The following is a 144,179-nucleotide window of genomic DNA, read 5'->3' as shown; positions in this document are numbered from 1 at the left end:
ACCTTCAGTAATCAAGAAGGAAAAAATATCTCTAGCATGACAACCATTCTGAAAAACAAAGAAAAAAATTAAAAAAGGTAATAATTTGCTGAAGGCTGTATTCTGCATATTGTTCAAATTCTCCCTGGAGTTCCATCTGAACTTTTTTGGGGTGAAATACTGCCCCATGGTAATACATCCTATGAATAGAATGCCATGGTTACAAGTATTGGAAGAGGTCTCTAGATCATTCAATTTAATCTATCATTTTTGCAATACCGAATTGTTTTATTTTTCTACTTTCAGCCCCTGTGAATAATCTTTGTAATCCAGCGCATTTTTGAGCAGGATAATGATAGTTCTAAAATAATTTACTATATGATGAACTAGTTTATTCCCTGTTGTTTGTTTATGAAGAATAAAGCATCTAAGGAAGTAATTAAACAGATGTTTATTGACATGAGTTTTACCACTTTGGAGGAATGTGAATAATGAGGTTTAACTCAGAAGGGTATTCACTAATAGCAGTAGAAAGTTCCAAATCTAGATCAATAGGGACCTAGGAGCAAGTGTTTCATTGTGCTTACATCATCTTCATTTATTTAGTGAAAACACTTTTGTGCTAAAGGGACAGTATCACCTTACTGCCTTGAAAGAATGATGGAAAACAACCATAACTAACATCAAGAAGTCATTTCTTCCCAGGCAGCACGGGGAGAATTACCTGTCACCTATGACTCATCATCTGCTGTATCTTTTCCAACAGATCCGCTTTGTTTCTGACTAATTGGAAGAACAATAGTGGGCATGCAAAATATTCTGAGCAAGATAATGAAAACCCTGGATTCCTATTGTTCTATTAAAGATGTAGCAATTCATCACTTAGCATCATTAGTGGCTGATAACTGGAACTGTGTCTATAATATCCATTCAACGTTTTATTGTGCTTCAGTCAACATAAAGCATAGGTTAACTGTAATAGCTGTCTGTATTAAAATTTAGACACTGCCTGTTGAAACCGGATAGTAATTTGGTGATTATTCATATTTTTAAACATTCTGCATTGCACTAATTTATTATGCAAAATTAAATTAGAGTGCATGGAGCATATGGATTTTTTCCATTTTTTATACTTATTTGTGGCAGTGATGAATGGCAGATAATTTATAACACTGAAGTTTAATAATTAAAATTACTTTTATTATTCTGTTTACTAGTTTCTTCTTTCTGCAATCTCTTGTAATTTTGCCACATGATTAGCAACAAATTTTGCACAGCAGCACCTTCTAATAGAACACAGCATGGACAATTTTCCATGCAGATTCAATCTCCGTCTATATTCCACTAATCCCTTGATTGTTCCTGGGGAAAATAATCAGATCCCTGTTGTGTTCCTGATGCAATGAGCATTTGTAAAGATAATAACAAGATTCAGTGCATCAAAGAACTCAGAAAATGCATCTGTTCTTTGGCCTAACTGAAAAGGGCCACACAAGGAGTCTGGTCAATTATTCTCTGAAGATTAATTAATACAGCTTCATTTGTGGACTGTTTTTACTTGTAGTGGAAATATGGTGGTGTGGTGGTTAATCTTGCCTGGCTCACAGGTGCCCAGCAAGCTGCTCTCTCACACTCCATCCGCAGCATTAGATGGGGATAAAATAAGATGAAAAATCTTGTGGGTTGAGATAAGGATGGAGAGATCACTCAGCAATTGCCATCATAAGCAAAACATCTTGACTCGGGGAAGATCGGTTTAATTCAGTGTCTATTACTAACAATTTAAGATAGTGAGAAAAGAAAACAAAACTAAATATACAACTCCTTTTTCCTGGCTCATCTTCAATCTTGACTCTTCTACCTCCTTCACTGCAAGTGGTGCAGGGGGAGAGGGAAAGAAGGTTTTGCTCAGTTCATGTTAATCTCTGTTGCTCCTTTCTCCCTGCTCCAGCGTGGTTCTTTCCCACAGGCTGCAGTTCCTTGAACTGCTCCAGCATGGGTAGGGTACAGTCCTTCAGGAATGGATTGCTCCAGCAGGGGTTCTCCATGGGCTGCAGTTCCTGCCAGAAACTCTGCTCCACCATGGATTCTCCAAGGATTGCAGCTTTCTTCAGGTTACAATTATGTGCTCCAGCATGGAGCCCTCAATGGGGTGAGGTGTGGGTATCCCTTCTACTGTGGTCCTCTGTGGACTGTACAGGGGATAACCTGCTTTGCCATGGTCTGCTGCATGGGCTGCAGGAGAATCTCTGCTCCCACTCCTTCCTGCATGACCTTGGTATCCCCAATTGTTCCTTAGAGTTGTTATGCAGCATTTTTTACCCTTTCTTAAATAAGAAAGTGTGAAAAATAATAATGACACCTCTGGTGTCACTGACCAGCTCAGCCTTGAGTAGTGGAGCATCTCTTGGAGCCATCTGTAACTGGATCTGTTCAGTTTGGGGGCAGCTCCTGCCCTCTTCTCTGAGAATCCATCCCTGCAGCCCTCTGCTGCCAAAATCTTGCCATGTAAACCCAGTTGTCAAACTAGCCAGCTAGCCAGAGACACCTCAGTTGAAAAGAAACAATATCTTTTCACAGAATGCTTACTTGACCTTCACTGGGACCCAGCTGACCTTTCAGCAGATACAGCTGATGTAAGTGCCAATTAAAGACTTGGAGCAATGAGTTCTAATGAAGTCTAGATGATCAGTTCATGTTTGTTGTTATCTATAGCTGTCATCATAGAAAAGAAGCACTTGACTAGGGATCTCCCACTTGGTTTTACTGCTGAATCAAACTCAATTATTGGAATTTTTCTGTTCATCTGGGTACATTTACCAGAATTCCCTGCTTCCCATGGGCAGGTGGGTGTTCAGCCACCCCCAGGAGAGCAGGGCCCCATCACACCTAGCAGTGACTTGGGAACACAAATGCCTTCACTGCAAACGTCCTCCCCTTCCTCCTTCTTCCCCTGCCTTATATACCGAGCATGATGTCCCATGGTCGGGAATGTCCCTTTGGTCAGTTTGGGTCACCTGTCCAGGCTGTGCCTCCTCCCAGCCTCCCAAGCTCCCCCAGCCTCCCCATCAGCATGGCAGTACAAAATTCAGAAAAAGCCTTGGCTCTGTGCAAGTCCTGATCTGCAAAAACAAAAACATCTCCACATCATCATCACTTTATTTAGCACAGATCCAAAACACAGCCCCACGCAAGTCACTGTGAAGAAAATTAAGTGGACCTCAGCTGAAAGCAGCACAATGTGGCAACACCACAAACCAGAAAGAGCCCCTGACACCTTATCTTATTTCATTTTGTTCACCAAAAAGAAAGCATTCTGACATTAGCTCTCTTTATTATCTGCGCAAAGAATAAAAAGAGAAACATCCCTAAGGAAATACTCTGTCTGCCATGAATGACTTCAGTCTGAATGTTTCACTTTGGCCATCTAAAAAGTTTATTAATTAGAAACAAAAAATATGTTTTATTTTTTTCTCTTAAAAATTAACAGCTTCCTTTTTCTCTTTTAAGTGATGAAAATGGTACAAATGTACAAAAGATTGATGTAATACAGACTTACATGATTCTGCTAAAGATATTTTACATGTATGTGCTTGTTAAATTAAAAGTAAATTGCACAATGTTGAAATATAGGATTTTCTTTTACAGTATAATTAAACTCAGATATCAAATATTTGTAAGAAGTATATTAGAAATACAAGTAGAAATTGAAATGTGTAGCATTCCCTATAAAGTATCTTACCAAAATGTGCTTTGCAAACTATGAGTATTTTAAGTAACTGCAAATAAAATTGTCATTTTTTCATCTGGAAAATTAGGTATTGTCCTGAAAATGGTAAAATAATTTGAAATTCCAAGTGAACATACCGTAAAGGCAAATTACAAATAACTATATTTTCTAAAGAAAGGTGAAATGATAATATATTTCTGTGCTCTGTTAAGGGGATTTTGTGTGTCAAGATGCTAAATCACAATGACTAAAAAAACTGAAAGGAAATTTAAAAAAATGTTTTAGTGCTTCTTTAAGTACACAAGTAATGCATGACATTAATTTAAAATATAAATTTAGATTTTTTTTTTCAGTACGTGTGGTGGTTTGACCAGAAAGAAGTGGGAATTCTGGGATGTTGTGGTCAAACCAATGGGTGCTTGGATTTTGATATTGGCACCTGGTGTAGCCAGTGGGTTTTAGGACACACCTCCGAGAACACCCAGGGGTTAAAAGCAGAGCTTCGGCGCAGGGGGGCTCTCTTGGGACCTCGAGGGACCGAAGGAGGTCGGAGCTCTCCCCCGTTCAGCCGCTGCCGCTGGGCGGGGGAGGGGCAGCCATGCGGTAGGCCTGGGCCTGGACAGAGATGGGAGTGAGGAGGCCCTGGAGGATGGAAGGGTGGAGGAAGAGTCCCAAGAGACATCGGACAGCCTTTTCCCCCCCACCCCCCCCCCCCGGAGACAGATAGAGAGAGAGAGAGTGCAGTCTGTGTCGTTACCTTGAAATTCAGTAAATATGTGCTGGCAGCAGGCAGCCCAGCTGAGGAGATGGGGGGGGGGGTGCAGCCAGGAGTCCACAGGAGTCCAGCCGCCTGGAGGAGTTTTTAACCCCTTTTGGACAATGAAAACCCTACAGAACATTAACCCTTCCTAGACGTGTGATAAGAGTGGAGGAGGACGAAGGAAATGAACCAGTGATGGGGGTCTGGACCGGAGAGAGAGTGAGAGATGTTGAAAGAATGGAGAAGATGGAGTGGCATTTTATGCTGGACTCTTTTGTGTAGCCATGGACAGAGCCGTGTTTCCGTGAGATACAGAGACTGAGTCCAGGGGGAGAAATGTCCCAGTGCCAGAGAAGATTCAATGTGGGTACCCCTCGGCCCCAGGGGGTATATAAAATATGGGGGGGATGAATGTTCCAAAGGTGAGAAGGTGAGATACTGTGTTTTTCTGGAACTGGACAAAGCATCCTTAAAAAAAGACAACCCTGGAAGCAGCCCTGATCCCTGTTCGGTGGTGAGAGCACCAGAACAAGGACAGAAGAGGCCACCACAACACATGGAAGGACTCCCTCTCCTCTTGAGGAGCTGAAAGTCTGAGCAATCTGAAGGGTGGTGTTGGACCTAGAATTGGTGATTTTGGAGGATGTATTGTATTGGGAATTTAGGGGGGAGGAGGGGGGAGAGTGTTTTTTGTGAGGTTTTCATTTTCCTCGTGTTTTTTTTTTTCCTCTTTCTTTCCTCTTTTGTGTGTAGTTTAGTAATTGTTTGTGTGTAGCTTAATTAATAAAATTTTCTTTATTTTTAAGTTTGGAGCCTGCTTTGCTTATTCCTGGTCACATCTCACAGCAGACACCGGGGAGAAGGTGTACACATGGGGGCTCTGGCTTTGCCAGGCCCAAACCATGACAGTACGTTTGCATCTCACATGGAGAAAGGTGCTTAAAAACTGAAATTTAAAATGTCTTTTTACATATCCTCAGGAACACCTTCCTTGATTTGAAATGATCTATGATGGTATGTCAGCTTCATTTCAATACTGTGAGAAAAAGCAGCATGTGAAATGTACACTTGGAGAAACATTGTTAAGTCAGCATTATGGTTTTCTTACAAATTGCTGCTCAGTAATAGCAGTAGTGCCCCTTAGAAGGCTCTTTGTGAACAACTTTTTGTAATATTGAATTTTCATGAAAACTCTGACATTAGCAAGTGAAAGAAAGGTGACACTGCATGCTATCTCTTGCATAAACTACAATATCAATTATCTCTACTTTGCTTAGTTGTGGATTCTCTGAGAGCGTACATCACATTGTTTTGTTCACAAAATTTATTTCCTAATTCTCCTTGCCTCAACATTCATGCTTTTTGTATATTAGAATAACACCAGTAAAAAGAAGGACGTCATGGTGCTCTTCAAAAGCAATGTACTGAATTTAAAATCTTTGTGATAATTATAATAAAACACATATATGGTATTGCTTTAAGACTTTCAAATACACATTAAAATGGAAAAATATCACACAGTTTAAGGAGCTACTTCTGTTTCAATTTGGTATGGTGAACTCAACTAATGCTGTTATAATGAATCGGTAGCAAGGTGGGCTGAAACATAAATTGCACACAGAAAATATTAAAGATAATGAAACAGAAATTCTGTTTCCAAAAATTATGAGTGTGCATAGTACTGGAGAAAATGGAAGCCCTGAGTAAAAATCTTAGATTAAAATATAGCCATACATCTTCCAGAGACATGGCTCAATAGCATACTGAGAGTTTTACACACTATATGTCACAGCAGTCTCTCATTCTACATTTTCCTCAATAAAGTTCACCACGGAAAATAAACTGCTTATCACCTCTTCAACAATTGTTTCGCTTGTTCAAAGAAGCAGAGATTAAAACTGGCACAGTTTTAATCACAGTTCTCTCATAGGTGTGTGTCTAGTTGTCTGCTCTTGAAAATAAAAAACACAAGAATATATTGTGGATTTAACCCACATACACAGATAAGTATTTTATATCTTTTGACTGTCATTCAGGAAACAGCATCCTGTGGTTATATACCACGTGTTAACGCTGATGTTTTACTCTTAAAACATTTATATGGATTAAGAATATAAATCCATTAGGAAGTGGCAAACGGGGTGTACAACTATTTTATACTATTTTGACAAGATTAAAAAAAAAAAGTATTTTATTATACAACTATATGAATTAGGTTACAAAATAAACCAGTATTCATAAATAATACAGATCTGGATGATATATGGTAGTGATAACACAGAGAGCTCTGAGATGGCTTAAAATACCTTTATACCTTTCTCATATTAGTTACCATAAGGCCACATGCAGAAAATATTTCCTTGTGTGAGAGATAAGCAATTTTCTGTTGAAATATACTATTTTGACATCAGATAGTCCCAGAACACCCATAAGGAAAAGTAATGTTGTTTCGTCCTTCTAAAAAAAAAAAAAAAGCCATAGGGAGAGAAAAAAGAGGGAACACAAATGTAAATTATGGTATCTTAGCAGAGGAAAATGGAAATGATATAACAGCAGTTTTCCATCAGTGCAAAACCAGAATTATATTTCTGTTCATGCTATTCCTTTGGGTTTAATTTTTAAAATCTTTGTTGAAATTTTAAACATTACATTGAGATAGGTTTGTTTTTTTTTTTTCAGATATGCAGCACTGAAGAATTCCTAAAATGTACAGTACAATATTGGGAAGTAAAAGTGGAGGAAGGTAAGTACAAGAATTGCTTAAGGAAATAATGACCCACAATATGAACATTTTAGCTCTGCAGTAGCCTGAAGATCAGCTATAGAGTACAGGAGGCACTGCTGTACATGTGGCAATGAGGCAGGCACCCATTCATTAGATGTGGGACTTATTCAATCTTCACTCCAAAGAGGCTTCTTCTTGAGACCCTACATGTGGCTGGTTTTTAGGTAAAGTTGTTGAACTTGCATGTGATATGGCATTTGAGCTTTTAACTCATAAACCTCTCATTTGGTAGCGTGAGGAAAATATGTCTAGCTGAGAAAGCAGACATTGTTCAGAAGCAACAGTCACTATCGAAGAGGAAACAAATGTAGGGAGGTTGTTGTTTCCTGATGGCTGGTGTGTGTCCAGTGTATTTGTAAAATGCCATTTTTGCTATTGCCTAACTTGTCCATGAGGTTCTGTGATAATTTATAATGTCATATATTTAAGGAAAGAATGTTAACAAATACCAATAAATTGTCTTTGCTCATTGACCTCCCAAATTAAGTAAAGGGTTTAAGTGCCACATTGTTTAAGTGCCACAGTACCTCCAGAGCAAGAATCCAGCCCCAACTGGACCACTCAGTCTGAGTGTATTAGGTGCCTAGGTGCCTAGGATCCTTGTACAATGAACAGTTATAAAATCAACAATGTGTATATGACAAATATGAAGAACTAAAAGGACACAGTACAAGAATAAATATTATTTTAATTTCTATCAGGAGCTTTGCTGTATGATTGTAGGCTGTATATTAAGGTATCACTGCTCATTTAATTTTCAGAATCTGAGGGGTTTGTTGCTGTAGTTGTGGTTTCTTTCCTGAACATAGATTTAATTGTGCAGTGATTATTCTTGAAAGACTGAGAGAGACAGGCAGCCCACAAAGTGAGAAATTTAAATTCTTAAACATTTTTTGCCTGAGTTTACAGTTTTTATACTCTCCTAAAAGGTGGTAAACATTTTAGCCAAGGCAGGTTTGCCTTTGTTGTGCAAATAAGTTAGCTAAAATAAGATCACACACTTTTCTAATACTTTAAAAAAAAATCAGAGAAGACAGATAGTGGCTGTGTTTACACTGAAAATATTATTACCTTCTTTTCTACTGAAAATAAGCCATTGTGAACTCAAGAATAAAAGAGGCGTGAGGCCAGTCAGAGAACAAATATCTAGGCAGGCATTCGGGGAGTTGACTAGGGAAGTCTTTTACTTTATTTTTTATCCAAGGACAGTCTAATAAACAGGTATTGTATTGCACAAGTCATGTTTCCAAATCCTGTGATTTGCTTGTACCAAGTATCTGCTGATTTAGAAACATAAGAAAAGCTGAAGACAACGATCACATAACTGAATAGGTCATCAGTTTCTTAGGTACATAAGTCTTTAGGCAGTCACATAGTGATTTAGAGACAATTTAGAAGGCTGTGCTGTATATATTAAGCAAATAATTTGCCAGACAGGAGTAGATATTTTCTATTGCCTACTTCAGCTATAAAACTGAGCAGCTATATTCATATCACCACCTCTGTCCCTCTCCACCACAAATAAAAATTCAATGATGCCAGATGATGCCATCTACTTCTGAAAACTTCAGAGGAGACTCATAATATTTTGCACATACTCAGATACCTAGCTGAAATCAGGGGAAAAGTGCAGCCACTGTATAACATCAGAACAGTGCTAATTCCCTCCCCTCCTGCCTTCCCAAGGAAAGCAGTTTTGTGTAATCATGTTCAGTGTAAGCCTGCCTATTAGTTCTCCCCTAGGGACATTTTAGACTGCTAGTTTAAGAGAAAGGGGAGATGCAGAGATAGAACATCCTACAGGAAAACAACAAAGCATGTTCCCTGGGAATTAAATCCTTTGTTTGGTCTTCCAGGCACTAGGACATGTTCTGCTTGCCTCACACAGTGGCAAGAAGATGCAGCCAGGCACTAAGAAGATTATGCATGTTTTCCAACCACTCAAAGTCTGTATCTCCAAACCAACCAACCCATGACTGGCTAAACATCCAGCAGAATTTCAAAATTGTTAAAGGAAAAAACAAAAGAGTTGAAAGTATCACAGTGAGTGTTCTTGTGGTAGATACATAATGTTAAAGTCGTGTCAGTTTTATGATGATAGGGAAGAACAAATGCATTGCTCTTTAACTGCAGGCAAAAAATCAAAAGAAGTGTATCTACCAGCTGTTTACAGAAGTATTTAACAATTTAATGGTAGTGACAAATATTAGATTTGCACATCTCCGTCCATAGCCCAATCACAAAATATTCATAAGATGCAGCTTTGCGCAATGACTCACTTGCAGATCTCAGTCTCGAGTCTGCAAGAGGATATTTTACTCATAACTCCCCCCAGGGAATTTCCCAAAAGCCTGACTCAGATACAGTGCTAAAGGAAGGACATGCCAGAGTAATGTCACATCACACTTCTGAGAGTGTATGTTGTACTGTGCTTCATAGGCCATTCTTGTGGAGGTTCAAAATTTATCTCTATGCCTCTTCAAATTTTGGGCGACAATGAACCAAAAGAGTTTACTGTTACCTCTTCTTGATATCTTCTGACTTCTGTAAATTTCTGTGCTGTGCCTACCACAAAAACTTGACCCCTCTACTAAGAGTCATCAAAACTGTTTATTTGCAAATTGGAGGTAGGACCCTGGTCTAAATAATTCAAATACAATGATGATACTCAAGGTTATTTAAAATGTTGGATGCTGACTTGTTTCTTTTAGGATTAGCACAAAACCATCCTAAAACAACATGCAAATGGAGTTTGAGAACCTTGCAGGAAGATATTCAGAGGATCTCACCTTTGAACAAAATGAAGGGAAATTTTGCTGTTCAGAGCCCCTCCTCTCCCATTCCCCCACAACAGAGGAAGTGTTACCAGAAAGGACAGAAGAGACAGAGCCTAGGAAATAGACAGATGGGTATCAGCCTGACATAAGGCCTGGAATATGCAAGTATTGTTCAGGCAGTCTCAGGGGATTTGCAATGGCACATTTTTTGACATTGAGGAAGTCACAGTGAGCTCAGTGACTTATTTAAAATCTTCATTGCGTACATCCCTCTGCTATGCTGTATTCATATTGTAATTTGATCCAGATCACACCCTTTGGTAAGACAAAAGAAAACACAAAACCAAAAAACATGGAACAGGGATGAGAGGATTTTGCTCACACTGAATATGTACCCTTGCTATGTGGTACAAGTTTATGAGCAGATGTTTGTATGAGGAGAAGCAAATCAGGAAGATCAAAATAATTACAACATGGCTGAGAGGCTGAATTTAAGTCTGTTTCATATAATAAAAGATCATTGGCTGTCAGAGAAAAATGAAAGCTTATACAAAACAGATGAATATATGAACAAGACAAATAACATATGGGAATTTTGAATCAGGATAGATAAAGCTTTCAGAATTTATTCCCTGGTCAAACCATAAACAAATGCTTTACAGTTTGTTGTAAGTTTTAAGAATAATAGAAAAGGGTTTTTTGAGGTTCAGATTGGAAAAATGCAGCAAACTTGCAGCTCAAGGGATATGCAATATCCATTGGTTTCAAACCTTGGAGAATAGTTGGAAATATTAATGTACCTTTCCAAGTTCTGATTCCAAATCCAATAATTCTTTTCAATGAAAAAACATTTAGAGATGCTTCAATTTTTTTCATGAAAATATTTCTGTATTTAACTCCAGGTGTAGTTAGATTCTGATTGCATTAACAAAGACAAAAATCCAAAGCCCCGTTGAAGTCAGTGGAAATAAGGTATTATTGGTTATGAGGCTCATGCTATAAAATACTGCTAAAAAATTTGTGCTGTCTGCATACGTCAAGATAGCATGAGGTCTGTTGTGTTTCCTCCTTCTTTTTCTTACTGTGCATAGTGCAGCAAAACCTGTATGTTCCTATCAGGTGACATTCCATATTAAAGACCAGGTCATGCCATCAGTTTTTAAACACAACTACCCACTGAGATCAATGCAGAGTGCTACTTAAAGCTTGACAGTAAGGTGTGACCCTATAATACCAAGAAATGCCTCTTTATTTGTCTAAAAGCCTGGTTGAGTCACAACAGCAGTCTATCAGCATTAAATACTGCATTTGTAGCATTCCAGTGCTATATTTTACTGTGTTTTCAAATGTGATCCCTGCTTATGCTTTTCAGCTATCTAAACTTCATTCTAGTTCATACTATTAATAACAATGGTAAAAAATACAAGTACAGCAGCACCACAATTTGAGAATTGGGTAAAGAACTACTGAGGGTGCACATCCAGACCAAAAATTTCGTAATGCACATAGAGATCCTTGTGCTCTACAAGGTCTTACTGGTCTCTCCAGCACCTCCAAAGTGGAGGGTAGGAGAGTCCGAATGGTTTGAGTTGGAAGGGACCTTAAAGATCAATATTTTCCAAAACCTCTGCCATGAGCAGGGATGCCATTCATCAGATCAGGGTTGTCAGGGCTCCATCCAGCCTGGCCTTGAGCGCTTCCAGGAATGGGGCATCCACAACTTCCTGGGCAATTTGTTCCAGTGGCTCACCACTCAGAATTTTTTCCTGTTATCTAATCTCAACCTGCCCAGGGTGTCGTTGGCCTTGTGGGCTGCAAGAACACAGACTTGTGTCCTGTCCTTTAATCAGAGGTACAGACCCTTATCCTGAAAGATTTGTGTACATCTTTAGCCACACAGCAAATAGAGTAGCAAGGGCAAAGAAGGGTGTTCAGAATTCAGAGCATGATGCAAATTGATAAGGTCTTTGAAGGGCTGAAGTCTTCCATTTATTTCCAAATTTTTACTCTCCCCTTTGCAGCTGTCATGCACCCTGCAAAAACACTGATAGTTTATTAATGGGAATAGTCTCCCTCATATTCCAGCATAAGTGATTTCAGGTGAGGAAAAAACAGGTAAAATGTTATAGCTGCAACTGTAGCTAGATCATTACAGATAAGCTAGGCAAATTTATCATGCCAGTAATTCTATTCATCCTCTGCATTTTACAAACTCATTTTGCTTTCAGCAAGCCAGTCAAAAGCACCAACCATCTAAAATTCATTTCACCCCTCTGCTTTGTCCTTATGTATTTATTTCCACACATACACCTTACTGTATACAGGTAAAAAGGATTTTGATTAATTTTCCTGGCACAGGCATGTCATTGCCTTTCCACGAAAGAACAGAAGAAAAACATTTGCTAGGTATATTGCTTTAACATGGAGGGAAAGAGCAAGGGAATATACTCCAGGCAGACATTGAAAGCTAAAACCTCCCATAGTTTAGAAGTCCCTTACAACTGTGACATTTTCAAAAAGGATTTTAAACCAGCTTTTCCAAGGGGCTTAAAGATTGCATTAAGTACAAGATGTGATTTTCAAAACGGCAAAAACAGATGACATATAACTTCCAAGTTTCTTTCAAAGTAAGGCTGAATTATTAAATGCTAAAGTCACCTCTAAAATGTGATTTAAGCTGTTAAATCAGGTAATGACTTTTGAAAAATTTAACTGCCATTAGTAGAAGGATAGGGCTCCACATAAAAGAGGTGACTTTGTGGACACCATTTCATGAATTTCAGTGCTTTTTGACATAGGAAGTCTTGGTCAGGCAACAATATTTTTCAGGGAATTAATAATAGTTTTAGAATATTCTTCTAGCAAAATTCAGCCTTGTGATCTTCTCCTACCAAAGAGTAAGTGAAATTTCACAGAGTTTAAGAACTCCCTTACTTTCACTGAGTGTAAAATCTTATGCTGTGAAACACAGGATTAGGAATTTGGGGTCTGCATTATTATTTTAACTAAGCAGGATGTAAATGTGTTAGTTTTGATCAGAGAGAAGTTTGACAGTCAGAATAAAAGCTAAATTCCTCTTGTAGCTAACCTTCAAACTTGTTTTACTGTTGCTTTTTAAAGCCTGAAGTACAGTTTTTGGTAGAAAATAATGACTTCTCTATCAGATCTAAAATATTTTTGTTCCAAGAAGCACAAAATCAATGCCAAATCCCCTTCCTCCTGTGTTACACTGCAGCAAAGAACCTCTTTCCCATTGTAAAAAGCATTATAGGCAGTCACATGAAAATATGATATCTGTTCCAAGTACCTTAAGCAACTTTCATTAAGCCAAGTTCAAACCGCTTCTTTTGCCTATTGCCTTTGACCTCTGGTGATAATGATCCATCATAGTAAAAATATTTACAATACAGAAATGGCCAGAGGTTTTTTGTGTATAAAAGACTGTAAAATTTATGCCTTGCATGATGGTATTTCTGAAGCAAGCTAGTTCACAGTAAAACAAAAATAATTATTGTCACAGCCAGTGCTCAGATCTGGCCTGATTTCCCTGGATATAAAAATACATGTTCTTACAAAGTATCCCAAATGTTTCTATCTTTAATGTGACATAAATTGAGCCATAGACACAGGAGTAGTTGTAGAATTCATTCAGCTTCTGCTGCATGTTTTTGATGTTCCATTTATAAGCCTGAAAATGACAAACATACCAACAGAAGGATATAAATAATGCCGTGGTACAAGTTTGTGGAAGACATTAGGCCTGCCAGCTTTCCACAAAACACTTTCCATTTTAGTCGGTAGCAGAACTCCAGTTTGTAAAACATAAAAGAGATTGTATCGCCTCTGTTGCCTGTGACACTACTAAATACTTCCATCAGCTACTGTTAATGCATTGAAAGTTACTTAAATTACATATCAAGGTCGGCGCTCCCCAGTAGCACCTAGCACAAAACGACTTCACATAGTTTGGCTTTTAAAGCTGCACGTGTTGCAGGACCCAGACACCCATAATTTACTGTGACATGGAATTACATGAGGTGCAATCTGACACCATGCAATTACCAACTTGTGATACAGCACTCTGGATTCAGAGGCCACACAATATGCAGCAAGGGAACTATCTGCAGATTTAAGCCTAAAGCTGATCATTTGCATACTAAAGGCACTTCAAAGGAAGACCAAAACATTCTTTTGTTGTATTGTTATTTGAGATATTGGACATCATTCATCTATTTGTAAATGTATTTATCTGTGGTGTTGTCACTGAAAGTGTCAAAATTCTCAGCTGAATTCTGTTTTGACAATAATTCCATATTGAATGGAATTTCCTTTTCCTTTATTCCCCTGGCAGAAGAAATGATTTGCAATGGCAGCTACAGTTAAAAGTTTGTAAGTGTAAACATACGAATGTTTAGAGGAAAGGAAGCTCTGGGGACTTTCCTTTCCACTTTTAAAGACAGTTACTGTGGAAAAGACAGACATCTGAAACATCTGAAGTGATAAACAGTCCAAAAGTGGTTGAACCGGTGTAGGACAACAGAGGCACCAAGCGTATGCATTAGTAGAAAAGGTTAACCTCTTAGCAGGCTGTCCACAGTCAGGGTTATGCTGAATAAACACTGACAGCTAAATTTTGTGTAAAATAATAATTTCTTTTAATTAATACACCAGGGTAGGTATTTGGATCAGTGTCTGCTGTGTCTGCTTGGCTTAGCTAAGATCTTTAATGCCATTATTCCAGTTAGAGGGAATTTTTTTAAAAATTATGGTGATGGTAATAGATGGCTCAGAAAAAATGAAAAACATTTAATGATTAACAGAATTCCAGTTTTCAGCACAATCAGGTAACTTTGATTACCCTCTCTTGTCTTGCTTACAACAGGGATATTATAGCAAAGAAAAAAACAGACCTTCACTTGCTGAGGACAGCAGGTATTTTGGAGGCTGAAATTTCTTTCTTTTATAAAATCACAGCCTTGAATTCCTGCCTTGTTAAAGTGCTAAGGAAAGACTCCACTTTTCTGGAAATGAAAAGTAGGACACTGATGTTCTTGGTTCTCTCTGAATTTTGTGAAGGAGAATCTTACAAAGATGATAGCAGGCCTCTTTTTCCTTCATTGCTTTTTATTACAATATGAATTAAATAATTATCCCAGCTTCTGGCCCATATAATAATGTCACCTGCTACGTTTAATCTCTGTGGCTGCAATGTTCTTGGAAAACATCTGAAATCTGCACAGCAGTTGGAGAATTTGAGTACACTAAAGAAATTATAACTGTACATTTAAACTTGTTGCCGCTGTACAAAAAGTATTTCAAGTGCTATCACAGACAAAAGAAAAGTGTATTCAGAATAATTCACTTAGTGTGAATCAGATTTGATGGGAGCAAGTCTTCCCCAAATGCCTTTAGCTATCAACTCTATCACATAATCCATCTTTAGAACTAATGAGAAACTGAAGTTAGCAGGATAGACAACATTTTTCATCTGACAACATCATAGTCTGCAGCTAAAAGATTGTACAATGTTGGCTATTATGAACACCACAACCAGCAATGGGTGAAAGAATCTCAAGTCAGTAGAAATACTTATAATGTGCAAAATTCTAGCATTAACATGTTCTTTTGAGGAGTCAGATATTTCACAGGGTTCAGAAGAGCATTTGCACATACACACACAAACCCCTTTTAAACTACTGTCTGCTCATTTGAGTAATTGCTCAAAGGTGAGTAAAGGATCTTATCATTGCTCTTTGGGACCAGCTTTCATGCAAAACCTACTGAGTATTTCAATAAAATTAACATGTACAGTGTATTAAAAGCCTTGAATATGAGCTTACTTCAATTGCCCAGAGGTTTTTAGTCTTACACATGCTGCATAGCTAGACATTCCCCTCTCCTTCTTGCTTCTTCTTATCTTTACTCCCTTTTCCTGCCATATGCCACTAATGTAACCAGAGGCCATTAGGGCAACTCACTCCCAGGCTCAGATATTGGAAAGTATAGTAAATGATCAAAGCTCAGGTCAGTGGGAGCACCTGGTTGGCTTTGATCACCCTCATTAGTTATGACAAGCAGGAATCCCTCTTGTCCTCTCAGAAAAGTGTTCACACTGGTGGTGCATTTATTTTGATCTCATACTGAGAATAAAAGTAGACTTGTGATTAAAACCTGGAGCATTCTAGTGGAAAGCAAAGTTACCTCAAAGTGATGGGGATGGATTGCATGTACCTCAAAAATGAAAAATATAGTATGATGTTTTTAGTCCACAATGTCCTTCTCAAAAACGCCTGCCCAGAACAAATATGTCTAGCTGCCTGCAAGAAGGATAAAATGCAAGAGCTTTAAACAGAAAGAAAATAGATAGAAAGAAAATAGATAGCTTACACTCTGTTTTTCAATCCTGTTGTCCTGTAAGCTCATAGTTCTTTTTGTGGCTAAAAACATCTTCTACCATCCCTTTAAATTTCCCTTTAAGAAGTGTAAAATAAAATTATGCCCCATTAAAGAAGGGTTTTCCAAAAGGTAAATTTCTCCTGAGCTTTCATTTGTGATATGATGGCTCATTCCCTGCAGAGTGAGTATTTAGTTTTCTTCCAAACACATTTTGGAATTCTGATTATTCTGTGTATTTTCCATGTGAGTGTCTACATTAGTTAAGATCCCAAACTATTTTGCATTAATACAGTTTTGTATCAATTATTTTCACTAGTTAATTGTTACCACATGAGGAAAGTGGAATTATTGAGCACCTTTACTTCTGTCTTTTAATTTTAACTTACACTTTCTTGTTCTGTCTAAAAAAATGTGGAAGAAGTTTCATAGTTTTTGATGTTTCACATGCTCATTTATCTTTTCTTTCTCTGATTGTAATTTATTTTCCTCTCTTTAACGCTTTACGTTCTAAATTCAATTGTACGCAATCACATGAAAATAACAAACAGCGTGGAAATCGGGAATAGTAGATAATAAAAGGAAAAACCACAACAAGCCTAGGTGGTAAATTACCCATGAACAATAAAAAAAATGGACTGTTCTGGTCCAGTGATTTTCTATCAGGTGGCTGAAATTCTGTGGAATACTTGCATGATTTAGGGAACCCTCTAAATAGATGTTCTGAATTAGCTTTTACAAGAATCTTCCTCTCCATTACTCTCTTCCTCCTCCCTTCTCTCTCTGCATTTACCCACAGACATGTACACACACAAATGAAAACGCACACACATACATGTGTGTCTCTATATATATATATGTAATTTCAGAAAAAAGTTTATCTCCTGACTTTGACATTTCCAAAGGAGCTACTCTTGGCAGCATATTGTCTTTGTATTCCAATATAGAGTGTTTCACATTTCAGATGGGGGCTGCTCACCAATGTGTTAGTTTCATGAAGAGCTCATCACACCCATGAACAATGATTCACTGCATTTCCTGTCGACAACAGTCTTAAATGCCCACACAACCCTTGGCCAGCTCTGCAAGTCAGTTTGAGGTTTACACTCCTAAGTATTCTCTGGTTACCTCCACATTATATTACACAAAATCATCTTTGTGTGAATTAGTAGCAGCAGGTCTGTCAAAAATTCTGCCCAACCTCCTTTTACAAAGACCATTTTATCTTTGGAGTTCAGTTCTTATAATCTTGTGTTGAAAAATGTGGTGTGTCCTCTTCACACTCTATTTCCATACAGTACTTGAAAAGGAATTTTTGGGTTTCTTTCAGTGATAATCAGTTATCCTTCTCTCGTTGTCCTTCTCATGGTATATCTACTCCCTTCTTACTTATTCATTTCCCCCAATTCCTTCAAGAAATATGTTGTCCTCTTTGGAAACTCAGCAGTTCTGAGTTGAAAGTTACTTAGTACTATCTCTTGGCTTCTGAAAAAAACAAAGGTGGAGAGGCATCTGTGCTAGGTAGAAAACGATCAGAAAACCCTTTCCTTTCTACTCAGAAGCTACTTATGAGAAGTATATGAAATTCTTTACTTATAAATTCATGAGATAACACATATTGTCTCAAAGTGAAAAGTTTTATAATAAATACGCCAAATTTTTATATCTTTCAGATGAGTAAGAGATAATTTGAACCATGCTATCTGTTTCTGATTTAGCTGTTTCTGTATTGAATCATAGCAAAAATTACCAGGCACTAAATACATTAGGAATGTTTATAGCAATTTAGAGGGATTAGTGACCTTTATAGATTATCTTAAGCAGTAAGAGGGCTAAACATACTTACTTCTGAATAAATTTCAGCTTTCTCTTACATATTTAATATCTCTTCAATCTAGAATATGCCATCTGTTTTACTTCCTCTGAAATTGCTTTCCTGTCATACTTCCTGCAAGTGCTTTGATAGTTCTTATTTGTGTTGTGGCGTCACTGAATGAAACGTAGATACTGTACAAACACCCTCTGTTCACCCTGTGTGAACAGAGACTAAATGGAAAAGACACATGAAGTATCAGTGGGGAAATAAATGGGGCTTGCTCACAGCTGCCCCACAATGTGGAGGTAGAGCTGAAACCACAATCTCTAATTGCGTTGAGTGCTGAATCCCAGCACTCGCATGAGTGAGCTGCATTGCAGGCATTGCTAAAGTTTGTCCTGCATTTGGGAGCATTGTAGGGGGTCTGAATTTGTTAAAAGAATTTTCCCAATGCCTGTCTAGATTTTTAATAAGCATATTCTGGTGCTCCTTGTTCTTATAATTGACTGTGCATTTCCCAAACTGCTATTTAAAAGAACTGGAGATAGAATGTCTGTTTTTCACAAAATGATCTACTACCACTTTAAGCTACGCTGCTTTTTTTTTCCATTCTGTGTTGTTTGAGATCTCATTTAGCTGCAACAACATGAGCCTAATGCAGCAGGCATATGGATGTTTAGGGCAGCATGTTATTGAGAAATTCTTTACACTGATGATTTATTATGTACATCAATGGACAACGCTTGTTCTGTCTATGAAGGCTGTGTTCTCACCTCTGCTCAGCTGGGAGAGACATGCTGTGCACAAGTGGATACATGGCTTGTTTTATCCAATTGAGCCTTCTATGGAGCCACGTATTTCATTCTGATTTATGTTTGATTTAGCTCCTTCAGTCTGTTCTGTGACCTGCAGGTTCACCATTCCAAACTGAATCACACTTAAATACTTAAGTGGTGCTCAAGGTGCAGGGGAATGCTAGGGAGAGCTATTCTTTAAACAATGTGCTCCCTGAGAGATTGAAAACATCACTTGAAAACCATGCATTGAGTCCTGTCAACAGCATTTTTAAAGCTGATGAATATTTTTGATTCAAAAAGGCCCAGTATGAAAATGTACATCAAGTGGCTCTCCTGAATTTGTCCTGCTAATGCTACTAGTGTTAATTCTACTGAACTCAGTAGGATCAGGTCCCATATTCTTAGAAAATAAAGATTTAATATGTTTGCAAAAGCTGTATATTTTTGCCTGAAAAGTGTTTTCCAAAAAGACAAGTATTTATAACCACACCCCACATTTCATGTTCATCAGAGGGTGTGTACCTTCAATATCAAGAAAACAAAATGCACTGTCATTTTCTGGAAGGAATCGGTGAATACCATGACAGCAGCTGAAGTAGATGTACTATAGAACTGCTTTAGCTAAGTTAAACACTTTACTCACTTTTAAGATCAACTTTATTTTTGGAACTAGCAAAATTTTCTTTTCTTTCTTCCATAGCTATTGGAAGCAGTGAAAAAGAGTAAGGTCCTTGAGTGACATGAGATCAAATGTGGCAAGTCCTCAGGGACTTTCTTGTGTGAAGTCTTCCGAATCATATGCTGGCATGTACAAGAGGTATCTCACTGCATAAGATGAAGATACCCTTACTGAAAGCATAATTTAACATATTGAATGTACAATCCTGACAGCTGCCATTATGAATAATTAAATAAGATAATTACAGATTTCTCAGGTTGCATTACACAACACTCCTCACTATACAACCTTCTAGGTAAGCTCATAAACTAGATTTGGCTGGATTTCTTATAAAAGGTCCTGCACAATCTGATCTCCACATGGGTCTTCATGTATACACCGAGTTGGGTTTTTTTTCTTTTCTGTTTTTTTTTTTTGCCATCTTTCACATTTGCAGATCTGAAGATAAAAACTTTGGTTTCAACTAGAACCTACTTACTTTGAAACTGGGACATGAGACAAATTTACTAATGCATCACAAGCTTCCAGCCTTCCTCAGGATTCCTCCTGGGATACATCCTGGGATGACTCCTGCAACTAACACAGTGAAAATAGAAGATGTTGATGCATCTTACTATGGAGAGTAAAGGAAAGTCATTCCAGAAATATTTGTGTAAGTACTTACACAAATTGAGCCTTCTATGGAGCCATGTATTCACCATATACTTTGAATATGTAAATCAGAAGCATGATTAAAATCTAAAAGTTCAGGATTTCTTTATTCTGATTACAATCCTGGTAACTCCAATAATTTTTTTTTAAATTTTACAAGCATCCTTAATAGCAAAGGTATTATTTTCAGATTTTTGTGGATTTTTAAACTTTATTAATGTGTTTTCTGCTCTATGACTATTATTTATGAAATTAAAACAAGTGGCTAATCAAAATACAAAATATTCAGTTCAAAATGTTTTAGCTCCAAAAATTTCTGTATTTTAAAAACTTTCAGCTGGCTAATCAAAATACAAAATATTCAGTTAAATGTTTTAGCTCCAAAAATTTCTGTATTTTAAAAACTTTCAGCTATTTCCTTTCTTGTTCCTGCAATAGCAGAATTTGAGAAAAAGATGCTTTTTACTGCTGATTCAAAGTTCTCACCTTGCACCTGAAATAGTAGTCTGGTCAGATGAACAAAGGAAAATTGAATTTAGTCACAAATTTGATCATCAATGTTCAATCTGTCATATACCTTGGGCACCTTTTTACGGTCGGATTTATGCTACTTTGGAAAGTGGAATATTCACAACTAACATCAGTTAGTCATATCTAAACTAGTCTTTACGATGGAATTCACTATTTAATTCACCATGAATTAAATTTTAGTGGATTCTTTTCCCCCTACACTGGCAATATGCAGAACCCATAACTTGGTCTAGTTGACTGACTTTTAGATTGCTCAAAATAAAAGTTCTCAGCCCTAAAAAGCCATCTCTGGGACTTTGCAAGGAAATAAATCTGATTACAGGACCAAGACCTAGAGATTATAATGACAATGTCTTTCTGCTATTTTTGCCACAACAATTCTATGAAAGTTATGAAGTGACAGCAATAGAGGTCATGCTGTCAGAATCTTAAAATGTGCAAGCTGAAGGCCCTATTTGTCGTTCCTTTTAGCTGTCATTTTAGGACCAGCTCACTTTACAGTGCATTTCTCTTTTATGAGAAGGTGTCAGCTGCAAAAGGTGGTTTTAGATAGATAGCAGTGCTTGTACTTCAGAGAACATTGGGTACATGCATACATATGAACATATCTATATACTTACATATGTATGTTTAAATACAAAATGAATATACAGGTGGAAAAATTAGGTACAAAATAGTATAAAGACTTATGTTTTAACCTATATTTCAATTTATAATTTTCCACAAGAAGCTTAGGAAATTATGATTCAGACAATTGTTTGAACTAAACCCTTGATTTCCTCAAGGCAGAGGACAAGAAACACATCATGACCAAATACTGAATGAGTCATTGATGTCCCCTGATATTAAATTGATGGTGAATAGCTTGCTCAAATCTATTATGACTTCCTCATGTTAAAATAATGAAATATTTTACAAAATCATTTTTCCATTTTTAAATTTATTATATACGCACAACTTGTAGATAAAAAAGGTTTCATCATATATTAGAAGCCTGAATTCAAACTGAAGTACATTCTTAAAAACACACCAATAAAAGCTATCTTGATTGGCTTCTTCTGGGATGGGGTGGGGGGGGGATAAACATTGTTTTTTCACTAATGCCCACACAATTTTGCAGTAAAATAATTTTTGGCTAAGTTAAAAAAACTTTAGAACTGTTTCATAAAAAACAATGTCAAGGGTTTGGGTTTTTAAACATTCTTATTATTTTTGATATTTCATTCTTCTAGATTTCACCTGAATATTGGGATGACTAAAAAACTGACCCTGTGAAAGCTGATCAGTGCATTCTGGTTGGTTCTGTAGTCATAGGATGTTCTGCTTCCTAAGAAAATATTTATAAAGACACAGTGATTTGCATGCATTGATGTATCATATTTTTTTAAGAGGCATGGCTAATGTGTATAATTTTTGTATTTAATGGCATTAAATTTTGAAAAGGGGCTAATTATATCCTGCATTATCTCTTGATGACAGAGTATCAACAGTCTATTTTAAGTGACAAGCAATTTGTAGAAGAAGCTTTGCCACTTTTAAATGTCAGTTACAAATAAAATCAATCTTTTTTAGATTACAGATTTCAGGAAGGCATGAAGGATTGTTCCTAAAAAACACGAAAGACTAACTATTCATTTGAAGCTATGCAAAAAGTGAATTTGAAAATTTTCAGGTACAGTGAGTTCTATTAAAACCACAGTAAATGTTGCTTTAAAATGTCACTGCAACACATCCCTTTTGAGGCACTGGACAATAGCAGACCCTGCTGATCCATGGGGTATTCAATATTGAATTTTTAATGATGCTTACTCTTGTACTCTGTTCTGATTATCCACTCAGCATCTGTAATATTGGTAGAGACCTTGATATATGAGCACATTCTTGTTTTTCTACTCAACACTTCTTACATTAGAAATTTTATGGCACAGAATAATTCATCTTACATTAGATCAACTATTTTCAGTTATCAACCAGATCAATAGACAAACCTGCTCAACAGTAAATGCATCTTTTGTAAATCTTAATATTGGTCTAATTCTCTCAGATTGAATATTACTTTGGAAATAGCGTTTGGAAATAGTGAGTTTACTCACAATAAAAATACAAGCGCTCTATGCTTGGGACTTAGGTATCTTTCAGAGTTTAAGATGGCTGCAGATGCTTGCATTTAGGCAGCTGAATCACTCCCTTGATTTTCTCAGAAAAACTTAACATCCAGCAGTAAACTACAGTGAACAAACATTAAAAGAGATTAGTACTGAATCTTTCTAAAGCTTGGTAGAGTATCTTTATTTATTTACCTATGTATATAATGAATGTAAGTAGATATGTGATCCATACCATTTCTAAAACAGCATCAAACTGAGAGAGAAACATCCATTTTTGTAATAGAGGCATGTGTGCAATTGAGGGGTTAATAATGAGTTAGAATACAAATTTTAATCACATTCTTCACAGTTATGCTGGTTTCATTTGCCTTTGTGGTATGTACAAGTGTCTTGTTGGCATGCAGAAAGTACACATCAGGACACACAAAATTCAAAGATCATTTCAACCAAACATCCCTCTCCCCACTGCTTTGAATATGTCTTTAAAAGAAAAAATGTTTGATGAATTAAGAGGCAATTTAGGCAAACAAAGCCTAAAGAATATTTTTTAAAAATCTCCAGACAGCCAGAAGGCATGGTCCCAACCCTAAATGATCAAACCTAATAACAATGTGAATCTGAGGACCTGAAACACTGTACTTTCTTCATCCTGTGTTGTTACAGCTCCAGAGCTTTGTTGTATTTCATTGTGACAAAGAACTCCTTTAGAAACCATAAAAACACTAATTTGAGTGATTGGCCTGTTTTGAATATCATTCCCTCCATTTTGCAGACCTTGCTCATGAGTAACATCATTCAATAAACCTGCATCAGAGCTATCTCTGTTCCAGTCACAGACCTTTGCTGTAAAGGATCTAATTCAGGCCCTTGCCATTTCTTATCATCGCTGTTATCTTGATTGGGTTTCCCTAGAAGATACATATTCTCCCATTCCAAATCAAAGTCTGGACATTTTGGCATCTTTTGTAAAACATTATCCATTCCCAAGATTCCATCAATAACTCACACATTCATCATTCATCACGCAAACTGGAAGTTTCTAAAATTTCAGTTTTGCCTCTTCTTCCCTCCTTCTGACTCCTATCATAGCACTGATAATCTCTCAGTGATTCGAGTCCCTATCCCATAATCATTGCACTTTCTTCTGAGAAGTTCTTAAGGAGTTCTGGCCACATATTATTGTTTCAGACCAGGATATTTCAGATTTGCTTTCTGAGCTGTGAGTGCACATTGCTGTCTCATGTCCCGCCTCACAAGAGGAAAATCTGAGGAAATAAGCACCCTTACAGCAAAGAAGGACAGCAACATTCTAGATTGCATTAGGGAAAGCATTGCCAGGAGTTCAACAGGGTGATCTTTGCCCTCCACTCATCCTTTGTGAGACACACTAGAAGAGCAGGGTCCTGTTCTTAACCTCTGGGTGCAGGAGAGACAGGAATGCAGTGGAAACAAACCAGCAAAGGGCCACAAAAGGGATCAAGGGGTTATAGCACCTTTTGTGGAGGAAAGGGAATGAAAGTAGGAATGATTCAGCATGGAAAACATCTCATGAGGAACTGTTCAATACCTACAAAATTCTGATTAAAGCAGATGATTGTGCCCATTGACAGTACAAGTGGTGATGTATACAAATTAAAGCCTGGGAAACTCCATCTGTACATAACAAAAAACTTTTCTGCTGTGAGTGCAATCAAACATGGAAAAAAGGTTTTCCAAACAGAATATGGAGGTAGCCAAGGTAGGTGACCCAGATTAGTGTAGAGGACCTCAAGAAGTCTCTTCCCCTCTTAATCATTCTGAGAAGCAGGGCTTTATAACTTTGTGAAAAAAAAATCTGCTATAGTTTAAACATGCCATTATCCAGGACTGTTCTGTAATCTGAAAGTCATGGATTTCCATGTTTGGATCTTTATTTTGGCCATTCTGCCATCCCCTTTAAAGTAATGTCAAATATTATAGGATTTCTAAAAGTTATTTCCTAACTCAAATTTTAAAAGAGGTCCATAACAAATGATAAAATTATAAACAACTTCAGATGTTATTTAAAAGACCAAATATAAAGATAATTCTTGATATTGAAACAAAACCAAGTTGGATATAGCAAAGCCCTGCTATATATGTTTAATTTTTAACTCTTTCTGTGTCAAAATTCAATATTGTTTTCAGCAGCTAGACTCCTAAAAAGGGCTTTCCTGAGTTGTCTTTCTGTCTTTATTGATAGAAAATATAGAATTATTTTCTGGAGTGAATGGAAAAAAAAATGAGTATAATAAAAGTTTATTTCATTGTACATTAATTTTCTAGAACTGCAAAATTTGAAAGGTATGTAGTACTCCTAAGCTGTATAGTTATGGAATTTGACTTTTTAATAAGATTTGTAGCATTCAGCCTATTTCTGTACTGCTATAAGTATTTTCCTCATTTTTCTATCCTAGAAAAAAAGCCTAACTAGAAATAGAAAACAAAATCCTTGTTCTTCTGAGATGAGAAACAAAGCAGCCTAAGGGAGTAGGATTTCACCTAGAAAGTTGTTGCTTTTAGTCTGATTAGCTCTTCAGAAAGTACCTGAATTGTACTTTGAAGTGGGAAGAATTTAGGTCACTTTGGGCATATATTCACTGAAATTCAGGAAGTTATGAGGAATATGCTTAGTATATTCTCTGAGAAAGGAGTAAGATTATTAATATGGAGATTTTAGCAGGCCTACATATTTATTCAATTTCTCTAACATGTTAAAATAAAGAAAAGTTTCTTTCTAAGGTCAGTAAGAGGTTAGGTCCATAAGCTGGCAGTGTACTGCTGTGAAGTAATGCAATTGGGAGTGGTGATGGTGGTGTGTTAGCTGATTTTATTTTCCTTATGGATGAAGATTTTTGCCTTTTAAAAAAACCTCACAAATTTACATAAAACTGTTCCTGTCATAACATGTTAGGTTTGAAATGTGACGTGCTTGTATGTGTATGCACATATATATGCACACACCTGGTTATTTGGCTCTCATTTAGCATATGGAGAATTCAAATTGAAATTCAGTTTACACTCTTTATGTCATGGTGCTGTTTGCTTGCTCAAAAAACTCACTGAAAAAGGCTTTATTTCCTAATTTTCACACTTAATGTAAAAATGCCCTCTTCAAGATCTCAAATAAATTGTGTAGTAAGGATAGGCAGAGAAAGCTTATTACAGCTTTTGGGAATTTTCATTAATAACATTTTTTATGAGTATTTTTATATATTTTATTACTAAAAAGACTAAGTATTAGTTTTCACAGTTCTCCGAAGACAATAAATTATAGTAACTTTTTAAGTTATGCATTCTGAAATGAATATATTTATTTTGCCTTCAAAATAATGATAAGATGAAAATTTTCTTTCATTATCCAAGAATACAACTTACATTAGCCATTTTCAAAGGCAATGTAGAGATATCTTTTCCCAATTTCTGATTTTTTTTTTTAAGCTCATAAATCTTAGCAACTGGGAAATTTAATATGTGATTGAAAAATAAAATATATACTTTGTCATTTTGGACAGCTTTAAAGACAACAGCAAAAGAGTTTCTATCCAAACACACTAAAAAGACAAAGGGTCTTGTCTTATGTTCTAAGGCATATAAAGAGTAGAAATTATAGGCATAGCATGATGTATAAAAATGCTTGATTGTTTTTCTCTTTCTATTGTTGTTTCTCTGTCTTATTACATTTGTGTATGTGGTGGGTTCACAGCAAGGATAGGGATTTTAAATAGAGAAAATGTTTAAGGGCATGAAATTTATTTCTATTACTGATTGCCAAGTCAGCACAGCTCTATTACAGTTTGTTTCAACTGTAAACTAAAGACAATTAGAAGGACCCTGAGAAGCAATATAGAAACTTGAGAGGATGAACACTCTACCATGATTTCAAGAAAACTTCTCTGAAGATTTATTACACTTATAACCTTTATTGTGAGCAGTTGCCACTTTTTTTGCAGTTTAAATCTGTTTGTTTTCTCTTCCAGGATTAGGATTTCTCTCTGCCTCCTAGACATCTACTTTTATGAAATGTCTTGTCAGTATTTCCCTGCTGATCACAAAGTTACTTTAAAACATCATCTTTTATAAAAGCACTATAAATTAAAGTGAAAATGAAACAAAAAAAAAAAAACAAAAAAAAATATTTTCAGTAAGTTTCCCAAACTTACATCATGACAAAATGTAATAACATATTTAAATTAATAAAGCACTTTAAAAAACCTTAACAGTGATTCAATGAGTATCCATTATGCACAGTACACATTGATTTTGCGCTGTCACATTTATTTAAAGAAAACGTCCATACAATTTTGGCGTGTAATGCTTATATCTTCTGCACATCACCTCCCCCTCAAACTATTAAAAAATGTAATATGAAGTGCTTTACATCTCCTTTCCCAAGAAATCATAAAGTCACGCAATTAGAATGTAATTGGCCTAAGGTGAGGATCTTGAAAGCAGATCTGAATTATGTCATCAAGGCTCCAGAGGCAGAGAACACTTAGCAAAACAATGGCTGGAAGATATTCTGGGCTTTAGTAAGAGGGATGAGATGTACAGGAGCTATAGCAAATTGTATCCCAAAGCAGGAGGTGCTATTGTGCATGTCAAATATGAAAATTACTATCTCAGAAGAGGCAGAAAGATGTTTACATAGAACAAGAGATAGGTAGATCTGAAAATATCAGATACATTTCATGTGTTGCCACAGCTGTTTTTCAAAGTATACATGAAGCATGGATATACCATTACACAAAAGGGGCAGATCAGAATATTTTGTAAAGGAACATAAATCTTTAACTTTAAAATTTTGGAATTTTGTTTGCAAGTAACGTGAACCTCAAAGTTAGCAGGTCACAGCTAATACTGTTGAACCATTTTTTTTACCACATTTGAAGTGAATAGGGTAAAGGTTTTAGAGGCATTTGCAAGAGTTCAAAAAGTTTTAAACGCTTTTTTGGCACTTTGTAAAGAAAAAGATCAAGAAGCCATATTTAATTTACTCTGTGCCTTTAGCTGAGAACTAGGGTAAAGGGGAAAAGTGTAAGTGGTTTTTCTCTATTTTTAAGGCATAAAAAGATTTAAAGTGGAATGTCTCTTTGGCTTTAAAATACATTATGTAGGGCATTCAACAATCACATTTAGAGGCTAAACTTTTGATAGCATTATGTAACCATTCTATCATCAAACAATTGCTCCTGTTTACAGGTAACTTGTTTTAAAAACTAGGATATGTAAACAGAGATGTGAAAACATCACCATAAAGAAGGGCTTCTGTGGTTGGTGTATATAAAAGAGCATCCTGTTAACTGGGGGGGAAAAATAAGCAAGTGTGAGAAAGCTAGTCTTAGTTTTTCTAGGATTATGCTCTAATTGGGATAGAAATTAAAAATATTTTTAATTTTGCACTGTGAATCTCAAAACAAAATACACTCACTTGCTCAAAGTTAACCCTTCTGTATCCACTCTCATTTATTTATCTATATGGTAGATCTTTTGGAAAGGTTTGCCAAGGAAAAGGAGACTTTAAAAGCTAAGCAGATGAGGCATTTTGACATTTAAGCTATTAAAATGATAAAGGATATTTATATGCAGTATCAAAATCTGTTGACTCTGTAAATAGCTGAAAACTTGGAGAAAATGTGTTTTCTACTGTGATTTCTGGCATATTGGATTGCACTTATTTTGAAAAATCACAGGACACAAGAGTTGAAACTTCCTATTTTAAAACTCGAGGGATTGGAAATGAGGCAGATTTAAAGGTTTCTCCCCTCCAATTCTTTATTAACTTCTCAGGGGTAATTGTATAGAACAGCTGTTTTTTCCCCAATAATACTGCAAGCACTACAACTTTCTGACAGGAAGCCCAGACTTAAGAGCAGACTATACTTTCCTTGTCATTTCTACTGCTTCTTTTATACTTTTTCCTTTCATAGATAAGAAAATACACACCTCTTCTTTCAGTGTTGCTTAGCATTTAATTTCTTTCTGTTTCCCATTTTAAATCCCTTTTCTCCTATTTTCTTAGTTATATGAACAGTGGAGAGTGAATTTATTAATATTAAAGTTCCTCTTTTACCTTAGGTTGTTCCCTTCTCTCCCATTTTCTCTATTGATTGCTAAGGAAACAGAACTTTGAAAAACTCTGTTTCAGTTAATTTTTATCAGGTTAAAGAGATAAACAATAAAGTGATACAGAAAAAAGATTCCAGTTGAAGAAGTATGCTGTTTGAACTGCAGAAACGTCTGGAGTTAATGAACATGCCTCACAATTTGTCAGAAATTTGTAAGTAGCAGCAACATCCATTTCCAGTGTAACATAACTAGAATGCACTCACTTTGTTTAACTAAAAATCTTGATAAATGCTTATTATGTAATAAACACTGAATTCCAGAAGAAGAGGAACAATACTGATTTATTTTGTTATCATCTAGTTCACTAAATTCTCTCATTTTTTGGTAGTGTGTTTCTGTAATGTTTCACTATCAACCTCATTCCATGAACTTTTCTTCAGCCAGTCTCTGTTTTTTAGCCATGAACCTGCACATTACAGAAAGAGACAGAAAATTAAAGTCAGAATTTGAAATTTGAAAAAAATTTAAAAAAGGTGTGAAGATTAATATCGCATGACAGATGAAGTAGTAACTCTAAAAATTATGCCATTGTCAAAAGACAATGCTGCTTTGGAATTTAGAAGCTTTAGTTGAAATAAAGGGAAAAAGTGTGACAAGAAAAAGGTGTGATTTTATTACTGCACCAACAGTGTTTTGTCCTTATAATCAGGAATGCCTATTTAAAAAAACTCCAAAAGTTCAACTAAAGACAACAAATACTATACGAGATCAATGTAGGAGTGCGCAGCATTTGGACAAAAAGCAGGAGTGACTGCATTGTTCTGTCTTCTCACTCTTAAACCATCTGTGATGTTAGGAGAAAAGTCACAGATTCACTTTGTGCAAAAATATCTTCATTAAGATCTGTGAAGCCCTGGAAGGAAATGTAATCTATATCAATGGATGGAATAAATTGGTTACCATCCTTGGGCCCTAAGGGCGAGGGTCAGAACCCGGCATGTGTCCTTGCAGGTCCTTGCAGGTTTGCAGTCCACTCTCAAACAACTCAGAGATCTCTTCCAGGTTTCTCATCTGAATATCCTACACACTGTTATAAGTGGAGGCATGGGTCAACATAAGGTTTCAAAAGTGTTTTAATTACATAAGCTCACTAAGTGATTAATATTTGTGATCCCTAAATAAGTTATTTAGAGGTGTATTTGCTGGGTGGTTATTAATCTTCATATTTTGGCCCAAATAAATGAGTTCACAGACAGGATATTTTGATTAGAGTTAGCAGCAATTCCTCCAAAAATTACAGGTGTTTATTAAAGTACATGATTAGCCCCTTCTGTTGTAGCGAGCATGTGCATATTTACACAGACTCTATACTATTTGTGTAGTAACATATAAAATCATTATTTAAACAACAGTTTTGAAGTATGTGGTAAATTTGTACCACAGAAAATGAGACTCCTTTTTCTTTCACAAATTCATCCTTGCAAAATGGTTGTTTGTTTTGTTAGGGTACAGCTCCATGGGAAGAAAGCTGAAAAAAGAATACTACAAATGCTTTTTGTAATTTAATCTGTCAGGATTAGGTGTTCATAGAGCAGGATTTGAAGATTTGCTCTTGGCTAAGCTCAATACATTCTCATCTAAATCAATTCTGTTGCCATCATTAATTTCAAGGGAAACCAAGAGAGACTAATCTCAAGGAACTGCAAAACTCCAAATCCTGAAGTTGATATTTGATTTTTATTTAAGTTCCTACTCACCTGACTTTTGCTACTTTGATAAATATCCTGGCAAACTCCAACTTTTGGAGGCAGGAAAACTTCTTCATTTGGCTTTTACCATAGACCTTAAATTTAACACCGATTGCATGTTGAAGGCAGTTTAATCACCATGTGGACTATCTCAGGGTATAAAAGAATTAGTTTCATTTGAAACCTTTATTTTTTTTTAACTCTTTGCAGAGTATGACTATAGAAACAATGGATAATGAAAGAGAAGTATCTTAACCAAATCAAATTTTATTTGCAAAAGTTCAGCATACAGTAAAATACATCCTCCTATACCCCTTACAAAAATCTGCTTTGATGCTTAGGTGCAAACCTCAAACCGCTTGCTACAAGAAGCTCTATCCTACAACCACACAAAATAAAGGAATCGTCTTTTGGCTCTCAGCTCCTGTGGGAGCTTTCCTGGGTTTGAATGCTCATGTTGTGAGCCTCCCCCACACGCCAAAGCGCAGTGTGATCTCTGGCTGCAGCCTGCTGCCCCAGTCGCTCCGGCTGCAGCCTCCTGACATTTTCAGGGCAGGCATCTTCTCTATCACTGGCTGCATACGACAGCCAGAGCAAGCCTTCCACGAGGGAAAAAACCTTTCTTCTAAACTCATGTAGTAATTTCCTCTAACATTTCAAGAACTCCTTTGATCCTGTGACATACAATTATTTGCCTTTCCCACACAGTTGTTTCTTACCTGCTGGAGCTCATCCAATGTGCCTTGACTTTCCCAGATGGAAGTGTAAATCTTTCACACTGTTAACATTCACTCCTGCAGCAACACTTTTCTACCTCAGTATTTCCTTGAATGCCAATTAGGATGTCACCATCCTGATTTCAGCTGTTAAACTACAAAATATTTATGAGACTATCTCTTTTCTATCAGATAAATGTAAATCTATTTTATTTAATATAACATGATTTTTATCAGAAATTCAAATCAATATCAACTATGATTTCTTGACAGATCTTGTCCAGTCTTACAAACAATACCATTCAGTGATGCTAATTTTGAAAATTCTGAGCATTTTAATGCTAAAGGAATCACAAATTACTTTAAATGCTAATAGTTAATAAATACATTTTTAAAAAGTAGAATATTTAAAATATGACAAAGCTTCTGCTTTGTACTGGCATTTTAGCAAAGAATTGTAAGTCCACCATGCTAACATTATATTATCACATATTTTTCTGTGAATTCTGTGAACATGATAATATGGGGGGAGACTTGAGAGAATGAGTGTATCTAAGCTCCCAGTAAACCTATGGGGAAATTTCTCTTACTCAACTAAAAAAGCTCTGCAGAGGAAGTCTAGGGCAACTGAAATGTGAAGTGTGCATGTTCCACTGTCGTATCTCATAGCATACTTTGTAAAATACAAATAATGCAATTTTTATATCCTTGGAACAAGAAGATCCATTACTGGGCACAAATTACCAGCATTTGAAAGTCTTATAAAGGACTTGATTTTCAACCATATCTCTGAATTTATTTTTCAAGATAAATGAGGAGGAGGAAAAAATGCCTGAAAGGTAATTCAGAGGAGTGAAGAGAAAACAAATATCATGTATCTTTTCACCACAGATAACAGATCTGGAGGAAAGAAAAAGCAGTTTCTTAAGAAAATATTCTTTACTTCATTAGTCAGCAAGATTTATTCCACATTTAGCAGACTTTTCAGATATTTCATCTCTAGGGAGAATAACTTTCAAATCAATTGAATATCCAGGTATAATCTCTGAGGCCTTAAATTCAGCTGAACAGCTTGAACTGAAGCAGTGTCTGCAGTTTAGTATGTGTTTTAAAAATCTCAGGAATTCTGAAATTCTTTTTTCTGTTTCACAATATGCTGTGTGAATATTGATGCTTTGCTTTAATTATTTGTATTTCAATTCCCCACAACCCTATACACACTCCATGATAAATGTAGGAATCTCTAGATGGAAGTATTCTATATCATTATAATGACCCTTTATTTGAGTTTAACTGGCTTTTAATAAGCAGCACTGTGAATACTGAACACCTAGTTGGATCCAGGTGGAGATGAAGTGAACAGGGAGAATTAAAAAGGTTTTTTTCCAATTTTATTTCATTTTAAATTTTATCCTTAATTTAACACTGAAAAAAAATGCAACCTATGTAACAACAAAGAAAATTAGGATTTTTCCTTCCAGAAACTGAAATATGAGTACTTCAGGTAAAAAGAATTAGAAAAAATTTGTTAACTCTTCTGAATCCATTTTCCCTTGAAGTGCTACTTCAGTACTTCTTTCTGAAGGACAGATGTTGAGCAAATTTTGTGTCATACATTTGGTCAAATAACATATTTACGATATTCTTGATTTTTAATCATATCTGAGCCTGTGTGTCCTAGCATTTTTGGATAAAATACAATATGAAGTTGAGGGGAGGGTGGCAGTGTGACAGGGAGACAGAGACAGAGTGCAATGGGATGGACACGAGGGATAACTGCTGTTGTGTAAACTTACACCCATGCAAAGAGTTGCCAGGCCTCACAAATTTCTTTTCTGCTATAAACAGTGGGTCTATGGAAGGATAATGAAAGTCATGTTAGTGCTCACTACTACAAGAGATCCTAAATAAAACTACCCTGAACCTGTGAACATCTAAATCACCTAAACATATGTGGAGTTTTCTTCATGTTGACATTATTATTCCTCTGCTGAACTTAAGCACATGCTTAAAGGATTTGCTTGGCTGGGGCCTGTGAGCTTAAGCTGACCTTGTTGTTTTTTTTTCTTTCAAGTTAAGTGTGCATGAATATATGCAAGAAGTGTGTAATATAAACCAGTGCACCTAGTACAGATTTGCAATGGTATAAAGAAATACATTTGCATCAGCTTTTTCTCAGTCTTTTGGATTATCTTTCAATTGTCTCCTCCGATGTATTGAAAATCTCAACATTTTAAAGGAAATAACTTCTCACTTGATTGTAATTTCCATAGTCAGAAGTTTAATGTATCAATCTTTTGCAAAAACTCATCAAGCCTGGGAGATTTAACTTACACACTTTAATGCATCCTTTTAATTGCTAGTGTTTCTGAAAGATGCAATCAGGTTTCTTTGGTACCATTTAATAAAATTAAACATATCAATCAGTAGCTTTTTCTTCAATTTTATAACAGCTTTTGGAAACAAAGGCTGCTTGTGTCTGCTCTGTTTTGTCTAGGGGAAATGGTGAGAGTGTATATTTCTTTCAAAATATATAACCTATCACAAACCATCTATCTACAAAGTGTAGAAATATTTTATTAGCAACCTTTCGGGGCATAGTCTAGAAATTAAATGTTCCCCACATGAATGGAGTATAGCTGTTCTGAAGCACTAAAGCATAAACATACTGATGATATTTTGGTTCATAGGCATGTATTATTTGGCTCCTTGCTACAGACTTACTAAGCCTGAGCTTTGTGGCTGCCAAGCAAGAAACAGTGGCAAAGGGAGTTGAAAAAGGTAACTGCATATTAAGGTGGGAGGAAAGAAGTAAACATATTCCACATCTCCTTTAACAGAACAATCACCAGGCTACTTTTTTTTTTTGATTAGCAAGTTCCTCTTTTCACTACAGGTCTTTTCAGTGTTCTGCTTTACAGCTAAAGTCCCCGAGACCTGACGTGGGATTTAGTAAGCTTTAGATAACATAATCTCCATCTAATGGGAATTTCTGAAGCCAGTCACTAAGTGTATGAATTATTATAAGAGAAGAAATCAAATTTAATATCAAAGAACTAACTTCAGAAGTTCAAGCAGCGGACAATATTCATTTTCCATCGACAGAATTGTTTAATAAGAATCTATCAGCAGTACAGGAAACACTAGGTACTCTGGCAAAAAGTGAATCATGATGGCTTATTTCCTTTTAATTCTATGATCCCAGCTGGAACAAGGTGTGATTGGAGAATAGTTTAATTGTTCATAGACATCTGTCTTTGGATTCAATTGAAAAATAATATCCTGGGCATAAAATGGCCTACAGAATTTTTGACATTTTTATATCTTTCACAATCAAGGCATTGTCAGAAAGTCAGGTAGTGGAGCTCTGAAAAACTTATGGTTATATTTAAAGTAGAAGAGGATAAAACCCTGGTAATATATCAATATACACAGCTGGAAAGCAGATGTTCAATTGAGTGCACTCAGTTCTTAAAGAAAGCTATTAAAGCTGTTACTCAAATGAGAAATTTCTGTAATTTATTGTTCTCACATTTTTGATTTCCCTCTTTACCTTCATTTTAAGCAGACTATAGGACGTTTTTTTCGTATTTTTGAGGTCAATTACCCTGGAAGTCTGACTCATTGCAATATACTAAATGATTTCTAAAGAATGCCCAAGGCTACTGTCAATCAAATTAGCCAGTGACTTATGAGTTGTTTACTGTACTGTGAAATGAAGTGATAATGTTTGTCAACCAGTAAAATGTGACATTTAGTATTGGATATACCCACTTGAAATAGGTTTTGCATCAGCTTTATTCACTTCTTACCAGACTGGCACATATATTTGACTAAGTCCTGATTATGAAAAGAGACATTATATTAAACTTTATAGAGCACTGGTAAGCAGACAGCTCAAGCCTTGAAAAGCCTTGTGTGGTCCAGTAACTGAAGTGGCATGCCACTAAGGAGTCACATTTATTTTCTTCTTGACAGTTTATTTGATTCAAAGGAAAAAAAATTGGCAGAGAACTTCTGGTTCAATTAATTCAAAAAATGGTGACCCAGAATGAAGAAAGGATTGAGTGTTTTTTACCCCTTTTAAGTTTGAAATCAAAATCAGAGTGAGAAATGATCGCTTGGTGTAACATATTAGGAAGAAGCTTACATTGCATAATTTCTTAGACAGTGACTTACTAAAGTACACTACTGAGGTCACACTGCAGGGAAACTCTATCCTTCTCAAGCTCTGAAAGTTTAATTAGAAGTTTGTGAAAGAAAACCAGAGCACTGGAAGCTCAAACAAAAAAACAAAAAAAACAGGAAAAAGCTCTTATTTTTCCTCCAAAAGGAGATGGTTTGCCACTCCTACCAAATGTTTTCCTAAATATTAGATTTAAAAGCCTCAAAATTCCTCTTCACACAATACAGAAGTGAACTCACATCTTGGCATAGTCCAAATAGACAAGCACTTCTGTAAAAATTGTTAGAAATACAAAGAAGGAAAAGCTACAGACAGCTTCATTTTTTTCTCAATATTTAAATTCTTGCTATAGTTCTGTAGAACACTTTTCCCAAAGACAATGACAATTTGAAAATGAGTTTCATTGTCCATGATAGATGAACATGTTTTATTTTTGCCATATTATTGTCGTTTTAGAATAGTCTTTAAAATAGACAGTCTTTTTCACATGAATTAAACATGAAAAGTAAATATAAACTCAACAATTCTTAAACATTTTAAGCATTAAGGCAGCGTTAAATAAGGTGTCCTGACTTATAGACACAACACTAAGGAAATAATCTAACAATTTTTCAAAATGCTTCAACTGAAGATTGGAAATCAACCATATTCTTGGGTCCAAATCAGATCTCGCATCGTGACTGCTTATTGGATATTTGAATTCAAGTGGAGTATTAAGCTATGCCCTATTCTGTTGAAGGTATTGTGATTTTAGGGTTTTATCCATGAAGAGGCTGTGCTGTATATTCTTTCAAGAAAAGTATGCTTGTTCAACTTCCTGAAGACTGGTTGTTAGGTTGTTAGGACATAACAAATACACTCAAATGAATATCTTCTTTAAAAGGATTAATTCCATTATTAAAGGATGTGATAAGAATCTTTTTGTCTTACCTAAAGGAAAACAGATGTGCTAGTAAGTAGATGAGATATCTGGGGAGTGGTTTCAGGTTTCATTTTTTTGTCATTCATCCATATTTAATGCCATTTCTTTCTATAGTTTGATATCATTGTTTTAAAATCTGCAAAGATGTTTTTGAAAGAACATTTATATTGTTTGCCCTAAATGTGGCACAGATCCATTTCAATTTCTATTTTGTTTCTTTCTTAGTTATTGTTTGGTGCAGATGAACTTGATATGCCTCCTCATTCTAAATGCACGTGCACTATTCAAGTTCACAAATATCTTTATGAAAGTTAAATGAAGTAAGCTTAGAGGTGGTTTGTCACGGACATTTTTTCACAGAAATCTTTTCTTTCAGATTTCTGTGTCTTCTGGAGGGCAGAGGCCTCAGAAGATAATGTAAACAATTATTATCAGCTGCTGTGGAATGCAACAGGAGCACCTATTTTGATTAGTGATTAGTTCATGCTCCCATGCTTATAATTAAGGGCCAATCACAAAGAACAAGCTAGGGACAGAGTCCTTAGACACAACTTTGTTATAGATTCTTTTTTTTTCTATTCTTAGCCTAGCTTGAGCAGCTCTGCAAACTTCTCTCTCTTTATTCTTTTTAGTATAGTAATAATGTATTATATATCATAGATCAATAAATCCAGCCTTCTAATCAAGAAACAAAATTCACCGTCTCTCTCTCACCAGCAGCGACCCACTCAAGACGCTGTAATAGTGGTTAGGGCTGAAATTAAAATATAATTTACCTTATTGCTTTGTACATGTCTTACCCTAAATTTTCAGTTCTTGGCTTTTGCATGTAACATGCCATCTGGTCCCCATGGGATAGTACCTGAGTGAGGAAATCCATTGGACTCAGCAAACTCCTTAAGGGGATCTCTTCATATGTGGGGATTCTCATTGTGGGGAAGAGGGGACAAGCAAGAGCAGACAAGCCTTTTTCTACTCCTAAAATAATCACTAAACTGACACGCATGGAAATGCTAGAGCAACTATTTTGTCTTTTCCAAGATTTTCCTTTCTTTGCATCCCAGGGGAAATCTTGAATGGGCAAACACATCCTGCTTCCAGTTTCTTTTCAGACCTGCCCAACAATTCAAAGAAGCCAAGCACAGTATGAGGAGTCTGTTCCAATATATTTAGCTTTTCTGAGGGAAACAATATAAATAAATAATGACCATCATGGAATACAATGTACCAAAATGATTAATTCACACTAAGAAGAAAATTTTAGAATCTTTTACAAGTCTTGTTTGAAGAAAATATTGCTTACCTATCTTTGCTTTTTTCTTTAAATACACTGAGTGCATAACTCTGTATTTTAGGGACAGTATTTTTAATATTTTGCGGGTGAATCTAGGCATGCATGCTTTCTCAGTTCTCTAATAATCTGTGGTCTTTCCTTTTCCTGATGAAAAATCTCAGTTTTTCTAGGCCACTTAAACTGGAAAATTAAAATCCTATACTGGACTGCCTCTGCTGGGCCAAAGCATTAAAGCTAAAATATAGTTTTGTATTTTTTCAGTCCTGCACCTTGTAAAAGATGTGAAAAACATGTTTACATCACTGTCTTTACATCATTTCACAATTGCTGTTTTGAATTTTCTCATTTCCCCTTCAGTCTTGTAAGTCTGGAAATCCCTCCAACTTATCCATCACTCTTTTTATTCTGGTCTACTCTCGCTTTTAGGTACAGCATGAATTTCTGCCAAAGGAGTATGCAGTGCATTTTCAGGTGTCTGGCCAAAGAAGGTGCTCATTGACCCGGTTTTAAAATAAGTGGTGGCAATACTACTGCACTCAGAGGTGTGGTTGTAATGCCAATAAATGGAAGAATTCCTAAAGCATTTGGTTTCAGTTTTTCACATCCTTTTCCTCAGGGTAAGGTTTTAGGGCTTTCTTCTTATAGCAGGCTCTGATATTTTCTCTGTTTGAAATAAAAGGGATGAGAAAAAAATGCTTAAGAAATAATCACAGAATCAGACAACGCAAGCATGTCTGTGCATTGCAAGTGTCTGCAGGTTGCACTCAGAGGATTTAATCCCATGGCAAAGGTTTAACCTCATCAATCACATCTTGACCAAGCAGAAAATCAGAGAACTGGAAAGGGATTGCAATGGCTCCGTATGTAAAATTTAATTCAAATAAAACATAAGGCTGATAAAAGAGGGGCTGGCAGTATTCCTGGATTTTCCTCCCTGGGAAAAAAGGTCAGTGAGCAGTCAGCACATAGAGCTCCACCCAGCACACAGAAGTCCTTGGACAACCAATTTAGAGAAAGTCATGGAAATCAATATCTAAACTCCTGTTGTGTTCAGCAGGGCAGGATTTTACCACCAGGTCTGAAACTAGAGAGCACAAGCAACTCACTGCAGCAAGGGTATGTGAGTAGGGCTGGCAATAAAAGCAGCAGAGTAACATTCCCATTGCAAAGGACACAACAGATCATGCATCTTTCCAGTTTCCTGACCATTCACATGGCTGAACTGTACTGCTGTTCTCCATATTCTGATGTGTGTTGACACACTAAAAATTATGCATAGCTTAAAGATGCATGCAAAAGACAGCTTTAGTAACTCAGTTCATTGCTTGCTTTTCAGCATGTTCCTCACACCAACTGCAGGCAGCAAAACAGAGATTCAGCACTCTGGCAGATCCTTCTTGTGACATTGCCCTACTGCTGTAGGCTGTACTCTCAACAAACATCACAGCAAACAGTTCTCAAATGTAATCAGATATTATCCTTCCTTTGGGTTTTCAGCATGATTTTTGTTACCTCTTAAAAAAGAATCTGCTTTCAATATGGTGTCCATGTAAACTTCAGGCAGTGTCTTTTTCTTCTTTGGCCACAACTCCTGCATTGGTAATTCATACCTTCTGTGAGACAAAACTGTAAAAGATATTGTATTTCTCCCCCCACCTGGGCTCAGGAGCAGGTAGCATTTTAAATCACTTCTGGTGCTCATGGTTTGTGGGCAAGATTTGCCAACTTACTTAATACTTTATACTAAAGTCCTGATGTCATGGCACACTTCACCCTGCTAAAATGCAATTTACACCTACAGCTCAGGGTAAGCTTAGCAGTGTTCTAATCTCACAATACTTCTGAATTCCTCTAGGTTACTGTGCCAGAACTCGTATTCTTTGACAGGCATGTTCCGCTGATTGTTCTTTCCCACTCTTTACATATTTTGCCAGTGTTATATCCATGATGTCCCTTTCTAACACACAGTTATACATATGCTCATCCTTTCTCTGCGTGCCATATGACATGAAGGCATCAGTATCATCAAGAGAATATCATGAGTCTACTTAGTTTTTTTTTACAATAAATATCACCATAATTGTAAACCTGATCTCTTCATGGCAAGTCTTCTAATATGGAACCTAGCTAAGGTGAACAAGAACCTGTTTAAGTGTTTTCAAATTAAGGAGAGTAGTGGAAAGATGCTTGAGATGCGTAGCTCTCATGTAGCCTGTGCACAGCATGGTTTGTGTAGGTGGCTGGCCATATGGCTGGGAGAAAACAGGTTATTGTTCCTCCTTTTTGGAAGGTTACAGGGACGTGAAGAGCAGGAGAAAAAGAGGCAGCAAAAGTGTACAAAGAAATTTCCTGGTAAGCTGCAATAAATTTAACAGGAGATAGCAAATATCATTGTTGAAATATTTAATCTGCAGTTTGTAATCATAGTTGCCATGTTTGCAGATGCAGTTATAAAGATTACATGGCAGTGGGAAGAAAAGCCACATAAATATGCCTCCTTTCCTAAGGACTGTGTTGAGGATTCACTCTAAATATTTTCAAATAGCAAGCTAACAAGGTGAAACAAATCTGAATAAAGGAACATATAGGTGAGTGTTACTTTAATATCTTCTCTGAAACTGTTGTAATAGTGATGATGTGGTAATATGTTTTTCCTTTAAGAAAAATTTTTGTATACTACTGGAACTGTTCGTCAAGTACATGCCAAACTGTGTGTTAATTAGTATATTCTCTTCTCTAATTTGTTTTTTTTTTCCTTTATTAGCACTTACAAAGAGCTGGTGAAATGATTCTGTCTCTGAGAGAGACTCCCCCGGCGGTGGTTAATAGTTTGTGTTAAAATTCATCTTCATCCAGAACTCAGGTTTCAGGTTTAAGGCAGTTTTGAGGCTTTCACTTATACACATTGCAGAGAAATCTCTACCTGCTAATAGTTTAGTACACAAGTTTTTAATCAAATGTACTTTTTTTAAAGGTGTGATGAATTACATTTTAAAGCAAGAGTGTTGGTTAGGTTTCTATTGACTATATAGAAAAAGCCAAGCCCTGATTAAAATTTCTATATTGTATATAGCTAACATGAAATAAGAAGCAATAACTGATTTCTAGATTGATAAAGTTACATATAATTAATTACAGCCAACACTATGAGTCTTGTATTCCTTCCAGAAACATTTCTGCAGAGCAAGTGTTAATGCAATCTCCAGCTGCATGAGTCCATCCACACCATTATTATTATTAATATTTTTAGTGTCTCATTTAACGAAACAAGGCTCCTGAAAAGACCTGTACATATTTCTTTTTCTTGCTAGAAACAAAATCAGCAGTGCAAAGTTTCTTACCGTGAAGTCTGCACAACAATGTTTTCTGCAGCTTAATTTGTGGATGAAGAAGATATGCAATAAGCAATATACCCGCAAAATGCTTAAGGTAAAATAAAACATAAATTGTTAAATAATGTGATAGAGAATTTTTCTATTGACCCATATTACTTGCCCTTCAAAGAACATTACCCAATACAGCAGTCTTTTTATCTAAAGCATTAGCAGTCTTTTGTTTGTTAAATGAGTTTAGACATCTACTCAGACATAATTTAAATACCTTTAAAACTCCATTAGATATGTTCATTGCCAAAAATTTAAATAACGTTCTCCTAGTTCTTCTCCACTGCTTTAAAAAATGGCAAATGTACAAATGTCTGGCAATGCTAATTACCCCTCTGGTTTGTCAGTCTGCTGAGGCAAAAGTTTGACATCAATGTGGTCTTTTGACTACTAATGTTATACACTAGTAAGTCTCCACTGAAATGGCAACCAAAAAAACAAAAAAATTAAGAGAGGTAAGTAGAAAGAACTATTTTGTGTTGTGCTGGAATCTGTAGACACAAAAAATACCAAGAAATCTCAGGAATTTTTAAGACTTCTGTCATATTTACATAAAAGATGAAATTTCTCAGGCAAAATACCATACTATATGTTCATGTATTAGGAAAGATGCAAATAAAAGGAGTTCCTAAAATACAGGAACATATGCCATGTAAAATGTAAAATAATTGGCAGTGCACAATCATACCAACAAAATATTATTGGAAAATGTCCATCCAAACTGAATTTTGCAGGAAAAAGCATTTAGTTTTGTCCTTTTTTTCAAGCACTTCCTTATTAGTAAAATTTACTGCATTTCTATATACTAAAAAAATTAATGTTTTTTTAACCTAAGCACTGAGAAGCATTACTTTATGCCTTATATTTTCAGTCAAGACAAGCTGATTTACTGAACACACAAGAAGGGAATAGCTAGTCCTTTTGTATACCATTAAATATTCCTTTTCTACGAGGAAAAATTTTATACATGATTTACATAAATACCTATTTTCCAGAATAAAGCATTTATTTTAAGGGATTTTTTCTTTGATGACTTCAATAACCTTCAATATCTTTTGTTTTACAAATTACTGTTTCTCTGTCTAGAATAAAGGTAAAAGCATATTTCTATTGGTTAATATTTTATTTCTGGAATGTACTAAAAATTGTTTGCATCTATATTATATTTGTTATGAGCATAAATTCTGCATACTTGATGAAATCAATGATAATAGAAGAATGAGTTGAGAATCTCCTAACTAAATCCAGTAAAGTCAGATCTTCTGTGCAATAGCTCCTGCTAGTGAGTAATAAAAAATACAAAATTCCCCTCTATTCTACCCTATTTGTGTAGCTTGTCATTAACCACACTTTCAACAGGCTTGACCTTCCCCTTGCTTTTATAAGGAATTCCACAGGTAAATGTCACCAGAGAAAAATACACATTTATTCAAAATGTAGCAGATAGCACGCACCTCTATAAATGTCTAGCACATATGACTGCCTGAAGAATTTTTAAAATAAATGTCTTCCCATGAAGGGAATAGTGTTGGCTGAATAAATCACTGGAAATGCTCCTGCTCCACGTACTCTCTCTCACCTGGACAGTTACAATTGCAGCACGTAGTTCACCCTCTGTCTGTGTCAGTTCCAAAATCTCCTCACCACGGCACGAAACATAAATCAGATATTGAATTGAGCAGACCTTTCGGACTCTATTCTGGTCATTTATAGTTACACTAGGCTGAATTATACCATGTGCCCTTTATGTGGCCCATGGGATGATTTCTCTGCCAAGAATTCTACCTCTCAGACCAATAAAATGTATGGCAATACAGCAGCCTGGACTGAAAAGAAGGGTTTCATTATTTTTTTATTTTATTAAACAGTTTATCACAGCATACTGAGGCATTTGTTCTTCCACCTACGGATACACAGTCTACTTGAGTTAAAGTGTTTGTCTAGAGATGCTATATATGCTAATATATACCAGTGTGATTTCATATATTTTCCTGGAAATCAGAAGCTCGATGTCAGCAGTCACAATATGAAGGAGAACATACACATATACTTCAAGGAAAATAGTCAAGATGTATATGCATTCTGAAAAATGACTGAAAGCATTACAGAAAATGACTCAAACATAAATGTGAAAAACACATTTCTCAGATATAGACATTTGCAAATCCCTGTAAAACAGGATGAAAAATGCCTGACCTAGGAGGAAAGAGTAGAAGCAGGATATCATTCTTAACTGACATTTCGCCACAAAATTTTAAAGTTAATATTCATAAAATATTCTGATGTGTTGAGATTTTATGTTACGATAAGACCGATGGATTGAATTAATTGATAGATAAATAGACAGGATGTGTTTGACCTGTCCTGAAGTAATATTAATTCACTGTGAACTTAAAATGAGAAATAAAAGTGAGATTAAAAACAGATCCAAGGGAAGCTGATGAGAAGATTCCTATTAACTTTAAGGAGATTAACCTTACCAAACACCTATTTAACTGCATTATGTTAAATATGAAACACTGTATCTGCTATGTCAAAAGATACAACAATGACTTGGCATTTGTGACAGTAGAAACAACAATAATACAACCTTAAATTATAACATAATAGGTCATGGTACTGCTGCAATGCCCAAAAGTCAGTGACTACCTTCAACAATAGCTAAATGAGTTCATAATAGATATTTGTCACCTGGCAAAAGCTCTGAAGAAAGCAATGAAGCAGAAAGAAAATAGATCACCAAACTATGAGAATTGTCCTTTATTTATCTGGATCTGCTACCCTTATAAAAATAAAGCAATCCCCTCACACAATGAGTTATCAGTAGGGTTTTATTCTGTTTCTTGCAGTTTGGGAGGGTTGTTTTTTATTTCCTAGGAGGACTAAAGTTATATAATTTCAAACAAGTAGTGTTTCACTAATTAATGTTCTTGACAGTCTCTTCGTCACCCTCCTTTTCTGTTTTCCGTCCTGCCTCTGTCTTCTTATAAACTTTGCTACTGCAATTTAAGATTTCTGTACCTAAATAGTAACTTTGTATTGAGTTTCCTTTCAGCATTTTACTGTGTCTGGCTGAAATTAAGTTATCTTTTTTAATAGCAGACCACTGTATGTTCTCTGGGATGGCACAGCGTTTTAAATCTGTGACTAAAAAGGAGTTGATAACACAGCAATATTTGGCTATTACAAAATCACAGACTGGGTGAGGTTGGCAGGGATCTCTGAAGGGCATCTGGTCAAATCCCTTGCTCAAGTAGGACAATCTACAGCCAGCTGCCCATGGCCATGTGTGAGAGTCTGTCTGAATTTTCCCTCATCTGCCTCACGATTGTGATTGGGGGACCACTGAAGAGAAGATCCCCCTGTCTAGAATCTCTGGCTCTGAAGGAGAAAGTCACACTCCATGGGCCCTGAGATCTGAAAGCTCAGTGTTATTTGCTTTCACAGGTGTGTTTGCAATATGCTAAGAAGGGGGCATGGTGCCCTTTTTGCAACAATAGCTTTGGAAGCCGTCCCACCTCTCAGCCTGGCTGGACTTCTCCTGAGTTTCAGGTGGTCTCCCACGGAAAATCCTCATCTATTTTACAACCACCGTGACAGACAGACTGAGATGTAAGGAGCCCCTCCATCAAGGACTGAGACATGAAACTCCTATGTGAAAAGGCTCCTCTGCTCCTTCCAAGGACAGGGACTGAAAACCCTAACCTGAGGGAGGTGTGTGGGGGAGGCAAGCTGACCAAGCCGAGATGTTTGCCTGCAGGTTGTGACCACTGGAGCAAGAAAACAATGTCTCTTGCTTACTGCTGAGAACATAGACTACCTGTTACATCTGTTCCCTATTGTATCTGTTTCCTCCCTCCTCACAATTTTCAATAATAAAAACCTCTGAGTTAGCTGGAGATTTTGAGATCTCCCCAGCGTAACAGGTGGATCCTCGACTGGACTGGACCAAAGGACTTAGTCTCTACATTGGTAGCTATATCCCCCTCTCTCTCTTCTCTCTCTTTCTCTTTTTCTCTCCCTTAATCCCTCTATCACATTTTGCTGTGGTCATTCAATAAAGGTGCATTTGTTTTGATTATTACAACACACCCCCTTGTACTGTGTTGGTTTTCGCACCCTGAGATCACTCCTACAAACCGTCATGTCATCTGTTCACTAGGGCGGATCGTGACACCATGTCCAGAGAGCTTCTGAATATCTCCATGCCTGAAGACTCCATAATGTCCTTGGCCAACCTGTGTACTCCATCACCCTCAAGTAACAGGGTTTGCTTGTTCAGAGGAATTCTCCTGTTTTCCACTTTGTGGTTACTGCCTCCTGCCTTTTCACAGAGCACCACTGGAAAGAGCCTGGCCCTGTCTTCTTTGCATCCTTCCTTCAGGAGTTTCTGTACATTAGTAAGATCCCCCTGAGACTTTTCTGCTCCAGACTGACCACTCTCAGTCTTTCCTCAAAGCAGAGATGCTCCAGTCCCTCAGTCATCATAGTGATTTCTTGTGGTTTGTAACCAGCTGGAAATTAAGCTCCAAGCAGCTGCTTCCTTTCCCCCCATCTTCTCCAGTAAGAAAGGAACAAAAGGCAGAGATTATTAATTGGGATAACAATTTCCTAGAAAAAAACATTGAGATAAGGAACAATAACAGTACCGGCAACAATACTAATAACATCGCATAAAAGAGGGTGATTTCTGGTGGAAGTTCTACTGACCAGATATTACTGGGGCCAGAGACACTCAAGGCACTTCCCAAGACAAAGGGGGAAATGCCATGCCAGCATTTTTTCCTTTGAGCACAATTTCCCCTGAGCCCAAGGTAACAAAGCACAATGACAGAGAAACACTTCAAGCTGGACCACACCACTCTGTTTGCTACTTTGCTACCCCAGAAAAAGGAAAATGGTCACTTAAATTCCTAAGGAAGTATCCCTTGAGTGGTGTATTATTTCAGTGAGTTCATCAGCCTGTATTGGCCAGAGCTTTTGGTGCTAGCGTCATATCTAGAATGGCAATGAATATTAATTTTTATTACTGTAATTAGTACTTTCTTTGGAGGAAACAACTTCAAAATGAATGTTTTGCCACGCAAAGAGTTAAATTAATCATGCTTCCTGTCTTTCCCCTTTGAATTAGAGCAAAATTATTCAAGTGGGACCCTTCAGAAAGGGACACTAAAGGGCCTCTAATGTTTATTGCTCCCATTGAAATGAGCTGAATTAAAGCATCCTAATGTTTATTGCTCCCTTTGAAATGAATAAAATTAACAGAGACAGCACACCTGATGGCATTATCATGCCTGGTTCATCTATCCCAGACAACACATTACCTAATGCTAAACCGACGCACTTTAAAGAGAGGCACACATTTCTTACTGAAATTATTCCAAAATTTCTTTTCCTTGCCTTTCATATACCCAGACAAATAATTTAACTATATTCCAGACATATGCATGCGCTTCAGCTTCAAAATTTAACACTGTTTGTTGTATTATTGTTCCTAATGAGAATGAAATAAAACCCAGCAGAGACCTGACCCAGAACCTTTCACTTCCCCTTAACTGTCAGTTTGACTTTCTGTAACACTGTGATCAACTGAATCCTAAGTGGGAGTTGACACTGTCTCAACTTTCTGCAAATGCAGGTAAAATGGAATGTGAACTGCCTGAAATTCAAAGCTGATGTAACCTGGTTCTGCACCATTACACATAATTGGTATCTTCAGCTTTGTACAGCTGCAATTGCATTTCTTTAATAGCATGGACTTTGATAAGAATCGTGTTGTGGACCTTATTTTTTTGTCGTTTTGGGTGAGGATTTTTTCTCCTCTCTCTTTCTGGTATCACACCTAACTTCTTGCACAATGCAAAGTTCATTTCTGAAAGAAATCCTGTCATTGGTCTTTAATAGCGGGTTAATGGGCTGTGAAATCTCAAATTTTCAAGACTGATTTTGTTACAAGAAGTGTTCCTTATATCTTTTCTCTCGACAGAAAAGAGTACTTCCTTTAAAATACCTTAATACTCAGCACACAAGAGGAATTGTATCACAAATCATATCTAACAATGAGATTTTCTTTATTTTCTTCTGATATCAACAGCATTTTGGAAGAACTGCTGCCTCAGGTAGCATTTGCTATTCCTCTGTAAATCAATAAAACTTTCTGCCATAGACTACAGGATGTGCCTGCTGTGAACTTACAAATATTAGATGAAAGGGTTCACACACAGCACATCATCTGTAAGGCAGTATTTTAAACCACTGTCATCTCCTGCATGATTTCTTTCATTATTTAACATATTTTTCTCCATATTTTCCATTCTGGTCTGGACTTTTCGTGATGCACACTCCTTATGTATGATACATGTGTGTGTGAGCAATGTATATACCCATACCCATACATACATACATACACACATGTATAAATATATATATATATATATACACATATGCATGCACAGATGTGCATGTAATGCCTATATAAACATATTTATAAAATGAAACTATAAGTGAGAAAATAAAACAGACCATGAATGAGGAAAACATTTCTCCTAATTTTTACAGACTGTGGCCATTAATAACAAGTGTGATACTGCATGCAGAGAACTTCAGAAGCATTTTAATGAATCATAAAGTGATTTCCAAAGTAAATGATGTACAAACTTTGAAGAACTTCAGCATGATTCCTCTAGAAAATGTTAAAGCGGCAGTTTAGGAAAAGCACAGAAGTATTTGCACAGCTAATTAATATCTGCATATTTAATTGTTAGTCTTAGGAAACAGACTGCTTACATTTTTTTCTTAAACTTGGCAAGGTAACATCATTCTGTCTCTTCCGTGTTACTTTTTACTGATGTAATATCAAGGCCGTCTATTCTAATTAATTTCTAAATATAAATATATAGTTGTCAGCACACCTTTCCAAAACAAATTTCACTGACTGAACTTCTATTATTTTCTTTTATACAATATCTCTGTACAAAATATGCCTGAAAGACATCAAACAAAGTGTGACAATATTTGAAAAAAAAACAGCAACTGTAGAAATTTTAACAAATCAACATAATACTTAACAATATCTGCCCACCCGCTATATCTGTTTGCACCAAAACCAGAAGGTCACTATTTCAGGGATGTAATAAAAATTCCCTTTGAAGACAGAAATCTCTTTTAAAGGTTATATGACTATTAAATATCACCAATGAATCCCCTGAACTGACTCCACAAAATCCATGATGCCGGGCAAATCCAAAAGACAAGGTTCTTGCCTACCCCTACCCACCTCACTCTTCTGTTCATACAGAGGAGCACAGCCCTACCTACTTTGCTGTCCCCATACTGTAAATGGCCAGCAGTGCTTAGCTGGGAATGCAGTTTTTCTCAAGCTCTTGATGCTGAATTTTGCCCCAAAAGGCGAAAATAACTGCTTAAGAGACTCAGCCTAAGTCAGATAAGCAGGAGGTATTTTATTGCGACGCGTCGGAGAAATCACAAAATGGATTTCTGAGTTTCCCGTAACAAAAGCAAGCTTTTATACAGTTTTGGATATAAGATTGCATCAGATCATATACATAATCATATCTTTGCATGAATATTCATATGGGGCGTGGCATAGGCGGAGCGTGGGCGGGGACACTTCTTTTGAGGATCTTCTTGGTGGTCATTCCGGTTGCCTTCATCATGGGCTGGGGTCTCCTGATGAGTCTTCCTCTTTAAACTTTTGAACTTCTTTCCTTATTTGGTCAATTCCCGGTGTACTTGGCTTGGTCTCTATGGCTTGGCAAAGTTCTTAGGGTCAGTTTGACATTGTTGGCTCTGATCACGCTTAGCCCATCACTTCTCCTACCCCTATCTCTTTCCTGTCATTGTGTTCCATGTTTTAGCTGATTAATTGCTCTATGTGTTTCCTAATACTATGCCTTTTTCAAATGCCTCACATTCTATGTTTTAACTCATTATTTCTTGAGGGCTATCTGTTTTGGGGCTTCACTCTCAAGCCGGTATTTAGTCCTCCCCAAAGCCTGGCTGTGTGTGTCCAGGCTCCAGAGTGAAGCCGTGCAGTCAGCTGCAGTGGCACTGTCCGTGGTTATGCTGCAGGGGACATAGAAGCGCAATGTCAACAACAGTCTGAGAGCGTAAGCTCAGAATGATAAAATAAATTCAGGATTTTTTGACACAGCTTTTTAATTTTGGACCTTTAAGGCACAACACAGGCCTTCTGCTCTTCAGGCTCTGCTCTGCAGCCTCAAGGTCAGAAAGATATTTTATGGAGTTCTGACCTAAAAAGTCATCTGCAGAGAAAATTTTTACATCAAACAATAAAATAATGCAAAGCAGTGAGAAATGCCAACTTATCTTTGAATGATAAGTAATATTTGTTCTCACACTATTTGTAAGTAAATTTCAAGCAACTTTCCATAGTTTTTCTCATCAGAAACTTTCTTTAAAGGTTGGATACATGAAGAGAAACTGTTTAGAAAAATAATTAAAGGAGAAGTATTCATCATTATTTAGAGAAAAATAACCTGAGTTCTATTTCATCTTCAGATATATCCATTTGAAGTGCTAATTGACATATCTATAATATTATATTTTGCATAAATGTTTACTAAAAATAGCACTGGGTATGTATTTATTAGTGGCAATTAAGATCTAATATTAAAAATATCATTAGAGTACCACAAAATTTTGAAGACTTGAGATTCTTTAATATACTTGCTTTCATGAGAGAAGATTATTCACCTGACACATTTTAGAAATGTTAGAACTTCAGCAAGGTACACACCAGAGATGAGAAAGCCCCTCTATGTCTGTTTAGGGCTCATGAATTTACTGTCATTCATTTCATTAGGTGTAGGATGAAAAACTTTGAAAATTGCCAATATTTATACATTTATATTTAGATATTCTGGCATTTCTTGTATGACAGTGAGATCAATTCAGGAGAGAAAAGGGAAAGAATTGACATTTTTTTGTTGAAAATTTTTCTACTGACATTAATTAAGATTTCTTAAACTCACAAACTTTGATAACATTAAATACTGAATTCAATATTTTCACTCAAGAAGTTGTAGAGCAAGCAAATATAAAGATAATTTTACTTCAGTTATTTGACATCTATCACTAGGAGTAAGATGTTCCTAAGAAAGGACATCTTAAAGTGCCTTCTTTACGAGCATCTTTTTTTTCAGCAAATATTCTTATCGTTCTTCAGATGTAGTAAGTTTCTAATTATGATTCTCCCTGCAGGCTTTAAAATATTCTTCCCTAAATATTCATAAGTGCAATTGTCTTCTGGAAACCCTGTTCATAATGCTTACCCAAACTAATTTTAGGAGTCTAATTTAACAGATGATCCAGAGTCAAGATTAACTCAAGTGTTCTGAGTCCTCTTTAGACTCAGCTCTTTCTTGTCAATGATTATAGGTTTAGAAGCCTATTTAGAATAAGCACATGGAGTGAACAGAGAGCCAGCTGTGCAGAACAGATACGTACTCCCCAATATGATGAATGTATTACTGTTACAGGTACCATAGAGATGTCAACTCAAATATTGGTCAATGTTATTCCAGTGTTACAGCCCAAGCGACGTGGCTATAGCAAGGACAAGGAATAGTTATGTGCCTCTGGACAGTCATTTGGGGTCAATGACCTTTTTTATCAACAATGGTCACTGCTATTTTGCATAAATCATTCTTTAAAATGTTATGTGAATGTATCAGAGAGCACCAGAAATCTGAAGTTTTCTGAGGGCCAAAAATCTATTGAGGAAACCTAATGGGAGTGTTTCCCATTTGACAGCATTTTGGAATCTTAAACCGATGCCAAAATCTTCTAATTAGCAGGTTATAAATTGGTTAAATAGATAAAAAATAATTAAATGCAGTGAGGAAAGTAGTTAGAGTTTAACACACAAAAATAAATATTTAGTTTCAGTTAACTAAAGTGGGGAGTTTAAGAAAAGCAAAGAAGGTACAAAGAAGAGCACATAGGAGAGGATGACAGGAGAATTTAAAATTGGTTTATAAAGCTGACAGAGGAAGATGAGATGTATCAAGACAACAGAGGCCTTCTGGGAGCAATGAGATGGGAAGAGGGCTAAAAGACAAATAAACAGAGATGTGGAAAGCTGAGGGGCTAACTACCTTGCAAACCAAGACACAAGCAAACACAGAGATAACAGAAATAAACTAAAACATCTAGACCCCTTGGATATCCACTTCTGAAGATAAAAACAGCTGGCAAACACCTGAGGTGTCTGATAGCATTAAGTCTTTGACATCAAGGAAACAATATTTTGGGCAGAAAACAAGTTTGGTGGCACAGAACTGAAGGAGGCATATGGAAAGATTTTTGCAACTGGAACAGGAGAAAAGTGTAGGGGAACAAAGGACAGTACAGAGAATAATGCATAAAGAAGGGAAGAACTACCCACACAAAAAATGTTTGCAGTATACTTGTCTAAAACGTGTGTATATTCCTACTTTCTTAAATTCACTAACAAGGCATGTTAGTGAATTTAGAGAGTCAGAAAAAACTTGAGATCCTAGTCACTAAAGACTGTGCTGTTATAATTAATAAAGGGTTCCAGAGAGTGGCTAAGAAACATGAGTATGAATGGAACAGTGGAGCAAAAGGTGGAAGAGTGGGAGGTGAAGAAATAGGATAATTAACAGGGAAGGATGCAGGTAGTAGGGTGAAGATGTCGAAAACATTAGTTCTATGGGAATTATTACAGGAGTAGAAAGATGCAACGGCATACATATTTTTCAAATTAATTTTAAATTCAATAAAATTTAAATTTGAAAAATTATAAAAAATAAATTAAAGGTTACATTCAGATATAAATGTACAGCACTGGGAAAGACAGACAAAGAGAAATAAGAAGGGTAATCTGTGTGATAAGCAGAGCAGAAGGGGAGTTGGAAAGAAATTAAAAGTGTAAAAGTATATGTGGGGGTCTTGAATGCATGAAGGAAAGGGAGGGAGATAGAAACCAATCACTTTAATAAGGATGAAGTTATATGTCTAATCCAAATGAGCCATGAATCCATTTGCTTAATGGAAAAATGTGTCCACAAAGTCTTCATTGAAGCAGGTCATGAATAATCAATGTATTATGTGCATATTTCCATTAGTAAAGACTGATGATCTGCAATGCACTGGTCGTGTGGATCACAGATGTGTTGACCAAGTAATTACTGCCAGAAAAGTCACATGTGAGTGATAGAAATATATGTATAAATTAAATACCTTTGTAAAACAGGAATCACAGTGCTTTTCTCCCTCCCTGGTTTGGTGCTAATTTTAAAAATCACCAAGAAACAGACAGCAAAGGACTTTCAGAGAAATATTCAGTTGTGTTTATTTGAAACCCTTTGCTTCCTCTTCTTTGATCCCTAGAATCAGATGGATTGCAAGAATAACAGAGAAACACTGGAGAAGTGATTTTATTAATCTAGTCCTCTCCTCAGAGGATCAGAACAACCATTGGATTAGGAGGATTAATTTAGTCTGTGCAGAGAAAGTCACAATCTCTGTTTTGGAAAAAACATCTACAGAGCATAGTGTCAGATAGCTTATGCAGTAAAAAGCAGTACTGCTGATTTCACCATATATTCTACTGTGCTACAAAATTCCATATTTTTCACACCTATTATGATTTACTGTACTGAATTCAGAGCACTTGACATCCTAGGACAATTACATTTGTTGTCTATCCCTTAGGAATTTTTTAATTGCATTAAAATTAGGGGGTCATATAAATAACTCTAATAAATGGTAAGGTTTTTTTACACAAATTGTGTACTTATAACCATGGTTTTCCAGCAACGAAATTCATGGGAGTGGTTATTTTTAATCTTTTTGGGGAAACAAATTTATGCTGGGCTAGTCCTACAGAACTCACAACTGCTCCTAAGACCCAGATCAGAAATGAGGGTGTAATCTCACTCTAAGGGAATACATGGGTGCAGGGAATCAGTTTCATCCTGAGAATAACTGCTCAGCCACATTCTCTTCCTACAGCTGGAGCATCATCAGAGGAAATCATCTATAGCACAGGACTTGCAACCAGATTGTGGTAACAGATGATCTACTGCTCCTGCCTCCAGCCTGGTACAGAATTCCAGCTGATCCAAAATATTTAGGAAATCTCCAGTACAGATGGTCTCCAGTAGCAACTGGATGTCTTCATAAATGCTCCACATTTGTTTAATCCTTCATGGATGGCAAAGTCCATTGCTCAGTTCAACTCAAGCAGTAGCATTTTACTGGCATGACAAGATCTGCCAAAGTATAAATGAAGGAGACAAAATCCTCAGGGGATTTTGCACAAGATAAAAAGGACCTATACTCTGTGTTTATACTCTTTTTTGTAGGTCCAAGAGGAGCAGTAGTTATTTAGCCCAGTTTAGTGATAATACTTTGAAAATTATTTCTTTAGGAAGGTGTAGTATCACATTCCTCTAAGTTACCAGATGCCAAATATAGTTCAGTGATTCTTTCTGTGTGTTTACCTTAATTTTATTTTTCTCTTTGAAAGCAAATATATACAAGTATCTTAATTATAGATTAAGATTATAGAAATTATAATCTAATTATAGAAATTATTATAATTTAATATAATTCTAATTATATAAATATTTTTATTTCTATAATTTATGCATGCAAGGACCATTAAGGAATGAATACATGTTATTTATATTGTTTTTTTCCTAGTAGGTTAGGGCAGTGGAAATAAAAGAATTTGTGCTAACCAAGGGATTTAGGCCATGTATTCCAAAAAGTGAAGTAGAGTCTTTTCCTAGCTCTGTGAATCTCAGACTATTAAAAAAAGTCACACTTGACAATTATGAGATGTGAAAATATACCTTAGTCTTTTTTATGCCATTTTTGTTTTAATTTTTTGTGACACAACTAAAAAAAGTAAACTAAATAGAGAAGTAGAAAAGGTTAGTCATAATAAAACAATCGTAGTAGTTTTTACTATTATAAATGTCGTCCCCATGGCTGATAAAATTATTCAGCTAAAAGAACAAATGCATATATGAACGTTAGAAATTTTCTCTAGAATCAAAAAATTGAATCATCTTAGATCTCTCCATCTTTCTCTTAGATCTTTTGAGACTGCTGTTCATTCTTACTCTCTGGATCTTTTTTATAATGAGTCAAGTCTTGTGGGAACTAGTGAGGTTCAATAACTCCAGCAGATTTGGAACAAGCTATTCCACCTGTCTCGTGGATTATAATTTTGTTAAAGTCAGAGTATGTGTTTGTGTTTTTCACCTCTTGTTCATGTCTGGCAATCTGCCCTCTCTTCCACCTCTTCCCCACTCAGGTTCATTTAGTTCATTACTCTTGCCTAAGGTGGGAGAACTTGCACCTGCCTTCAGTGGAGTGGAACCTGTCTGAAACCATCACCTCGAGTTTGAAATCTGTTCCCCAATCTGCTTACGGCCAGACGGAGCCTGGTGCTCTGCATAGATGCCATTAGCAAGCTCTTCATTCCATTTCCCAGGCTCCTAGTGGAAATACTGTGTTGTTCAGGACCTACTGGACCTAAACAGATATATTTGCTGCATCCTTTTGGTTTAAGAGTCAGTCCTTAATAATCATGCTCTTAATTCAGGTTTCTGCTCAGTTTTCTGTTTCTGTTATCTAATTCGTGTTTCCACAGTCAGATTGTAAATTGTGTTGTACAGCAGTGCCAAAGTCTTACCAAACTCTCTTTATATATTCACTGTTTTTCCCCTATCTTCATGGCCTGTTACCTTCTTCTGCAAGGAAAGTACAGAGGCTTAACATGTTTTAGTCTTGAAATCGTGATTTGGAACATTGCTTGCTGTGTTTTCATCTAGGCACTTTCCCTCCTCCCTGATTTCTGAAGAATTAAAATTAAGCTGCCTGGGTCTTCAATATCCTGGCCTTTCCTTGTCTCCATCTTACCATTTAAGCTAACACTGTATCTTGCCTTCATTTTCTTTTATTCCAGCATCTCATTCTTTGTCCAAGCACTCTTCATTGATATTAAAATTTTTAAAAATTTGTTTCTTTTTCAGTTGCACCCAACATCATCATATTTTTTCAGAGATATTTATAAGTGTGTGAAATTCCATGCTTGCCTTTCCCCCCCACCCTCTCTTTGAAGTTCACAGTATATTTATTCCCTGCAGATCAAATTCGCTCTATAGACAGTAAACAAAAATTAGGGACATTCCCCACTACATCAGGGTTGATCTCAATTCTACAGGACAGAAAAAGAGGCAAAGCTTGAATGCATACTCTAAAAATTAGTCATGTACAGTCTCAAGAAATACTTTAATGCTCTAGAATTTTTTTTAATCATAATTGCTATAACATGTAAATTTTTGCTTTATTAATGGCACTGGCAAAACTTCTGTCAAGACTATAAAAACTTGCTCATTCTTATATGCTCTTACTTTATTGGGTTGCTAAAAGTCAGATGTTCAAGATTAAATTTGAACGGACCCTCAAGCCTTAAAATTTGGTGTTTTTCTTTCATCTTTCCCAAACCAATCACTGTAGTCCTAATTCCAACATAGGGGAGTATAATTCATTTAGCCATGTAAAAACATTCTAGAAATTTTTCTGCCAATGACACAATCAACCTCGAAATTTGGACAGCTGTGTTTTTGTGATATGAAAATAATTTCTGCCATTAATCTGAAAATATCTCCTATTTACATATAAATATCTCAGCATTCTCATATGCTGAGTAGATATTAATTTGGGGTTTTTTTAATTTTCCATTGGTTTTTTTTCAAATATTTTCTCTTCATTGGAACATGCACAGAACTCTGAATCCTTGTAGGTGACTGGTCATATTCTGTTGCACATCCTACAAGTGCTCATCTGACTTGATAATTCTTTATAGGTGTGTGCCTATGCAGTGGTTCCTCACCCTCTTTTCTGTTTAATCATACCTAGAGAATTTTGCACATATTCCTTTTGGACAACATTGCATTTTTAATTCACCTTCATCTTCACCATTGTCTTCTTTAGAACAAGAACTACAACTAATAGAACTGCTATTTTTTCATTGTATCTCTTCAAAGACCATGAAAGAGGTCAAGGAGTTTTAGTTTAGATGCAAAAAGTCATAGCCCATGTTAGACCATAACTAGGTGTCTTGCTGTCTGAGGGGCTAGTTAGAAAACAAAATTAAGGTAATATTTTAATTTGATAGAGACAGGCATATAGAAATGAGATAGCAAAAGTATTTATTTGTTCTATTTAACATAAATAAAAATTTCACTTACCAGTGGTAAACCTGTCCCATGGAAAAAAGCTTTACTTTTGGAGAGGTTATAGGAGGAACCAGTATCAAACAGCTTCAATGGTGAGACACTTATTTTTCTGAATGTGCCACAGATTTGAGGTATTTTTTAATATTTATAATAATGCCATCATTTGTATTAAATTTTTGAAGGCACGGTAAGATTATGCAAAGCTTTGAAGGGCCATTAATAGTTGGGAATTCTTTCCCATACTTTAGAATGCTTTAGACCTAACTATCAAATTTCATGCAGCCAAATGTGTTAGTGATAAAATATAGTCAGGACCCAAATGAATAAATGAATAATTGCTTTTGCAGAATAAAATAGTTTCTGACTCTGCAGACATTGGCTTTGATAAATACAGCTGCCACCTAGGATAAAGCTGATATTGCCTTTCAATGTGTGGCCTTATTAAATAGAAATCTTGCTACAGGTCTTACTGTAGCATGTGGGACACATTTGATTAGTTACCAGAATCACTCAGGGTGCATTGGTTTTCTTTTCTTTAGAGGTGTGGGCTTGGAGCTATTTTTTTTTTTTTTTTTTGCAATAACCTGATTTAAAATTGCTATTTGACATACATTGTTCATTAACATTTCATATCTTCATTGATAAGGGAGATAAATACCTCCCTGGGCTAGTAATTGCCTATAGAGTTTAATGCCTTCAGATGAAAGAATCCAATACACTGAGCAGATTAGAAGCTCTTTTAAAGATTTGGGATTACTAGAGCTCCATAAATGATCTGAACCTAAGGTTAGTTCTACACAGGGGCTTCGTGCTAGTCTTTGCAATGTAAGCCTCTGGGTTTCTGGCACTGAAGGTGGCATCAGGTGGCATCCAGACTCTGCATTAGATGCTTTTATTACTTTACCAATGCTTGGAGAAAGTGCTTTACAATAGAAATTGTAAGAACCAGAACAATGAGGACCACACTAAAAGCTCCTGAAAGCTGGCAAGTGCAAAAGGCTGTAAATGAGTGCCTGGCTGCACTACCCAAGGAAAAGGAGAACTTCCTTGATGGCTTTGTTGGCCCTAGCCCAAAACCTTCCCCAGCAGACTTCCTACCTCACTTATTTTGCAGCTGGGGAGGTAGGTTGTGACTGCTCCTTTTGTACAATTGACAACTGCATGCACCAACAAATACCCTGAACACAGCAGGCCTGAGTTTGATGTCTCCCTCTGCCTATGAATTTTCAGACATGCTTTCCCCATCTTCCTGAAAATTGTTCCAGTTGCCAGTTCATTAGACTCAAACGGCTTATGAAGGCAATACATTCTGTGTACTGCCTGACCTAGCTGAGAACACATAGCACTGCAGGAAAAAAAGTCACTGGAGTGGTCAGTGCACATCTCACAGGACTGGGACAGTTGGATAATAGCTGACATTGAATGTCTATTACACAAGTTACTCAGTTCTTTCTCCTCTCATTTTGGCAAACATTAGTCCCTGAAAATAGATAATTTATCTGAAATTTGCTGATGGGGAATGCTAGGGAAGGGGGTACATGGGTCATTTTTGGAATTACAGTGATTTTTCACAATAAAATAAATAGTGGTTTAAACAACTTTGGAGGAGAAGTTATACCAGGTGCTGTCCTTTTCATGAGGAGTTATGAGGTATTAAGGATTATACAATTCAGTTTTTCCACACTCAGCGCAGCCAGAGATGGGTGGGAGGTAATGGCCCACATAAAGGGAGCAAAGCAGGGAAGGAAAGATTTAAAGTGTCACTATTTGGTTTAGGAGTTTTTGAGGAATACAATGGACTTGTCTTCCCTGATACTTCCAATAGGATCTTTTACAGTCATTCAATGTTCAACTACAATGTCAACTACCTACAAGAACAGGTGATACTACCAGCAAATTTGGCAAACACTGTAAATATTCTGTTTTTGTGGAGGAAGTTAGCAAGGACATCAGCTTCCACAGTAGTTCTCCTATCAACAAGAGGGAATGCCATCTCTTGTTTAGCAGAGATGGCCAACTAGTCTGCTGGACTATTTATATACCTGTTTTCCTCTTTTATCTCTCTATTCAACACCTTATTGTTTCATTAAGCCAGTTGATTCATCATTTGAGAGTAGAGAAGTACAGCTCAGTGAGCACCCAGACAGTTTAATTTAATTTTCTCAGGTTTTTAGATGGGGGCTCAATTTGATGTGACCCCTAGAAATTGAACCCAGCTCTTGCTGTAGCTAATCAAATCCTGGCAGTCTGTTACATCAGCTAGAAGAATTTCAAATTGTAGTAGCATTAGTTTGTTAGAAAAGTTTATTTTGTTAGAGCTGACATGATAATGAACCTTCCCTTTATCCATTTCAGCAGACAGAAAATTTGATCTTGAATATAAACAACATTGTAGTGAGGAACAAAAAAAATTACTTCTTTATTAATTTTTAACAAAATAGTTTCAGTTCAGTGAGGAGAAAAGTTGGAACACCTGACTTTCAGAGTTTTGGGGTTTTTCTGTACTTTCTAGTTTGGAGGTGGTTTTCATTGCTTTATTTTGTTTGTTTAGTGAGATTTTGCGCTAGAAAAATTAGATATACATTTTCCCTCTTATCTAGAGGTATGATATGGTTTGGTATGGTATGGTATGGTATGGTTATCAATTTCTGTGTGGAAGAGCTTTCATCTTCATTCAATCATTTGGATAAAATGTTGATGAATTATCCCTTATGACTTTGTCTCGGTATTCTGCTGCATTCATTAGGGTATGCATAATTTTAAATCCAAAGCTTGCAAAGTACAGATTTCATAGGAAAGTCAGGTTCAGGTCTCTAACAGGGCAGAACTTGTGATGAAAATTAAGACAAGTTGATACCAAATTAAAGAGCTGTTTGCCTTAAACAGAGATAAGTTTACTCTTGAATGCATATATTTAACCCATGGAATTGATATTTTACAAAATTACAGATATTATTTATGCTATAGATGAGAGTTTATCATATAATGTTTCTTGAAATATTTGTTATTGATTTTAATGATGTTTAATGATGTTTAATGATGTTTAGCTTTGTGGACAGAGTTAATATAACATCAATTAATCTTCAAGTAGAAGTCTGGGAAAGTAAAAATTTTGCCCTGCCTTTCCAAACAGTTTTCTCTTCTTTCACATTTTCTCAACTGGCAAAATGTACTTTAAGGATTTCTATTTTCTCTGAACTGTGAATCTGCTGCCCAAGGCAAGAACGAACAACTGTGTGGTAAAATCCAGTCTAGCAAGTCTTATTTTCTTTGATACTGGCAACTTTGATCTGCCCATGAAACCTATTTGGGGAAATGTTCCATGTAATTCTCACTGGTGCTTAAATTGATTAAGCCAAAAAAAGAAACAGAAAAATTATTTTCAATGTCAAGATACTCAAGGTGAGACAGAAATATACACTTGCAGCCCAGGAGGCCAAACATATCCTGGGCTGCATCAAAAGAAGTGTGGCCAGCATGTCAAAGGGAGATGATTTCCCCCCTCCATTCTGTTCTCAAGAGACCCCAGCTGGAATGTTGCATCTAGATCTGGGGTCCCCAGCAAGAAGGACACAGATCTGTTGGAATGAGTCCAGAGAGGGCCACAAAGGTGATCAGAGGGCTGGAGAACCTCTCTTATGAACACAGGTTCAAAGTTGGAGTTGTTCAATCTGAAGAAAAGGAAAGAGGCACCTCATAGCAGCCTTCCAGTACCTAAAGGGGCCTACAAGGAAGCTGGAGAGGGATTTTTAATGAGGAACTTCTGATAAAGGTCTGTAGTGATAGGACAGAGGGGATTCAGCATTAAACTGAAAAAGAGTAGATTCAGATTACATTTTAGAAGAAATTCTTCTGGGAGGTGGGCTGCATTGGAACTTGTCACAAACACACACACATGCACACATGACTGTGACTGCCATTTCCCAGCCAAAACTGGTAGCTTTTGATGTGCTTCTCTCCCACACTGCTCTCCTCCTGGTGTCTGTGTTTGATTTACTGCCAGCAAGGCAGAAGGTGAGAGACATTCACATTGGCAGGCCCCAGTGCTCCCTGTAGCCTGCTGGTATTGAGCTATTTGCAGCCTCCTCTGCCTTTCTCACTTGCAGTTCAATGGTTAGCAACCTCTTTTATAACATCTACCTGAGAACAAAAACCATTTAACTTTACACACTGTTTTGGGTCATGGCAGAAGCTCACATCAAACCTCGTCAATGGAGATGGTAACTTTCTTTCCCCAGTGGCAGGAGAGCTCACTGTCCAGCTGAACACATCTCAGGTGTTTGCCTTAGTCAGGTGCTATGAGAGTCATATAACAAATTTTCAGTTTCTGCTGAGAATTCCAAGTATTTTAATAGAAGGAGAACAGAAAAAGAGGTTTCTGCCACAGAAAATTCCTTGTTTCTTCCTTCTTACCTCATTTTTAAAACCTCATGTCTTCTGACAAGAGGGCATCTGTTACAATTTTGTGCTTCAGCCAAAAAATCAGTCTCTAATATTACCCAAAACACTCCATGTTAATCACATGTGTAGAATGTTACAGTTTTTGTATTGTATTTTTTTGAACACCTGGAAAATATACTAAAGCCATTCTATGACAGCACAGTGAGATTTATAGTTTGTGCAGCCTCAGTTTTCAATCAATGAGAATTAAGACTAGAACTCTCAACCTGTTTAAAATGCATAGAAATTGTGAATACCTTGTTTCTGGGCTGATGCTGCACTTTAATGTCCAAGCAACATGTATTCAACAAAGTGTTTTAGTTCTCAGATCAAATTATCTGGATGAGATTGGAGCTCAATTGCCCTTGTGTCATAAGACAAACACAGGACTATTTTTCACAGCTCTCTAAAAAAAACTCTATGTGAATAGCAAATCAGCTGCACAAATACAATGAACTACAGAATTTATCAGAAATTTTAAAATCCAAAAATTAATTACATCTTAGACATTATACTGTTGAGAAAGGGCTATTAGTGCCTTAAAGGATTGGAAAAATAATTTAACTTGCACTGGTAGAATGAATTTTTATTTTCAGAATTCCTTCATTTCTCTAGGAAATTACAGTACATCATTTTCAGCTAATAGAGTAGCCCAGTGTTTCAGCAAGGGGATGCACATGCTGCTAAAACAGGACCCTTAGATTATCAGTAATTTAATATTAATACTTTTGCATTTCCAAATCTATCTTGATGCTTACAGTTTTTAAGCATCTCTATTTGCTAGGAAGATCTGGAACAATGGTTTCAGTTTTGTTTTACAGGAATTTATTTCTGAAATAGCTTCATGCTATTAGACTGATGTACTAAAATAAAAATTCCCCAATTTTTGGAAATAAATAATAGTAGAATTTCATTTAGGTAAATATTGATTGTTTATTGCACAGAGTAGACTCTGTTTCTTTCATTGTGAAACAGAAAATTTTCAGTTGGTATCTTACAATAGTAACAAAATATTTATTAATTTTGAAGTCAATATTATTGTAAAAAAAAAGCTCTAGTCAAATTGTCAGTTAGTCCAAATTTTCAAAGCTCCACCCGCTGACCTCTACTAGCTATGCCTCCTTCAGGAAATACACATTTTTTTAAATGGACATAATACAGAGCTGTAGCACAGGATAATATTTAGGTGCTTAACTTTCCTCCCAGTTTTCCCAGAATGACATTAATGTGATTCAAACTGATATTGAACTGAGCTGTGAAATGGCTTCTTGTATTGACTTCTTGTATTGCTAAGGGTTAAATCTGGTGGGACATGGCACTGTTTCAAACCAATCTTGCCTATTATCCAGTTGGTACATTCACGTTGGTCAGTCTTGACATTTTCACCAGGCTTCAGTGAGAAGGCTTTCAGAGCACAGTTTGAATTTCTAAAATTATTTCTTAGAAGGTAATACAAATTAACTATTTTGTCTTTCATGCAATCTAAGGCCTTTGTGTGAAGTAATTTTCTTGACATAAAAGAAACATAGGAAGAAACAGGCAAATCCATTTGAATTGTCAGTAATGACACAATGTGCTTCCTGGTTCCTTCAGGGGATTGATAAAATTAATTCAGAAGAACAGAAAATTTGTCAGACTAACCAACCATCTTCTCAGTATCCATATTATTTCTGATAGTAAGCAAAAATAGATCCTTAGGAAAGACTATTCAAACATTACAAGGATTATAGTGAATGCCCTCCAGAATTGTCTGCCAGCCCCCAGGAAATTAAGTACTTCAGAATTTCTTTGGCTAGAGAGAAAGTAGTCTTCATCTCATGGGAGTATAACATTACAACCTGCCTGGGAGGGAGGGTAAGTGATGTTCCTGTTAATAAATCCCTTGGGGTGAATTAGAGTGAAATGATACTGAATGGCTGGTGCATGTGAGCTAGCCATTTATTTTAGAAATTTCAACAGGAAAGAGATACATGGCCATTTTGGTTATTTTCTATAAAACTGTAAAAAAATCATGAAGATAATTCATAAGAAAAATAATTAAAGAGAAGGAACATTCAAGAAAAGGTAGTGGAAAGATTTGACCACCCATGGATAGGGTAATGAGACTTGATCGCTGCAATTTTGATGTCTGTGGTTGGAGTAATGGTGGCAGTCTTGGTCCATTGGGGGTGGGGACCAACAGATGCTCCTCAGGTTATACACATTCCAGTTAGCCTGGAAACACCTAAATCCCCACTAAATCCCCAAGGGAAGTCTTCATATCCAATGCAACACTGTGAGGCATGCACAGACTTCTGCTGGAGAATTCCCAGTAAGAGTGCCAGAGTGCTTTGGGGTCCTTGGTGAGCCACAGTTCCCTCTGAGGATATGACCACTGTTTGTCCCTGCTTCTTGCAGTACTGCAGCTGTGTCTCATGATGATGGGGGGAGTTGGCATCACAAAAAACGTAAGATGTGCTTTTTACTTTTGGCCGTTGCCCTTGACTGGTTTAAAAGACAACGTGTTTCCAAATGTCGTGGATAAAATCAACCACAAAGCAACTGTTGGCAGTGGTTGCCACACAAAATTCTGTTTTCTGAGGAGCTGGTTTTTGCATCCACACACACTTTACCAAGAAATTTTACAGTTGAACTACATTGTGTGTGAAGTATTTGGTATCACATTTTGTTTAGTATGTCACCCTACTTTCTCTGTAAGGTCACATCACTGCAAACAAATCTATTACAACATTCTTTTAGTTCCCTAGGCTGAGTAGTCTGCATCTATTTGATCCTTTCTCTCAAGGAAGCAACTCTGTAATTTGGTTCCTTTGGTCACCTTCCACTGATCCCTCTCCTTTTCTTCCATATTTCTCAGCTGTGGGGGGTCAGAGCTATTCAGTGTGCAGGATATGGAAAAAACTCTAAGTTTATGCAATTAGTGATATTTTATGCTTTGTTCCTTATTTTTTTTCCCAGTAGTTCCTAACAATTTTCCTTCTCACTACTGCTGAAGCTAACATTTCTATAGAACAGTCTACTGCTAAAGTTCATGAGGCATGCAGAATTTATGATTGTTTGTTCTCATGTTCATCAACTCAAACCTGTCTGTGAATTTTATTCACTGCTTCCTGTTTACCTTCTATTACTTCTATCCTGATGCTAATGATGTTTCTTTATGGAGTCTAGTTAATTGCCTCAGCTGTTCAAGGTAAAAATGAAGTTGCTGAGGAGAATGGTAGGTTAAAATGAAGACTGCTATAAAATAAAGATGATATCTCATAAAAATGTCTGATTTTACTAAATAAAAACAGACAACATATCTGACCTGTTGATTTTTTTACTATTCCTCGGCCTCATGCTTCAATTTCTTTTCCATATCCAGAAATATCACAACTGCAAAACAAAGATAAAAAAGTGATGTTTCATGTTTCAAATTAATTTAAGATTGAGAAATAGGTGTTCTTCATAACACTACCAGTCTTGGACATTTATTCTAAAGTTTCATAGATTTACTGAGAAGTTACATCTGGGTTAATTTTTCCTCTGTGTGTGACATCTCTTTTCTCAGGCTCAGAGCTTATATGTAGAGATTATCAAATGTCAAATGCAAATGTAAAATGGATCCACGCTGTACAAAATAGTCTTTTAGAGATATTGAGCTGACTATTCCCTTTAAATGTTAATGAAACTGTGGTAATTACTGAAATACCAAACCAGCGTCAGAGCTGGAGATCACAGCTGTAGCCCGTTGCTAATAAATTACTGGCACATGCACTGTCTTGGCAGAAAGAGTTGTACATGAACTTATTCACCATGCCTCCTTTTTAAGTAAGGTATGGAGACAGCACAGCTAGAAAACTGAGAGACCTTTTTGTTTTACTAAAGTATAAATCTTACCCCTAGCCAGGCTGCCCATCTCCCTGTCCGTGTGTCTCCCTCCCTCCTTCTTTTCACATTGAATTGCAATTATAACCTAAAAGCTATTGAACATACAGAAAAATAAAGCAAGCCTCTCTAAAACCTTTTTTTAAATAAAGATCTGCTTATTACACTTAGTATATTCTAATCTAAAATTTTTAGTTATGCTTGCATTTACTCTGTTGTTTTGTTTTTATTTTTCAATGGGAAAACTGTGTCCAAAAGTAGACAGACAGGATAGAAGGAAAGCGAGTTGAATAATGGGGGAAAGGGTGGCACTGCTTCATTTTTTTCTGTGATATTTTTTCAGCCAGCAATCCTGTAGCACAAATGCAGTGAAAAGGAAAATAGAGTACTTGAATGGGGTAAGTAACCTCAAGACAAAAAATGTCTAAGGGCAATGCCAGCATAACTAGGCAGTAAAGAACCAGTGATATCTATACTAAAGAAGGCTGTTGACACCTTGATTCTTTGATCTGTGAACTGTGTGACAGGCTTGCAAACGGATAGTTTATTATCTGGGAGGTGAATAGCAAAGTCCTACAGCGTTTCACAGGGTTAATACGTATAAAACAGCCATTTAGATGTGCACCAGGAGCAGAGCATGGGAGGAGTTTGCTTCAGCATGCAAGGAAGTTGTACGTGCGCCTGTGCCTATATGTACGGCTACGCGTGTGTGGAGCACCGCGCGGAACCCCGCTGGTCACATCCACTGCAACTGGGGAGATCCACACCGAAGCTGACCATGGAATTGCCAAATCCTTTTGTTTCACCTTCCGATGGCACTGAAGGTGGCCTAAGCCTGATCGGGACCTTATTCTGGTTTTCACGGAGGATCGCTATCGTTACACTCCATTTAAATTCAGGAATAAGCATCCCATGACGCCATGCTCCACTGCATCGGAACTGTATGAGCAAGGCGGTTCTTGCACAGAGAGGGAGAGACGGAGCGAGGGAGAGACTTCCCAGGCTGAGAAGAAAAGAGACATTATCTGGTTTTTATGTCTGTGGGTTGATATTTTCTTTTAAAGAAGTCTGCAGCTCAAAGGTATTGGAGTAATATTTCTGTAAGCCTTGTCTCAGCAGCAATAAATGTATCTGTATCAACAGCAGAGCCAGATAATTCTGCCGTTGTTCTTACAGCGATCTGTTGTTTCATGGATCACATAGGAAATTCCTAAGAGCAATCTTTTTGTTACCTGACATTGTATGAGCGTAGCCATTTAAGGCAAATAACTCATCTTTGAAAGGAGCATGCATCTCACCTAAGCTTGTTTAAGGGGCAGTCTTACCTCAGGTGCAGACACTTGATTTTTTTCTTTCAGTCATTTTTGAAAGTATGTTTGGCATGCAATCTACTATCGATATGTGGTTACTTTTTCTGTTGGGTTTTGGTTTTGTTATTTTTTAAGAGGTCTCTTTTAGTTGCAGACAAGAAAACGTGAAATTTCAAGGCAGTAATTATTGATTTTGGGATAGCAAAGTATTTTGAAAGCATATTGGTATGTGATGAGTACAGATAGGCTACCTGGATTTTTTCAGCATCTTTACTCAACATCCACATAACTGTGGAACACTAAAAGGACAGTCGTGGAAATATTCGGAAATAACAGTGACAAGAATGTTGCTCAGGTAAATGAAAATTAGCATTATAAAACATTAGGGACTTGTTTTTTTCAGATTATATTATTTCAGTAGCAAAAAATAAAGACTTAATTGATGTGAACAGTTACAACTGGTTATAAGTACATTTTGTAAGGAAAAATACGTATACAGCAGAAGTCAGAGGAAAAAATATCTTCTACCTTGAGTATATGAAGATAAAACTATGAAATACTCAAACTTGCATTATTGAAACTCATTTAGTGATTAAAAACTGAAATGACGAAAAAAAGTAGAAGAACGACTTTGCTTGCCTGATATGGTAATTGGGTAATAAGATATATTCTACTGCAAATCAATTTCCTCATTCCAGTTCAGAAGTACAATATAGCTCTGGCAAAGTAGCATCTTTACGGTCCTATGGATTGACATCACAAAGCCCTAGCCTTCTTTTGAAATCTATGGAACTGTGATAAATCTTCATGGCTCTGTTTTCTAAAAGGAAAAAGGATTAAAGAAAGATTTTCAAGAGTGGCATATTACCTCACTACATTATTTGGAGATGAAAGGATTGCATTATGGAAGACTAGCAGTTATCAGTTTTTCATGGGATTAGTAATTAAATAGAATTTATAGCAATGGGGAAATATTGTTACGGTTTAAAGATTTAAACAATGAAAAACTTTTTAAACCACTAGAGCTTAAAGATGGAATTATAGCCTAGGAGTATAGAATGTATAGAAAATCTTCCTTTAGGATATGTTGTTTTTTAATTGTACCCTTTATTTACAGACAAAACCACAGAAAACTGATCATCCTAATAGACCTATCCTTGTTTATTGATGAATAATGTCAAATGAGTTTTAAAGGACAGTAACTGTTCTGCACAGAGGCATATTAAGATTTTTCTGAGTTGCCTTTCTCTAAGAAGGGAGTCTTTATTATCCTGCTTTTCTTATAGCTCCAGGAGTCTTTGTTTGTAATCTTACCAAGGAAATTTTAGAAAAGTGTTCTTTGGGAGCTACAGAAGATATTAAGACCCAACTAGGGACAGAGACTTTTTGATACAAAAGAGTAAGCCCAGATTTGAGTTGCAAGAACAGGTAGAAGCAAATCTGTGTTGTTTTTTTGATAAAATGGCTAGGGCTGGTCAGGGATTCTCACTTGCTTGTTTTTCAAGTTGCCCTGGAAATATTTTGCAGTTCAGGCTTTTGGGATCATTCCACAATGCCACAGAAACTACATGGCTTTTGTGGATGTGAATGTTGATCCTGATTGTGCCATCTGGCACTGAGTTTCCCCAAGCATTTGACTTCCAAGATGCAGTTCAGCAATGTATGAAACACAATTTTCTTTCTCCAAGTTTACATGAGGTAAAAATTCACAATGAGGAAATATGTTCATCGTCACTAAAAATATTTTAAATCTAGCTTTTCTTCATATTCTGTTCTTTTTTAGCTTTGTAAAAGGCTGTGTTTAATGTTCCCAGCAGTCAAAATGTTACTAAATGCTCTAATTAAACTACTCAGACAGAAGTTTTTTATTTTTTGTTTTTCTTCAGTTTGCTTTGTTTAGGTTTTTTTCAGAATTCATAATTTAACTTAATTCTTCTCATTTGGCACAAAGAATGGATGCCTGGATCTTTCACTCTTCTTTATTTATTGGTGTATCTAAGACTAAAATTTCAAACAGAGACAATGAGTTTTTCACAGTAATCTCAATCTTTTTCCAAAGCAGAATACACTGGCTCCATTTCCATAGGATACGTTATAACTTCAGCAGTAGGCTTAAATTAATCCAAGTATGGCAAGGGTTGATAAAGCAGCATCAATGTTGTATGAAGAATTCCTCTTATAAAGTCATTGAAAGTTAACATAAATTTTTATGAGGTTCTCTTGCTCCCCTAGAAAAATAAACTAACAAATATGAAGCAGAATTTAATTACCGCATGTAAATATGTATAGAGGCTTAATGATTGCAATGCATCGGTTATGCTATGTTTAATTTAACAGTCTATTATTAATATCCCTTAGAAAGAAACTTGAAATTTAAAATACATTTGATTAAGAACACAGATGTCCAAGATTCAACTACTACAATTTTAAGGTATTTTTACTAGTTGTATAAACTCGCTGCCTCTTTCAGATCAAGGCTTGCAAATAGAGGGTCATGTAACAAATCACCCTCTCACATAAGGCTGTGCTTCACTATTTTTTCCTTCCTAAACTGGTGACATCAGCCTCAGAAAAAGAGATTTACAGGGAGTTCAAAGGATTCCAAATAGGCATGAACAAAACGTCTGAAGAGACTTCAAGGTTTTCTTCAGGTCATGGAAATGAACAGATATTCCTTGATCTTAAAGTAAAGCCCAAACCATCCTCATACACTTAATATTAATGCTCTGGGTTTTTATTATCCTTGTCAACTGCCCACACACAGGAGAAGACAGAGGTTTCTATCCAGATAGTCAATTTGTTCCAGTCCACATCTTTATTTCGGCTGAAGAAACCTATTATTAGCTCAAACAGCAACTTTCCCAGTTGAAAACACATGTAACATTTTAGTAATCTAGATTTATGTCAGGTAGGTCATGAACTTTTATTGTATTCCTGTGGTAAATAACATAAACAAGCAGAAAAGCTGTTGACCACTTGTAGTGAACTGGCTCCCCTATTTCAGTTTAAAGACAGCTTCAATGAAGCAAAAAGAAAAAGCTTGCATAGAGCTGTCGAAGCCACAACAAATTGATTTTTTCCACTGCTTTTGTTACCTCATGGAATTTCTACAATGTAAGAGCCAAACAGCTTCAGCTGAGATTTTGGCCTCCTATTTTAAGGAGAAATTATACACTTACAACAAAATATCTTGCACATATCCAAATTCTAAACAATTAACTGGGTAAACGCTTTGCTGAAGTGATAAAATAAATATTTTCCTGCTTCTATTTGTTGTTCATTTGTTTGCTGTAGGATTTTGCTATCTTCCAGCTCACTGAGTGGGCAGTTTATATAGAGTTTTCTTGAACAGATTTCACTTCTCACAGGATTATCGGTTTCATACCTGACAGTATTACACAAAAGCTTGTAATTAAGGGCAAAATTTGTGAAGCTAGACTAGCAAAAAGCTTTTAAACCCCTGGATCCTTCAAGCTTGTGTGCCATACTTCTTTCAGTAGTGTGGGCAATATCTCCAATATAACTTTTCTTCTTGGACCTTCTGAGATTACTGAGAGCTATTTTAGGTGTGTAGATCTTGCCTTGCTGTGTGCAGTTCAGCTATATTCTCAGGACATATCTATATTGCAATCAGAAGTGTGTCACCTCCACACATAAGCACACTTGTGGTAGCTTTTCCTTAGCTGTCTCAAATGCCAGGAGAAACCCTGCAGCATTTCAGAAGTGACTCCATTTGTTCTGTCACTTGGTATTTAAATGGTCAGCCGTACCTTTTTATATATGTGACTCAGAATGGGGGAACTTATGATTATTTTGAACATATAAGTGTAGTCACACTTGTACTGTTATTATGACTTTAACTTGAATTAAACGATCACTGAATATGCACCTCCAGCCGTCAGTTCATCCCCTCCTGAAATACTGGAGACAAAGGATGAAACATCATCTGCATTTCCTCCAGTGACTGTAAGGTGAAAATGATTAGCATAGATGATTAGCTTAGACCAGCTGTGTTACTTCCAGTTGGATAAAGTTATATCAGGCGAATTAGTTTGTTTCTTTGCTGAGCTGAGTCTTGAAGGTGATAACACTTTATAGAAAAACCCTGGTTTCCACTAGACTGATGAGGATAGTCTTGCTTTCATCACCAGTGTCCTCAGTGGCTCACTGCCTCAAGCAGAGCCATGGCTTGGGTCCATGGATCCCCAAAAAAAAAAAAAAAAAGAAAAGCTTTTTTCTGTCTAGATAAGTTTCTTCCTCTGGTCATACACTTGTGCTTTTTACAAAGAAAAAGGATTGAGTAACCTTAGAAGGACAAGGGGTATTGCCTCTAGTTACAACTGCAGAGGCATACGCTAGAGCAAAGAGACTGTAAAGCCATAGTCTCAAATCTTTTTCCCTTAATGCTGCAGCAGTGAATATGCTGTTTGTTGTGAATCCCACTCAATGAGTCTGGCTCTCCTCCACTGAATACTGAGGAAGCTTCAGGGCCCCAAGTCAGGACTGCGAATTTCAAGTCCAGGGAAGGCAAATGGCTTCCAATCACTGCAGTACAGAGCAGTACAATTTAACACACCTTTTCTGAACCTAAGCCTGCAGCAATCACCCCTCTCCTCCTGGGTTGTTGCTGACACAGGATTGGATCCAGCCTTGGCACCCTTTCTGTTGCTATATTTCATGAACAAGGATACCAGGTTATCAATACTCTATCCTAGTTTTACATTATTGAAATGAAGATCCAGACACTGATTTCCTCTTGGCAGCAAAAACCTTTGGAAGAGCTTTCTGGACCTTAAAGCAGTTCCTCTAAGCACTCCCACACCTGCATCTGATTATTCCACACCATCCTCCCAGCTCTCAATGTCAGCTCTTTGGACTTCAGGTTGATTTTGAAGGAGGGACAGGCAGGTACACCAGCTGAAAATGCACCCTGAGTGCAGAAAGGCATCAAGGTTCTACAAAGTGTATTTGTCTGATCATATATCACTAACCCCAAGCATACCATATACGAAAATTTTGTATAGGTGTGCTTGAGGTAATTTTGTATATGTATGCTTGGGGAAAAAAAACTTAGCAGAACAGGAGATTCTGTTGTAGACTTTTTTCCCTTCAATTTCTTTCCCCCATTCTGCTCCCTGGGGTATCTTTGGGGAGAAGTTCCAAAAAAATCGAAATTTCGGAACTTTGCTGGTGTGAGATTTCATTTCATATGTTACATTTTAAATAAATCTGCTTATTTTTATTATGAAAAACTTGCTTTGCCTTAGTAAATCGGTATGACAGCCACCTACAACCCCAACAATTACTTTTCACTGCTTACAAAAGCTACTTTAAAAAGTAACTTGTAATTAGATTAGTAAAGAAAAGCATATATTGAATAAGTGAGCATCAATGTTTAATCTGGAATGATTTACAGGGAGACCCACATGTAATTTTTTCTTCCAATGCAATATTCCAAAGTCCTAATCTTTCTACTTGCATATGTCAAAATAGCAGAAATCAGTCTTTAAAATTAATAGAAAGGCACAAAAATCCACAGTCCTCCTCTGCATATTCTTGCATATGCTGGCAGGCATCTTATATGTGTGCACATTAATGCATGTGTTATGTGTACATGTGGCAATGAATACAAATATTTCTGATGGCGGGTGTTTACAGGGAATGTGACTCATATAGATGAATTATTGATTATACGTATGTTATCATCCATTTGTATGAGCTGCAATGCATGAATCAAAGCAGTTTAATCTACAAAGGTATTCCACACAACATGGATTCGTTGCCATAGCATTTATCATGCAAACTCTAGCCTCAGTTCATTGCTGAATTAAAGAATACCTCTCCAAGCAGCCATAAACTGAGCACAAATTCTGTAATATTTTCTATGGCAGAGAATCCATGTCAGTATAGCAGCCATTCTCACACCACCAACCATGGATTTCTTTTTATATGTAAGCAATTGTGTCTGGGATGCAGACAGTAGTCTCTTCTACCTCTTATGTATATGCATTTTAAAATTTTTGGTTCCTTTTCTCATTTTAGCTTAATTTATAGTTAATTGAAATGGCTTTTTGTATTGCTTCCTCATATTTATAGTAGCTAAATAATGAACATCATTTTCCCCATCTCACACATAATGTGTGTTCTCTTTGAGCCAGAATCTGCACTATAATTTTATGGGACCATGAAAATATTAAAGGTCAGCTCTACTCTGACTCTTCTGGAATCAAGAAGACCTGACAACTGGGACTACAGCCTTGATTTTGGAAAGTCTAGCTTCAAGATGTCATTCTGCTTCGGATTTCTTATATGGACTTTGGCACGGTGATAGTGTATCTAAACTCTGTGTATGGTGTTCATCTTCTGTAATGATGGGCAGAGAAGCACTGTGCAACACCAATGGTGAGAATAAAATCTGTCCTTCCCTAAAATTTATACATAAAGAGACATAAAAGAAAATGAAGTGCAACACAGAAAGAGTTTGGATAGCACTAAGACGATATCCTGGTTTTAATGGCACGTCATTTCATGCATATTTTACAAGAAAACTGCAAGTGTTATGAATCACAGAATCACATAACCAGAGAATCACAGATCATGCCAAGTTGAAAGGCACCCACAAGGATCATTGAGTCAAACACCTGGCCCTGCACAGCACCATTCCCCAGAATCACATCATGTGCCACTCACAACTCAAGGGAATCTCTCCAGATCCTCCTTTTCTCCTAGCTCCCTCAGCCACTCCTCACAGGATTTGTGCTTGAGACCCTTCGCCAGCTCCATTGCTCTTCTCTGGACATGCTCCAGCACCTCAGTGTCCTTCTCGTAGTGAGGGACGCAGAACTGGACACAGGACTCAAGATACAGCTTCACCAGTGTCGAGCACAGGAGGATAATCCCTGCCCTGATCCTGCTGCCCACACTAATTTTGATCCAGTCCAGGATGCCATTGGCCTTCTTGACCATCTGGGCACAGCTGGCTCATGTTCAGCCAGATGCAAAAAAGCATCTCCAGGTCCTTTTCTGCCAAGCAGGTCTGCAGCCACTCTTCCTCCAGGCTGCAGTGCTGCAGGGGGTCATTGAGACCAAAATGTGGGACCCAGCACCTCACCTCACTGAACTCCATGCTTTTGGCCTCATCCTATCAATGCACTCTGTTCAGATCCTTCTGAAGAGCTTTCCTGCCTTCCAGCAGATTTACACTGCCATCTACCTTAGTGTTGTCCTTGAACTTACTAACTTGTTCTGATCAAGGCAGAAACATGTGTCTGAAGGAGAAGGTTGTTCTTGGGCTTACAGGAATGCTTCTGTCTTTCACCTCCTAAGTTCTGCCACACGGCCACACCAGGCAACTGAATAATTTCTCAGACAGTTCTAATTTTTAATCACTTTTTTCTATCATTTCAAAGAGAAATGTAGCAAAAGACCTGTACTGGTGTTTTGTATATTACCACTGAGATGACACGCTTTTGTTTTAAATAGCAAGTTTAACTTTCCAATTGTTTCTCTAAATGAGACAAGTAACTTGCTAGAGGACATGGTTGGGAAGGAGAAGAAAGCACAAAAAATGCATGTTAGTAGGATTGCAAAGGATACTCCTTGGACATACTAAAGGTTCATTACACAAACTTAAGGGCTGTATTATCTAGCAGAATAACATGTGCTTTGCCAGAGGTTTAGAACACTGTTTTTGCTTGAGTGGCAAGGAATAAAGTTTATGAGAAGGGAATAGCATCATCTGATTATAGCAGATGAGACAGCAACAGACATCAGTTTAGGACATTAATTCTGACAGGCAGAGTGTCTGAGCAATACTTGGAGCTTTGTGCTAAACTAGGTTGTCTTCCCAGATGTAGCCTTGTGTAACCTCAGTTAATGTATTCCAAAGAAAATGTAAGAAATTTTTCTTTCTTCTGTAACATGAGTGTTGTGGGGAAGAGCAAACTAATGCTTTTACAGTAGACAACAGGCAGGATAGGCACAGATTTAGATTTTATAGTCTGCTAGCTCAGTATGTTCTCCTTTATGTTATAGGGTATAATGATGAAAGTTGTGCTGTTTCCTGTCAGTACCAGTAAAGTGACATGGAAGGAGACGAGGTCAAATTCCCATGGGATACTGAGCACATCACTTCGGAGTGTTGAGACATATCAGTCAGTTTTGCCTACTCTCTACCTCACAAAATTTGAAGAGTTCCATTTCTATGGACAAGAAAAACAACTTGGAGCCTGATTTCTAGATTGTGGAAGCATATAGTAAACCAACAGAGGTGCTGGAAGTCAAGAAAGGAGTATATGAGGAGAATAATGCAGCAGCAATACTATTTACTTCTTATTTAATGTGTATTTTATGGATTAATCTATATAAAAAAGATTTTTCTTACTACCCCTAATTTCATCAAAATTGCCTCAAATTCTGTATAAATTCTCCTCTCAAAATGTGAAACTGTTGATGTAACTGTATAGTTTGATAAGAATTTTGTCTTCCTTCTTTGAAGAGACACAATCATTTGTCAAAATTTAATTCTGTGTTGTTTTTATTAATCCTAGCTATTGTCTATAAATCACAGTTTACTGATTTATTTGAAAGAACAGTGATATAGCCAAGTAATCTCAAATTTTAAAAAAGGATCAAAGCATGAAAGAAAGATAATTAATTGCATCAGATTATGTCATCAGGCCAAGCAATGCAGTTCAGATTCAGATATCCCTGAAGGGAAGACATAAAAATGCTAGGAAACTGAGAAAAATATCACAGAAATAAGATCTAAAATGATTCTGATGACAGAGATTTTTAATAAAGTCTTCTGTTTCACAACATAAATTAATTTTTATTCCCTTCTGGAGGTTCATTATAAACTTGTGTTATTCTTTCTTCCAAGCTCATCTTGTCATTTAAAGAGCTTTCCAGTAGTCCAAAGAGAACACCTTAAAACAGTCATGAAAATGTGTTGACAGGAACAAACCAGCAGATCTGAAATATTTGTTTCCAGTCATTTGCATTTCAGCTGCACAATATCTAAAACATTGTAAGCATTTGTTTGGTGACATTTGTGTGAGATAAATATAAGCAACAGAAATAAAGGTATTCTTCAAATAAACCCACTTGTTGAAATGTTTAAAAACAAGGGGGTGAAAAAATTGTGGTATGCATTTAAAACAAGAAATTTATATAAAACTCAGTTTATCAAAACTTTGAAAAGAATGAAAGGAAAAGATTGCTGCATTAGCTCTAAACTCAGAAAAAATTCTTGGCTATTACTTCTGCCTCTCCTTTCAAGTCACAAAGAATTAGAAATAAAGTCCTGTTCTTAAATACAAAGCCAGAATTGAGAGCATCCAAGAATTCATTAATTAGGCTTACTGGGAAAGAATGTGAACTGTAGTGATAGGCATGCTAGTTGTGTTTCGTCTTTTGCATATTTGATGAATTCTGTAACACGGCAAAACAACAACAACAAAAAAGACGATAATTTTCTCTAATAAATCTTCATTTTAACCAGCTACATGGAGCAGGCAACAATCTTTTTTTTACAAATGTATAACAAATGTATTGCTGATGGTGAGAAGAACCTGAATTTTTCTTCCAATGCCTCTTAAAGGTTTGGAATAAAATGGCTTTTTATGTACTACCATAGATGAGCCTCAAGCTCATTTTGCCAGCCCATAAAAATCAATATGTAGCTCTGGTAAGATCATCAAAGTTTTTTTTTAATTTATGAGATTAAAAAACCACCAGACTTATGCAAGCTTAATGTCCTGCAAACAGACTTCCTTTTATATAATCAGCTTAAAACTCACAACAAACAGATTTGGTTTAGTCTTTTAAACACATCTGTATTCTTTTATTTTTGTCTTTAAATAGTGAGTGCTCATCACATTATATCCATGCAAACAAGCGTATTCTAGTCTGGAGTCTTCAGTAAAGTGAGTTAAATTATGTTATAATTGCTTAACTTAAAAGATTCAAAAGCACTAAAAATCCACATAGTGTATGAATTCCCTTTTTGCACTTTACAGTGAAAAGTTTTTTCACTATTCTTGTCATATATATTGAGGTTGGGGGTGCAGATTGTACTTATGTGATTTGCCTCCCAGTCTAAGATCAAAACCATCAATGCTTCTATGTGAATGTATTGATGGGAAAATGAGCAATTAAAGTTTTGGCCAGGTGAGGGGTTAAAGGTACAAGTCTCAGTAGACAAGTGACACTCATGCAAAGCAATCAACATGGCCAGCTATATTTTGTGTCCATAGAAGATATAGGCAAACCAGTCAGAATGTATTTGCAGCAGGAATTAATAATTTACACTTCCTATATCAACCCTGTGATTAGATTCCATCAAAAAGAATGAATAGAGCATCACATCAGATGCCCACCCATGTCAGTCATAGGGGGCTCCTCACATAGGTGTAGATCTAGTTTGAGGCAAAGAAAGAACTGAAGAATTATCAATGAGAGTAGCTTTATTTCTTTATCTCAGGAACAATATCAAAATTTAAATCAATCAATATTTCAATACCTGGTTGTTTTAATGTCTGATAAAACCTTAAGGCACTGTTTCTCATTGAGATCCTGAGCTATGCGTCCCTTGAAAAAGAAGGGAGGGATTGAGATGCAGTAGTATCATATTTCCATTAATAACATAGAATTAAAATTATTCCACTTGGAAGGCAAGGGTTAAGAATGAGGGAGGTAAAAAAGTATGCCAGGATAAGTAGAAGTAGGTAAAAATGGATTTTGAATTTTGATCATATATCAGCAAAAGTGGTTTTAAAGATATTTCTGCATAACATTTGCAATCACTTTTCATTTACTGTGTATGCCTAAAAAGTCAAAATTACATGGTTAAAGGTTAATATTTGCATTTTTTTAATATCCAGTACATTTTTATAGTAGAACTGTGTATTCAGACAGTAGTAATGTATAGATTATTTTTATTTTAAAAGAAAAAGTTGATCTAGACTATGGAGGATATTGCCTTCTTTCTCTCCTTCTTCCTTTCCCATAAGAAATATAAAAACTTAAATTCAAAATACATAAGAAGAAATGTTACAACAGATATTTTGCCCAACCACTCTGAAGACCGTCTTCCTGACATAAATATTTCATATGCAGATTATCTGCTATTTCTACAGACTATACATAATGACTAAAATCAATTGCAGCAATTCAAACCAATACCTGCATTTCTCCCATCTCATAATATTTAAAGAAAAATATTCTGATGTTTTGATTTACTAATCTATATTGCCTAATTCGAATTATTCCAGCAATGTTACTAAAATGTAAAATTAAATGTATGTTATAGAATTTTTCACCATACACAGAAAGCTGTTCTTTTGACTTTATTAAATTGTTAAGTCAAGAACCTTATTCTTAAAATATATTTTATACAAAAAAAAACCCTAAAATATCCTAAATAATTCTTCAGTGACTGATCTTCAATAGGCCTCTATTCTTGACCTAAAATGAGTGAAAAAGATTAATTTAAAAGTTTATTTCTATGTTAGAAGCCCTACAGTCCTTCCAAATGTAGGTGGACCCAGTAACCATTAAGGTCCTTTTACTGTCAATGATGCTGAAGTAGCACCTCTAGTGTCTCTTCTGTAGGTTTTAGTTTACTATTTGGTTTTTAGTTAATTGTATTCTTTTTCTCCTCTCTCTCTCATTCACTTTCCTCTAATTTTTCTCTTTGTGCTTTTCTGTCCGCCTGCCAGAATACCTATTCCCTCCATCTTTTGATTTAGCCTGTCTAAGCACAGAAGATTGTTTAATTTATTTAATTCTTGGTACTGGTTTGTTCTAAGAGAGAAGATTCTCTTTTCAACAATTTAGAGGCATAATATTAATGAAAACTGGCTCTTAATCTGCTGAAATCCATCCTGCCATTTTAAACAGGGAAGCAACGGTCTCCCAATCTACAGGAGGCACAAATTTTTGAAAGATACTAAACAAACAGCTCCTTCTCAGGACTCATCTGTTGGAGACAGCTGCATCTTCTCAGTCAGAGAATCACAGAATTACTTGGGTTGGACTGGTCCTTGAAGATCATCTTGTTCCTACCCTTCTGCCATGGGCAGGGACACCTTCCATTAGACCACCTTGCTTAAGGCCCCGTTCAGCCTGGTCTTGGAAATTTCCAGGGGTGGGACATCCACAGCTTCTCCAGGCAACTTGTTCCAGTGCCTCACCATACTCACTGTAAAGAATTTCTTCCTATTACTTAATCTAAACCTACCCTCTCAGTTTCAAGGTGTTCCCTACTGTCCTATCACTACATGTCCTGCCAAAAAGTCCCTCCCTACCTTCCTTGTAAGCCCCCTTTAGGTACTGGAAGGCTTCAATAACAATAATGTGTCAGTAGAGACTTTATCAGAACAGCCAAGTAACTGTAAAAACTTCCTCTTGATTGAATTATTAACTTTTTGCTCTGGTTTCCAAAAAACCTCACCAGTCAAATTAAGTTCTCTCCTAACTTTATGACAATGGAATGCAAGGAATGTGCTACATTGAAGTTTTTATATGGTCTGCCTGCTCAGGTGGAAGAAACCCTCCAGCAAAGTAGGAATCAAACAAATTTACTAAGACATGTGTTATCAAACTAAAATTTGTATCAATACTGACTTTGTAATTGTCATTTACAATAATCAACTGAGATCGTCTACAATATTTAATATCCTAGTCTTGCATAGTTTTACATTTACTGCTATGACAGTAAAGAAACCTGAGTGATTATCCAGGAGACAATTAGTGTGAGCAGCAACTAATCCATCACTTCTAACCAAACCCTCAGAAACTGCTGGCACCATTCAAGTTACCTGTGGGACAAATATTTGAATCACAGTGAGGGTAACAGATCAGTTCATTTAAAAGAAATGGAAGAGAGAAATACAAAGAATATTCTCAGTTGGCTCTGTAGAGTACACGTGCTTTCATGTACATATGAGGGACAAAAACCAACACAGCCACAGAAATCCATTATCTGCACATCCAACTGTGGAAGAAGCCATAAGCAATTCTTATCCTTGTTGCAAGGCCTTGGCACCTATTATACCTCTTCCTACAATGAGAGTGGTTAATTGGTTTATTTCTCTTCAATGTATTCACAAGAAATTCACTTGTTTAGCCTCTTTCAAGGAGTACAACAATCTTTACTTTGTTGCTATTTCTCCCTGAAAAAAATGCATTGAGAATCTGAATATTCCTCACACTTCCATCAAATATTCTGGGCTGAATTTTGTTCTGTGAGTGGAAAAATGAGTCTGCATTTCCACAACTAATTATTTGTTGATAATTAGTTGATAATGCTCTTCTTGCATGCTTGGGAATATTTAATCTTCCTTTGGACATTAGACCAGAAATGTGCATTTCCACTTATCGTTATAGTCCCTGCCCTTTTGAGAATGTTGAAAATAAATTAAGAAAATACCATCACAGCTGCATGATTTTCATGTTCTAGATGCTTAGACTTGATTGAGCTATTGTTAGGAGAAGCAGTCCTCCTGGTAAATTTTGCTCACCTATTGCTTCAGAATAAAAGCCATGTGGTTTCAGTAGGAAAAAAAGATGCTTTGAACCCACTTCAACTACTTATTTTTGGAAAAATAAACACCAAGAAAACCTGCAATTGTAGGAAGTTAGCAGGTCTTTGAGATATGAGAAACCTTGCATTACTCATCACCTCTGCAACCAACACCACCAGCAATTTCCAACCATTCTAATCACTGCTAGTGAGTCTGCATTACATATGGTTGTCATTTCACTGAGTCACTTTCTGAAGCAAGCTATCTGTGATCCCTTTTCCTGCTGTGTTGAAATTTCTAGAAAGGATTCTCACAGTTTTTCACCTTTCAGACAATCTCCTTTTCCTGAGGAAATCACTTATGTTTCAGCTGTGCTGGCCCACCTGCTTTGCTGTGATAGTGGCTGTTATATAAATGTCCAAATGAACAGAAAACTTTCATTTTTCTCAAAAATATTCTACTATTACCCGTAATGTCTTCTATATCTATTTTGTGTTGATCAGCTTTTGAATTCTCTCTTTCAACATTTTGTGTTCAAGACAGCTGTAGTTAGTTCAGTAGTTCTGACCTCACCATGTAACAGCCTGGCACTCAAAATGGCAGAATTAAACAGAAAGACATTCTGACCTCAGAATTAGTTTGAATCACAGAAGAGGACACAGATTTTGGTATGTAACTGCTGATAATGGTACTACATATATCTATTCTTATAAACAATAATGAGAATACATTTTCACTACTGCAATAACATTCTAATACACCTGAAATTTTTTCCTTCCTAAAGACAATCATGAAACCATTGGTGAGTTAGAAGTCCTCTCTTCTTTCAAATTTTGAATGAAAACTCTACAAATCAGTTACAATTCAATAAATGGTCTAGACTCTATTTGCATTCAAACTAATTATAAGGTCAGAATGTCTTCCTGCTTACTTTTGCTATAATTTGGTTCATAACTTATGTGATAAAATGACAGTTTGGGGTGAATCTCAAGGGATAACAGTTTCAATTTAACAAAAAAATCCCAAATATGTGTAATAGTAAATATTTTGGACAATTTTTATATCTGTTCTACTTTTATATCTGTGGAGGTGAAGTGAAACTAAATCTAATGATCACACATTTGCCCTGGGAATTGCGACTACTTCAAACATATGGAATGTCAAATTTTACAGATCTTTTATTTTTTCCTCATTACTTGGCCCAAGTATTTAATTGCATGCAAATCTTCTGACTCTGATTTTTTTTTAACCAAACTGTGAGTACAGCTATAGATTGGTAGACTGGTGTTCAGGCTTGATTTCTGATCCAAAGGCATTAACTTCAATGGTCTTTGGATCAGATCCTTAGAGAGCTTGTTTTCTGTATCCTCATTCCAGTAATCTGTAGTGCATAATTAAGTGAACTCAAAACTGAGCCCTATGTCCTCTGTTCATTATTTCTTTCAAAGTTACTATGTTCCCATGTATGACTAAATTTTGTCTCTTTCTGTTTATCCCATTTTATATCTGGCACCTTATTTTTATCTGTGGCTTTCTACCTAGTCAGTAATCTCTGACGTGGTACTTTTTCAAATACTTCTTGAAAATCCAAGTGTAATGTATCTGAAAAGTTTTACTTATCTGCCATGCCTGAGTTATTTTCAAAGAGTTCTAACAGGTATATTTAAGCAAGACCTTCCTTGACTGAAGCAATTTTGGACACCTTTAATGAACTGTAAAGTTGGTATTCTCCTACTAACCTCTGTCAAGACCTTTTCCACAAAGGTCATGTTAAACTACGTGGCCTACACTTTCTCTTAAGCCTCTGTTTTCTAATAATGTACTTATATTCATCTCTTCTCAGTCCTCAGAAATGTCTTTCATATCTAGTGAACTTCTAATACTGAGCATTTAAAGGGCAACCAGCATCTTACTTTGCTCTTTCACAAAATACATTTTTTCGTGAAAGGCATCCAAATGTGCAGACAGCTTTGGTTCCTGTTAGTAAGTACACAAACAGAAGCATAGAATAAGCATTTGCAATTTATCTAAATGAGCAAAGACAGTTTGGGAGGAGTGGGAAAGGAGATCCAAATCACAAGATATGTCTGTCACAGACAAGAAACAGATTGAGGGATTCTCTACAGCATGGCAATGATTTCTAACCAGGTATAACTCTCCTGTGTACATATTTTTAAAAAATCATTGTCTCTATCTGCTTTAACTGCCCTCCTGAATAAATAAGCTTTGCTTAAATAGTTCTTTGCACTTTTTCATGGATAAACCCCCAAATCTATAACTGTAAATATTTTGACACTTCTTTCTCCCTATCATCTCCACTGTGAATATTTTAAATGTTTGGAGTCTTTTATATTCTGATTAGCTTGATTGTAGTGGTCAGCTAGAAATTCCACCCTCACTTAGTTTTTTTTTTCCTATAAATTGAAATGTGAACTGGAGAAAATTGGCACAATATATTTTCAACTCTCCCAATGAATATCCCAATATTTCACTTTTATAATATATTGGCAGTTATTCTCAAGCCTTGTTTCAGTGAATATTTGAGCATAGACGCAGCAGGAGAAAGTTAAAAAAAATCATAGGAAAAGAAACATTTTTCTAGGTCATTATAAGTTTCATCATTGGTCTGTTCCAACAGCAATTTTTCTTCCTGCTTTTTTTTTAAAGGCAAATTTCATTCTGGAGCACACAAACTCTGACTTCCTAAAATAGTATAAATGGAAAAACGTAGTACAAACTGCTCCTCCTATGTTTTCTCCAAATAGTTTAGAAATTGTCTGGAAAAAAAAAAAAAGATGGCTGAAAAATGCAAGAAAAATCAGGAAATAATTAAATTACTTCCTTATAGCAATCATAATGGCAAAAATCAGCAGTTTATAGATGTTTCCACCTTTAAATAATTTGGGAAAAATATGATATCATTAAAGGATGATAAAATTCTACAAAGCTTGTGAGGAAACTGAATGAGACACATCCAACTCTGCATAGTAAAATCTGTGACCAGGCAGTGTCTGAAGAGATTTCAAGACTCCACCATCTCAAATCACAAAACTGCTGCTGTAAGGTGAGAAAGCACTACAGGTATCAGGTCTGATAACTTGTTTCACTTGATGCATTTCAAATAAGAGCAGCATTGGTAAAACCAACCTGGCAGCTTTTAAGGCCAAAGACCCTAGCTAAGAAAGGTTTGGGAAAGACATGGATACATGCAATATGAAATTAGGAGGTGGAGTTGTGAAGTGGGACAAGATTCAAACTAAAATTATAGCAATCATAAAATAGTAGTATACAGTTTCCAGCAGAAAGAATTTCTTGTATAGTAAGAGTCTCCATAACTGGACTCCAAAAGGCAAGAGATTCCCTATGACACAACTGTAAGGAAATGCACATGACAGACAGCGGCAGTACTGATAAAAAGCCAAATTCTAAACATGTTATATGTTAGAATAGAAGAGAAGGCCTTGTTAAGAAAGACAGAGAAATCATTCTCCCTGTAAAACAAGTAAAAGAAGTCAAGACACTGGGATGTCTACTTAAACATACTCTATTTATGCATTTTTTCTATGCTCAGCTCAAAATGGGACATTCCACTGTTTTTGACCACAATAATTTTGTTCATATTCTCTCCATGAACTTTGCAGAATTACTGAAACATAGGAAGAAAAATGCAATAGAACTGCTTTATTATGCCCATGAGAAAGAGTTAGAACATAGTGCAATTGCAGTGCAACAAATATTTGATTTGCCTTTTTAAAAATAAACAGCAAAGTATCCAAAACAGGCAAAGCCGTTCAAACTCCTGTGGTTATCTCCTCAGATCAATATCTTTCATGCAGTGGAAGCAGGTCCCTGAGGGAATCACAATGGAGTAACTGTTAGCAACTGTCGACCATTTAACAGAAAGAGTCATCTGGAAATAATCAGCTGTAGAAGAGAGAACAGAGGAGTCCAGCTGGTGACAAGCAGTCTTAAAAGTGGTTGCCTGATAGCATCAGAGAGGAAAGAAAATTTTACTACCTGTCCCCTTTGCAAGATATCTTGCAAAGACAATGTGAAGTAGATACTTCATTGTTTCAGTGAGGAATTTTTGGCAGCCAGGATATCTCAGTTCAGCACTTTGCTTTTTTTGCGTTAGCTTAAAGGTACAGTAGTCATTTGATTAATTACAGACATCTGTCTCTGCAGCTGTTGGCTGTATTTTGAATGCTCTGACATCGAGCTTTAATACATAAATAAGTAAACTTTTAACATCATTTGCACCATCTCTAATGTCACTGTGTAGCTCTTCTCCCTTTCATTAGAGTGTAATAATTCATTGTTTGACATTACAGAGATTCAGGTAAAAGCTACAGACAGTGCAAGGTTTTAGGCATGTTTTACAGCTGTTCTTTTCTCTGTTTTGTACGTGTTTCAGCCTCTACTAATTAAACAGAGAGCTGCTCCCACACAGACAATTGGAAATATGTTACAATGATGATGTTGTTTTAACATTTATGGAAATCTCCAACAATATTCTGTGGAGAAAAGGGGGAAAAATTTGTTTCCTCAATGTTTCTATTTCAATGGCTTGTTTCATTTCCAACTGAGTTCTTGAACTTCTCTATGTCAGATTTAGATGCTCTCAACTCTTTAATTTTTGAGTGTGTCCAGGCTTTATTTTCCATTAGATAAGTAGTATGAATAATATAACATATTAAACAGAACATGACAAAATAATAAAAAAAAAATTATATTCTATCCTGCAAAAAGAAAAAACCTTCAAAATTATCTGTGCAAAGGCAATGCCACCGCCACCACCACCATCATCATCATCATCATCATCATCATCATCATCATCATCATCACCACTTAGGTATTTAAGTCAGCCTAACATGATGTCTTTAAGTCCTTCTAAATCTTTCTGTTCAAGTCAATTTTCATGGTAATAAATGGGGTTTTTTTTGAATGCCAGTACTTTAATCATTTACACCACTTATTCCATAATAAATTGTTTCTTGGAAAATGCTATTTACAAGCTGAGTTTCTATGCTCTGGGCTGACTGCCACCTCATTTTGGCTTGCTTCATAGAACTCTGCATGTAAATATGGCTATAAATTGGTATAAATCTCCTGTAAGAGTCTCCTACAGCTCTCCACCCAGAAATACAATCTATTTGCCCTCTCCAGCTTCTGAGAAACAGCACACCACTCAAACACTCGTAGAATGTGTCCTTCATTCAGCAGAGATCATTAGTTTCAGTTACTTTAACTGAGCAACTATTTCCCTTCCAAAAGGATATTATATTTGCCTAATTGCATTTAAGTGCTAAACACTGTACAGGATAATGTTTCCTGAGTATGGCATTTTTTGGGAGTTGCTGGTAGAAGGCTAGCTGCCTGTTGCAAGGGTCAATAGAAAGCTGCAGACAGTTTGAGTAACAGATGAAAATTCACAGATCACTGAGCACAAGCATATTTTTTCCCCAATGACTGTCAGTAAATCTTTCTCACACAATTCAAATCCTTATCACATGCTCTAAATAAGCATGAAAGGTAAATTGTGGAGTTTCTGTTATGCTATGAAACAATCAAGATTGAGCTGAGCCAAATGAGTAAGACATTAGTCTACAGATTTCTGCAAAGACCTACTGAAACATCAACCCCACCAGTCTTCTTTTCTTTCCTTGCATTTTCCTGTCTTAATTAAAGAGCTCTTTCCACTAGCTTGATCCAGTAAGACACCCACAGTGCAGATGCTGTAGTTTTATTCCAGTCAGAATACCGACATGCTTCACAACTTTGCCTTTAATTTTTGGCTAAACAAACAGGCAAACAAACAGTAGATGAAACTAATGGAGAGCTTAATTATATCTATCCATCAAGCCCTAAATTTGCTTCCTTTCCAAATAGCAGGCACTGTCTTTAAATCCAAAAGGACTGATGGCAAGATACCCAGTTTAAAATTCTCCCACTGTCATAGACTGTTTTACTAATTATCCAGATTCCAAGGCAATCATACAACCGTAATCATTCACCTCACGCCTGGAAACATAAGTCTTGTTCTTTTGATGAATATTTATAAGACAGTGTAAAGCAGTCTACTTTCTTTTCCCTTCAGGCAAGACAATTTGGAGTTCATCAATATGTATTACCAAGGACTTTTATAAAAGGCACTTCAAAGGAAATTCATCAGGCATTCCTTTTGTCTTGATTTCTGTTAGACTGATACTTCCTTTTGACAAGTATCAATAAATTATCCTCTGATGGCTAGAAACTTGATGTCTTATTCAGAAACTTCCTCACACAGCAAAGTCTAGTCCTTAAGTTTCCAATGAAATTTTTAGCATCTAGCTTCTAATTTAAGGATAAAGGAGGACAGAAGAAGCAAATGAAGCACAAAATAATCAATGTATTTATGCAGTGGTTCTATGATATATTTTGCTTTCAGAGATGACAGAAATTTATCAGTTCAGAATTTCCTACATTTTCTTACATTAGAATCTCCATCTTAAATGACCTACATTCTTTGTTAGTTTTTCCATTTGACTTTTGACCATATTTGGAATTCCTTAAGAGAAAAATTGAGGCTCTTTGTCCCCAGTGCTCAAACTGAACAATAAGCAAATTAAAACCAGATTAATGCAGATCTGTAGTGTTGAATGACAGAATGTCTCTGTCCCAGTTGGTTATTACTTTTCCTCCCTTGGATGCTGACACAAGGGCTCATATTTCTGGGAAAGGAGAGTGGGATCTTAAAGGGTAATAGAAAGAAAAGAAAAGTTTTCTGCTTATTCTGCAATAAAAAAAATACTATAAGGTTGCATATGTTTCTTTTCCCCAATTTAGTTATTTTTCTAAATGTGAATGCATGAGAAAAGCTATCATGGAACATAAAAAAGATGCACAAGATTCATATGTGATGATAAGATCTGCGAGAAAATGGGGACAATAATGGCAAAAAAAAAAAATCTCAATTTAATATTTTCCACTTTTATTTTTTAAAATATGAAATAGAATTATTGTAAGAATATTTTGTGGATGTGTGATTGTGAATTGCAATTTTAGCTTTAAAAGGAAGTCAGGCCTTTCCACAATTAAAAGTGAACTCTCTATCATGTTGAGCCTTAAAAAGCTCACATAGGCTAGGCTAAGTCAGGCTAGGCTCAGTTCCTTGGCAGCAGAAACAATATCCTGAAGGGTTGGACATTTGGGGCTTCAGTAAAGTGCACATAGAAAATGTCCACTTTTTCTGTCATGCTTTGCACCATACTTACATCACTAACAAAAACCAATAATTTCTCATGAGAACACAATCCCTAATTTAGAGTCTAGTTTGTGTGTGCACTGGAGGAAGTAAGGAATGATGATACTTTTTCTTGTAAAATACATATTTTGTGATGAGCACTTCAAAAATGTTCTGTCTTTTTAAAAAAAATCTGAAGGAACATATTGAAAATTAATTAAAGTCCTCTATGTCTTATAATGAGAAAAGTAAAGAAAAAGTAATTTGAAATTATATTATCATTTAGATTGAACTTATTGGATAAAGATGCAAACTGCACAAGGGTGTTTTGAACTCTTTCCCAAAACCATACTGAAAACCCAGCCCAATTTCCCTTGACAATAAATACAAAATACAAAAGAGGTACACACAGTAAAGGGAACTGCACAGAGTAGTTCATATAGAGATGCCCTGAAAATAAAGTGTCAGACTTTTCATCACTGGATTTGAGTTCTCTTTAAAACTTTCTTTTTATCTTCTCTGGGCACAGAGAAACCTTGTAGATCTACAGAAGGTAATAGGAACCATAACTAACTGAATATGAAAAGAAAAAAGTATTAGTATATATTTGTTGTCATGAGTAATATTATAGAAGGTAGAACTACTGTGTATCTGGAATTTATAATAACTCGATAGAAAAAGGTGAACCCTAATGGCTGATATTTATCAACTCCTTAGCACTTACCAAAATAAAGAAAGTAACATGTCATGGTACATGAACAAGGTTTACTACCCCAAACTGGCAAGCTGCTGTTCCTCGATCTCAGCTAAATTGGATTGTTTACCAAGGGAAATAGAGGAAAATTAATTTTCTCAATCTTTCCCTGAAAGAAAAGCCCCCTTATTTTCCTCATAAATGTATTCTTTGTGCCATATGAAGTGCTTAATGTTCAGATTTGAAAAGCTAGTTATTGTGGACATCTAATTAGAATAACTCACTGTCTACATTATTGTGCTTAATGTGTTGCTCTGAATAAATATTTAATATGCTACCTCAGGTGTTCCTGTATTAGAATTTTGATATCTCTTTCCTAATTATGGCAGACCTGTTGTAACACTGAAGCTCATGTCATGGCCAGTAAAATTTCTAAGGAGAAGTTGAAGATGCATTTTAAAATATTCATTCAAGGTTAAACTGTTAAGACTTGTGAAAGTTCAGGATGAAAATAGGTAACTATTACCTCATGCTACTTTTGTTAAATAAGTGCCTCTTAATAGATGGATGAAAATTCCCTAGGGTTGAGTTTATGACAGTCAACATTTCTTTCAAGCCTTGATTTAGGAAAAAACCCAAAACCAAACAATGCAGGTCAGGGGAAAGACATATGCCTGTCAGTCTCCTGAGATAATATCTCCCCAAACTTATGATGCTCCTGGTATCATGCTTTCAATTCCATGCAAAGTTTTAAAGTCAGCAACAAGAAACAGCATCCTTGAGTAACCCTTGAATGAAAACATATCTGAAGTCCTGGAGCTCTCTTTCTTGCATAGTTCTCTGTCTTGCCTGCCCTTTCTTTGGCATCATGATTTTTGCAATGGATTCAGCATCCCCATCTTCAGACATCCATGCAGATTTCTGTTTCCTCCTGGTTCTTTGTCTATCACACAGGACATGCCTCAGTGCCTGACGTTAGGATCTGTACCGCTACAACCTGAGGAAAATTTTAAACCTTGTAACAGAAAGAAAAAGGAGGAGGAAGTAGTATCTATAATACAGCTAAATCAATCTCAATTTAAAGATGAAAACTTCTCTTATTTATTGAGTATATAGAAGTCTTGTCCTGTTATTTAGGATTTTCAGCAGACTTCACTCCATATGAATAACTTCTACTTATGTGTATTACATGCAAATGAAGTATCCATGTGGAAAAGCAATTGGCCTGTTCAACAGAAATAAGGTATATTAGACTTATTCTCAAAAAGGGAAGAATAGAAAGCAATTCTATGGAATATTAGATGCTTTTTTTTTCTCTAGGATCTACATATCTCACAGAATGACGTCCAAATCTATATTCTACTGTGCACTTAGATTTATTTTTTTATATTACAAGCATAGGTCCTGTTAGAAATCCCTAATAGTTCATTAAGCAATGATCATCATGTGCTTGTTTGTTCCTTGACGGTAGTTTTCTCTTGCAATTGAGTTTTAGGTGCTTAAATTGCTTCTCACTTTTTTGACTCCTCCCTCCCATTTCACATAGACATATGCCTAAGACATAATATAAAAAAAAAAAGAGTCAAAGAAACATGCCTTGCATGTGCTGTAAATGATGAGATCTGTGATGACCCCATGGTTATTTGGAAACCTTATTCTGCTATATAAAGCCAGGAAAGTTTTGCTTGCCAAAGAGCTACCCTCTTTGCCCTAGCTGCTGCACTCATAAAGCATATTTGCACATCATGACCTTTGCTTTTTTGTTCCAGATATTTTAAATCCTGAACTGCAATGTTGGTTAGGGAGCTGAAGAGAGAAAAGATATATCTGTCATTTGTCACACTGCTGAAAAAACAAGCTGTAGTATTCTGTACTGGTGGCTGCTGAGCTCAGACCTAACCAAGGCAAGAAGAAATAACCAGCCCATCTTTGGAGTCTGATAGGATGGGACAGAATTTCACAAGGAAACAGAGATATGAAGGGTTACCAGAAGCTACTGCTGCAGATCTGGTGTTCGAAATTAACTATTTAAGGAGACATAAAATTATAGTCTGATATAGGATAATATAGAAAAACAGCATATATTGAATAAATATTAGAAATAGAGTAATACACAATGTAGCATATATAAGTCACCAAATCAGTATGCTATTGTAATTACATAAAGTTAAAAAGGAAATTCAAAGAAAAGATTTAGAAAACAGAAATATGCCATGGTTGCTGCAAATGAGATGTTAGAAATCCAGATTAATTGCAAGCAAACCTTTCATATTCTAATGACACTGTACTCTGTCCTGCATGGTGATGTGATCTCACCATGCTTGGCTCTGTCATGCTGGAACATGTGTAGTTGTATAAATGGCATATGTGTTATGTGCCATCTACAAAAAACACAAATGCAATCCATAGAAAATATTTAATTCTTCAGCAGTATATACTAAACATAATGATAGTCTGACTACTTCCAACAAGGCAAATTTCTCAAGAGTCTGCCTTGATATTGCATTTGACTTTAGTAGAAGTCTTGCTGACACTGAGAATAAGAACCTCAGCTCAACAAATAAGTCAACACAAAATATCCACATCATGGATAATATGAATGAGGAACACCATTATTAGCAGCACAAAACAAAGTGTATAATACTGGAGTTATTTTTTATTTCTTGATGTATCTGAGCACAAAGCATCTTCCACTTTTTGAAAGTGTCTGGGAAAAAAGATGGTGTACACAAAGCATTCTATCTCTATATATTAGAACTGTGATCAGTGTAGACTTAAAAAATTTAAAGCAATAGTACTACTGACCAACTTAATTTTGGGGTTTGGCTCTGACATTTTATGTCTGTGAAAAACAGAGACAGATGGGAGAGAGCAAGCCCCCCACCCTCAAAAAAAAAAAAAACAAAAAAAAAAAAACCAAAAAAAAACAAAAAAAAAAACAACAAAAAAAAAAAAAAAACAAAAACAAAAAACAAAAAACAAAAAAAAATATTTTTAAAGATCTTTCTCCTGAGATGATGTAGGTATGAGCTATTTTAGAATTTCATTCATTGAGGATTTTTGTACTCTTAATCAAGTGGTCATGGCTTGTAGTATGTCACCTGCTTCTGACCTGCAGATCACAAATATCATGAAATGTCATCTATGTCAATCTATTTTAGCATTTAAGGCCTCTAGCTTTTTTGCATATTCTCACTAGGTTTACCCTTAAAAAGAATATTAAATATGTTTCCAAGCAGACTAGCTATAATCCAAATTTCTTAGGGAACATCAGAATGTACTTAGATTGTACAGATTCTCTTCTTTAGCTGTCTTTTATCTTGTCTTCTACATATACATAACTTTTTTGTGCTCATCTTGGATACTTCACTGCCTGTCTGGTGTTCCTCTACAGAGCTGGAAAAGAGAGTAAAATTCATCTTGTCATTGAGTAAAATTTTTCTGTTTCTCAAAGCTTTTATCCTTTGTATCTACAATAAGCAATTGTAGATTCAAAGGATAAAATTGCATGTTCTTTTTTTCTTGGGGAGGGTGTGGTATTAATTTTTTATTTTATATTTTTTTGAACTTTTCTTTATCATAGATATATCAGGTAGACACAAGGACTGCTGACCTACCTTGAAAATACAGTTAAGTTTTCTGAAAAGGCAAATTGCTATGTGATATAACTGGCATATTAATTATACACTAGTCCAATGATTGATTACACTGTGGAGTGGGAATTGCTCTCAACACTCTCCTCTTTGAGAATAAACCACAAACTTATCATTAGAGCACCTGCATCCTCACGCAGGCATTCAATGATACCATCACTGTTTTTAATCTTCCTGTAATTTTGGGAACGTGCTGTACGCTCTCCAAGGTGCAAGAAGGACATGTTGTACCCATTAACCTTTCCACACAGAGAGTGTTCATTGCATCCAGCAGCCTGACAGGGGCCCAGTCAGCTCCTGGATAGGACTAAGAAACAAAATGTGTGTGTTTTGTACAGCATATGTTATCAGCTAACAACTTGAAAGTCATCTTCCACATGGGGTGAACTTAGAGTGAGCAAATTAAAGCTCATGTAGTAAATAAATCATCATGATAATGTCCAGTTGTGTTTGCTAGAGGAACATGGGAAGCTGGGAGAGTAAAACTTAAAGGCTGTCTCAGTGACAAACTGTAAGAACTAGACAGATATAAGAAAATATCTTGATGTGGTGAATTTTTCATTAGAAGTCAATAGAGTCGGTAAAGCTGTAATGCTAACTAGCTTACCTTCTGCTCTTTTCAGAAAGGTTAATGGATACAGCACATTTGCTGGTGTGACACTGAAAACAAAGCATGACAAATTATATGCTCCTGTATTTGTTTTGCACCCTTTTTTAAATTTTTAATTATTAGTTTGTTTTAGTCCTTCTATATGCAAAAGTGGCTAAGTGTGAGTAGATATTAGAGCAGCTTGAAAAGCCTTGTCATGGAGTCATCATGTAGGCCATGGAGAAAAATCTACCTGTGTGTGTAGTGCTGAAGGCTCTTGTCCACTGTCCTTTCAGTCCCTCTGAATTTCTGCAGATCCTGTTATTTCTCCTCTGCCTTGTCTGTTTACACTGAGGTCTTGTTGGTCAGATAGCCTCCTCAGCAATTTCCCCAGCATTCACTGCATGCACAATAAAACTTTGATTTTTGTTGAGGCTTCTAGGCACAACTGCAGCATAGTAATGTTGTGAGTATTGTGATAAATCATGTATGCATATTTAGCCTATATGATATTGATGTAAGTGGGAAAAATAAATCTGAAGACGTCAGCAGCTGCTCTTTTTTCTAATTACATCCATTTCATGTCATGTGTTCATCCTTTACCTGAAGTCATGGGCTCAGATTCTGCTACCACAAAACATGACACCTTTTTCTGAACTCCAAAATACTCTTCAGCACAACCTTAGCCAGAAAAGAGTAGGACTAAGCTTTTAACTTGTGGCTTCCAAATATTTTTTTTCCTACACTTTTTATCACTGGTATCTATGCTGTTCCATGAATGTCACTGGGCCTAGGACTTGTAAGGGAATAATTTTAAGGACTAGCTATTATCTGATATCTTTTACAAGCCACATGATTCAAGAATAGGATGAGTTGTTCCTACAACACATATCCAATATGAAAGCAGTGAGATCACAATCAGCCAAAGAAAAACCCAAACTACCCAAGGAAATTGAACCAGTGAATGAGACTACTAGAAGACTTCATCAAATTTTGTGAAAAATCACTGATGATTGGTGAATGGAGTCACTTGGACCCCATTTCCCTCTTGCCCAAATACATGCAGAAGTACTATTTAATTACAGAACTTCTCCTCTATCTGTTGTCTGTCTGTGAGGTGATGCACTCCAGTCAGATATTTGGGGATTTTTAGAAATATTTTGAGAAAACAGTAATGACCTGTGACCTTCAGAAGATCAGATTAGATAATCTTTTGTGCCCTGAAACTATTGAATCATTAGTAAGGTCACTCATTTTTTGCATCTTTTAACCTTACAATTTAGGATGTATATAATCAATACTTCCAAGCAGAAAAAATCTCAGGTCAGATTCTTAAGTCATAAACAGGGGATTTCACACAGAGAAATGAGGCTCAGACATGTAAATCTGTTGTGGTTTGTGTTTTTTCCCTCTTTCCTAAGCACAAGAAACTTCATCAGGCACTAGGTAGCTGTTTACACAAACCTTAGAAATCTTTACAGTCAGGCTTGATTTTAAAAAATAAATCCCTGAGGCTATACAAATTTCCAAAATGCCTTACAGTATCAATCAATACCATGTTCCATTAATTTGGTTGCAAGTTTTCATAACAGTTTTTAATAAAAAACACAAAGTAGTTAGAAAGGTTTAGAAATTATGGAAAATAGAAATAGGAACCTTAATTTCATGAAATATTTATAAGTGCTGTGAGAACTTTAAGATTACTAAGCTATTGACAATTTCAGTTTTGATTACTGTGGGGAAAAAAAAGGTTATATATTCAGATACAGAAAAATGTCGGATTTAAGGAAAAACAATACCAAAAGAAACACAATGTTTTCAAAAGTTAAAACACAGCTAGGAGTGCACCTGTATGTGGAGAGGATTTTAATATGTTTTGGCAATGCAATTGTATGTTGGAATCTCTTATTTTATTAATTCAACAAGTAGGAATTTCTTAGAGTCTGCTCTTATGCTAAGTCCATTCTCCTGAGTATCCACTGATTCTAGGTGAAAATAATCAAACAAACTAATCTGAGAGTATTGAAGAAAATAAATGGGACCATATAATTTAATTGAATTTTCTGGTAGTCTTCCCCTAGGATGTCATGAGATGATTATGTTCACCATTTACATAAAGACAGAAAAGCTTTTCTTCCTGACTTAAAATAAAAACAAACATCTTCTCCCTTAGGATGATTATGTCCCCATTTTCCAATATCCCCATATTGCAATGGTGGGAAGAAGAAAAGATGAAAGTGGGAATCCAAGAACTAGGAAGTCAGAAAAAATGTGATGGGAAGACCAAAAGTGATACAATTTTTTACCATCCTTTGCAGAACATTATTGAATTACTACTACTGGAATGGCCATTTTAATATGTTTATGTAACTCTAACATCAGAATTAATTCCAGAGAATCTCCAAAATCTAACTATCCTAGACTGTAATTTCACATTGAGGAAACAAACTGCAATAAGCAGATTTCAACAAGACTTCATGTGATGACACACTAAACTTCAGGGTCAGCTTCATGGATGAGCATGGAGCCCAGGCCACCATGAGACAACTGTGTTAACTTTTTTGTTGTTTGTTTTTTTTTCCCCCACTAAGATGAGAGAAATGGAGAGCCCAAGCGCTGCAAAAAGAACCCACATGCAAAATAGAGGTTGTGAATACTTATTTGTTTGATCATCTTTCCCTAACAAATTTAGACAGACTTAAGCAGTGTTTTTCTCACTTGCTAAATGCAGCCAGTACAGGCATTTCAGATTCCTTGGTATCTATTTTAAACAATAATACTTGCTCATAACATGAAAGTCAGAAATTCCTCTGCCATTTACTTATGCCTCCCAGGATTAGAAATGAAGGGCATGGCAGCTTTTATAGCAAAGATATTAGCCATTTTCTCCTATTGTCCAAATTAAAGAAGTTCTTATAGACAGCTATTTAAAAACTATAAGATTCACCAATACTGGAATGTCTTTGGCACTTCTGGGACTCTTTCTCCTTCTTGGTTCAGCCTTCTTCCTTTTGAGTGTTTTTTTCATGTCTCACCACTGCAGTCCTGCTTTCTGAAAAATGTCATTATATTTGCCTCTCTTTGCAACCCACATGCTTTCCTACCTTAACCTCGCCTCTTTGATAATTACCCTATCTATAAGGTAGACATCTAATGAACTCTTAGGACTTCAATACAAAGTGTAGCAAAAGGTTTCTTTGAGTATCTCTACTCCAGAACTTCTTGTGTCTGCAGTAAGACTGAAGAAAACTCTCTTATTCTCACATGGCATGGTTTCTGTTCATTAGGCGCTTGCAAAGTCTTGAAAATTCTCATTATAAGGGCAGCAGATAAAAGATCAGTGGAGAGACACTTTGCAGAAACAGGCATTATCCCAGAAGCTAGTTTGAGGCTTAGAGTAATATAGAGATAACATAAAAAGCCTGTAACCTTCATTCTTCATCTCTTTATAACTTTATAGTTTATTCCTTCAATTAAATCCTTCTGGCTAAAAAGGTAACAATATCAACAACAGAAAGAAAAACTGAAAGAGATTTTTTTTTTAATAGAACATGTCTCAGAGTTAAATTTAGTCTAACAGATTTTTTTTTCAAAAGCAAAATTTGTTTTTTTGATTTACTTTCAAAAACTTTCAGCATGTACCAGCTCATGAAACCAATTCATTAAGAAGCTAAAAGGATATTAGAAACATAATAGTGTGACTTAAAGAATAGGAACACAAAGACATATAACTGTTGCCTGTAGCTTATTCCTGTCTTGTGCTTTCCAGCAGTCATCAAATACAGTATCAAAAATGAACAGTCAAGTGTTTAAAATGAAGTAAATGTTACAGTAGGAGAAAAACTAGAACAAAGAGGAATGAAAAAAGAAAATAAGATGGGAATGGGTGTCCATTTTGATTAGTAAAGGTTTCCCTGTGTCTAATTTTCCCCAGTAACATTCTGCAGTTGAGATATTTTCTTATCATCGTTGTAGCAATAATTATTATTATTATTCCTTCTAAAGTGAGACTCAGTCTGAAAATCGCACAGGACAGACCTCATGTGAATGCTCCTATTCTGAGCTATGCACACAGCCAAGACAAACTGCAGGCCTCCTTACACCAGAACATAATTTGGCAGACAAGGAATCAGCATGATAAAAAATTTAATTTTTACTATTTTACCTTAAGACCTTAAAACTATCCATCATTTGAGAAAATCAGGTAAGGCTATTAGAAAATTTGGAAATCATTCAAATGTATATGATTTTTCTACTTCTTTATCCACTGACTGAGTTTTTCACTTGTGCACTTTTGGTCTTACTTATAAAAGCAGTATTGACTTTAAATTGGATAAAAGCTTTTTACTTCTTTTATTGGATTTTTGGTTTTGGTTGGTTGGTTGGGTTTGTTGTTGTTGTTATTTTGTTTTGGTAATTTTTGTTTGTTTGTTTGTTTGTTTGTTTTTATTTCAAGTCAGGAAGGAAAGCTTCTCTGTCTTTATATAAATGGTGAACATAATCATCTCATGACACCAATTCCTTTGCTGAGCTCTGTCATTGCTGTTATGGTAACAGGTCCCTTCTCATCTGAAGAAGTAGATGAGGAAGTACAGGTTATGGAAGAAACTTTTAATTATGAACGAATACTCTATACATTACTTCACATAAACCTTTCCTTTATTTTTTTTTTCATCTTTCTCTCTTTTTAGTTTGATATCTGTATTTCTTACCAATCCCTGTAAACTTTACTATCAATATGAGCAATTTCAGATAAGCCCTGTCTGTTGACTGGTAGTAATGTCTAGCATGATTGTAGATCTAACAACAGCAGTTGTACCTTTCCAACAATACAAAACCAAACAAAAAATAAAATGGAAAAAATCAGAGTGTTTTTGCCTAATCCAACATACTGACTGGAAAATAATTGATGCAGTTACTATAATTGATCTACTAAAAGCCAAACCTACTCAGATATAACAGATCCTCTTTCCTGCTTGTAGACATTGATATTCCATTGGCATGGAAACTGTTGTTTACAACAGTCTGAAGACATTGTTTACAGGTGTTGCATAATGTTATTGACATGAGCAGTATTGTTTATATAAGCAGAATCACTGTGTGTAAAAAAGTCTCACATCTACGTGTGCTTGCTCATGCAGTATGACCCTACTTACTGCATCTGATCCATAGCTATCAGCATTCAGCAGGCAATTTGATTTAGAAAATAAAGCCTGAAAATAGCTTCATTTCACATATATTACTTTCTGACTGCTGCTGTGATTGCTCAGCCAGAGTCCAGCTGTGGAAATGTTAAAACTATTCATCAGGCATGAATATTCATCAGAGTGGTATTCTTATTTTCCCACACATCACTGGGATGGCAGACAGAACTGCTGTGTGAGAGGTGTGAATTAACCCTCCAACTCTCTTTAAAAGTAAAAAGCTCAGGCACACCAGGAAGCCCAGTGATGTCTGTGCAGTTGAAAGGCAATACCCTCTGGGTCCTCCTAATGCAGCTGTATTCAATGCGCTATGTGTCATATCACTGGATCAGTCTGAAAGAACATGGCAATCCAAAATAATGACAAAATCACAATTTAAGCTTCCCAGCTCCTGAGATCTGTTTAAAATCATAAAGGTTTTTTAAAGGAATTATTTGTGCTTGCTTTTATAGACTCGAGTCTTTAGGGACAAAATGACAAATTAAAACATTTTGGTTTTAAATAGATTTTGAGGCTGAAACCATAGGATCTGGAGGTTCAAGAAAAGAACATAAAATACAAAGGCTTGTAAAACTGAAAATAAAATGGTGAAAATGTTTTGCTAGAAATGTTCACTGGCTTCAACAGAAATAGGATTTGGTCTAACCACAAAGAGAGGCATAATATCTTAAAGACCAATTCTGTAACCCTTGCATTCCACATATCCTGTTGAGCTCAAAAGTTTTCATGGGGTGATAACTGTATATCTTTTTTACTGAATACAAAAATTCAAGGTGAAGCTTTCTGCTTCCAGCACTGCTGGAACATTCCTGACACTGAATCATGCAGCACATTCTCAAGGCTGAGTCCTGGCACCAGACCCACAGTTGGCATAAGCCAGAGCAACTGTATTGATTTTGGTGGAGCTACAGTATTTGACATCAATTAAAGGCATGGTCCATTAACTTTCTATTGTCTCTAGAACATATGCCCATAGCTTTGCCCTGATACATATTCATATGGTAATGGTGTTAATAAAGAAGTCATTAGATCACAATAAAAATATTTCAAAGCTTGTCTGGCAATATACAACAATAAAGCCCACTCTGTGGCTGAAGTGCTGTGCACAGCCTGAATGCCATTCTTGTCCTAGCTTTTTCTTTGTATGCATGCTTTGTACCAGACTTTTCTTCAGGATAGAATTCAACTCCTATTAAACATTTGTCTGAGTAGAAAAAAAAAAATAAGCAAGCAGACAAACAAATTATGCCTAAAGCCCACTCCTAACATCACCCGGAACTGATGCAAAAAAAAAAAAAAAGAAGTACTGCTTTAACAACAATGTGCTGAAGGTGGTTTTTTATCCCTTACAATTTTTTATTCATACACATGAATCTAGTATTGAAGAAAAAAAATCTGTACCTGGTTCTACTAGCATGAATATTCAGATGGCACCAAGTTGTGCAGGACTGTGGATCTGCTGGAGAGTAGGAGATCTCTACAGAGGGCTCTGGACAATCAACAGTATGAGGTTCCATAAAGTGAAGTTCCAGGTGCTGGTCTCGAGCCACAACATGCAGTGCTACAGAGTGGGGAAGATTGTATGGATTGCTGCCTGGCAGGAAAGGATCTTGGGGCTTTTGGTCAACAACCACATGAAAATGCACCAGCTGTGTCCAGGTGGCCAAGAGGTCCAATGGCACCCTGGCCTCTATCAGCAATAGTGTGGCCAGCAGGTCTAGGGCAGTGATTGTCCCCCTGTACTTGGCACTGGTGAGGCTGCACCTCAAATCCTGTGTTCAAGTTTGTTCCCCTCACTGAAAGAAGGACATCGAGGTGCTGGAGTGAGTCCAGAGAAGGGTAAGGAAGGTAGTGAAGGGTCTGGAGCACAAGTGTGGCAAGCAGTGACTGAGGAAGTTTGGGGTGCTTAGCCTGGAGAAAAGGAGACTCAGGAGGGACTCTACAACTCCTGAAAGGAGATTTTAACCAGATGGAGGTCCACCTCTTCTCCTGAAAACAAGAAACAGGACAAGAGGAAACAGCCTCAAGTGTCACCAGGGAATGTTTAGACTAGATATAAGGAAAAATTTCCCTACCAAAAGTGTTTTCAAGCATCAGAATAGGCTGCCCAGGGAAGTGGTGGAGTTATCATTTCTGGGGCTACTTAAAGTACATGTAGCTTCAGCACTTAGGGATATGGTCTGGTGGTGGACTTGGCAGCATGGGGTTAGCAGCTGATTTAAAGGTCTCTTCTAACCTAAATAAATCTATGATTGTATGATTCTATAAACTTACTCTGTTATGGATGCCAGGTGAAAAGAAATAGGCTAACCTTAACTTTAACTTCCATCACCTACCTAACGCAGTATGAAGTAATAAAACCATTATTTGCCTCAACCATTTTGGATATGTACATATGCGTATATATCTTTGTACATGTATAAAAAAATAAATAAAAACCTGCATGATCAAGTCAAGTGTGATGAATTTCAGGTCATGTAAAATGAATCCCACCCACATGCCCTCAAGGTAACTGTAAGTAAAGCTTGGAATATGTGAGATGAATGTGCCATTCAGGAAGATTGAGATTATAGTCTTCGGTATACTTAAGTGATGTCACTTAAACACCTCCATTTGATATTCCTCCCGGTAAATCTTCTCCAGTCTGGAGGAAAGACAAAAGGGTTGGATGTCAAATTGAAAGCTGTCACACCATAACACAAAATCTTAATTGCCAAAGTACAGTGATTTCTAAACTACTGTTAATTTCTGTTATTCTACCATGTACCAAGTAATGCTCATAAAACAGTATTTTAGTGATCCTCTAGTTTTCTAGGACACTTTACTAAATTAAGATTCAGGTACTCAGATGCTCTCAGTGGAAGAAGGATGTGAACACCACTGATCATTTTCCAAACCTGTGAGCTCAGCAGGTGTTACATGCAGTACTACTGGTTTCTTGAGAACACAGCCCTGATGTCATTTGGTTCAAAGAGATGTATAACTTCATAATAACTAAAACTATATCTGGTTCATGTGGGTAAAAAGATATCAAATAACAATATATGTCATATATATATCAAAGATAAACACCCTGCACTAAAATAATGGCACTATAGTTTAGGGAGCACCAGTAAGACTTTTGAAAATATAGAAGCCTCATTTCCAAAAGAATTTTACTTACTGAGGATCATTAATCCTACTGAAAGCCAAAGGGACTTAGGCTAGATTGATTTCAGTGGGAGTTAGTCATTCTGAAAATCTCATTAGGTTACCTGTCCACATCTTTACACTCCCTACTTAAATGTTTTTAATATTTGGCTGCTAAGTCTCTTTTTAAAAAGAAGGTTTATGCTCTAAACTTAGATTGTTAAAGATATTTACTATCTTCTGTCATTTCAGAGGAAATGAGGTATCTAGGCATCTTTCAAAATTCTAACCATTATTAAAAATTTTTAAAAGTGTGGTTAGGTAACAAAAAGGATTTGTAACAACTGATATTATATAGTAGGTTTCCCTGACCTTTACCTTTTCCATTTTGCGATGAATGCTGTATTCTGTTCAAAATTAAGCCATTATTTTATGTACCAAACAGTCATACTGCATTAATGTGGGAAGAACAGAAAACAATGTTCAGATGTGCATGGAGACTCAGAGCAGTGGGCTCTGCCATCTGCTCTGACATGTATAATGACTCAGAAGCTCATTGCAAATCCAATCTGCAGTGACTGTAGAGCTCAGAATCAGCATGCAGTGCCACTGCATGACATGCTGAGCAGCTCAGAGCAATAGGCTGTGCAATAGCATTCCTGGGGTCCACACATGCATAGATGTTTCTCTTAAATTTATTTAGGGTAGAAGAAAAAAATGAAAAGAGAAGAATGGATGAAGGTTCAGTACTCAAAAATAATTCCAGGTCAGGGTGCACATTTTGCATGTGAGCTGATCGATCAAGAGCTGCATTAATTTATGAAGAGTGTGGGATTGATTGTTTATGCTGTTTCTGGGAGGATTTATTTTTAATATAGGATTTTGGCAAAATGTTTTATGTTTTCCTCAGTTTCTTTTGGAAAATAATAACTAGATTGAATGGAGCACTTCAGAAGATATTTCATTTCTTGGGTTTTAAAATCAATATTTTTCACACTGTCATGAATTTTTTTTGCAGAAGCCTTGGCAGCTATTTTTGTTCATTGTAATTGTGGCTATAAGTGAAGATGGAGTACCTTTCTCTCATTATTAAGAGCTTAGTAGCCCTGAGCTAAAGGCTGCAATTCTTCATGTCACCACTGTGGTGGCAAATAAGATTTTCTATTTAGTTTCTAGTAACCTCATTTGTCAAGGAGACTGCATTTCAAGTTTATATAGATTTAAGACAAACAAAACTGGACAGTTAAATACTTTTTTTTTGTCATAAATTTAATTAATCCATCAGCAAAGAATTAAACTAATGGAACACTAACATCACTGATATGCTGGCCTATTTCTTTGCGTAAAGGTTTGTGAAGGTAATATAAAAGTTAAATAACTTTTCATTAATGACAGTTTCATCATGCTGCTGGCACAATGTCATGCACTGAACATGAGTGTCACCCAAAATTGGTGTCCTATGGTTTTCTCCACAGAACTTTTCCCTTAATACTGTATGTTTTTAATGTGTCTGTGTATGTGTGTGTGTGTCTGTGTATCTGCATGTCTGTGTGTGTGTCTGTGTGTCTGTGTGTGTGTGCACATGGGCATGCATGTGATGATCAGGAGTGTGGATCATATGAAATCTGACACAGATGTTTACAAAACATGAACAGGAGAATTCTGTCTAAAATAGACATCTATTCTTATTGATTTCTTGTGGGTTTCTTTCCTTCTGCTTTTTTTTCCTCCCTTCATTTTTTCCTGCATTTTCCTGGTGATGGTTGGGATAAAAACAGTTATCCTAGCAGGGGGGAGATGCTATGTCCCTCTCAATCTTCATATGAGTTGCCTTGTGTGCTCAGTGACTAGCCCCTACTTCAATTTATAGTTCACACTAAGGGGCTCTGGATGACGGTTCTAACCAATGCAAGTGTAGAAATCACTTTTCTACACACTATCTTATCCAATACCATTTTTCATCTCTTTTAGATTGTCCCGACTGAAACACATCAATGCCAGTCTTAACTGCAGGTTTGTGATTTGACAAAATTTAAAATTCAGTGAAAGCATGACATTATAAATGATTCAGAAAATGAAATTAGCATAGCCTAGATATCATACTGTGCTTTCTTCTCTCTTCTCTCATATCCATTTCTGTTCCTTTAGGATTCCTGAAAGTGTTTGAAAATTTCAGGTAGGACAGCACTTTTCACATCGCAATGCAACCACTTGGGATTCCCAAAGGCTCGCATGGATTAGGATTTTTTGAACACCCAAAACTTTGATCAGGCATTCTGGAAAGGGATGTGACATTATACAAGTATCTTAATTCTACAATACTTCTGTTGAGTGCAAGCAGTGACAAAAGCTTCAAATTCTTTACAGTGGAGTCTAGGGTTCTGAATAACACCGAGTCATGTCCCACCATGGAAGAGGCTACAGTAGGCATTATTTATCATGTCATAGCAGGGTGAGGAAGTCCATAACTTCTAATGGCCTTTTGAAAAATTTCTGGCAATTCTTCGTAGACAAATTTTTCATCATTTTCAAATTTATTCTTCTTATTACTTTCCTGATCAAAGTTCTTTTATACTTTTATTATAAACAAGAATTCAAATTCAGGGGAAAAAATGAAATTTGTTGAAACTTTTCAGATTTTGTATATCGTGTTAATTCCTCATTATCATGATGACAGTTGTTGACACAACAATAAGAAAAGTCTAAGAGTTATATTTTTATTTATGCTTTATTTTAACTCTGAACTTTTTAAAAAAATTCACATGGTTGACTAAGTAACTTTTTTGTTTCTGCCTGGGAACTGAAACAATAATGACTAGACTTTTGAAAACCCATTTTGTCACACTCCAAGCACTTACAAAACTATTAGATTTCAATAATATAAAGGTTTCTGCTTTGGTCATTATTACTAAAAGATGTATTTTATTGCAAACATTAATCTGAAAAAAAACCTTAGATGAAGAAGATATTTTACTTTCAGTGTTTGATTGAATTCTGATTCAAAAATTATATCTATCCTTATGTTGTTTTTATAAGGCTATTTGATCTGACAGAGTTAACATTTCTTTTTCCTGCTGCATAAAAAAGAAAACAATGAGAGTAACCCACAATTTTCATATTCTTTTATCAGTCCATTCCTGAAATATTTTTAAAACCAGAAAAGAATTCCCTAGATATTTTCTTACAGCAAAAATTGCTGCTATTTTACAATAGTAGTAAAATATCTCCTTCCCAACTATTCAATTTATAACTTCCTATCCAATTATTTACAAATTCAAATACTTTAAAAACAAGAATAATCTCTGAAGGGCATTAAAAATCTTACCTAAACTCATTTTGCTGTTATATAATTGCATAGAGAAATGTGTTCCAATCACAATAAAATAATATGAACATTGATTTATCAGTAGATGTTCCTTATTTATAAGCATTGTAGTTATTATTTTGATTTAGTTACTCAGGTTACATTCCTGCAAAGATATTCACAGTGGCCACCTGTACTTTATGTGAAATTCCACAGATTTAACTGGGTTTTGTGTGCTGAAGAGCCATTATTACTATTTTTAACGATAGTAGAAATAGACTGATGGTTATTTAGAAAACACCTTTTTACAGACAAAAAAAATGTGCGCTCCACTTCCATAACATTTAACCAAAGGAGGAATTAATCTGCTCATATTCATAACCATGACTTAAAAATGACTTTTCAAGATGTAGAAATCTCCCTGAGAATCAAAGGCTTGTTTGTGGTTACTTAAGTGAACACTAGACTTTTCCAGTGCTCACTGTCCTCATCTTCCTTTGCTGAGGCTGGTGATGCCCAGGTACAGAGGGCACCTGCAGCTGGCAGGGAGCCACACCTTGCCACCCTCTGGGCTTTGCTTAGCAGGGGCTGAGACACAGCAAATGCTTCATTCACTGCAGATAAGGAATCCATTGTTTCACCACTGGGCATGGATAAAGGAGAGTATACTTAAAAGCACAAATTTCAAAGAGGAAGCAAATTTACAGTAGATAAAGTGGAAAAATAGATTTCTAAGATTGCATTTAAGAATAAGAACGTTGTGCACCAGCTCCAGTATTTTTCTTCGTTTCTATGTCTCTTTTCTTCTTCTCTTGACTGACTCCTTATCAAGATTCAGTTTCATCACCAGAGAGGCTGCCTCCACAGGACAGAGCTACCAACTCCTTCTTGTGTCCAGGCATTACACTGCTGCTTCATCAATTTTACTGGTAAAAATATTTGTACAGTCATACTGTAACTGGATCACAAGTGCTGCCTAGCAGTCCTCAATGGCAGTCAAAGATTTTCAGAGAGAAGTGAAGATCTTGCCTGCTGACAGCTAAGGAGAAAGATCCTTGTATGATATATGATATTTGAAGCACATTATTTGAAAGATTAAAAAAAATCCTTCTGCAGAGTTATATGCTTATAAACATATGCATTCTTAGGAAAAAATGCAAGCATTGCCTAAGTATTGTCTCATTTATTTCAGCTGATGTGACAAGTACACCTGGAATTAGATGAGTGTTGAAGTTCATTTAAATTATGTCTCATTTTCTGAAGTTTCCTCATGATCCAACATCAACAGAAAATATATGTTTTGATTAGAGAATTCAACTGTGACTCTGAGTATTCCACTTTGAATCTGATCCAGAATACTAAATCACCATTAGCTACAAATCTTTTGAACATTTAACTGTTCAAAAAGAGAGAAGAAAATTATATTGTTATAGCCATTTTTTAAAATAATTTTGTCACCACAGTGTTCTGCATATTCTAAGATTCTATCTAGTTTTTGTAAGCTATATTAAATTTAAAACAGCTCTGGGAGCTTTCTTGATAAATTCTCAATGGTTGGTTCCATTAAGCAAAGATTGGTTTGCTTGTCTGGAAATGAACCAACAATGGGTTCAAAGTGTTTTATACAAATTCTTGGTTGGAAATACGTTATTATTATAATGTGCCATTTGTATTTTTCCCTGTTTTGAAAGGGTAGATCATCTAGTTTCCATACTGAATAATTCAAATAAGTGTTCTCTATTAAATATTTAATCTATTCAAAATTATACATCCCCAATATATATCAGTTAAATGCATCCATTTATGGAAGCTGAGTTTTATTAAACCAAATTAAATATTGAATCAAATTTAATAATTAAACTAAAGTACTTAATGGATCAATTTAACATATAACTTCAATATATGCCACCATACTCAAATAGCAAAGGAATAAATATTGAATGGATTAAAAGTAACCTTGCTTATCTGCTGCTAGAAATATTTCTTCTAAAGTCAAGAGCTGAGAGGTAGATGCATGTGAATACAAACAGAGAGACATATAATTCTCTGTCATTGAGAAATAACTTCTTAAACTAGAAAAGGGAAAATATCTGCTACTATAGCGGCCAATACAGGCAATAAAATAGAAAGAAAATTTCATTAATATACACTTGGGTTTTAGAAACCTATTCATAAATTATCTAAACTTAATTTAATAACAAAGAACTTGTTAGGGATATTGTTTTCCAAGAATCTATTTCCTTTCTTATGTCCAGCCCATGCTATGCATTATTTTAAAATGGACTCATACGCTGTGAAATGTTGTAGGCTATTTCAGCCAGACCTAGAAAAAAAGTTTTAATTTGAATTGAGCACCCAAAAGCCTAGTAAGTCTGGTGCATGACACTAGTTTCAAACTAACTCTTCATCTTCCTTATGAAATACTTCTTTTTAATCCATTTCAAATCATAATTCAGCAAGGAATTGACTTTTTATTATTTACCTGCATTGACAACTCCATGGGTATGACAGGTACACAAATCTAATAGTTCACTCACTTCACAGATACACAGGGTCAGTCAAAAACAGAGCTGAAAATTTGTATAGGATTGATTCAGATTTCTAGTACTTGGACTTTGATAGATAAAGACAAATTGGCTTGTTACAACTGATCATTTAGCCAATCTTGTAAAATAACTTATTGAAACTAAATCTATCCTACCCTTAGAAATGAAAAGGAACAAACAACATTGGTGCCAAGGATGATGGATAACTTTAGCTAAAAGTGAATTACTGAGCAATGGGAGCATAAAAAAATTAACACCAATATCTTGCCTCTGGAACAAATAAGTAGAAAAGAACGAAGTGAAGAGAATAGAACTTCTTTGCTTTAATGAGTAACTGTTAAAACAAACTAATATTTGGAAATCAATGCAGAAAGAAAAGACTGGGTTTGGCAATGCTTCATTTAATGACCAAACAAACTAAAATTCTCTAAAGGCAGGTAGTTCTTAAAAGTATTTTCATTATCCAGATGCCTGATCTATACACAGGGAACATCTCTGTGTACCATAAGTTCTGAATCTGGCATTTTGCAGGTTTTCTGCAGCAAGAAAATCAAAGAAAATCCTTGAAAGGAGACCTGTAGCCTAACAATTGACAATATTTCTTTAAAATATGTGGTATTGCCACTTAAAGCTATTTGTTCTTCGTAGTAAGGAAGAAAATGATCAGCAATTTTGCAACAGTTGCATTCTCTGATGTCTTCAGTCTGGCTGCATTTTTGGAATGCCAGAGAACAATTTTGTTCAATGAGATTGACTATTCTTTTTGAAAAATAATCCAGAACACAATTTTTTTTCTATTATTATTATAATTTAAAATATTTTTACACTCTGATAACTTTTGGTTTCATTAGAAAGATTATAAGTTTCTTAAATAAATTTAAGAAATATAACTTAAATGAAAAAATTAGGAAGTGCTTCCTTAGTCTCAGTGCTTGCCCTAGGTGCATCTCAGCTGCACACTGAAGAAATATGGGACCCTTCAACTCAGTTTTCCAAAAGAAGAACAGAGTGAGTAGCTCATTAGTCAGCCACTCTCTAAAGGATGTTTAGTTGGTAGAAGAGGGGATGGGGGATAACATAACATACTCTTGGAAATTAAAAAGCAAATTAAAAAGCAACTGTACACAGCAACTTTTTGAAAAGAATGTAATACAACTTCTTTCAAGTTCCTTATTTTCTGAAAGTAATGCATCAGAAACACACATCTGCAGGCTTCAGCAAATATTTGCATTTAATATCTGAAGTCCATAAGTGAAACCAAATCAGCAGAATTCAATGGTGTTTTACACTCAGTGCATCTTCATTTCTCTCTCTTCCTAAGCTGTACAAACCAATAAGAAGAGAAAACTATCATCAATATTCTTTTGTGAAAAGAGTTCTAGTACAGTAATGCCTGTACTTATATTTCTGACTTTGAATTTTGAAAACAAACCAACAAACGGATTTTTTTAATGGTAGAATGGGACAAGAAGCTCCACCATTTTTTTGACTTTTTTTGGGACTTTTCATACTTTTGCACACTAACACTACAAATATATGACTTATTCATCTAAGTCATAGTCTCACGATATTTTGAACAGGGTTTTTTTTATAGTATGAGTACCTCCACCTCACAGAACTTTGAGCTTTTGAAGAGCACAAACCAAAAAGAGACAGGATTCCTTTTTATGCATGTAACTTAGAGTTATTCAAAGAGCTTCATGTTTGCCTTTTTAATAAGTCTGTCAATACTGTGTAGAAACAGCATTATCATGACAGATTCTCTGGATGTGAAAATTAGAATAAGTTCAAACTATAGGAAAATACATAAAAAAAAATAGCCCTTAGAATGCCAGTTACTCACATCCTTTCTCTTTGTATTCTGTCACAGTAGCACTTTGCTTTTAAACAGAACAAAATTTGAAGGCTGTTACATTACAGAATTGTTGTTCATTGTTGTTAATCTCCATTAATTGCTTGGACAGAGGCCTTGAAGAAACACTGAGTTAACAAATTACACTAAATTGGAAGAAGCTGCTGACCCCCTTGAGGACAGAGAGGTCCTACAAAGACACCTCAACAAATCAGAGACATGGACAATCACCAGGTGTATGAAATTTAACAAGGGCAAGTCCCACATTCTGCGCCTGGGATGGGGCAACCCTGGCTGTGTGTATGACCAGGGGATGAGCAACTGGAGAGCAGGGCTGTGCAAAGTGACCTGAGGGTCCTGGTGGATGGCAAGGTAACATGAGCCAGCAGTGCCCTGGCAGCCAGGAGGGCCAACCCTGTCCTGGGGGGCATCAGGAACAGCATCATCAGCCAAACAAGGGAGGGGATTGTCCTGCTCTGCTCTGGGGAGGCCTCAAGTGCTGGGGGCAGTTTTGGGTGCCACAGTACAAAAAAGACATTAAGTTATTGGAGAGGGTCCAAAATAGGGTAGCAAAGATGGTGAAGGGTCTGGAGGCAAAGCTTTATGAGGAGAGGCTGAGGTCACTTGATCTGTTCCATCTGGAGAAGCCAAGACTGAGGGGAGAGCTCATTGTGGTCTTCAACATCCTCACAAGGGGAAGTGGAGGGGCAAGTACCGATCTATTCACTCTTGTGACCAGTAGCAGGACTCAAGGAAATTAGCATGAAGCTGAGTTGGGGGAGATTTAGGGTGGATATCAGGGAAATGTTTTTTACCCAGAGAGTGGTTGAGCACTGGAACAGGCTTCCCAGGGAAGTGGTCAGAGCACTAAGACTGCCTGAGTTCAAAGAGCATTTGGAAAATGCTCTCAGACACGTGGTGTGACTTGTGGGGTGTCCTGCATATGGCCAGGAGTTGGACTTTATGGTCCTGATGGGTCCCATCCAACTCAGCATATTCTATGTTTTTATGATTCTATGATACAACATGTCAATTTTGCTCAGAGATAAGATGATGCTAGAACTGTGATTTCCCTGCCTTGGGAACCTCTCCTGCTCAAAAGTCTAGTCTGGAAGTCATAGAAAGAATGTTATGGAAGGATCCAGGCTTCTCATCTTGTATAGCTTGATCTCAGTAATTCACTCAGGAATAAAAGTAAATTGAGGCTCCTTTTTCTTCCTCCATGTGGGGTCATACAATGTGTTACAGTCCAGTTCCTGTAGAATGGAGAAATAAGAATGTACAGCTCAAATCAGAAGATAGAAGTAGGATACTAAATACTAAAGATAGAAGTAGGATACTAAATAAGATCAGAGGAAATGAGTAAGATACTAGAATTAGAACATTAAAAGGCATATCCATAATTTATGTATATGTATCTTTTTAAACTGACTAAATGTCTATAAATATGTGTATAGTCTTTTAGTGGAATGGATGAGAGCAGGAAACAAAAATATCTTAAGAAAAAATTGCATTTCAATACAATTGTACTGTATTTCAAAATTGTATTTCAATGTTTTCATAGTACTAAGAACATAAAAATGTGGACATATTCAAACAAATAAAAGACATTTCTTCCTAACCCCTCAATTTACCAATATCACCAAAGTTTATGAGAATTCAGCCAAGTCAACTAAGAAGCCAGAGTGTCAAAATGTGTCCTGCAGAACTGTGCTAGCTGCTGAACTCAAAGTATTACATCACTGTGAGTGCAGGTGCTAAGCTTCATTAGAACAGCTCATTTTGATTTCCTCTGTAATATTCTCTCCTCTTTCCACTGAAGCCAGCACTTTCTCAATTCTCTTGTCTAGATGGCTGTACAATCTTGGGTGTCCAAGCCAAGTAGGGAATTACAGCATTTAATCTTGCAAAAGCAAGTGGGATACTGATTAGCAAAGGTTATCTGGGAAAGGAAACATCATGAAATAGATTTCTGCCAACTCCTTGTTTGCAGGTGCACAGGGATGTAATAGTTCCCTACTGCAGAGCACGGGGCTGCTCTGAGCTACTGCCAGTGTCTTCTGTCTCTGAGACCTCTTGAGTGTGTGAGATGCCTGAGAAGAGGCTGACTGGAAGGAAGGTAACAGGAGGGGCTTCATATTTTATCTTTGCATCTGTCACATTGCTGAAGAGAGAAGTACACTCAGTTGAAGAGAGATGATCTAATCTCCCAATATATTCATGACTCATGTTTGACTATTTTAGTTCAGACAGCAATCAGACATTGGAAAACTTTATTCAGGCTGCTATTCATTTCTTAACTTCTCCAGGTTTAGGCCAAGTTGAGAACTCAGATTTAGAGCCTGATTAAGGCATATACCTACATATTCACACAACTGCTAAATATAATGCAAAAATATCTTACCTCAAAATGCAGTTTGTGGAGATAAAGTCAGTAAAGAAAACAGACATGAGAAAGCAATTCAGCTCACTCTAAAGTGAAATTAAATACCTCCTTTATGGTGGAATTTAGCTGCCTAAAAATGAGATTCTGAAGTTTCTTCAGATGTTTTGAGTTCCTCCAACCTAAAAAGATTCCAACTTGCAACTGGGGTTTTCTGAGTGTGAGCCCTTGTGCTACAATAGACATTCACTGGTCCTTGGGTAATGTCCACCAGTCTGTGCAGACATACTGAGTAAAACCTGTCATCTGAAAAGCTACTCAACATTTGTGTTTGGACAGTTCCTGTCTGGTTAGCTGAATCACTCCCTAAGTTTAGTGGGTGCTAAACCTCCCTAGGTTATAATGGGAATTTTAAAAGCATGATATAGCAAGGGCATTCAGTATTATTTGAGAAGCTCTAAAACATCCTAAATGCAAGATTTGGAGATGTGACAAAGATGTGACTCATGGAAGATGTGTTCTTTTCAATCCAGGTAGAAATTCTCCAATGTCTAAATGCACAGTAAATGCCTACGTGCAGACAACCAAACCAAGCTGTCCCTCACATGTAGACACCTGCACACTGTCTCCTCTGTTCAGATGCCTTAGAACCAGTCCATTGGCTGGCTCCATTGAAGAGAAATTATTTCAGATTGAAGGTCACATTACCTAACCTTCAAACTTTAGACCATTTCTGAGTCATAGACTATGTCCTAAAACCTGCAGAAACTTAAGTAGGATTTTGTCTTTTATAACATCCAAATGTGTCTCCATTACAAAGAAACTCTGTCAATCCAACCTGTTACCATTCATGCTTACTAGAGAATGTCAGTTCCTCTGGAGAGGTCCCAGAAAGGAGACTGTTCTGGCTGTGTGTTTCCTGCCTTGGCTGAAGAATGGGGCTTAGCTTGTTGTTTTTCCTTGCTGTCCTACTGCGAGATCATAATTTAATCTTCAATTGAGTGAAGAAAGAAGTTTTGAAAAATCCTCAGTGTCCTCATAAACAGCTACTGACTGTTCATCTTCTGGAAAAGGTTAGCTCTTTCACAATTTCACTGGCAAATCTTCCCCCTCACTGAAAGGTGACCAACTTAAGAAAATGAAACCTATTAAATAACAATTTTCTTCTAATTATCTTTATTTTCGTTTTGGTCTTGTAATGGGAATGGGAGAAAGCTCAAATTTCAAATTATATTTTTACTGCTACATACCTAGAGAGGTTGCTTACTGTACTACTAGTTTCAAAAGTTTAAAGCCTACAGTATTTGAGTTGTTAATTTAAAATTGATGCTCCAGTCTACTGAGAGGAATTTCTCCAAGAAAGAAGACACAAACTGGGGAAACATGCCTGTGGCCCATAGAGGCACAGTAATCGGTTTTGGCTTCACTAAACTTTTTGAAATGTGAAGAAAAATAGATTAAATTATGACATATAATGCACATATTTGCAACTGCATGAGGTTTAGTATTTCATTAGCAGGAGATTTGATGGGTTATTTCATAGAACTAGACAAATTACGGAGGAGAAAACAATTGAAGAATGCCTCAAAAAGGCTGCTTCTCAGACAAGAAGGAAAGGAAGGTTGTGAAATACATGTAAGGTACAGATATCCCTAGCATCTTGGGGAAATACTTCCAAAGACAATCTATTTGTGTGCTAATTTTTATATTTTTTTCAAAATACAGCTGTTGGTGCAGGGAAGAGGGGAGCTGATAGGACTGATGTTTTGAGACGTCTGTCTGCAACTGGTGGAGAATAAATGCAAATGCCTGTGGAGAGTCCTGTCTCTCTGGGGATGTGGGGATGTGCTTCCGAGGCTGAGCACCAGACAGGACACACTGTCACCATGTCCCTGCTGCCGCCAGCCAGAGTCTGGGTCCCCAGGAGATGTTCTGCAGCAATGCCTCCCACAATATCTCCACTTTGATGCTTTCTTCAGAATTACAATAGAGAGAAAACACCTCACTTAGTCTGGTCAAACTTAATGATCCTTCCAAGGATCAGACAGGCTTACAGGTTCTCCTCATCTTCTCCTGATATTTTTTTTCCTGTTGCTCTGATTTTCATTTTCCTGCTCTCTGAGAACTAATCATATTCTCTCAGTGCAGACAGGTGTTAGCTAAATACTGATTTAATTTTCACAAGATTGGCTACTGTTCTTCCTGCCACTGCTGCCCTGCTCTACACTGGGGGAATGATGAAAAGGAGAGTTAAATATATATAGTTCTCAATCTGAAAGTGGGGCCTCTACCCTTATGCCCTGTCAAGAAAATGGTCTGCAAATAAGTAATCCTGGAAAACAAAGTCACTGCCATGCAGCCTCCATGCAATTCACAGAGAGGTCCTCAGGCTTCTGAGGAGTGATGAGGACAGGTATAAGAGTCAAGCTTAGTCCCACCTTTAAACTGGTATAGTGATAAGACACATTATTAGATTGGGCCTCTGACAAATGAGGAGTAGGTTTTGTAACAAAAAAAAAAATCAGACAAACTGACTGGTGAGTAACTGCATTTAAAATGTTATTGAATACCATATAATATTTAATAATTAAGACACATATCCAGCGAGCAGAGGACATACTACATTACATTACATGCCTTCCCCAGGTTTAGAAGTTCAGATGCACAACTCTTCAGCATGAAAAACTGAAATGTTCTTCTCAGAGAATGACCTGGAAATTTCTTTTTTAGTTTAGTGTGAGATACTAAACTTTTGTCACACAGAACCTTAAATTACAAAAATGAATGTAATTGCTCTTCATGTAGAGGATAATGCAGAGACCTGTATGTTCTGTGGGCAATAAACACCTTATCATGCATCTCCATTTGTAAATGTTACTTCATTAATGCCTTTGTCTCCAAGACAGACATTCATCTTGTTTTGCTTTAGCCTTCTAAAAATTGTCTATTCTGTGTAGTCAATCAGAGGCAATGGCATTTCCAAAGAATGATTAATTTACTTACTGATTCTGCAAGTATCTATTCTTCCTTTCAATGACAGAGTTCAACACTCCACTTAGGCTGGCCATGAAGGGATGGAATTAATAAGTTGCTTAAACCAAAAAAGGTGAGATGCCACTGAGACTCCTAAAGCATTGCAGAAATTTTCACACTGCTTAAAGATACTACACATGATGTAAGAGAAATTGCAGACAGGGGGCACTCAGGTGGGATACTCTGCTTGTCACTATATACCCAGATGTATGACCCATCCCTAATTTCTAGACAGCTGAGGACAGTTGCATCAAACCCCACTCTAAAGACGTAAATCAGTGTACCAAAAGGAAGTAAACTTTACATGACTAGAACAGCAGCAGAAAGGCAAGAGGTCTAAATGAAATCTGTGTCCTCTTCCAAGAAGAGAACTTAATGGAAATTTGCTTTAAGGATGTACCATTACCCTTCAATACCTCCAATTCAAGGAGGAAGTAAGCAGGACTGTGCTCTTCAGTTTCCATGTGGTATGTTCTGTCCAAATCTGATACTACAAGCACTCCAAACAGCTGTACAGAATTTCAGATTAGGTAGGCCCATTGACTTTCTAGTTTTGGCTTACCTAATGGTGCTTCTAACATTTCCAGACATATGTTTCATATGAGAAGTATTGTTTAATCTCTGGTGACATTGTTTATTTATTTAAAGTAAAAATAATTTTATTTCTAAGAATGACCATTGCACTAGAAGAGCTTCTGCTGCATAAGACTTGCTTCTGAACCTCAGGAAGCAATTTAGAGATAACTAAAACCAGCCAGAAATAATTCTACAAGTCTTGAATATGATTCTAAATATGGAACTGCTTTCCTTCAATGTGATCACTACAGACTCTTATGCATGTTGCTATTCATACTTTGACCTTTAGTCATGTGCTTTGCCTTTCCATTTAATAGGAAATTGATTAATCCATCTACCTGTTGCTGGATTTGTTGCTCATCAATTCTAAGCAGCAAATTTCATTGCCTACCCACTAAAAACTTAACTGATAAAAAGTTTTTTTTAAAAATAAGGCATATTTATTGAAGGTATTTTTCAAAAGCCAAATCAATAAAGTTGCAGCACATAGGATATCTATAGTTAGCAATGTAGAAAGAAAACAGCCTCCCACAGAAATGTAGCATAATAAAAATACAAAGCAATAAATAGACAAAAACTATAAAATAGTAGTGAAATGTCAGTGTGATGCTAAGTAACAGATAATAGTAAGTAAAATCAAAAATGACCATTGGAATAGAAATCACATTTTTAAGGGTCAAAATTTTTTATGAGATTAATGCATAGCCACATCCTTCAGTCTTTCCTCATCTTAGGACCCAAGTATTCCAGTTGGGACTACACCTTAATCAAGACCAAACAATACTGCCCTAATATTTGGGAATTATCACAGACAAATCCTATAGTCATAATTGGTCTTTGTAAGGCAAAAGGATAGGCATTCAAAGTCCTTATCAGAACTGTTTTTCTACAATTCTCTGAATTCAGATATTATAAAGACTAGGTTTTGCCAATTAACTGGAAATGCAGTGATTTCTAATATTCTGATATGAATCTACTGTTAGGCAGGACTTTTACTAAGAGAGAGTCAAGAGTCTGCACACATACATTTCAAAATAGATAGAGGGTTTGCACAAGAGATATGATGTGCTATGGCAACATAAAGATATATAAAAGTAGAAACTGGGAATGTGTTAAAATCTTTTGTAATGTATGCATTTCAGACCACCTTATCACATTTGTATGAGCTAGAAATGAGATACTGAAGACAGTTTTCTTGAGCATTTTTTTGTTCTAAGCTTTTCCAGTGAAGTTGCCTATTACAGACTATGAATTTTGAATATATCTTTATGAAGGAAGCTAAAAAGTGGTGTGATTATATATTGCAAATTGACTTGTCTGAATAAACACACACAAGTAACTAAGGGCAACCATCAAAACACAGCTGATTTATTTCATTGCCTCCCTAACATCATTGGGCATAAGAGACATGCAAGAGCACAGGCTCCATGCAGCTCAATTCATCCTAGCACACAGTAGGAGGAGGTTTGGGTGTAGCTCACTGCCTGCCTCACTGTGCAAAAAGCTTTGGGCAGGGCTGTGAGAGTTCACTGCCTTGCCACAGGAATTCTACTTCTCAAAACAGGCTCTCTTAGCAGTGCAAGACATAACCAAAAGTAATTTTTCCATCGTCATCTTCATATGGTGTTAAAAAACAGGTGGGGCAGTGTTCCTTATGTTCTTCAGGACTCATCCCTGATAACTCCAGGGGATATCTTCTGTTAATGGTCCATGGATTCTCACTGCATGACTGATTACATCATTGTGAGAAGCTCCACCCAGGAGGAGGAACCAAGCATTCCTACCTGGATATAATGTGAGGTTTGGAACACCATGAGCACCCTTATCCACTGGATTCCCAGAGGACAAGAGCTGTATAACCAGCACTGGATCTTCAGAGGAAGGCCAGACCCTTCTACAGGATCATGGCTTCAAGAGAACCACATCTACCACTTCAAGAGGTCTGCAGCCACCATTTGATCAGACTACCACCCCTTAATGAACAGAATCTCAGGTTGTATTCTGACTCTGTCAGTTTAAGCCACACATAGCTTTTGTTTTCTGCCTTTATCTTAATTTTCCTGTTAAATTATAATTCTGACCTGGAATCTTGCACTAGGTTGTTATCAAGCTAGTACGCAGGCAGAGGATGAACAATAGTACGCATAAGAGTTTTCCCACACCAACATTTTTAAATTCCCAGCTAAAGGTCACTTTGAGCAAAACTGTTCCCTCCTCCTCCTCAAATCTTCCAGTTTTAACCTTTTCTTACCAAAACTTGTGAAGGCAGATTTAAAGAATATGAATCATCTGGTATTCATTTTGTCCAAATAATTTATCTGATGGTTCAGTCGGTATCCACTGTCAATGGTAAAGACCACCAGTGTGAGACATTAAAGATTATTATGTGTACTGATTTACCCTGAGATGGCCTTGTAACAAAGCAAATTTAAGGGGAATAAGGCTAGTTTAGAATCCAATTGAAGCACTTTAAAATGTGCCCCCTGACAAGCATCATCATGCTTCAGGTACAGCAGGCCCCAAAATGTATCAGGGTATTCTTTGTAAATGCACTGTTAGCATGTTTAGCATACTTCTGGACTTACAACCAATGAAGGCAAGATGTAGAGCCTGTGCCTATTCTCAGCTGTAGACTTAACAATGAATGCAATGCATTGGAAATGAAAAAGAATAAATTTCCTTTACTTTGGCTGTTGAAGCTGCACTGGGCAGTTGCATGGGCATCTGGGCTGGACGATCATGAAGAAGAATCTTGCAAAAATATTAATGTTCAGGTTTAGCTAAATATTCCCTTTGCCTTCAGGATCAAGTTCAATGCCTTACAGAATAAGGGGAGAGTGACATTTAACTGTCAAAACTTCACCTTTTAAGTTTGATATGTCTAAGTTAGGTGACTAAATTAGCTGACCTTCAAATCTTTCCCTATACAAAGATATTGAGTCACCTTGGATCCTGTAGATATCCATGATAACAACCGTAAAATTTCACAAAGAAAGAAACAACATCTTTAGATTTCCTTTCATTATTCTTCATTCCCATCTGTCATCCTCAGTCGCTTAGCCTTTAGGATATCAGTATCCATTTATGCACTTCTCAGGATACCTTTTTGGGTGATGAATTAAGCTCCCTGACCAGAAGGGTACAGTGTCATGTTGCTGCTCAAAATAAAGATTGTTTTGATGGAGTGTAGTTTGTCTCAGAGACAGAAAGAAATCACTGTTCAATTTCATGGAAGGGGACCATAGCAATGGAGATACCTTTAGGGAAGGTCAAAGTGTGTGCCTTCCAGCTCTTTCAGTCCATGACACTAGTTATCACTTCTACATGGGTAAACAGGTCATGAAACAAAGTGTCCTTGCCTGTGATAAGCAGGCATGGTAAATGTTTTACAGGTTCATGCACTTATATTTGGTATGAACTTTTGTTTCTTGATCTTTGACAACTGAGAAGTGTTTCATTTACTAAATAAATATAAAACTGCAGAAAACATCTTCAATTTCTTTATTTTTCTTTAACTGTCTCAAAAATCCCAATAGTTTTCACATTTGAATCAAGTTTCTTGACAGACATATGGTCATAACAGAGAAATCATTCTAGTCAGTAAACCCCTAAGCTAAGCCCAAAATAATTTCACCATTTGTAAATCATTGTCACTTGAATGTTTTCTCAATATGGCTTAATTATAATTCAGCACAAAGTAAAGCTTCTGGGAAAAGACCTCCATTAAAAGGTACTTCCTGGGAAAAGTGGGAAATCGAGAGCTCTCAGCTAGCATTCCACTTTATTATTCATGTATAATTCTTCTGCACCACTGAACATCTGCTAATAAATTTGATTCAAGTTTCCATTATAGCTTTTACACTCATCCTTCAATATCTGCATGAGTTTGTATTGGATGAGAATTGACATTATTTACTTATTAGTGTGAATTCTTATCCTATTAACAATTTAGCCCATAAAGTCATCAGGTAAATTAAAGTGTTTATAAAGAGCTTCCTTCTCCGGTTTTAAAAATGAAATAATAATCTTGATTTAGAAGAGAATTTCTGTAGATTCCCTGGAAGCTAACTGACAGATGGTCACCTTGGCAGTATGCTGCAGCAGTGCAACCATACATTTCTTGAGAGTTTCTGATGCAGAAGGTGATCAAGAGCATCAGAAGCTATTACTTTTAACTTCGAGGTTTGTCAATCTTCTTTTCCTTTGTGCCTCCACATATACAGATAAGCTAAACCCAGATCAAATATAAAAGTTCCTTTGAACAAGTACAGATCTGTCACATTGATTTGGTGTTTGACTTTGTTCTATGTGCTGTAGCTCTTTTCCATGTGGTTAGACCACAGAGTTGAGGGTTCAGGTTTCCTAAGTCCATTCTGAGATCTTCCTCTGAATCACTGTCTGGCCTTTTAAGGAGTCACTAAGATCAAGCTTATCATAAATGCTTACCAATGTTTCTATTTCAGCCAAGTATTTATTTGTGCCAAGCTTGAAACACCCACAATGGGTGAATCCTCTTAATACTCCTGGCCTTAATCTCTGCATGTGTCTCTTTTTCTTAAAAATGCAATAAAATTAACTCATTTTGTATGTTTATACTTTTGAATCTCTCAGAAAAGCTTAGTAGGAAGGTCATAATGTAAAAACAGAATTCTGGGGTTGTACATGATAAAAGGGACTATTACTAAACCAGAAGTAGTCAACTAACAGCAAATGTTATATTTGTCTCCAGATATTTATGGTACAGAAGGTCTACATATATAAGAAAGGGCAAACAGTGTCAACTGAGTTCTGCTTGTCCAAAAGTGCATCAGGAACAGTTTGGCAGGGGTGCTACAGAGCCAGGTGAAATGGACATACACTCACCAGTGACTCACCCAGAAGTAAAATTCTCATCCAATAAGAGTGGAGACATTTTTGTCCTCCTTCCAGTTTCCCTTCCTCTTAAAAGGGAAAAAAACTTGCGCAAAGAGACCTTTCCTTTCATCCTGCAAATTTATTTCATGGATTCTCTAGCTTTCAATATAAGACCATTCAAAAACCTTAAATATGTTACATAAAATAATCATGTAACACCACCGGAGCTACAGTACTTACTGTGTCACGAACCATGAAAAGTTAATTGGCCTGCACCATTGTCAAGAAATCTGTTATTTGAAGTATTGCTGGAAAGGTATTGCATGAATTGCAGTATGATACAGGACATTTCAGCTTTTATTATGTTTTCGTTTTCTATTTTGATTTTCAATTGCTTAGGCTTCCTTTTGGAAAACACTTTTATTCTCTTTTTAGATTATTTTGCAAAACTGCTACTTTTGAAACATGGAAGAAAAATGTCAGCTGCACTGTTGGAGCATGCATCCCCTACAGCCCCTGAGGCAGGTCGTTCAGCCTTTCTGTCCAGCATACATATCTACATATGCAATTTTCTTTGTCCTAGTAACTTGTTGCAATTGTTACTGTATTATAACCCTCTTTGGGATTACATTGCTATAGCAATATTATTAAATTCGTTTGATGGGATGACTTGACCCTAAAACTGTTTTACTCTTTAAAATTACTACTAGGAATAAAGTTCAGCAATAATTTGAGATTTTATTCATTGCTGTTGCTTAATTCTATATTTGAGATCAAAGCACACTCTACTTGATAATAACTAGTCATATCATAAATTAAGAATCTGCCTAATCTGAATCTATTTGTACTTCACATTGTCCACAAGGACCCCACTGCTCCTAGAATCAGCTTTTATGTAGGGATTGTAGACTCTGTATGACCTTTTGAATATGAATATCATTTCAGGTATGGCACAAGAGGTCTGGATATGGTAATATTATGAACTTTCTTCATTTTTTGTTTAATCTATTTTCCTTTTTTTACTATACTGTGCCTTTCTGGTGCATAAATGTTTTAGACTGGTTTGATAACCTGTAAATTAAGCATCAACATAATTAACCAGCCTACATTCAATGCTGGCTCCATTAAGTTTTAGAATTAAAGGATGCCCACAGAGCTTACTCTTGCAATTTTTTTCCAGATCTGGAGAAATTCGCAAGGTTTGATAGCTGGACTTCATCAAATGAAACTGCACCTAGGACAGATCTCTAGTGGGTTTTATTTCTTACTACTTTACTCCTGTAGGTAATTACACTGATACAAAATAAAAATATTACTTAATCAGAATAATAGCATTCTATACCCAGTTTGGACTTGGGTACATTTTTATTCGTGCAAAGTAATGAGTATTCTGATTCTCTTTTCCTTGATGAAATTCAAAGAAAACACTGAAAACTGATTTTCTTAATAGTAGCTCCAAACTTGGTGATGAACTCTGTTTATTGGAAAATTAAATTCTGTTTTATCATGTCAAAATGAAGGAAAGACTGCTGGTCTGCAAATATTTTTATATCCTTATGAAAAATTCAGTTTCAGAATGTTTTCCACTAAGATTTCTATGATGATTTTCACAGCCAATTTCTGGTTGTTCTGCACTGTTTCAGTTGCACAGGGCATTGAATTGGTGGAATATAATTGTCCTGACTAGTGCAGAGAGTTAAACATTATCTAGAATGACCCTTTCCTCAAAAACAGGCTGTTCATTTAAACCTGCTGAAAAGTGAAAATGGAGGACTTATGAAGGAAAAGTCCCTTTTATTTACACATCTGGCATCCCGGAAATCAGTTACTAGTAACAACAAGCAATTATGATAAAAATGCCATTTAGGAAAGTTTCTTGTAGTAATGATAATGAAGCAATGAAATAGATTGTATGGGGATATTGTGGATTCTCCGCTACTGGAGGTCTTTAAGAATAGGTTAGGCAAACATCTGTCTGGAATATCAGCACAGACAGTTTAGCAAGGAGGTAAAACCATAACAAAGTGCCTTTGCTTAAGGTCACAGACTGCCCCAACACAAACAAAAATAGAGGTTGCAGTTCCACAGTACAAAATAGGACCAGCTGCATGGGCTCTCTACAGGTCACTGACAATATCTCCACATGCAACAATTTTTCTCTGACATGTAGAATGATTAAGCAATGACAGTAGCTCCATGGGTATGCACTTTATGTAGTGGGAAGGTTTTTTTGCTACATACTGAAGTCCTTGATCTGCACAGGGATCTGGGGAGGAACAGTACTGCCATGCTGAGGTAACAAAGGAGGATGTTTCTACTTTCACTTCTCTGTCCTCTCTTTTAAAAAGCAGCCCAGCTTGCTGCCCTGCCTGTCAGACTGAGTACTTCCAGGTCATCACTTTTATAAAATATGCAAGCAGTAATCCAGCAAAGTATTCATATGAATAATTAAACTGAAACTGCAGTTGTCAGAAACACAAGCAAGGTACATGTTGTTCATTATTACCTGTGCATTTTCTGTTCCCCTCCTGGGATACTCATTAATTTGACATACCATGGTGAGTTCACTACTCTCTCCATTTCCAGTCTCACCCCAAAAACCCACTGATGCACATTTTGGACAGACATCATAGCACTGATGATGTTATTCAGTGGAAAAGTGAGGCTGGGAATCTTTCTGAAAGGCTGAGTGTTATGCTACTGTGTAAGAGGGGAAATTTTTTTTTTTTTTTTTGGTGCAAGCTAAGTGTTTTGGGTTTTTCTCCTGCTCAACAGAAACCTAGAGAAGGCAAATCAGGGTGGGTAAATCAGGCTCTGGGTCAGGGGAAGTCCTTCTGTACTGCCAATAGAAGATGCCCAATCAAAGTTCAGTCTCATGAAACCCTAAGGGTTGAGTAGTTTTACAAAGAGTTTAGATAGTATAGTATAAGTCACTGACTCATATTTCTACTCCTGTACCACCATTCCTTTCTTCAGCCATTCAGGCTCATGGGGTACAAGGTTAATAGGGTGATGCAAATTAAACTTCTCCATTTAAAGCTGGTCAGTTTCAACAGATCATGATCTGCCCACCAAAGACCATATTAAATATTTGCTCCATCACAAGTGGGAATGCAGGTAAAGACCTGCTGGCAGAAAGGTGGAGAAAGAACCAAAAGACCTTTAAAATTTGTGAAGTTAGAGCATTTTCCTCCTTGGATTAATTCCAAAACTGCCCATTATTATCCCTCATGCCCCATATATCAGCTTTCTGTATGCTTTTTAATCGCTAATGAAATTGCCTCGGTCAAATGGCTGTAATTCAAACTCATTGCATCAGACCAAGGAGCTTAATTCTCATCAGTGAATCTTAGCTCCACAGAAATTTCACTGAAGTCATTGCAGCTGTAAAAATGATGTGAAAGAAGAATTGAACTCTGCCCTAAACTACTGATTTATTTACTGTGTACAAACTTTAAGGCATTCATTATTTACCAATACAGAGGTGGAAAATATCCACTTAATGTTTATTTTGGGTAAAATTTGGATCATGTTATTATTTGCTTGATCAAATATAATCTGTGATTGCACTCAACAAACAATACAAGGGGGATAATTCAGAAGTTTTTTTCAAACTTTATTTAACATGAAGATGCTCATTCTCTTTGACCAGTGCCTTGCAAGCATTTTCCTTTATTTTATCTGATACTGTTGATTCAATTGAGAGAAGTCACTCTAAAGTAATGACATTTTTCTTGCATGCTTTTTCAAAAACCCCAAATAATGTAATTAAGACTATGCAAAGCAAAGGGAAAACAACAACATAATCACCACAAAAGCAAAACCAGCAAAAAATTTTGAATGCCAAGGCAGAACAAAGCATGTGCATGTCTGCAATAAAAAATGACACAGTTAACATACAGGTAGGTGACCTGAAGATGATCTAATTTTTTTAAAAAATTACATTATGGGGGGCTGTAGTAAGAAGAAAAAAAAAAAAGAAAGGAGGGAAGGAAGGAAGGAATTAATGGGGTGTTCTTACTCCCAAGGGATTATTCATAACACCATTTTTATCTCAGTAGTTTTTTTAGATTTCTAGTTGAAAATGGGTCATTGGCTTAGTGGAACATGACTGAAGAGGAGGTAAAAGGTACTGAAATCTATTTCTGTATTATTAATACTACAAATAAGAAAAAATTCACCTTCATTTAAAGTGTTTGCAGCAAACAATGATATAAACTGGGAAAAATCTCTGCGGACTCAGTGGGCAATGGATCAAGCCTCTAAACCTGAAGCCACTGGCAGCTCTCTAACTTTACTCATAGCAAAGTTAGGTCTTTTGAACCCTCAGAGTTTATGCCAGCAGTGGTTGCTGCTGTGCTGTCACCTGCACATGCCAGTGGCTCTTCTTGGAGGGAGAAGAAAGGGCTCCTACTTAGATTAGATTAAAGACACCATAAAAAAGGAATTGGTATGAACAGCTTCAAGATACACAAGCCTTTTCCTGCCTTTGTAAACTACAGGACTTTTGAATGGCATTAGACAGTTGAATAGTGAGGCAGAACACAGACATACTGGTTTCCTTTTTGCGCAAAGACCTAAGAAAAGGCTTTTCCCATCAAAACAGAACCACAAGAAAAGATGCAGAGTATTTTGTGTGTCATCTATAAATACAAGATTTGTCTTCCCATCTTCAATGTGTTAGGAAAAAGGAAATGTGACCATTTTGTGAGCACAGAGTAAAGATGCCAACATGATATCTCTCAGTTAGAAAGCGTCTCTTTGTTATAATATGGGACTAAGGCCAACAGTGTAACCCACTGAAATCCAGGGTACAGCTGTCATCAAGGGACTGCAGAAAAAGAACAGCAAGAAAATATTTTATGACCTAAACTAGGTCTTGAATGATAGGAAACAAGGAAACTCTTTTCACCATCTTACTGTGTGTCATCTTTGTAATTAATCTCCAAACCATGTCAAGCTATTGCTAAAAACAGTAATTATGCACAAGCATAGCTAGAAGCAATAATTTAGCTATGTTTAAAAGAAAAATCAGTGAATTTTTAAAATTCAAAACTTAACTTATATTTCAATTCCTCTTCCAAGAATATAAATAGTATATTATTCAAACACTTATTTTTTATTAGTAAGACTCTAACAGCAAACAGACTTTGTTGATGTGGGTAGGGGCAAGAGTTGAAATCACAGAATGTGAAAAGCCCACTATTTTTATTTAATTTTTATTATTATGGCATCTTTATCTCTATTAAGGTCAAGGTCTTAGTCATTGTGTACTTGAACAGGCCATGGAAGGGTTAAGGAGATGTCGGTGTCTCTACAATGGGCAGGTGTGGTAGCCCTTGGAAGTTTGACACCTTTTCATGCCCTAGGACACAGTGTACAAAAGGGCAGACATAAATACACAGAAAGCAATATACCCTTGGTCATTTTACTAAATTGGCTGTTAACAGCAGCAACAGAGACCGGGAAGAAAAATGATCACATCAAATGATCATTTTCAGAAACATTTCAGTGCGCAGTGACTATTCTCTGCCTGGATTCTGCTTGACGGCATGTACAGGGTCAGATAGTCACCATATGTTCTGCTAACAAGGCAGATTACAGAAGCAAAGAGAAACAGAAGCTTTTATAAAGAGGCAAGAATCATCAAGAAATCCTCCTAAAAATTAAATAAAATATTTCTTCATTTTCTTCATTCATTTATTCCTTCAATCCTGCTTTTACCCATATTTCTTTGCTTTGAAAGAAATGCTTTCTTACATTACTTTTCTGAAACACCAGGAGAATTTGTGGATTTTTCAAGCATTGAAAGCTATAATTTCAATTAACACTCTCATTTTAGCAATATTCTGCTTAGAATAACAATTCTGAGAAGCCTTGGCAAGCAGCATAGAGAAACAACTTTTCCATCTACAAACTGCACTTAATCATTTTGCTGTGAAATATTGAAAGCTTCATTAAAGCACCATATTTTTCTGTCCCCCAGATTATGGAGAATCACAGTGATTCAATTGTTTTATCATGTAGTCACAGAATGACAGAAAGGATCAGGTTAGAAGGTACCACAGTGGATCATCTGGTCCCACCTCCCTGCTCAGACAGGATCATCCTAGAGCACATGAGACAGCACTGCAGGTGGTTCTTGAGTATCTCCTGTAAGGGAGAGTCCACAATGTCCTTGAGCAATCTGTCCCAGTGCTCTGTCACCTGCACAGTAAATAAGTAAATAAGTTCTTCCCCATGTTCAGGTGGAATTTCCTCATCCTTAGTTTCTGCCCACTGCCACTTGCTTGGCACCGCTGAGAAAAGCCTGGAAACATCCTCCTGGCACCTTCCCTTCAGATACTCATAGATGTGGATGATCCATTGTGGTATTGAAGCCACACTATTAACATTCTTAGTATTTCTCCTCTCTCTGATCCCATAAATATTAACTTCTTCCAATACAGCATAAATTTTGCTTCTAGTCATCCTCTTCTTATTACTGGGGATTGCTTCTTATGGTACAAGTGACCCATTGAAGTTACTTGCCTACATGCATGCCATCTGAACAAAGAGGGCACAAACAAATATTCATTAACCAACAGCACTAAGTTTTTTGTTTGTATTTAGGTAACAAGGATTCAATTTTCAGGCATTTACCTATGTCACTTAACTTGAAACTTCCACAACACAGAGTCAAGCACATGAAGTACTGTCCCTGGCTCCTTACATAAATGGAAATAGGTAGTTCAGGGCACAATATATTTGAAATGTTTTAGAAAACTTTAGGATGAAATGGACTGCATCTTGAAAGCACCTTTCCTGGGTGGAAGGAAGTCTAAGGAGACTAACCAGAGTGCAAGTCTTTGCTGTCTAGAAGAGTTTGTGTGGATTACACCACCAATATCTAAGAAAGGTAGGCGTAATCTAAAGTAATGTATAAACTCAAAAGCCATCTGTTTTATATCAATCTGTGGATGACGTGCTGTGATTTCTGGAGATTCTATGTTCTTTTTATTGATTCCCAACTAAAATATCTTCATCCCTCTGAAAATACTTACCCAGTATATAGAATTTTCTAAGCCAGTTTATAGTCTCAAAATAGGGACTCTCAAATATCCAGTAGTTCAGAGAGGTAGAATAAGTAAATTTCTATATGTGACGTTCTCTTCATGGCTTTAGATTATTTGCCAAAATTATGCTGAAAATAAATGTCAAATTTGAGATGACTGCAATTATATTTGTATGTATATACTGACCTGTATAAGTATATAGGTTCCACAAAACCAAAAATTTTCCTAATTTAGTTCAGTATTTTCCTTAAGGCTTTGCTGAGAAAGACAATTTTTAGACCACCCATTCTGTGACCTATTACTCAGGCTTATTATTAACCATTTCAGTGAATTTTGTTCCAACTTCACACTATTTTCATATTTGATCAAGACTCCTAATACTCCCTTGGTCTTATAGAACAAATCAAACAATTATAGTTTTTATATTGTATGTACTATAGAATAGGAATATGCTTGAATGTACATATATGTGTATGCAATTAAGCTCTGTAAAAAGTGTTCTTTTTTACCAGGACTCACACAGTCATGCTGTTATGCTCATCATCCCATTAATGGTTACAACATCCAAATCTTGGGCACATTATATCTTTCCCATGAAAATGATTAAGCCCATGTAATTTGGCATGTTCTCAGAGCAATGATTAACCTGCTCAAGAACGTCATTAGAAACATGAAAACAGAGTCATCCATCATCCCAAGTGTATCATGTTTACCACAGTCTCTAAACAGCTAGTCCTGGGACAGGAGGTTGAGCGGGTTTCGATTTTGATTTCTGTTATTTTCCTGCCATGGTTCTTTGACTGATCAAACAGTTCATTTCTTTTTAATTTCAAGCTTTAGTTTAACAGTTCCCCCATATTTCTTCAGAAATCTCAGGTAGGTTGCTCAAAAACTTGTTTTTCCAGAAAGATACCTATTTCCTCTTCTGTTCTTCCTGCATCTATTATTAATAAATCTATGTTCTAAATATGTAGTTCTAAATATGCATTATTGATGAACTCACTTTCCTATGCTGTTTTGTTTATGCATTCTATACTTATAGTGTGTATGTATCTATGGAACCCTCTAACTTTGTTCAGTTTGCCTGATTTGGGGTTTGCCTTTGTACTGAGCCCTGACTTGGAACCAGAACTGTAACTGGTATCATTGCATTTCAGAACACCTAGACCAAAAATGCTCTAGTGCAGGTGGATGTCAGGCAGCATCTCCATTGGCAAATGGCATGGGGCAGTAGTTGTCCTCTGTCTGTGGAATGAGATAGCTGTTGACAAAGACTCAAGATCCTTCCCACATAAGTTCTATGATAGAGGGATTATTTCAGAGTAGTTCTCAAATGTATCAGGGAAATGTCCATTTGTGGCTGAGGTGTATTAACTGGATCCATACCTCCGTCACATTTTCCAGTTTAGCTTACAAGGAAAAAAAGCCAAAACTGTTTAAATACTCTGAGATCACACCACAATAAATGCAGTTTATTGAAGAACATCCTAATCTAAAATACTGGTGAAGACCTACAGTGTCATAGAATGTCATAGAGTGTCATAAATTACTATTTATTTTAGAATTTTTGTTAATTTTAACAGTGGAAGTGAGTTGTAATTTTAAAATTATTTCATGTACTATTTCCAAACAACCACCTGCATGTTTGTTCTTTAAATGACTGCAAAGGCACTACCAATACATTTTGAAATAATTTTAGTGCTTTTTATTCAATCAAGATGTTCCAAAACCCACATAGAATGGGTTTCTTGCAAGAACCCCTTATTGATTTCTTTTTTTTTTTTCATTTTGCATGTGGCAAAATCATCGTTCTGGTCATTTGAATCTTATTACAGCTCATGTATTTAAGTATTTCAAAGGGGAACATAAAAAATCAAGATGGTATCAGATTCGTAGTAAGAATTAGCAGTGGTCTTAGAGATTTAATATTATCAGAGGCATAAGCAATGGGTACTTTATTTTTGCAAGGTTTGTATCCACATGAATTAACCTATAGAGTTATGAACATATTTTATATCATTACAGGTTCTTATTCAGCAAAAATTTACATATTTATTCCACTCTACATTTCTGAATATTTCCAAATGGCTGATCCCTGATATTTAATGTATCCTAAAATATATTTTCCCCTTTCATTTTCCAGTATGCTTTGTTCAAGATAGCTCAATAGATTAATTCTTGGAAAATATGCCATAATTAAAACAGAAAAGAAAGTATTTTAATTTTAGCTTTATAAAGGGTCCCTAATATACTTAGCATCCAGCATTCATCACAAAGCAAAAAATAACTGACTATACTGAAAAGCAGTCTGCAGCCTAAAGGAAGTTTAGACAGTGCAGAGAAAGAATAGGATACAGCTCCTGGTAACCTTCCTCATCACCTACAGAACCCTCACCACCAACAATATAGTGAGCTAGTAATGAAACATGGTAAGCCTGAGAGAAGCTGAAATAAGAACCAGCGCAATATTTTGAGTTTTGTGATCAAAGAAGACTACATGTAAATAAAAAATGGGCAAATTTCCAGAAAGTTTTTTCAGGGAGCTGCTATTTTAATTTGGTATATGGCAACATCAGAGTGAATACAGAGAATCCATTAATGAATAAAAATGCCAAACTTAAACCCCACAGCATTTCATTCTATTTGTCTTCCTTCTGCATGGGGTTATAAACTGTGCTGCTGCAGAAGCAGATGAGTTGCAATAATCCTGTGACAAGTTTCATCAGAACAATCATAAGGAATCATGTGTTGTGAATAAAGCAGCCTCCAAACCCACACGTGCATTTTTACATGTCTGGATAGAAAGAGTCAATGCTTTGAGAATCTGTACTACAGCGTGTCTTGATTTTCTGCAAATTAACCCTATTCAGACAATATTATTCAATGCACACACATCCTTATCAACAAAATTAAAACATTTAACATCAGTTCAGGACTTAAAAGTTATTTTATGTCACAAAGCTATGGAATTTGCAGTCTTAAAAGGAACATTCATTTCTTACCACAGCTGAGAGATAGCTTATACACACTGACTGTTTTAATCAGGTCAGAGCATGATAGCTTGTGCTAAAAAGAATGTGTTTATGTGCATGCACGCTTGAATATATGTGTTCATCTAACCCTAAACACAAAGTTACATTTCAATTTGAGTAAAATTATTACTGTACACAATCACCGAGAACAGACCAAGGCATCATGCAAAAATTAGGGAAAAATGGTTTAGAGATTTTTTTTTATATACGTGGAATTGCTAAGTTTTTACTGAGCCCTTTTTATGATGTGCCCCGACAGAAAAATATCATTGAGGTAAAAAATATACTGAGAAGGAAGGAAAACTATGAAGACTAGAGATGAATAACAAAGAAATTTTCTCCAAAGACTCACACCCCTCAAATATCTGAACAATTGGTTTAACCAGTCTGCTAAAGCCAAGTGTCTCCAATGTTTGAAAAGATAAGAAAACAGCTAAGCAGTCCTTCAGTGTCACATAATTGGGGTTACAAGCTAAGTTTAAAACTTGTTTTATTCTACAATCATAGAATAATTTAAATTAGAAAAGGATTTTATAATCATAGAGTTCAACTGTTAGCCCAGTGCTGCCGAGTTCAGAACTAAACCATTTCCCTAAGCACCAAACCCAGCCCCCAAAAAAGGCTTAATCTCTTTTATCTGTTTGCATTCTATGCTTAGTCTAGAAGAGGATACTGGTTTATCATTAGTTTTGTCCCTTTCTGGTTTAGAGAAAAAAAAAATTAAGTGGTAGAGATAGGTGAGACAGGTATGCTGGACAAGCTCAGTTAAATTCAAGTCTCAGCATGATGCTAGTCCAGGATTTGAGATCAGATTTTCAGAGGCTTTGGATGAGATTTAGCTCCTAAAGTGGGGTAGGCATCAGAAGAGCTTATGAGCTGCCTGTAAGCCTAGGCCAAATAGGACATGATGAGCTGGGGTTAGCATGATCAATGGCAACAACCTCTGCATTGAGGACTGAGGCTAACAGGGGTTTCTGTACTGTGTTTAAAGCCAGAGAGGATGTGATTTGACCAAGACTGTAACACTTTAATACCATGGGAAATTTATGGCAAATTGTCTTTACCTGTTAGGAACAAAATTTAAGGATAGCAAAACCTATAGACAGGTTCCTGTCAGAATAAGTAATAGATTTGATAAGAGCTTGGAGATTTCAGAAGCTAGAACCTGAATATTAAAAATGCATTAAATCAACTGTTTCCTGTTCTTGTCACAGGGATTATTAGAAAGATGAGATTTAAATCTAACTTTTTTTCTTTTTATTGTCCATTTTTCTGTAGAGTTTTCCATTTTGGCCAGGTATGGACCAGAGATTGATCAAGGTGTAATAAAGGCGAATGAGAAAGTCAGAAAGCAAATCACTTGCAGAGCCAAAAACAGAACTCATTTTCAAGACTACCAATTCAGTGTCACAGCCTTTACTTTCTGCTGCTCCTTTATGCTCCTTTATTAGTCCTAGAGGCAAAGGAAGAAAAATGACATAAAGTACTGTAGTTATATTTTAATTCCTTGGAAACTAGAATAATTTCATTTATAAATTTTAATTATGTCCCATTTTCCACAATTTCCTTCAGTACTCTCATCTAAAAAAACCTTGATTATTTTTAGTACAACACAAATTCCATAAGCTTTCTAAAACTTTTCTTTCACTCTGTATAACAGATACTTTAAATATTAGATGTATATTTCATGTGGGAACTCTATTGCCACATAGATATTAGCATACTTTGTACAATTCATTCCTAAGGCCCAATTTGAAAAATAAGGAGAACTATTTGCAAGGTACAAAGTCTGACAAGAAAACTATGACAATTTTTGTTGGATATTCTTCAACATATTAACAGTTATTGAAAGATAGCTGGATAATATTTTTTTTTCAGTTTCTTATAACTTTGCCAAGTTGAAAGCTGTTATGCTGAAATTTTCTGTGGCAGAGCTGTGCTTCATGACATACAACAAAATTCCTCAAATGTGAGCAACTAAAGAATGACATCTTATCCCTCTAGTATAACCATCCCTAACTCTATAATCTCAAATGTGATTATTGAATTTCTATTTTTTTTAAACTTTTTAGTTCATGCATTATTTTTTATATACACATAGAAATTACTATTCCATAGTACTGCAAGAACATGTGACCCTGCAGCTGTCTGGGGAGTCCTAAAATATCATACTGATGGTTATCTTAAGAACAAGTCCATATGTCTCCGTGGATAAAATCTGAGCAAAGGCCACAGACTAATTCATTGTACTCTGAGTATCAGATGAAGAAATCCAATGGAAAAATTAACATGTGATCACTTTAATTACAGTGATAGGAAATTAGCAGACCTTAAGTAGAGTTGCAAAGGCAGCCAGCTTTCCTTAAAGTTGAAGGGTTTGTCTTTCCAAACTTGGTAGTACTCTTTCACCATAGGCTTTTCTCTGTATGAATTCCTCAACAGCATATCATCCCTCATACACTTTACATATAGAACTTGTAATTTGGGAAAAAGGTATCTCTCTGAGACATCAGTTCATAAATACTTTTTGTGCTTCTTCAGTTGAAAAGAGTCTTCATTTCTTTGATTAGCATTCTGCTCTTATGTTCTCATCAAGCTTCTGTAATAAAGAGTAATCAAACTGGATGTTCCATGAATTTAAGATCTATTATCCATGTGCATGCTAGGTCGGTGCATCCCAGCTGAGAAAGTGGAAGAAAAGGAAGAAGAGTAAAACTGAGAAAGGTATCGACTTAATGTCAGTCAAGTTATTTGATTTGACTTTCCTCCCATCTTCAGTGTGCTCCAGGGATTCTGGGTGAAATAATAAATGGCCACCACATGCTTTTTATCTTCTCAGAGAAGCTTCTAATGACAGTAACAAGAGGAATTAACCATAATCAGAAAGCTACAAATTTAAGAAAAATCCTCCATGTGAAATCTTTCCCTCTCCAGCTTCAGCAGTATTCAAATAAACACTGCTTATATTGGCATAAATAAGACATAAATCTTATAAAGACACCTTTCTGTCTTCAAACTAAATCTTGAATCAAATTTTAACAGGGGACAGGGAAAGAGAGGGAATGAACAGAAGGCTCCTTTGGAAGGGTCCAGATGTTCTTTCTGACCACCTTCTCAGTAGTGTATCTGAGGGAAGAATGAGGAATTATTACTTCAACAGAACAGTCTCTAGCAGGCTTTTACAACCAAAAGTTAGGTCATTCTTCACTAAATGGTGTGTGTTTGTTTATTTATTTAGCATCAAAAGTTTATCCTCTAGATAATACTGTGGTTCTGTGCAGTTCTGTTTCTGGCCTTGGCCCCTGGCTTTAAAGAGACAGTAATAATTTTGGGCATAGGTATATGTGGAATAAAGCATTTTGGTTTATCCAGGGCAGAAGTTATTTTCCATGCATTCCAGGATTTTTTTGGGTTGCCCACAGATTTATATTTCTTAAAGATTTTAGAGTTAAAGAAGTTGTTTTTTTCCCAATGTATTTAATTGTGGCTATTTTTAATTATTAAAGTTAAACAATAATTAAAATATAACAGCTGTAATATACTCAGAAGATTTCCTTTATTACACCAGGACCTTTCATGACTCTTTCCAATTCTATCCTTGGGCTTTGGCTTGTTTTGTTTAAAATTGAATACAAATAACAATATATTTTCTACCTGACATTGGAGTTGTTTGTCTTGAGGCAATCAGTTTGTGTCACAAATTTAGCATTATTTAAATGCAGGTTGGGTTTTAGTTATTGTTAAAAAATTAAAATATTTAAATGATATTCAATAAACATTTTTACTGAAAGGTTAAATAATAAATATTTAAATAAAGTGTTATTTAAATGTGAGGTTGTTTTCTTAATGTGTATGGAAGGAAACATTGATCATTTAAAAGGAGCTTTGGTGGAAAGACTTACACATAACAGACTTTAACATTGTGACCAGCCAAAAAAGAATTTGAATCTTGCTATTGGTTTCCTTTATGTAAAAATTAGAAGACCTAATTTGTTCATATCTGTCATAATATAATTAAATGAAGCCCATAGATGAAGAAATAAGAATAATAATTTATTTTGCAATTTAAACTCTGATTTGTCAGATTAGTTCAAATCCAAAGAAAATTTCTGAGGAAAACATGTTTCTGACCTTCATCTGATAGTAGAGGAATGGCTGAGAAAATGTGAAAAGGTAAAAAACCCCTTCTTTCTTCATATAAAAAAAAAAAAGTTGAGAGCTCCAAGAAACAGCTAGAGCCTTTCTCTAACAGCACACATTTCCAGGTTGATGGTCCCTGCAAAAAGAAATGGATGCTGTAAATGGATTAAGAACTCCAAGAGTTAGAGGAGAAAACAGTTGTTATAATTGTTATTTTTGTCGTTCTTTTCACTTGCACTACCCATAATCAGTGAATCATAATTACAAAGCAGTGTTTTCCTCTTGAGCTGTGATAAAAAGTTGCAGAGTTGCCTTGACAGGATGCTAAGATGTTCCTTGCTGGTTTTTTCTTCTGTCATGCTTGACATTGCTTCCTGTCATTCCACACAGGAGAGGCTTGGACAAGGACAACACCTCAGTGAAATGTTGATAGGTCATGAGCGATTTCAGAAAATATCTACAAAACAGAATTGGAATAGACATAGATAAGAAACAGTTAGGACTGAATTTCAGTCCAAGGTCTCGTCATTTTCCTCAGTGTCAGTTTCAGCAGCAGAAAGATGAGATTATGCTGAACCATAATCACAGTGTGGCCATCCAGGATTTCCCAGCCATCAGATCACCTGGGCAAAGTGCAGGACCATGAGTCTTCATAGCTGATCCAAACTCACTCCAACAACTGCCAGCTGCAAACTTGCACCACATGATTCCATCTCTGAAAACTCAGTGTAACACATACTGCTTGTAACAAACCCCTGCAGCCTGGCACCGTGGGGTGTAATCCCACTTCTACTTCCACAGAAAAGAAAACTCCATCTTATGCCTGTTTGTGACTGGGTGCTTTGATAAAACTGAAAAATCCTGGGCAATTACCCTTGATCAGAGTATTTGAATATAGCACTGTGTGCATGTGGCAATTGCTTTGAATAAAAGCAGAACAGAGGACTAGGTCAGTACTATTTTTCTCTGATATATAAATGTGCTTATTTGAGAATATAAAAAATATGATTGAGTTTTAAGGAGACAATAAAGAATTGATGTGCAATTTAGTAAAGCAATCAAAAGCAAAGAGACTGAAAAAAACCAAGAAAACATGACAAATGACACTTTAGTATGAAAAAACCCTAAAAATGGAACAAAAAATATGAAAGGAGTGTACCTATGAGAAGGTCTTCAAGAGTCAAACTGAAAGCTAAATGTAGAGGTAAAGAGAAACTTCAGGAGGAGATAGTCATCCAGGAAAGTAAATTTGTATATCTGATGGCATATGTAAAAACTATTCACAATTTTGGATAACTGACCAGCCAGGACAGCATTTTATCATTCTGATAGAAATACTGCCTCTGGCTAATACAATATGATGATAAGCACTCTGAATTGTAAAGCAAGAGAGGAATTAAAATTAGTCCTGAATTTGAAGTTATTCTGAACAAGCTTCTAGTTAGAGTCAAGTGGAGAGTAGAGCTGTTCAGATTTGATCTTGCAGCAGTCTTGCATTTCTCTATGTTTCCCATATGGTCATCTGTCTTGTAGATATTGTTTCTTATTCCTGGTAGATCAGTCAAATATTTAAAACATAAGAAATAAAATAAATAATAGTACATAAAACAGTAGAAGTAATAACACATAAAATATAAATAGAGTTATTTCATAATTTCATGGGTAGAAGACACTACCCATGGTCACAACATGTGAAATAGGTTCTGTGGCTGCACAAATGCACTTATGTCTGTTTTAGGGAAAGTACTTTATCAGAAATACAGAACAGATGTAAAGAAAATAAGGTGCCTGTGTAAAGGGATATCTCTGTACTGCTGTGTTTTTAACCAACAAGATAGATGCAACAAAGGAAAGCATTTTGATCTGTTCAGATTATTGTTCCTCTTGCCAGAGATAGTTCTTATCATAAGCAACATCTTTAGAGTTGATGTGATTTTTACCTCCATATAGAGTTTTCTTTTTCCCATTTATAAAAAAAACACATTAAAAATAAAATAAAACACATCTGTTCTGCAGCTGCACATTAAATAACAGGCTAAATGGCTTTAATTTAGGTGACAAATTGGTATAATAATGCTATGTCACCCTCTGAGACTGCCTTACTGAACAACTGACCCTTTGAAAAAGGAGAAGTTATAATCACTTTTTTTCTTTGGAAATCTCTCAAAACTTTTGTTGAACTTTATTCCTTTCACTTTTTTTCTGCTAGCATCTCAGTAGAGTAACAATGAGCCCAGTATCACATCTCTCACTACTAAGAGAGCTTTAATACTGTTTACATCAGTGAAGAAATAGGCTCAATGTGGAAAGCTGCAGATGCTTAAATGTTAAATGCTTCATAACACAGTGATGGCAATCAGAAGCAAATGGACTCTGGGGCCCCCCATTCCAAGTGGTCCCTGAATTTTTATCTCTGATACTCCTTTAATTGCTTTTGTTTTTAATCAGTAAGTGAAATATGAATTAATTCAAAAACAATGCTATCAAATTTTCCTGGTGTATGTAGAATACCTTCCCAAGAAAACTGGGCAAACCACCTCTTTTGTGGCATCCTTAAGAGGTTGTTTTTGCTCTTGGATGCAGTGGCCAAGACATAATGGGGATATAGAATATCCTATAAAAATGGAAGCAAGATCCCATCTGAATTACAAACTAGTATTACTAGTATGTCAAATGCAGATATTAAGGAGCTACTTTGCTTTAAAGATGTGAAATCAATGCATTATCTGTGAATAAAAGAATGCATATTACTTTAAAAATTGGATGTGATTTAATTACGTTCTATCCCGTTTTCAATTCTTTGCTGTTAGTTTTAGTTAAAGGCTTTGAATTTCTGTTCTTATGCTGCTGCTCTCTACCACCTAAATGATTACGATTTTAAGTAAATATGGATGCAGAGAAAAAGGGGAAAAGCTAAAAATCATTTGCTCAGGACCTCACTACCCTTTGACATACCTATGAAGAAATTCTCTTTGGAAATGAACACTGATGATATCACTATTAGTTTTGAAAGGAATTTGACATACCATTAATGTATGCTTTGCTTTCCTTTCTAGACAGTGTTTTCATGACAAGCCCATGAGGGAGAAGTTTCACCAGCGTATCTGAGTGGTGATTTCCAGAGTGACCAGGAAATCCCGTGTGGGTGCCTCTCAACCTCTCTAATCCACAGAGGCTCTGAGATGCTTTATTCTCTCTGACTTGTTCAGAAATTGGTTTCAGGCAGGGAATTTATTGAGATATGCCTCATTTACAACTACAAAGAGCTTAGTATCTTGCAAAGGACCGTGTGCAGTACTATTCTGATTAACTTTGTGTTACTACACTGCACATGAGAATGTGATCTGGTTCTTGAAAATTAGCAGAGCCAGCAAGAATAAATCCCAGTTTACCTTCTTCTGTTACCACACCTACTTACATAAACCAGTAGAAGCTGGTCCTCAACATTTTTCCCCCTACTAACTGTATTAATCAAGAGTTCATCCCTAGTGTGTAGAGGAGAACTGATGCTGTCACAAAACACAAGAGTTTTGCAACAGGAAAATTCACAAAAGGTAAAGACATGTTATTTGCAAACTTTCAGAAGCCTTACTTGCACACAATGGGGTTTACAGGTTTTTGAGTTTGGGCTGGTTTGATTTTTCTAATTTCACTTATGGCTTTGAAATTAGAAAGAAAAACCTTCTAAGTAAACTGTAAGAAAAAATTCTTAAGACAATGGTTTTGTTGCCAAAAATATTTTTTCTTAAACTTTCTTAGGTGTCTTCCTTGTGAAGAGTGTGCACATATCCATTTTTATAATGAAATATCTTTACTTTGGAAAAATCACTAAATTTCAAGAAAAAAAAAGGATAAGTTTACCTTTGAAGTGTTGGCGCTGGAAAAAAAATTAGTGGTGAATAGAGATTACCACTTTTAACATGTTTTCCCTTTGGTGTCAATTATTTCAAATCCAGGTTTCAGTTATTTCTATAAAAGTGTGGTAGTCATTTAAACCATGAATACCCTTAAAGAGATCAAAGACTACCAGAAGATTGATACATGCTGCAAAAATATATTCTTTTGCTTTCACTTAGACTTCACAGACTCTTAAAGCAAAAATCAGCAGAAGCCACTCCTGATTTAAAAAGTGAACACTTTCGTGTTTTTAACTCTTTGGATTTTAGATTAGAGCAGAGGCAGAATAAACCACCTACAGGTAAGAAGCCTGAGAACATAGGTATCCATCCTATTTTGAGACAAGAAATGTAAACCTAATGATATACTGAAATGATATTTGGCTCACCAGTGGAGATAAAAGAGGTTGTTTAAGCCCTGGCCTCTTATGATATTTGAGATTTGATTCTGAGCCTTCAGAAAATCCAAGTCCTTGAAGATTAGTCTTATGACAAAAATCCCTCCTGTCTTACCACAGAATAAGCACAGCAATGGTCAAAACTCCAGCAACTACCATTGTCATCAACATTATCCCCAGTCGTTTTCAGGCTGTTACATTTTAATGGTGACACTCAGCATCCTCTGTTTCTGAAGTCCAGGAATTGTCTGTTTGAATGCTTCAAAATTAGCAATCACTTTTAAAGACCTGGCTGCATTTTGTGTACATCAGCTGCATGCTGACTACCTGTTGTCTCTGTATCAAGGACTCTACAGCCCAATGCATGGATAAAAGAGTTTAGGTAGATAATATGTTGATGAGGATACATCTATAGGCTACAGAACAGTTTTGGAGATAAGCAGAAAAGAAAGCCAGCATGGATGAAAAGTTCTTATGCAAGATTAAATAGCTGAGAAGAAACTGCTTGACAGAGGAAGAAAGAAAACAAGTAAGCTTGTAAGAAGTAAGCTCCAAGATGTGTTGCACAGGGAAAAGATGCTACTACCTTCTGAAAAAATAAGAATGTGCAAATCTTAAAAGGTCTTTGAATCCTTGTAATCTTTTTTTCTGAGGAAATTTTAAATATGAGTTGTAGACAACAGAAATTACTGGAAAATGTTTCATTTAATAATTTAAAATATATTTTATAGATTGGTTGTAGGTATTTTTAATGTTTTCTTTTCATTTGCATCTAACACTGTAGTTGTCTAACAGATGATACTTAATCATACCCTGAAACTGTTTATTACTTCCAAAAGGAGACAGTGCACTCTATTCTATTTCCTTCCCTCAGAAATATCTTTGATACATATAATTTTTACTGCAGGATTCAAGAATCTGTGCACTGAGTTCTGATGCACTAGACCAGCTGCTGCATGTTGCCACACCCAGTCTTGCAAAATCCTTGTGATCCAGCATTTCTAGAAACAACTTAATCGTACACTGAATTGTTGTTCCACAAAAACTCCCAGCATTTTAAAACATTATCTGATTTAGGAGAGGAAATCTGTAGAATCCCAGAAGGTAAGGTAATGTGTGTGTCTCAAACACTGATAGCCAGATGACTGTGAAGCCAACCAAGGATCCTTGGTAATGACAGACAAGGATTATTGGTTATACCACACCATGTAGAAGGACAAGATATGTCAAGAGAAGGGGGCTATAAGGAGGTAGGGTAGCACTTTTCCAGGACAAATATCCTTGTTCTAGTCCCTGGAAATAAGCACAACATAGTACAGCACGTGCACAGGAATGAAACCAAGAAGTGAACCTTGGACTATAGGAGGGACGAAGACCACCAAAGACCTCTGAAGCCTTCTGACACATTTCCAGAAGGGTCTGAAAGAACAGACTGTGAATGATAACTGGTTTGCATAGGAAGTGAGAAACCTATATTCAGGATGGGGAAATCCTATTTATAAACGGGTATCCCCAACTAGCCTGGATGTGCACCCCAGGACCTGGACATCCTGTTGGTGGATCAGTACTGGAACCAGAACTGGTGATCATTTTCTCTCTTTGTCTATTTTTCTCTCTCTCTCTCTTTATGTCTCTCTCACTTTCTCTCTCTTTGTCATTAATTAATCTCTTTCTATCTTCTTTTTCATCTCACCCTTTTACCTAAAACCCACTGCTGTATGCCTAAATAGTAGTGCTACCATGTTGATTTCTATGCCAAGGGTGTAATTTATTAATAAAACTTTGTGAGTTTTTGTAGACCCTCTGACTTTTTTCTTTCAACCACAAGCATTTACAAATCTTAGGTGTCCCTTAAGAGTGGGATATCACAAAATTTAACTATGAAATTTTTCAGAATCTCCAGTTATGTAAGGAAAGAGGACTGATTTTGATTTTTGGCTGCTAACATAAAAACACAGGCAGGCTCTGAGCTGACCTTTCTAAAGAACTGTCCTTAAAATGGTGTTTCTGCTGGGGAATTAGCTTTTTTTCTTCTTTTTTTTTAATGCATTAATTTAAACATTTTTGGTAAATGATAAATGTGTCAGAAAATTTGTTCTCACACTGAGAACTGATTTTCTTCCTGGATGCAGAAAAACAAGTATGTATCTGCATGCACTGGCTGGCTGGAAAATTTAGCTAAGCTAACAGAGGATCAGTTTCAAACCTTTATTTAATCATTCTATGCCAGCACAGCATCAAGCAGAACCTTAATCATCTACTTCACTAACCAGTGCTCAGCCCCCAGGGTGTCTCACTCTGCCAAATGACACATCTTCATGTTTTACTTTGGCTCTGATATAATCTGAATTTGTCTTCTGACTAGCTTTGTCTAATCTTACTGGGATTTCTTTAAGGAACTCATCTAGAAAGTTTGGCTGTTTATGAAAAAAACTATAGGGGGAAGAAATCAGGCAGATTTTTCCCTCCATACAGCTTGCAAATTTTGAACAAGGGATTTTATAAGAGTGCATAAGAAACTCCTACCCTCTCAGCATGCCTCTATTCAATAACATCTTCCTACAGGATTTGTCATCTGAGGAGCATAAATATGAAGACAGTGTAAGAAAGATCTCATTTAAACGACATTAAAAGATGCTAGAGATTATTTTTTTTTCCCCAACTTCATTCATCTCAAAAAAAAAAAAAAAAAATCTAAATAATAGCACTCTCAGGGCTCTTTCTATAACAAAGAATCACAGATTCACGGAATCATCTAGGTCAGAGAGATCATCAAGTCCAACATATGACCTAAAACCATCTTGTCAAACATGGCATTTTGGATAATACAAGACTACCACGTCCAGTCTTGTATTAAACGCCTCCAGGGATGATGACTCCACCACATCCCTGGGCAGCTCATTGAAATGCCCAGTTGCTCTTCTGTGAAGATCTTCCTAATGTCCTGGCTAAACCACCCCTGGTGCAGCTCAAGGTTCTGTCCTCTTGTCCTGTCGCTGGTTGCCTGGGAGAAGAGGCCAAGCCCCACCTGGCTACAGCCTCTTTTCAGACAATTGTAGAAAATTATAAGGTCTCCTTTGAGCCTCCTCCTCTCCAGGCTTAAGAAACTCAGCTTCCTCAGCTGCTCCTCATAGGAGAGTGGCTCGCCTTGTGTCTCACAAGCATCTTCAGTTGGAAATGTTTGAGTTTTCTTGAGATGTGTGCTATCTTGTATTAATGGTACATTTTCTGCATGCAACAAAAATCTTTAGGGAAGACTGTGACTGTTAAGGCATAACTGTCTCAGCACTTTTCGGCAAGTAATGAAGTTCAGTAACATTCCTGAAAAGAATGACAGGTAGACTCAGTTTATATACCTCCCAAACCCCAAGATGTTATTTCTCCAGTGAGAATCCAGTGGTTCTCACAAAGATCTTCTAAGGAGCATGCATTTGTAAATGCATTTGATTTTTCTGTTTAAATTGCTTCCTGAATTGACCATGTATAAAATTAAGAATAAAAATATTTCCTGAAGAAAACAATTTAGTTAAAAAGTAAGCAGAACATAAATATATCTACAAAATATAAAGACACCTACTGCTGAATCCAACAGACATCTAAGAAACTTATGAAATCTAAGGAAATCCTTTAATATTGTGTCCTGAGCCATAATGCCTGATGCAGATAATTCCAGAAAGGGACTTTCTGAAGGATCATCATCGCTGTATTTTCTCTTACTCAATATGTCAAAAATTCATTTCATAACCATGCTGAACAAGCATCACAAGCATAAAGATCCTTCCTCTCCCACGAGGTAGCCAAGGCAAGTGCTTCTATATTGCCTTCACTATGCTTTTGCAAATCTCATTGAATTACAGACAAAGACACTCAATACCCTGGAGGAGATAGTGCACCTTGAAGCACTGACTCACTAAGGAATCTTTATGTATAAATGTCATTAGTTTCCATCTCTTCCAGATGTTTCCCTTAACCAACAGAACAAGTACATTTATCAATTTCCTAACATAATTTAGAAATGTTAATTCACCCTCTTTTCCCACTATACATATATAATTATTATAGTTGATAGTTGATTTCAAAGGCTTAGAATTAATGTAGGAATTCTAAATAGATGTTTTCAATAATTGCACAGCTTATAGCAGTAGTGAAGGATATGTGACAGATTGGCCTACTGCTAACTCTGCCTTTAGTATTTTCTGTATCTGGCAAAAACTGCCTTCAAATAGGCACTTTGGTGCTTAGTAAACTCTAATTACACTTTATTTACAAGTTAAACCAAATTAAGTGTGGAAACTTTGAAGTATATTTACCATTTGGTCACTTTACAGACATTAATAAGTAAAATAGGCTTTTCTCATGGGTTTGTATTCTCCAAATTAAATGGGTTGTAGACCAGGTTCTTCCATCTATGTGTAATCCAGACAAAGTACTTCCTGTTTTCATATTTTTAGCTCATGTGTCTATTTGTCAGTGTTAGCCCCAGAAATATGGTTAACTGAGATTTCCATGATCTAAAGCTTTTTGTTGTGTGAGGCTTGCTACATAACACCAAAGTGGCAAAGACTTCAAGATACCCACTATTCAATCTGACCTAATTCTGGTGTCCTGACTGTGCAAAATTGTGCCAAGCTGAAAATTGATGCCCAAAAAGATGCCTAAAATAATCTCGTCTGTCTGAGACTTATCCATAGGTAATTCAAGCATGTATTTTCCCCAAAGTAAATTTTCTACAGACACTTGTTCTTTTAAGGACCTGCAAAGAAGGTGTGAAGTGTTTTCCTCAACCAAATCAGTGGGAAATATCTGAAATCTTGCTTCTACAGCTCGGCAGTTGCTTAGATCTTGCTTCTGTTCTTATCTTGAAGGTTTTTACTGTCACCTTGTGAAAAGACTATCACTAGAGAGTCAGAGTATGACAGCTTTCCAGCAGCTGCAATAGAGAGTGGATTAAGCCATGATTAACTTCTGTAGGATTTGGGTCAAACCTTGGATAAAGACTAAGAAATGGACCTGTGTTTGTTCTATAAATCTAACATACTACAACTCTGACTGCTTATTGCCATGGACAGACTGCTGGTTCATATGGCTTATTGTCACTGAGCTAAAATATTTATGAATCCCATGTTAGTGTGAACATTCAAACACATTAACACAGATAAGAAAACAACAGTTGCAAACAGCTATACTATCATGTACCTGTCAACTTCTGAGCTCTCTAAGATATTTCATTAGTTATATATTTTTGTATTTTTGTCCTTGCACTGAATGTTCCAAGATATTATCTCCATTTAAATCTGTGCTTGAAAAATGACCTGAAAGTGATTGTTTGAAAAGATTACCACCATAACCTGTTATTCCTTAGCCAAATGTAGAGACTCTGGTAAATTACTTGCCTCCTTGAATTTGTCACTGTGCCTGACAGCTTGCTCATACATCCAGTTATGATTATGCATTGATTTTAATGATGAATAAACTATATAAATGCTAAGATAAGCATGGAAAACCTCACTGTTTCAACATTCTTTCTTATAATAAATTGCATATTCATCTCAAACTTGCTAGAGCTGAAATTCTATGGATTAGGACAGGTTAATAATTCAAAACATCAGAAGGCAGAGGAATAATTTGTTTGCTGTTAGAGCTTATGTAGATTTTCCCGTTTTCTGAAATGGAAATATCCATTTCTTAATAGTTATGGAGAATGTAGCTACAAACCCATTCCTCAGCCTGGCTACTAAGACTAGTTTCTGACCACCACAGCAGAACACCCATAAAGAAAGGAAAAAAGTCCAATTTTGGGTGGAATAGTTTAAAAAACTATGTAGGTGTGTTAGATAGTGCCTTTATGTCCTTTCCTTAAAATTTTTGAATTTTAAAGAGATTCTTTTGGTGTAACAGAATGACAAGACAATTTACATTTTCCTGGCTCTGTAGATGTTTGTCAGCACTGTTATGTCACTAATACCTTGTTCCTATTCTCTGCTAAGGCAGAGGATACCAGGTACAAGTAAATTTGATCAAACTGAGGCCAATGATCTTCCAACTGACTCTTACATGTTTGGAGGGGGTCTCTCTTGAAGCACTATTTTTATTGCAGACAACATGACAAAAAAAAAAGATAAAACTATTGATATTCACTGCTGAGATTTGACTTGAAAAATTAAAATTTAAAAATTGCAAAATTAAAATTTAAAATAGGTATTTTAAATACCTATTTAATATTATAAATAGATTACTAGTCTGGAATAATGACGTTTTATATAGCTCTAGAAACAGTTTACTAAAAACCATGTCCCCAGCACACGGCTGTTCTGGCAGCTTGTGGCAGTGCATACCATTGCAGTAGGAAGGCATAATTCTTTTATACATTATTCATTCTTTCTGTGAATTGAGACCATGAACCTCATCTCTCAGTTTCCAAAACACAAGGCACCCCAAAAGAAGCTCGTTTAGCAAGGAATTTTAGCACTTTCTGTTTGCCTGTCCCTGAAAATGAACATGTCCAATTGTTTGTACTCACAAAGATAATGCTAAAAAAGGGATTAGGACATCACTTCAAGTACCATACTCAGTTAGCCCTTTACATGTTTAAACTGAAATAGGGCAGATTTGTATTAGATAATAGTAAGTAATTCTTTATTGTGAGGGTGGTGAAGCACTGGAACAGGTTGGCCAGAGAAGTTGTGGATGACCATCCCTGGAAGTGTTCAAGGCAAAACTGGATGGAGCTTTGAAGGTGTCTCTGCTCATGGAAAGGGGATGGAGCTAGATGTATTCTAAGTTCCTTCCAACCCAAACCATTCTAAGATTCTATGACTCTATGATAATAAAATTATCTATGAAGGTGCTATGCTGGCTCTGCATTTTTTTT

This window comes from Ammospiza nelsoni, chromosome 3, assembly GCF_027579445.1.
Source record: "Ammospiza nelsoni isolate bAmmNel1 chromosome 3, bAmmNel1.pri, whole genome shotgun sequence".
NCBI lineage: Eukaryota > Metazoa > Chordata > Aves > Passeriformes > Passerellidae > Ammospiza > Ammospiza nelsoni.
The sequence above is the reverse complement of the archived record's forward strand: the minus strand, read 5'-3'. Positions refer to the sequence as shown.